Here is a 144,179-nt window from a genome sequence, read left to right on the forward strand (position 1 = left end):
GAAAATGAGATAGACGAACTTGATCTAAGGCAACACCTTTAAAGGATCAAAAAATGGAATAAGAAATCCAAAGTGGGTTCCTTGTAGAGTGGATTCTGGTCGACTTAAGTTATGTAGAAATGAATTTATGTAGTATGACATAATTTGTTATGTTTTTTACGATTTAACTTGTGTATATTGTGCCACACAAATATAAACTTATGCCCACAAGAAAATATAATGATCAACCCATTTTTAATATATCATGGATTAGTCATCAACAATGTTAATGTTCAAGCCCAAGGAAAAGATGGCCTAAAACTAAAGGAAGACTCAAATTATGGTAGAATACTGATAGATGGGCTTTTGTGGCTATTTTAGAAAGTTTGATGACTAACAGAAATGGACCAGCACAAATCTTTGTAATTGCTTATGTTTTAGGATTAATTACAGAAATCCCACCTTTTAGTTTATTTATTACCATTATCCCCTATAAGTTTTACAATTTTTCAAAATTCCTCATTTTCACGGATCGGATTAATGTATCTCGCGCATCAGATTAGTGTATCATGTATAAAATGTAATGTATCTTACTTAACGATTAATGTATCTCGCGCATCAGATTAATGTATCATCGCTTATATTATTGTATCCGTTTGAGGGATTTCTGTAATTATAAACTTTTAAGGGATAGATTGTAATTTTCCCTTAAAAGTATGTGATTTCTGTAATTTTCCCATTTTACTCCATTCTAGAGGCAACAATTGCACCGCATAGCCACTTTTCACAGAAGTATTTAAATTATAACCAATTATCAACTCGACAAACTTCAGACAAGAGTATGTTCATCCTTTATGTAATGTTCTATTTATTCTGAGTGTTTCGATTATCATACTGTACATATATTTCTTAAATAGCGCGTTTCAAATCGTCTATTTGTACTTGCCACACTCTAGAGATATAGCATGTAAACATACAAGTTGTTAATGTCTTTCTGGGTCAGGCCCATTGAGCTTATAATGCCCATGTAAGTTCATGTATTTCTGGTTCAGGCCCATTCAGCTGGTAATGCCTAAGTATGTTCATGTCTTTATGGGTGTGGCCCATTCAGCTGTTAAGGCCCATGTTTTCCTAGGCTGGACCATTAATCAGGGCGAATAACTTTTTTACGGGGCATAATATATCACTAGTTATATTCTACGCCTTGAAAAAACTCATGTCCTACTAGACATAAGTTCGATTATTAGAAAGTTAAGACCAGACCATTTGAAAATCAAATCATGCAAGTATTTCGATTAAGTATTATAACAAAGAAGTTGAACTAGAAGAACAAGTCAGAAGGATTAATTTGAATTTAAAGTCAAAAGTTCCAAATATGAGCTGTATCTTATTTGGCAGCTTCATATTTCTTTTTTGAAAAGAATATTAGAAATTATTCCAAAACTAACATCATCATTAATGTCCAATCACTAGCATTCCTTTAAGACCTAATATATATATTTCAAAAAAACAAATGTTCTTTTCTTTTTCTTTCCAACGATTCTTCCAATTTGTTAGTATGTCAGTCAAGCCCAATTTAATGATATCGTTTAAAGTTGCAGTCAGGTAAATATGATTTCTTTTCTTAATAGGTAGAGAGTGTTTTTCACTGTAGTGGACCTTAGTAAGGTCATAACCTTATGCTACGTGAATTCAAATCAATTGAGCCCTAAAACAAATACTGAGTTGGTGAGCAAAAATGGGGTGACCAAATAAAGAATAAGTGCTTCATTTTGCAAGATTCAAATACTTAATAGGTGTTCCATGTTATCTTTGAAAAATTGTATAATTTTTTCGTCATAAACTCAATAATTAAAATGAGCTATGAATTCGACCGCAAATACTCACTCAGCTAGTTATACTCATGCAAAATAAGTAGGTACTATTGCATGCTATTCAATGTAGAAGTTGTTAAAGTTTCATTTGAATTGACAAAACATAGGAATAGATCAAACAAAAAACATCATTTCCAACCCCCACACCAACACAAATAATATAAGTACGTGGTACGTGAGAGAGTACTGTAGTTTTTCACATGGGGATGTTATCATTATAACTCCCACGACCTGCACGTTACGCCTCAATTATTCCACACTATATATAAATCAAAGTTGTCTCAATTTATTTGTCTTAGTTTAAAAATTGTGTCTAACTTTAATTTGATACAGAGTTTTAGAACGTATCAAAATATCCTTCAATTATTGTGGTCTTAAACATGATACACGGAAACTGATAATTTAAGAGTTTGAATAAATTTTCTCTACATATTTTGATTCATCAATCAACAATAATCATGTTACACAAAAATAAAAATTTACAATAAGCTAATAGCGATAATCCATTAATTAATAGGAGTAATCACAGTACTTATTAATTTGTCTCTGTGTTGTTGAATTTCACTCCGAGTCGAACCCGGGACGACTCAGTGGTAAAAAACGACTCGCCCACCGTTTTGCCATCTCCTATCACATTCTCCGGAGTATACTTCACTCTTGACTCGTGACCCGATCATCCCACCTCAATTCATCGTAAAAAATGTATATAAAAAAGGATTTAACTTTTTTTTATTAATCGTGTAAATAATTCTTACACTATTAGTATAAATTTCCTTGCTATAATAAATTAATTGTTTTATTTCTCATGTTACTAATTCCACAAAACACAAACAATTATTTACATTTATCTTTTACTTGATCTGATCATTAAAAGATAACTGTAAATAACTGTTCATGAAAAGCGAACTAATAACGTGAAAAATCAAACAAGTTAACTTATTATAACAAGTTAAAATTACACTAATAATGCAACAATTTAGCACACGATCAACAAACCTTTAAACTTACCAGTAAATTTTATTTTCGATAAGCAAAAGAATAATTCCCTCAATTAGTAAAAGAAAAAAAAAACTCATCAACCAACCGAGTCAAGTGAGTTAACTGTGCAGGCGAACTAGCTTGGACGAGTCGAACCCGGATCAAAATCATCACCATCTTTTTATTCTTCTCATATAATGAAATTTCGGTCAATTTTTTTTCTTTGATTGACTCTCGAAATTTCAATATTACCAAATGGACTTATCGGAGATTCCATTCAAAAGAGGTCTGGAATCAGCCCAGAAATCGAGGTTACTCCGAATACCAACATGACAATATCTTTGAAAATCCTCGAAATTGATGAAACATCCAACGTTGTTTTTATCAGATTCGTAGCGAGCTAGGTAACATAATATTTCTTCGAACAATGATTCATCGCAGGGAATATATAACGGACCAGAATTCGAAAAACCAAACTCCTCCTCAGCGCGTGCTAGCAATTTTTTGAACAGTGGGTGGTTTAGATACGTCGCTCGCACCACAAATCTCTTACAATCAGTGCCTACTGTGACTGCTATATGTCCGGAGGGTACATCAGACGGTACGCGACAACGAGCAGTCATCGCGGCCTTCTTCCTCCATCGTCGTAACATTTGACGGAGTCGAACAATGTATCGGATTTTACTACAAGCAGACATTTTTTTTCTCGAGAAAGTATGAAGGAAAATTTGTTTTTTTGTTTTTTGTTGTCGTTTTGAGGGTAATTGATGGTCGTTTTGATGCTGTTTTTAGAAGGAAAATATAGTAAAGGTTTTATTTTCCAGGATTTTCAGATTGGAGATGGCGCGGGTTTATATAAAAGTTTGATTTAATTAATAACCCTTGATTATTGATTAATTTACGAGATTTGCCATTATTTCTAATTTAGGGAATTTTACGACTTTTGCCACGAAATTTTTGTAATTTGCAATTTTGGCATGGAAAGTTTTTTGGGTTACTCAATTTCGGCGTTGAAGTTTCTCTATAAGGCAATTTTGACATTAATTTTTTGAAATCGTTTTATATTTTGAAGAGGTATATATATTTACACACTTGTTCATACCATACCTTATATTGATCTTTATCTTTTAAACGGAACTTGTATAGTTGTGATTTTGTTAGCTAAATGGAAATAGACATATAGAATACGTTCGATGTGGATTTTTTATAATTTTTTTGTGTAAATTAAAAGTGAAATGTGATTTGCGCTTAGCTATACCGACTTATATAGATGGACATGTTCTTCATGGATCTAGGAAACTTGTGTCATTTTAATTAGATTATTGTGATCGACGAAAAAGAAAGAAACGACTAATACCTCGTTAAAACAAAAAGGTGTATTGAGTATACACATATATATAAAATACTCCCTCCGTCTCAATTTATGTGACACTTTTCGAATTTTGAGATTCATATAAGTCTATCTTTGACCGTAAATTTTTCATATATCTTTTAAATATTTTGAATTGTTAATTATGATGACTTATAGTACTTTTATTTAGTTCATAAATATATAAATTTCATTTCAAAATATTTGAAGATTTCATGCATAAATTTCTGGTCAAATTTAAACTGTTTTGACTCTCGAAAAATGAAAAGTGCCACATAAATTGGGTCAGAGGGAGTAACTTTTTTTAAATCATAATACATATTCATTTTGTAGCAATTATATGATTATATTTTATTTAATGGCTATAATATAATATGGATATTTATAAATACACGTCTACATAAATGTCACTAAAAGTTTTTGTAACGCTAGATACAATAACATTAATTCAATTGCCACTAAATATCTTTTTTGTTACTGTATAATCTTTTCTAAACTATATACGAGGAGATGTCAGAGGTGACGTCCCTGGAATTTTATGAAGTAGCAAAAACTAACGTGAGAGCCAAAGTCAGTTAGTATAGTTTTAAAAGATATAAAATTAGAAGCTCTCAACTAGTTAATATTATGTGGCTCTAATGTTTTACGTAATCTTTGTGTATATATATATATATATATATTATTTTAATATTATTATTATTTTTTAATTATTTTTATATATATATATATTTTTTTTGTTGAAATGTTTTACGTAATCTAATGAAACATGCATATCCCTTAGCTTTCCTAGAAAATAAAAGGCAAATTAATTAGCCACTTATCGACAGTTAACTAAATAAAGAAAAATTAATCATACACGAATCCTCTATGTTTTGTTCTCTTTTCATTTTTCAATCAATATGGAGGATAGGAGTTTACTTTGAAATAAGTGTTCTTTTTACTGACTTAATTTGTCAGTGTTTGAATTATTTGATTGGAAATAACTGATAAGCACATAGCGTTAAAATAATTTTGTTACATTATACGTAAACTGACAGTTACATATTTGAATAAGTAGATTGAAATTGATGATAAATTTGACCTTAGAACTATTCATGAAAATTGTAAGAATGACGAATGACACACGTAAATCGATTAGTGAAAGAAGTTAGACGTTCATATTTAAAAAGAGTAGAATTACTCAAGATTTAAAATTATAAATTTAATTAATACGTGTGGAGTTCATTAAGTGCAGTCACAATTATTTGGAAATATTATTCACGAGCTTGATACATTTCTAAATATTACTTATTTCCATATTTTATGTATAGTTCAATTTGAAGATAGTGAATGAGCTCAGTACATCAACTAAATTCACTTAAATCGTCCAAATAAGCTTAAGAAGTTCATCCTTGATGGAATTCAAATTTTTAATCATATCATACATCAAACAATTAGTAAAAACTTATCAACATCGGATGTTTGCATCAAATTATATTATCTAATATTATTAAGTAATTTAATGTCGTAAAAACAAATATATTGTGCAAATACATATCATACCCCTATTGATTTATTACAAACATTAAACACTTTATATTTGTAAATGTTTACTTTTAAGCACTTCTTCGTACAATTTTTCTATGTTTGGACCAATTCAATAATTAAGTTCAATAAAAGACTGCCCTACCAACTTATAACTATTAGTTCAAAACAAACGACAGTACAAATTACAAAAAAATGAGTAATTTCACTAATTAATTAATTAAGTTTTGATTTTCTCCTAATTCGAAGCCGCTAGTTGACATTTCCAGAATCAACAAAACATTAAAAAAAAAAATTAAAAATATTCTAATTAGCAATATGGTTGTTGCTAGAATCATTTGGTACAGTACTGAACTATATATATATATATATATATATATATATATATATATATATATATATCTTTCCCTAAGACCAGCTATTACAAAATAAAAATTGCACTACCAATATCAACAACTACTATTTTATTTTATTTTTAAAGAAAGTGAAATTAACATTATTATTTAATTAAGATTAATTTGGTAATTAGCGGGTTGATTAGAATCCTAATTAAGGGAACTAAAAGACAGTAGAGAACAGACATAGTGGAGTTCGTGTGCTTTCCAAGTGTTTTTTTTTTTGAACGTACGCACGAATTGTCGACCTCTCACATGTCACGTCTTCATAATTACCACAAAAAAAATAATGTTGTCCCTAGTATTCAGATTAGCAAATAAAAAATAATAAAAAGGAAAAGAACTATTCGAGTTCACAAAACTCACTGTGTTTCCTATAGAAATTTAATCCCCTCAAGTATTCGAGGTTGTAGATAATTCCTCCCAAGATAAAACGGATTGACCATTAAAGAAGTAGAGGTACCTCAAAACTTTGATAATTTCAACGAATTCAAAAATACAGCAACGAGATCACATACAGACACAATCGATCGATTTTATTTGTAAAAAATGTATGTAGAAGAAGGGAAGAATTTGGTGCTGAAAAATGAGAGAAACCTCTCTATTTATAAACAACAAATGATAGCATGAAAAAGTGTTAATTGTACCTTATTAGAAAGGACACAATTCTTTGGAAAATAGACAACCATTCGAATGGCCACAATCCTGTAGAAAAGACACAACTTTTCTTAAAGGTCACAATCCTTCGTAAAAACCACAACCCTTCAGGAGAGTAACAAACCTTCATTTCCTATTCACATCTTTAAAATCCAACACCGACCACACTAAGTGAATACAAGAAACAAGAGTATTATGCATGTCTACTTTGATATTGTTAAAAGAAATGTACATTAATTGGTATTAACTCAACTAAAATTAGTTCATATCAATTAATAAAATACCATATAATATAAGAAGACAACAATTCATTCACTCAATCAATACACGCCATTCTAACAAATTTATTTACACTTTATCTTCTTACTCCAACATGTAAATCATGGAGTATTTACTATATTGTTAGTTGATACAAATTTTAGAGTTTATGTACATATTTAAAATTTATATTCACAATTTATTTAATAAATAAGGGTAAATGACATTTTTGGTCCCTGAATTATTACTATCCTAGTTTTAGTCCTCATGTTATTTAACTAACCACATTAAATCTTTAATTAATGTTAATGTGTGATTTTGATCCCTAATACTAACGCATGTTAAAAATTTATCCGAATAAATAATAAGAAAATAAATAACTGAAAAAGACGAGCAAACATAGGAGATTTTTAGCCTATGTTTTTTTAAAATACTTTTTGTATATTTATTTTTTGATATGTGATTATGTTAAAATTTGTAATGACCCGGAAAGTCATTTTTAGAAATTTTTACAAAATTACCATTTTACCCATCTCGGTAGTTGCCTTGAGTCACTTTGGATCAGTTTGTGAAGTTGGTTGGGAATTTTGAACTATTTATTTAACTACGATTATTTTGTTAACGGATATTTATTAAATAATTAATTTTTATTAGTTGATGTTTAATGAGTCAAGTCCATATGTAATATATTTTAAGTTAAAACCCTATACCACTTGGCCCATACAAATTAACTTAACTGAGGATGGATGTTCTGAGTCAAACTCAAAATCAGCCGTAGCATCTCCGTAAATGAAGCAAATATAAGGTATAATCACAACCTTAATTCTTATTATTTTATGGATACACAAATAGTCGGTTATTGTTAATTTATGGTAACGTGGAGTTGAGGGGAAAAAGGGTCAGATTTTGACAAAATCTGCGAATGGCATATATATATTTTTTCGCTCTTTGTAGTCCTTCAGTAAAGGCATAAGATTTTAATACTCATATTGGATAATTATGACAATAATTGATATATGATTAATTAATCATTAGAAATTGAAAGGATTATATTGGTTGGAAGTTCTGGGGGGGAACAAGATCTGGAGGTTGGCATTAATTTCAATTCATTCTTTCCGTAGTGAATAATAAATTGAAATTGGAAAATGCTTAATTTATACTTTGGATGGATAGGTTATTAGTTTGGGTGCAGGTATTAAGAGAATTGGCATGGTTGCCGCCACTGGTTCATAACCAGTTGGCTTCCTTTTTAATTAATATTATTATATTTATGATATTGGAAAAGAATTGGAACTTAACCCTAAGCTTGAAACTTAGGAACTTGATTATAGATTTAGGTGATCTTTTGGGTCTAGGCTAAACCTATAGTAATATGGGTGTTGTTAGTTTCAGAATCTTATTGTGAATATGTACTTGAATAGATTGCATTGATTTGGAAGCTCAACAAAAAGGGAAGGCTCAAATTTCGGAGTGATTGTTCGATTATTTGAGGCAAGTGGATTTCTAAACCCTTGTTAAGTGTATGGAATTCATGTATTTCCTTGTAATATGTGTGTAGGGTAATGAGGCTTGGTGATGGATTGACTTGTCCACATTGATTAATTCTAATGACGAGAAAGGGATAATAAAAGGCAATGTGATCAATTGTTTGTGTGATGTGTTGAAAATTGTTTGAAAGGCTTGTTGAATCATTGTTGATGTTGTATCCTGATTCTGTTGTTGTAAATTGTGCAATGTTATGAAAATGGTCATCTCTTCATTATTTGTGTGAACATGTCATTTGCATTGTTCTGAGACATGGTTGTGACAAGTGTTATGTGCATTGAGAAAGAATAAGAAAATAAAGAGGATGTACCATTTCGAGGGACGTATCGCGCGCCGCGATGGATACTATATTTCGAGGGACGTGTCGCGCGCCGCGACGGATACTATATTTCGAGGGACATATCGCGCGCCGCGATGGTTACTATTATCGAGGGTCGTATCGCGCGCCGCGATTGATGCATAGACAGATATGTCCCCCATGGGTCCCGGACTGAGAGACAGCGGGTGTGTATCATTAGGTCAGACATGCATCACTATACTTGACATTGCATTTCATTGCATTGCACTTCTTTATTATTGGTGAACTTGATCTTGTGTGTTGCTGATCTTGTGAGTGCCTTTCTATGAAACTTGTGACTGATGAATATTGGGCTTATTGTTGAAGATATGCAATTGTTAGAGTGTTGTTGTTGAGGATATGAAACTATTGTTGTTGTTGAGGATATGAAATTGTTAGAGTGTTGTGTTGAGCTATGTGATTTGTGAACTGTGAACTGTTATGTTGGGCTGGTACTAAGCAGGTTAGTTGTGGAGGTGGTAATTGATAAATATTGAGCTTGTTGTTGAGAATATATGATTGTTAGAATGTTGTTGTTGAATTATGTGCTTGTAAATTGTGAACTGTTAGATTGGGCTGGTTTTATATAGATTGTAGTTGTGAAGGTTCGGTTGGGGTGTAAGGAGTACTTGTATTCTATCCCCTTAGCTTGTGTTTAGAGGTTTACTTGCTGAGTACCGTGTGGTTTGGTACTCACCCCTTGCTTCTACAAATTTTTGTAGGTTACGAGCCTGGATTTTTGTAGTACTTGTCATTCTCTTCTTTTCCAAGGCTTCTGGGAGATTTGTGAGGTAGTTGTTTGTCTTCTCAGCGATCCTTCTTACTCCTGTTTATGATCTTGTTCTACTCTAGAAACAATGTCATATGAGATTTGTATTTTTCTTTTGATTCAATTGTAATACTTTAGAGGCTTGTACACGTGACAACCAGATTTTGGGGGTATATTTGAGTTTGTTACTAAAAAAATTTCGCATTTTATTGTAATGGTTAAGTTTTAGGCTGACTTGTCTTGGTGGGTTAAGACGAGTGCCATCACGTCCATTTTTGGGTCGTGACAAAATTTTAACCTCTGATAGTATTAGGGATCAAAATCACACCCTTTATATTAATTGAAGGTCTAATACGCTTAGTGAAATAATACAAGAACTCAAATCAGAACAAGGTAATAATATAGGGACCAAAAATGCAATTTATCCAATAAATAATTTACATATTTATTATTTATTAAATAAATATGTAATTGGTTGTTGGACAATGGACATATATATATATACAACAACATGTTCATGTTCTACTTTAAATATCACAATTTTTACTTTATTATTGAAAATAAATTAAAAGAAAATTGAGTATTTTTACATTTCTATAAATGTATAATATAAATATTTTTGGAAGTTCTCCATATCTGACCATTACCCATGTGCAAGGATGGCCCATTTTCCCTTTGTTAATTTCCTTAACAATTTTAAGCTAACTTCCAAAATATGTTTCTCCTAATCTATTATTATATCATAGCCCATCTTTTCAAATTCTAAATATATTTTTTAGCTCAAATATGATTGGTTCCCTCACTCTCTTCTCCAATTTTATTTTAAGTTATACCGTCAAATCTCTCTATAATGATCATTCTTTATAATAACATTTCTTTATAATTAATTAATTATTCAGGCTGGAACGTCTACAATCATATATCAAGAGTATATTCACAACCCTCACATAGTGTATGAACATCATACCGGATACAATAACACTGACTCTAATACAATGTAAAAATAGTTTTTGAGCTTATTTCATATTCAAAAGCTAGCTCAAATGGAGGAGAATTGTTTAGGCCTTACAAGGAGTCTATGAATCTCATCTCGTCTGATGTGGATCATTTCATTCATTTTTAGTAGTTTATATAATAGCGTTTAACAACCAAAAAATACCTGAATAAACGATATCGTAACATAGAGATTTGACCATAATATTGATCCTTTGAACACAAATACCTTAACATGTGGTATGTATTTTAAGCATCCAAAAATTGAAATTAATAGTGCATAAGTTTTTTGCTTATCTAATTAAGTAATGAATTTTTGTCATAGATTTATGGATATCTAAAATTAATTGGGACAAAATTGTAATAATAAAAAGTATCAAGAAGGGCTAGTAGGAAACAAATTATGGTCCCGCATGCTTTAAAAAGGTACAAATTCATCCCCCCAAAAAGTCTTTAACTGCATAAATGCCCCCACTTGCTCTAATTTTATTTTATTAAAAGTATCACTCTTCATTTATCCAACAATTTTATTTTATTATTCATTTATTTATCCAACAATGTTCAATGTTTTGTGCAAATATACCTCCAAACTAACAACATTAATATTTTCTAAATTTAAAATACATTTCCCCCCAACATTCACATATTCATTTATAGATTAATTAATCCTTTCCAATAAATCAAATTGTGACTAAAATTTTAAAAAAATGTTTTTGTTTGAGACATAAATACCACACTTTTATGAATTATTGAGGGGGTATAGGCAAAATATATTAAAATGGATTTGGGAATATATGTTAATATTTTGAAGGGTAATGCCAATTTGTGTGTAAATCATTTTGGGATCTCTGGTTTAAGTGCATGAATATTGATTCAATTTTCTCTTCATAGATTACACTTTTGTTTTTTTTTATGTTTGTTGATAATATTGTTCTTGATAAGAGTGCGACCAAAAACTACATAATTTTAATAAGTTTGGTAAATTTAAGCTAGGGATTACCAAATCACTTTTCATATCTAAGTTTGATTACAATAATATCATATCAAACTTTAAAAGTCCGATTTTTAATATCTACTTATAATTATCGAATTATTGAAACTAAACTTTAAAAATATCGAACAGAATATCAAACAACCTCCCTGCTAAGTAATTATGATTGATATGTGTGCCGACAAATTCAATCCATAATGTTAGAGTTTGAGAATGAAGATCTAAGTGATTTCTCTAATAACTAACATGTTAAATGTTGGTAAATACTAAAAATATTTTGTTAAAATATATTTTTATTCGATACACAATTACTAAATTATTGTATCAAAATTTAATTTATCTAATCGAATTTAAATGTTCAATACTCGATAATTAAAATTAAAATTTTAAAATATTGAATCGAATATTGAACGTTCTGCAGTCTACTTCTAATATTTTAGTGTTGCTTGCCTAGTAGAACAAAAAAGTGAAATATAAGTGGGATTCAAATAAACAAATTAAAAATAACGTGGGATCCAAATAAAAAGCCAAGCAGCTATTTTATTGCTGGATATAAAAAAAATCCAGATTGATGACATGGCAACAAAGAGTCCACTTTTCAAGAATACCGTTATCTCACGTAAGTTCCAGAAGCTGACATGGCACCCTTCTTGGAACTCATCAACCTCCCATTTGCTCTCTTGTAAGGTGGGACCCATCTCATCCACGATATCGAAGTTAGAATTTTCATCAAACAGATTCTCAAATCGAACCGAAAGAGTTCAGTTAACAATATATATACACACATAGATATCATATTAAACATTTTCTATAAAATGTATTGTTTTAACGAAAAAGCTTTAGATGAACCCCTTCTGCCATGATTCCGTCTCGGTTTATTTCAAATGGACCAATAAGCAATTTTTTTGAATATGATATTAGCTCAAGTAGCTAGCTATTTTGTAAGAATATTATTTTTGCCTTTTGAGTTAGAACGTCTAGGTTCGTAGAAGCTTAGTTGTTTAGTGAACACTTATCACGGGCCTCTTATGGACCCACATGGGCCCGTTATTTTACGGCCCAGTTGTATTTAAAATAAAATAAAATTACAGTGAAAAATAAGTAAAAAACCGTGGGCGTTATGTTGACTAGATTACCCGTATTTTGCGCTTCCGTGATCTAATCACGGCTAGATTTTGTACTTGAACTTCATAGTTTATCTTATTATCGGTTTACTTTTAATTGTTATTTTGTAAGTATTTTAATAAATAGTTATTTCCTTCGCCTCATTTTACTTAATATTGTTTGGTTTGACATGATGTTAAAAAGAAAAGAATGACTTTCAAAATTTGTGATTTAAAACTGACTTTAAATATTTATGTGGTTGACTATCATTTCATTATTTAAGGGTGAAGGGGAATTTATAAGTTAAATTATTTTTAATTATAGTAAAATGAGTTTTTTTTTGGACGAATTAAAAAGAAAAAAAATGTCACATAAAGTAAGACATTAGATTGTCTAACATCGCTAGAAACATAGAAAGAGTGGTGGAAATAGAGAATATATCGAGAGAGAGGGTGTGATGGATAAATACTATATTAGTTGTATACTTAAGAATTAAGATGTTAGGTACAAAAATTAGTACTTCAAAATTTTAAAATATTAGGTTAGGAACTTAGGATAAAAAATTTCTATACGAGTAACTCCTCGAAGTCTTCTCTTATTTGAAAAATAAATTATTCAACTTTATTTGAAAATATGTTATTTTAAAAAGTCGCTCAATTTTATTCGAAAATATTATGTATTATGTAAATTTTTCTCTAGAATCTTCTTGATAGGAACTTTGTTTTTTTCTTTGGCAGTATAGCAAATTGGAAGTAGAAGGGAATTATACTCTTATTGTGACATTTGGGTCTTTTTTACTTTCTATTAAATTTATAAATTAAAGAACTAAAATATGTATCGGATAAGATTTAGTTGTATTTGTACAGATTTTTTTGTGTGGGTGAAATTATGGACTTTGAACTGTCAATTGTGCGTGTGCATGCCTTTTTATTGTTGTTTTTTTCCCTATTTTGTTTTGGTGTTTGTCTTAAAAAAATCACAGCCTGTAAAAGGATTTGGTAAGTTAAGAGAATTTGCATACAAACGACAAATTTCTGATAAAACTACAATAATAATATATTCAGTATACTAAAGAGTATTGTTGATTAATCCTCGACTTAGCAGATAAAACTAAAAGAGTGCGAGTGGTTTAGGTAATAAGAAGAAAATTAAAACAACATTAAAGTATAAATTGCATGGATATTTTGAGTTTTTTAACTTTAAACCCATTAACAAATGTTTTATGTTGGTTGTTTAATTTAATTTAAGCTTTCTTGAAGAATCTTTTTTATCCTTTTGGCTTTTACGTTAATCATGTTGGATTACGCACGACAATCTCGGATAATTAAACATGTTACACAATATTTAATAACCACCAATAAGTTGGCACCACTCCATGCGTATATATCTTATATTTCAAAACAACAATAAAAAAGTTCACACATTTTTATCTTTAATTAAAGTTTTCTTTTCTCGTTCTATGTTCAATATTCATATTTGGATTTAATTAAATTTGAATCGCACATTATAAGGTTCATATTTTAGGATGACAGTCCCAATTTTTTTTTCTATTCTCGATATCTCTGGTTAAGAATGAAGATTGTTTGCAACAAATTTTAAACATATGGAAAATAAATAAACCACAAAAATAAAATCTGAAGAAACACAATTTATTCATCAAGATAGCGGGTACAATTCTATGGATCCCTTGATTCTACTCTCCTAAGATTTATCCATGATTCGATAGCCGTTAGTGGCATATTTCTCGAACTAGGATGGTTTAGATTGACCTCTAATATTCCATGACTTTTGTGGAATATATCGATATCTTGATTTTTAAAAATACCCAAGAGTTTATGGGATATTTGAGATGCCTTTTAAAGGGAATATAGTACCCCTTATATAGGCATGAAATAGGGTTTAGGATTGAGTAGCCTCCAAGAATTCTAATTGAAATTGAACACATCTTATAGAGTCCCAATTCATTGAACACGTCTTGTAGAGTCCTACAAAATATCAATGTCTACAAATGGCCCTGATTCAAGGCTTGTCGGAGTGTAGACTTGATGAAACTCAAAGACGAGGCTTGAAGTACCCATTCTTCCACCTCTGCAGCTTCAGATTTTCAGATTTAATTTAAGAGAGAAGAGATGAAGGGCAAAATTTGGTCCCACTTTGTTTGCAACAAATTTTAAAGTGACAGAAAATAAAATACACAAAAAAAACATAATTTTATTCATTAAGATTGCGGGTACAATTCTGTTGATCCGATCCCTTGATTCTACTCTCCTAAGATTTATCCATGATTCAAGGGCCGTTAGTGGCGTATTTCTCGAACTAGGATGATTTAGATTTGAACTCTAATATTCCATGACTTTTGTGGAATATATCGAGATCTTGATTTTAAAAAATACCCAAGAGTTTATGGGATATTTGAGATGCCTTTTAAGAGAATTTAGTACCCTTTATATAGGCATGAAGTAGGGTTTAAGGTTGACTAGCTTCAAGAATTCTAATTGAAATTGAACACACGTCTTGTAAAGTCCCACAAAATTACAATGTCTACAAATGCCCCTGCTTCAAGGCTAGTCGGAGTGTAGACTTGATGAAACTCAAAGACGAGGCTTGAAGTACTCATTCTTCCACCTTTGCAGCTTCAAATTTTCAGATTTGATTTATGAGAGAAGAGATGAAGGGTTTGGTCCCACTAGGCTTGATAAAGATTGCGGGTATAATTTTGTTCCTCCCTTAATTCTAGTCTCCTACTATTTATCCATGATTCGAGGGCCGTTAGTGGCGTATTTCTCGAACTGGGATGATTTAGATTTGACTTCTAATATTCCATGACTTTTGTGGAATATATCGAGATCTTGATTTTTAAAAATACCCAAGAGTTTATGGGATATTTGAGATGCCTTTTAAAGGGAATATAGTATCCCTTATATAGGCGTGAAATAGGGTTTAGGGTTGAGTAGCCTCCAAGAATTCTAATTGAAATTGAACACATTTTATAGAGTCCCAATTCATTGAACACGTCTTGTAGAGTCCTACAAAATTTCAATGTCTACAGAGATATCTGAAAATTTCAGTACAACCCGGTATCTTTCATTAAAGTTAATATATATAACGATGATATAATGTAATTGTTCTTAGAGGTCATTGGTATGATGTAGTTTACCTTTAATTGCCTCAAATAATTTTATTGTGTAAGCCCATAAATTTATATATGTTAGTGCATAAAACTTATAGTCGATTTGTTTGATAAAATTCTTAAAATTTGCTTATTTTGAAATGTTGTTCTTATCAAAAATTTCAACAAGTTATTTTGGAGAGTAGTAATTTGTGTTTTGCCTCATCAACTTGAACGATACTTTTATCAAAATTAGAGTAATAATTTATACTTTACCAAAAATTCAAAAATGCCTTGAGGGAAAATCTACTTTGCTCAACTTATGCTAGTACTTAAAAATATATTATTATTATTCTAAAAAAAAATTCAAACACCAATACTCTCATAAATAAATAAATTAAAATGAAATAAAGGCTATAAAACTTTATTTTCTCTATGATTTGTGTTTCGATTTTTCACAACATTAAATTTTGGCGTATGCAGCACCACACGAGGGGGGGCAATGCCAGAGCCCAGATGTTTGTTGTTACTTGTTACTAATTATAATAATTAACGATTTTAATTAAGGTTTTAAGACAAAAATTAGACACAAGATAAGATCATAATCCAAAATTATATATCTTGATGTTTTTTTTTGTTTGTAATTAAACAAGTTCTGATAATCACATGGTTTTGTAATAAAAAAGGCAAGCAAAATCTTTTGCTACATATTATGAAAAACATGCATGCATTGTTTGCAGATCAGTAAGTCCTACTAATGTTTTATGATTAATTTATCCTAATTAAAGGTGTTTGTAAATTACATAATTATAATTAACGATGTTCAATGAATATAGCACAAAGTTATTATTGTTGGATATGTAATCTTTGACTACAAGATTTTGTTTTCAGAAAAAAACACATGCTTTTATTTTGTTCTTAATGGATAATTAATCTTCTACAGAAAGTACTCCCTATGTCCTTAATTACTTGTCCATTTTGACAAATCAAGAAACGACAAAATAATTTTACCTATTATACCTTCAATTAATTACTTTGAAAAAGGTATAATTTCTTGAAAACTTAAATTTTTAATTCATCCACTTCAGAATTAATAGGGGTAAAATTGTAAATTCACTATGTCAATAATTGCTTTTTTAATAGGTGTGCCAATTTAAAAGTGGACAAGTATTTAGGGACGAAGGGAGTATTTAATTTGGCTCAAATAAATTATAGGAACCTTTTTTTTGTCTCAAGATAATTTGGCAATTAATAATATATTGTCCTCTTAGAAAATTTAACATGAAATAAGAATTTGTTTGGCCAAATTATTAGAAACTAGTACTTGTATTTTGAAATATTAACGACGAATGTATTGATGGTAATAATAATAACGGAAAAGGGTCAAAATTGCCCCTGAACTATGCGAAATAGACCACTTATACCCTCAATTATATTTTGGGATAAAAAATACCCCCACTGTTATCCCAAGAGACCACAAATACCCTCAAGAGTTAACACCCCAATTTTTTAGTGATGTGGCAATCACATGGGACTAATCCTTCCACCTAAGCATTGCCAACTAAGACTCACTACAAAAGAACTTGACTTTTAGTGGCGACAAAGTCGCCACAAAATCCCAAAACTAAAGGTTATGAGTGATTTTTAGTGGCAACTAAGGCTCCAACAACCATTCGCTAGTAAAACCTATTTTTTCAACAAAAAAATATGATAATTAATTTTCGATTGCGACCTAATTTTCTAAAATAAATAACTTGCAATATCCATATTAAAAACATCCAATATTATTACGAAAAATAATCAAAATTACTTCTCGATTCAAATCTCCTACTATATATATATATATAAAAATAATGCATCATTGTACATTTTATACATTTACATATGACATAAAAATAAAACATATAGTGTCTTCAAACTCCTACTTAATCGATATCATATTTGGTTTTTAAAAAATAATGAAGAAAAAAACACAAAATTAGAATTTAATGTTAAAAACTTTTAGTGACGATTTTTTGGGCTTTTGTGGCGACTGTTGTTTGCCGCTAAAGGTCTAGTTCTTTTGTAGTGAATCCTAGTTGGCAATGCTTAGGTGGAAGGATTAGTCCCACGTGGCTTGCCACGTCAACACAAATTTGGGGTGTTAACTCTTGAGGGTATTTGTGGTCTCTTAGGATAACAGCAAGGGCATTTTTGATCCCAAAATGTAACGAAGGGTATAAATGGTCTATGTCATATAGTTCGGGGGCAATTTTGACCCTTTTCCGTAATAATAATGTTGTCTTGAAAATTTAATTTAAGTTTTGATTCTTGAAAAAAGCAGTAATTAAATTTGTAGATTTTTCTTAACGGCGATAAAATATTTTTTTTATAGCCAAACACCTTAAATCTCAATTTAAGTGATTTTTTTTATGTATACAAATATAAAAATAAAATAATCCAAAGATGTTATATGATCAAGCAATTATATCTATCTATTAATCCTTCCTTTTTCTTATTTTTTCGACTTCAAAAGTAACTACTCCATTTCACACCTAGGCAAACTCAAAATTTAAAACTAGTGAGTTCGGAATAAACATATTAATATTCGGCATAATACATAAAGGTATTTTTAACTTGGTCTGAATTGACATTGATTTGTGTTTCAACTTTGAATGTGTACAAATAAATACTTAAATTTGTATAAAGTTGAATTTATAGACACATACAATCTACTTGGAAATTCGGGTGAGATGACACTTAGGACGCATATGTTTATGTTTTAATATTTGGATTTGACGACATGCAATAAAGTTGCCTCTTCAAGAAATTAAATAATCTTATCGTCATTACTTTTCTTAATTGTATTCTAATCCATCGGACTGCTCAATTTTAAAGCTATTTTGTCGTTAACTAACGACTTAATTAAAATATGATTAACCTTAATTAATTAAATAATCATGTAGTTTAATTTGTTTGCATGTTTTAGAGCTCTTGGGGTGCACATGTACTTCACTTTGCATACTAAGAAGACTCCTAACTTGTCTTAAAAATTAGAGCTAAAGCCAAAATATTCGTTAATTTTTTTAAGGGAAAAATGTCTAAAAAATACTCTAACTTTGGCCGAAATTGCTGTTACGATACCAAACTTCATGAAGGACATTTTACCCCATTGCACTATTTAATAGTGTATTTTAAAGGAATATATGTGCCCACGTGAACACAATACTATTTATAATGATGCAATATTTATGATGTCCACGTGGGCACATATAAACCTTTAAAATACACTATTAAATAGTGCAGAGGGGTAAAAGGTCATTTCCAAAGTTCGATATCGTAACAATAATTTCGGTTAAAGTTCGGATATATTTTGGACTTTTTCCCTTTTTTAAAGTATCTTTATAGTAATGATTAATGAAGGTGTATATTAGAATTTTAATTAGTTTGTCTAAATCCAAAAAAGAAAAAGGCAAAAGTATTTATAAATGTTAATGAAATTGATTTCACAGCTGTTTGATGGACTCTATATATGAGCTTTATTCATGATTAAATGTGTAAATAATATATTATTGACTAAATAAGGTACATTAATAATATTAATTCGTCTATCTATTTTATATAATTGATAAATTTGGTTGTTCTTAATCAAGCAAATTCAAGGAATTTACACGTTGGTTTTATTAGAAAATTGAAGAGATTATTGATGTTGGGTGTGTTACGTGTGTATATATATATCGGGTCAATATTTTGGGAATGTGTAAAATATATTTACATAATCAGATCATTTAAAAGATAATAATAGATAATTACCGCTATTTTATAACATTAATTTGTAACATAGACTAATGTTATATCATCTATTATATCTCGTTAAGTTATAACGGAGGGGTAAAAATATTACACTATGATTAATCTATACAACTTAAATACTTATTTTATACCCTCTATGTGCGAATTCAGATTTAGTCAGGCTTCAATATGGATATCGATCATCGGATGAAAAACCGAAAGGATGTCTTCGACAACCAAATTTACCAGTAGTAGTTTTATAATTGTTATATCCATTGAGCCTTTTATTTTTCTTTTGCAAATTCAAACTACTGTCTTTAATTTACAAAAAATATGTCTTTGATTACCCAATCATGATATATGAAAGTACATAATGTTAATTTCTCCCCTTTAACTTGACTCATGTTTAATTGAATGGTTGTGATACGGTAAGATCCTTTGATCGTTAGTTAAGAAATCTTGAGTTCGACTAATTAAAATTAAAAAATTGTCTCTCTCAAAAATGCATACAATAGTGTTACTAATATATATGACTCCAATTAATATGAAAATAAATGTAACTAATATAATCCAATTATTAGTGTACTATATATATTGATAATTATAAAATCATGAACTGGAAATGGAATATAGGTGCACCAGACTTGATCAATATATATCCCACCACCAATAACGTACAAAATATACATATTTCATATATATTTTATCTAATTGCCTTGCAAACCGTACGACCCAAAATTCCAGTTATAATATATAGTATTTATTTATTTATATATTTGAATTGAAAAACAGCTAAGTTTGTACATAAAAACAAATTAATTAATTAAGTTAGTGCAAGGATGTGTTGTAAAAGTTTTGAAGACAGTACAGATAGTGTTGCACTAACACGTACGTACCCATCATTCTCCTACTCCTTTTTCCAAACATTATTAACATATTCCTTACGTAATAAACCTATAATATATACTTCTATATTTAAATACTCGATTTTATTGTTCTCTGGTCATTCGGTCAAATTAATCAAGCTCATATGCGTATGTGAATTTATGTTTTAACGGTGCATATATTTTTGTACCAATACCTTGACGCACAATTACATAATATATAGTATCAATATCATGTTATACCATTAGAAGTAAACAATATATTATACTCGATATATTCTTACAAGTATATTTATATTTTGACGGTGTGTGTATTTTTATACCTAATCAAGTTATGTACCTTGACATAAACAATTACATGATGTCTATTAATTCTTTACATTAAGCTCGATAAGATAATGGGACAATGTAGGAGCCTGGGGTGGATCTAGCTTTTGGGTGAGGGTGCCATGACACCCAGTGGCCTCGGTTAAAACTTTAAGTATATTCACAAGTATAACAAGTTGAATATATAGTACATCTGCCACCTAGTGAACAATATGTTGAATGGTGCAACTGGCAAAGGACGCACCTTTCCAAGTGAGCATCGAGGGGTTGAATTTCCGTGACAGCTCTAAAGTTTTTTATCCCTTTGCTTGCGATAGGGCTTTCAGCTCTTTCTCTTCTTTTTTTCCTCTCTTTTTTTGTCTTTGCTTTAGTTTCTCGCCTCCCTCAATTAGTTCCTTTATTTGCTACTCCTTACTTATTTACTTATCTTTAATTGATACGAGTGTTGCGTGATATTCTATATTAATTACAGATTGATATCAAATTTTGAACGTCACATAGAATATCAATAAAAATATATTTAAATAGTTTTTTTTTTTAAAAAAAAGCCTTTAAAATGATGGATATAATCATGTTAAAGCTTTTGAATTTATTAAAGGTTCTTTCAATCTTTAACGTCACACTAAGTGGAGATAATTGGATTGAAGCTATATATTTATTTTATTCTCAACTATATGATATTAGATGATGTATACAAATTTGAATTTTAAGGTAAAAAATCTCTTGTTTTCTCAAAGTTATAGAGAATAAGGTCTCTTATTCCTAAAAAATATCAAAAAACAAACTATTTAGATGTATATCTTTAATATTAGAATATTTAAAAGAAAAAAAAAACATTACTAAATATGTATATTTGATCAATATATTTATAGAAATCGAAAAAACTAAATAACCCAAATCATAACCTAAAATAAAGGAACCGACCCGTATACCATTTAGATGATATGGCACCCTTATCCTCTGAATCTTGGATCCGCCTCTGGTAGGAGGACGCTCATGTATATGATTTTCTTTTTTGTAATTGGACTTTTTCTTTCCTATCAAAAATAATTTGTAGAATATATAGTATCAATAACATGTTATGCAATAAGAAGTCAACATACATTCCATGTATTTTTATTTGTAAAGGTTGAAGAGGATGCTACATATATATTTAATCTTATTCCTATCTTATTAAGTTAGCTAGGTTGTTTCTGAAATATCATCGGAACTCAAATAAAGATCATTAGTAACATTTTATAGATAGTTAAATTGATCGAAAAAATACTACCATGTATAACATAAATTTAAATTTAAAGATTGTAGCGACAAATTTGATCCCTTTTCCGGAAAAAGTCCAAGAGATCGATATTTTTCTTTGAATTAATTGATCGAAAAAGTCTCAGATCACTCGGTGTTTGAAATTCACATTAGAGTCTCGAATCTCCCGGCTAAGCTCAAATCACGCATTATAGGTCCATTCAAAGAAGACGTTCCCAATAAAAATTTCTCCATATCCAAAATTAAAATTCAAAATCTTTAATTAAGGATGAAACAATTTCACCAGTATAACAATCATGATAAAGCCGAAAGCTTTGAAAAGCCTGTTTTATAAAGAGGCCACGTCGAGAGCCCCTAATAATTTTGGGCGGTGAAATGAGAATCTATCTATATCTATAGGCTAATAAAGTCTGGTATATCGCTGCAGACAATTATAACGTTTCAAATTTTGATATACAAACTTCTAAATTTCAACCGTCCTTAGGATTTGGATATGAAAAAATTAAAAAATTTAAATAAAATATATTTATTTAAAAGCTGCATAAAAAATACAAATACGATAAAAAAAGAAGTTAACGATTCTCAAACTTTTAATTGTGCCATATGAATCGGGACGAAGAGAGTGATATAGAACTAGCATATTAGAAATTTAGTGACATTAATGGTTAAGGTGAACTGGAATTCTGACTGAAAATTTGGATGTTCAGAGACTTATTATATATATGTGGTTTGAAATAGATCGAGGAACTATTGTAATTTTGACCTATGTATGTTATTTTATTTTATTTTTATGTTTATGGTGTTCGGATCAGCTTTCATGTATCTCGATCGTTGAGTTTTGAACATGAAACCTCAAGGTTCTTAGCCATTTTATTGACCATTAGGTCACACCCTTGAATATATACATGCTATATTTACTTCTTTTTTTTTACGTACAACAATATATATATCTAATGTAATTTCATGAGCGAGCTATTAAATGAAGTGTATGCATACTTTAATTCTGTCTTGTGTGATTCATGGTTATTTGTGTACTTATATACACTTAAGATAATTTTTGTTAATTATTCTTGATATTTTCTAGAAGAACTTGTAGGAAATTCTCACATTCTGAAAATCATTGTGTGCATTATTTGAGGAGTTTAATTCAAGATAATTACTTAAACAAATTAAAGTTAACATCTAAGTATCCATTATTTATCAACATGGTTGCGGTGCAATAACTAGTGAAATTGTTTCACTCTTAATTAGAGATTTCGGATTTATATTGGAAGCATCACCCTCCAAATGGACTCTGCGCGACTAATTCTTTCTTTTGTAGTACATTGAAGTCTTCCGTGTTGAAAGGGTAAGGACATGTTGTACGTTAATGAAAAAAAATCATGCCCTCAATTTAAAGTTATTAGCTGGATATGAATTATGATATGTCAAAGAAAATATCATATTCACATGATGTACGTAAGTAAGATATATATTGACAAGCCACACGATGCAAATTGGCAAATTGCAAAATTAGTACTATTATCTTAGTTTATCTTTATTATATAATCCTTCCTGTTTTTGCACATTGGAATGTAAAACCAGGCTTAAAAAATCATTGTCATTTTGATGTAACATTTCCAATTTTAGCAACATGCCAAATAATATTGAAACTTCTACAACAACACACATAATAATTGCTTAGCTTGAACAATATATTATATTTGTGTTGTGTAAATAATTAAGTTGCTTGTTCCCAAGAAAAATAATAATATTGAGTTCCCATATAGACGTATGTGATATTTGCTCTATTTATTTAGTTCCCATATTATAGAGCATGTTGCGCAACCCACAACATTCATTTGCGCACACGTCCATTACCATACTTTTTGTTCTTCGAGGCGTAAATTAGACGCAAAAACTGAATTTGAATCTTAGAGGTTTGAAATCGAAATTCTATCATAAATTACAGTATTTGATTTATTGGGGTTTGAAATTAGTTTTTTGTACGTATATTTTTAAAAATATAACATATATATAGGTTTTGAATTTGGATGAATCTTGTAATTACCCTCTATGTCTCTACATTCGCCTTTTCATGGAACTTATCAAAATTTATAAATATTTCAAATTTTAAGAAGTACCCGAAAGCTAATTATTCTATAAATAAATGTATTTCTAAATAGTCTTTATATTGGGCGACATTTGAGCATGGCAAATGGATGAATCAGACTATGACATGTGACTGAATTTAAATTAAAGAGACGTTGGTCATTCTTTTTTCTATTTGGGGAAATTGGGGGTTGCAACATCGGGCCTAACTTGGACTGGTATAACCTCGACACAATCAAAATTGTTCTGTAATCGGGTAGACTACAGAAACTCTCCAGTTTTCACAGAACTAAATGTTTTTACAGCTGGAACACCCTCATAATGACCCGAACAACAGTTAACCTTGAGTTTATTGTTGATCTACCCCTAATAAGCCTCAAACCCAATGTCAAAGCCCTGATACGTGCTACTAGATAGCCTTTTCATAGCTAGCGTGTAGTCATATTCATACTTGGGCGTAGTATTAGCTTTTTTCGCCTATAAAAGAACCCTATTAGAAGCAGAGTAGGCATCAAGAACTATATCTACTATTTCATCTTCATTTTTCGAATCTCTTTTACATAAGAAAATAGATGCTCGAGAAAGAATATCAAAATCTATTTCACTCGTTGAGTTTAGGGTTTCAACGTGGAGACGACTTTGGACCTTCTCCTCTTTTGTATTTTCCTTTTTCATTGAGCATTTCACATTTGTTGAGTAAAGGTAAAGATGGAAATAAATAGGTCATTATATCTTGATTTTCTAAAAAAATACACTATTTTAGATCAATTATTTTTAGTAAGCACAACAATTAAAATAGACCAGAAGGACTATAATGGATTAAATACAAATTTTATTTGTTGTCTATAATTATTTACTCTCTTTACTTTTATGTCTACCTTTTGTTTCTCAAAAAGAAAGAGGAAAAAGTTGCATGCAACAAATTAAATGGAGTAATACGGTTGGGAAAAATTTTATTCTGGGCGAGGCACAAGTATGATGTGGCAGACAAGAGTTGTGTGAGGCCCATTCATATTTTGCCAAGTAGATCCCTTTCAGAAAAAGGGGACACTCCCTTTTCTCTCTCTTCCTTTTAACGTTTTTGCCCTTCCTTACTTCTTTTACTTTTTTTTTCCTTTGGTTTTTTTTCTAAAACACTTGTTCCAAATTTTATACTTTCATACTTAAATAACTTTATTTATGAAAAATATGAAATTCAAAAAATTTTGCTTGGCTCATTTTATTTATTACATTTTATATTGTTTTTCCATCTCATATTAATTATTTATATTATTAAAATAGTTATATAAAATTATTTTTTAATTTACAAAGATATGATTAATTAAAAAAATTCTATTTTATTATAACAATTAATTATTTTTGAAAGTATAAATAAAATTTATAAAGTTACCAAAAAAAATTAAGGTATATATTTTATTTGTGTTTTCTTAAGAAATTTGTAAAAGAAAAGTAGATCATTAATATGAAAAATAAAGAAGGTATAAATTTAATATGTTCTTTTATTTTTCTCTCAACAATTTCATAATCCAAAAACACTTCAATCCACAAATACTCTTCAATAAGTAACTAAAACGGAAATAACATTAATGATCTTGAAAAACAATTACATAAGTTTTGTCTTTTTATACTATTGTCATGAAATTCAAAAATGAAAAACATTCAAAAACACCAACATAAATACATATTATTTCCGTCAATTTATACCATATTTTTATTCTTAAAAATCAAGATAGGTGAAATTTAATAAATATTTTGCTTATCAACTTTTCTTACATGTTCTTAAAAGAAATTATAAATATAAATAATATTTTTAATAATTTATTCCTTAAAAGAATTTTTGCAATTTTACAAAATTTATTTATAATAAAAAAAATTAATTGTTAGGATTAAAAAAACTACTTATATCTTGATTTTATAAACTAAAAAATAAATTTCAAACAACTATTTTAATAAAATAATTAATATAGAATAGAAAAAATAATATTAAAATAATAAACTAAAAACCTATATAATGATTGTAAATTTAAATCAAAATTCAGTATGTAAAAAAAGAAAAACATAAACTAATTAGTTCAGTGGGTTGATTACATGAAAGAGGGAGAAAGGAAGAGGGAGAAAGAGGAGTGTCCCCTTTTTCTGAAAGGGATCCACTTGGCAAAATATAAATGGGCCTCACACAACTCTTGTCTGCCACATCATACTTGTGCCTCGCCCAGAATAAAATTTTTCATACAGTTGGTACCTAACAATATAAAATGGGTTTAAGCGACTGATTGACGTGATTAAGGGACATAATGATGCAACTAAACGACCTTTATTGTGACACTAGTGATCATTAAATTATTTAATTACTAACCAACAATCTTGGTGGGTTGGATGTTACTAATTAAGACTAATTATTTTCAAACTTCAATCATTTTTAATATTTCTAATTCTTTTAAAGGGATTCAAATGATTGAAAATGATTGATCGATTCACCAAATTTATATAGTTTCCTTTGAAGATAGAATATTTTATAGTGGCTAATTATCATGATATATAATTTAATTGCTTAGCTTAATGATATATAGAGCTAAGAGATTTCCATCGTAGTTTGCATAAATTAAATTAATTTGCAGTTATTTTTCTATTTCAATTCTAACAACCATTAATCAAACAATGGAGCAAATATTACAGCTTAATTTTTTAACGATAAAAAAAAAAGATTTAAGCCGAAGGAAATTCATTTACAAGTGAGGCTTATTCAAGTGGTTGACTATCCCCATCATTGATCGATAAGTTAAAGTGTTTGAGTCACACATAAGAATAGGTAAAACTACTATTGATCCTGTTGGGTGGTGAAATCCATTAACCTAGACATAATGAATTACATTTTTTTTGGTTTTCCTTGTGTTCTGACCTCGTATGAGAGTCCCAACTAAATTCAGGCCGTGCACTGCAGGATCTATCTTTGAAGGTGATTCTTTCAACATGATTTTTTTCATATCCAAAACTCAAAATCGAGACTTCTGATTAAGGATAGAGCATCACCACTGTACCACAACTCATGTTGGTGAATTACATTTCATTTATACGTACATTGTTAAGATAGTAGCATGAAGTGTCACATTTTGTTATTAATGCTTCTTAACAATTTTCTCCATTGTTTTCAATATGAATTTTTCACTATCATACTTACTTTATATGTTTTACTTTGAGCTGGAGTTGATCAAAAATCAATTTTTTACCTTCCCAAAGTAGGAATAAAATTTTGTACATCCCCTTCCTTTTTAGATTTTACTCGTAAGATTACATTGATACGTTATTATTATTGTTGATTTTACTATACCATCAAATAATATAATTTTCCTCACTGACTGTTCCTAAATTAGAAACTAGAAATTCAACGAATGAAATCATACTACTGATTGTATATACAAACTAAAAATAAATAAATTGCGAAAACCAAAGCTACCATTTATCGTCACAACATTAGTAATTACCAATAAAATTATTTGTAGATCACATCTATCGAAGATACTAATCAATTTTCCCATTATTATTTTAACAAAAACCTTATTTTAAAATTGAAAAATGCCATAATTCACAAATCTGCAAAGATCTTAAAGATCTGTAGTTCATTACGATAGTGTCAGAACTAACAAGTGTTGTGTGGAATGGGTCAAAATTATATATCAAACTTGTAATAGTAAACCAAACAAAGATTCCAAAAGTGGCTTAACTACTAGTCTAGAAATTAATAATTCAACTTCTTATGATTACCCTCTAATTAAAAAATAGATTTTAAAAAATCAAATACTATTAGTTAAATTAATTAATTAATTAAAGCTATGAAGAAATAAAAAAGATATGGGCTATTTTGATTCTTTTATCATTGAGAGAGAGAAAAATTAAAAATAGCATGGAAGCATGTTAGGAGTCCGTATTAAACGGGAATTCTTGTTTTTCTTTTTTATATTTATTTTTTAATTCATATTTTTCTTATTATAAAAAAAATTAAAAAATTTAAACCCTCACATGGGAGGAAGATGCACCATTTACCAAACCACAAATAAAATGTAGTACTATAGGTATTTTTTTCCCTTCCTTTTTAGACTCATGTGTCATTTGTTTATTTATAAAAAAATATAGTGTTTACACTATAGTTTATGCATTTTGACTATTTCAACGAATACCTATTTATTATCTGAGAGCACCAGTTGGGAGTTGAGAGACTAAACTAGAGGGCTGAGGTAGTAAAAGGGGGGTTCATTTGAACATGAACATCGATCTTTTATTGAAAAGTTATACCAGATGAATAAGGTCTAAGTTTTTCTTTTTTTACGTACATATAGTAAATAATGATTTTTTTTTTATGTTGCTATTGTTATAAACACATGTATCAAGTAACTTTGTACACAGAAAAATGTGCAGATAGGAGAAATCACCTAATATTTTATATCTTTCCTGAAATGTGAATCCTGATCCTATATGATTTTCATTGACCAGTAAATCATACTTTTAAGTTTTTAGTGCAGCGACCAACATGGAAGAATTGGGCAAATAAAATTAAGGAGTTCAATTAAATCATCTTCGTTGAAAAACTATATATCTTGCACAAGTAGGTTGAAAATATAAATTTGTTTATTTAATACATAATGTTGAATTCCTTGACATACTAAAGAATTCTTGTAAAGTGATAAAAATGTGGTTAATAAGAAATTTCTTAATTTCGAATTACAAAACCCAAATATAATATTCTAAAATAAACTTGAATTTCTCTATATAATAATTTCTAAATTCATTGAGAGTGACTCATGCTTGCTATCATTTATTTTATTATATTTAAAGTAGTCGAGTATTATTTTGCTTTTTGAGCTTTCATTTTCATCTGGATTTTGTGGATGGTCCCATTATAAACATTAAATATTTTGGGGTCCATTAAAGAATATGGGGTGTTCTCCAAACAAACCCAATAACCAATTGATTATTTGATTCCCCTATGAAATTTGTTTCTATTTTCATTTCTCTTGACTAATCATTATGTATTGTGGCATGAATGCAATGCACTTGCATCCACCAATATAAGATAATCTTACTATGAGATTTTTGAGTAAACAATAAGCAAAAGTTTATGAATCATGCGAATTGTTGAACTTCAGTCATATGTGCATGAATGTCTTGAAAAAAACCAGTTGAAGCTTGTGTGACCTTAAAGTTCAGTAAAAAAATGATCGACTTTAGTCATATGTGTATGGACTTCAATCGTATGAAAAATTTAGACACCATATGTCTGAATTTTTCTAACATGGATAAATTTTCATTTTTTACGCAATACGAATATAGTTTAAATGATGGTTCCAAAATAACAACATCTATATTCTTGGGGCATAGTGAAAAAAAATAGTATAAATTATAGGAACCACATATTATAAGTAATAAATAACATCCTATCCCTTCTAGTTTTCTATTTACCAAAAATCCCTTAAAAATGATGTTTGCGGATACATAGCGTTGTGCACGGGATACATTAGGTTTGATACATTCCACATAGCGTTGTGCACGGGATACATAGCGTTTGATACATTCCACATAGCGGGATACATAGCGTTGTGCACATGATACATGCGGGATACATAGCGTTGTGCACATGATACATGCGGGATACATAGGTAAATAAGAGATTTTTGAAAATTTTGAATTAAGTAGATGGATATTAAGGTAAGTAAAGGAGTGTAGTTAAGTAATTTGTCATATTCTTGGGCCATTAAGAAGATCCAACAATCCAATTGAGCTTTTCAAAATTGGTGGGTTTTTGGGTTTGGATCGCGTGGGTTAAGGGTAAGTTCTTAGTTGGGCTTGGGGTAGGATTTATCCAAATTCAAATTTGTCTTGGATCTATGAATTTTTTTAAGAAAGAAATTTATTTAAAAAAAAAATAGAAATCAAACATTAGATATTTGTATTCATTTTTATAAGGGGTAGAAAAAAATTATACTAATATAATTTTTAATTAGCTATAATAGAAGTTGATATTTTCTTGTTGATCAAAACATAAAAAATAAATATGCCACATAAATTGAGATTGAGAAAGTAACTTATTTAGTAAGACTAAAATTACTATTTCGTTTTAAAAATATAGCAGTAAAATATATATAGTTTCAAAAAATTCAATAAAGTTAAGGGATCATCTCATTAGAAATCCCAAATGGGCTGATTGAACTGAAATTGAAGAAATTAAAATGAGTTTGAGCTAAAACTCAGGTTGGGTTATAACCCATTCAAATTTACTTTGGGCTTAAATGAACCAAAAAATCGGGTTGGATCATGACCTTTTCGATTTGACTCTCATTCCAACTCAAAGTAATTCTCATGTATAACATTCAAATCATAATACAATTTTCAGAATGGACCTTGGCCCAAGCCTAGAATATCTTCGGTCTAAAGAAATCTTGATAAAAACCAATAGTAATATGACTTTGGTGTATTTATTATTATGTATTATCGTATAAATTTTAGGAATCACATAGTTTTAATATGAAATTACAATCTACTCCTATTTAGTTTGTAATTACATTAATCCCTGAAAAAGTAAAACAAACCGGATACATAATATGTAGCTCGGATACATTATAAAATAAACCGAATACAAAATATGTAGCTCGGATACATTAAAAACTAGCTCGGATCCATTATAAAATAATTTAGAATTAGGAGAGAAATAAGGAATTTTAGAAATAGAAGGGAATATTAGAAATAAGGGAAACATAAGACGTGTATTTCAGTAATTTATCCCGTATTAAATTAAGGGGTGGTGGTTTGATATATAGGAAATATTTTAAAAATATATATCATTCTTCATTCTTCATTCTTTATCATCATTCTAAATAAGTGTGAGTCCATCAGGACGACGAAGGGTAAATTAGAGGAGAGGGAGGTGCAAGAAGCTAGTTGTAGGGGATACATAGAGAGATAGAGGTGGACTAAAAATTATTGGAGAGAGGTAATCAGACATAGGCATGACGTGACTTCAAATTATCAAGGACGCGACTCTAGATAGGAAGGAGTGAATGTCGCGTTTTAGGCCAGAAAGTTATAAGTAGGGGTAGAGTGTTGTTTTGTCATTCGACGGTTTAGGCTTATTAGTACCTGTTGTAGTACTAGTCCTACCTTGAATTTCTTGCCATACGTTATTTATTGTGTTTTGAGTATTAAACTCTGTTGTTATTGTTTTTCTTGTAGTTTTTTCAATGTTTTTTCTTATTAATTGGTATGTTTTCTTCATCTTTTACTTTGGTTTGATGCACTTGAATCAAATATCTTTTGAAAAACAGTCTTTCTATACCTCCATCAGATAATGATAAGGTCTACGTATATTCTACTCTTCCCAAACTCAACTTGATGAGATCTCACTGAATATATTATTATCGTTGTTGTAATGTTACATACTTTGCTTTTTTCTATTAAGGCCCACAACAAGAAAATGACCAACGTGAAGATTGCATAAAAATAGATATAAAAGGGAGAAAATGAGTTATGAGAGGGACAAAATGAACATAAAAGATTGAACAAAAACAAAAAATGTTTCCTCACTTCCCTACACTTTATACTATTCTTATGTTCCCTTGGCAGCACGCCCAATTTCATTCTTTTATTTTGCCTTTAAGGTCCTTTCACTTTCAATCATCACTTGTGGACCCCCTAATTTTTTTACCCCATGCCAATAGAATAGCACTTTATTTTATCTAAAAAACTATTAATACTATAGTCTATAATAGATATTTTTCAAAAAAACTTTTGTAGGATTATCTTAGTGAAATCTTACTACGTATTATTTATATAATGATGATGTTAATCATTTGCTTGTGCTATAAAGTTCAACCACTTACAAATCTTTCTTTCTTAGTGTTGTGTCCACTTAGTTAATTTTTTTTTTCATGTTTTACTAATATGAAAATCAACTTCATAGTACGTATTAATTGTTTCAATTCAACATATCTTACATAGATTTGTTCCTTAGACTACATCATTGTTGAGTTAAAAAGCGTGTGTATACCATATGATTTATCTCATAATTTCATAACCCGCTATTGATCATGCATGTCACCCAAAATCATGAGAAAATGGACATAAATGTATCGCAGATTCTTTTGAGTAGTGAAAAGTAGGCAAAAAAAAAACAAATTCTATTTTTGTAATTTTATTATCTAAAATAATTTTTGGTTTGATTACTTTTAGTCTGTTCATACAAACAATAATAATATATCATCATAATTTCATAAGTTGGATCTAGAGAAGATGGTGTGTGTATATACCACATATCTCAATCTAGTGATGAGTAGTGAAGATAGATAGGATATTTTCGATAGACCATCGACTCAATCTAAGTATATCCAAATCAATAAGAAAAAGAAATACAATAATGAATAAGTTATATAGAAAATAATGGTAAGAAGAAAAGTAGCCACCAAGGCCAGCTCTATGTATACTTTAATAAGACATCGGCCTTAGGCCCCCAATTTTAGGGGGCCTCAATATTTTACCAAGAATAAATTATGTGTTAATTTTTTATAGAAAAAACATTGATTATTTATGATAAAAAGTATATATTTAAAATTATTATTTTATTCTCTTCAACCCCATTCAAATAGGAGAAATCAAGAAAATATTGTTTTATTTTCTTACACTCTCTCTACTAATACTCACATTATTTTCTTTTTAACTCCTTTTACACTCTCTTCTTTAAATTGTTGATAAGTTAGAGTAATATTCTGTCAAAAATATCAATTAAAAGTCGAAAAGTGTTGAACAAATTGAATTGTAAATTCTTTTTCCATTTCTTCTTAGATTTTCAAGCATTACAACAACCATAGTAAAATGTGGGGTAACCAAATTATCAACTTCATCAAAGCTATGGTTCTAACTCTTATATTTATTTGAAATTTGTCAACTTATTACTTGTAGAACTATGTTAACAATTCATATAATGATTGTCCGAGTAAAATAATATTTTTCAACGTTGAATTAATAAAATCTTATTTAAAACTAACAATTGAAAAAGAAATCGAATAAATCATTTATATATAAAAAAAACTATTAAGTAATACTTTGCATTTAAAAATGTAAGAAAAATAAATTTTAAATAAATGCATGTGAAGTTTATTTAGATTTTAGGCCTCTAATTAAGATTTTGTTTTAGGCCTCCGATTACGTTTAGCCGCCCCTGGTAGCCACAACAAACAATACCATAAACGAAGTTACGGAAACAACATGTAAAAAAAATCAAAGTTAAAGGTAGTAAGCGAGTCCTTGATAATATTTGAGCACCTACTAATTAACCTTTCACCTAATCCTCAAGACTCATATATATCCTGCTATCTAAGACCAGATCCTCGATAAGTTTATTCAGTAGCGTAAATAATTTTGTTTCCCAATGAATGAAACACCAAGAACCAAGAACTTCACTTGTCAAGTGATTAACAAACTAATAACTATAAACATCAGGATGAATAATACTAATTATGTTCCATAAATGAGGAAACTACAAAAACATCACCCTTTTTATGGTATGCAAATATGATTCAAAAAAGATTTATGAATAGCATTTTTTTTTTTGAAAAAAACACAACTACGCATGCAGGCTGATGATTTTGCGTTTGGTATAATAATCATAAGATGGGCAATAATTAATTACCAATATCTTTCATCATTCAACAATCTCAAATTATTAAAACATTGACCAAACACCAATTATATATATACAATATTTTTATTTTTATTTTAAATATATATAATAAAAAAAGATAAAGATATTTTTCATATAGTGATAATTGACTCTCCACTCTTACTTTTTTTTTCTTGATACGTATCTCACACTTTAAGAAAGTGCTTTTGCTTTATTAGAAGCAATCTAAGGTCAAAGAAAAAGAGCAATATACATGATTAGTTGATTTATGATTACTTATAATTAATTACTTTTTTTTTCTTCATCTTTTTTCTCCAATAACTCTACTTTTTATCTTTTTGGTGAAAAAAGGGTTCATCTTTATGTTATTATGTACTTCTACTAACAACATTGTGGGGTACCATAATCTCTTCCAATCATAGTAATGGTTGAAATATGATTTCTATGTTTTTTGAGAATATATATATATATAGTATAGAGGTGAAAAATAAAGTCATATATAAAAGTTTTGATTTGTATCGTAGATATTTAAGTCAGTTCCTGCATCGATTAATTATAATTTTTTTGTCCATACGAATATCAAATAACTTCATATAATAATACATATCCGTGTTAGTCTATTGAAATTTGAACCTATACAATGATCTTCCATAAATTAATGCTCATAGTATAGGTTTAAATATATATATAACAACAAAGTCGTAGTACTTTTTTTTGTAATATTAATCACTACAAATGTACAACAAACTTTTTGAGGAAATTTTGTGTAAGATGTGTCTATAAGCTATGTTATCATGTAACAATGGGTCGAGTTCGAGTTTTGCTATGGAAATTTTTTTGGTAGAAAATATTTTATTCATAATAGGTCGCCTTAATGACATGAATTCAAATTAATTAGGATTTGAAGCTGCAATATGAATATTTGACATCAAATCAAAAAAAAATTAAATGAAATTAGGGAAATTTAAATAGGGTTTGTGGAGGAATTGAGTAGACCTATCTACATCGAATATTTACACCAATCAAAATAAATACAATACATACACATTGTTTATAAATTTTTAGTACTTATGGATAAATACTACGCATCTCAGTCTAATCTCTTTCAAATTATTTGTTTTAGTAAACATCAAGTGCAGATAAATATTTTGTCAAGATCCTCTAGTTGAAGAAATCTTCCTATTTTAATTGAAATTTATTTTGGTGGATAAGTGGATTAGTTTTTACTACTTTCGGTGGAAATTTTGTTTGTTATTGGAAAAAAATGTCATATTGTCTGAGACAGTTTGACTATGTAATTGAGTTTCATTTTTCTAATAATAATAATAATAATTTATTTATTTTCGTCCTTTTTCTGCTAGAATTTTTGGCCCATAATAATTTAAAAAGATTCAATAATTGAGCATGCTAAATTAGCCTCAATGTTTGGTGCAATAAAACTAAGGATAAAATTATTGTGGTCAATAATAGCATTACTTCTTTAACAACACCATTATTAACTTAATTAGCGGTACTTCACTTTTAGTTTTGGCTGCTAGTACTAAATCTTTTTGTTGTTGTTGGCTTTTTACGGATAAATTATTAAATTAAGATACATTCATCATTATATAGTCAAATATTGACAATGTTTTGTCATATGAAAGGAAAATACAATTTGTCAAATAATAGTATAATAATGCAATTGATTATACCATGGTTACTTTGTTTATTCTTTACAAATTTCATAATTATAATTCGAACCCTAACTTCTTTGACTATGAAATTGTATTCCTAAACTTGTACTACATGTTTTTTCATGTTGTAGATTTACATTGAAACGAAAAGGAAAAAGTTATATAGCTCCAAAAAAAGTGTGCTCCCTCTTACCTAATTCACGGAATATATCTTTTATTTTGATTCGTCAAATTTCAAAAAGAAACTTGATCTCGAATAATCTTTGATCTCGAATTTTTATTGTCATAATCGATCCATTTTTAAAAAAAAATATCAAATTAAGTCTTAACCTTAACTCACAAGCTAATTCAAACGAAGAAAGATTGTCCAAATCATATAACGAAATCAGAGTTCTCATCCCGATAAAATGTGGGATAATTCTCATCAGCACCCTATTACAGCTAAATCCGAACCTCTCTATTTTGCGATTCCATTATCCGATTCATAGCGAGACATGCAAGCATCATTAGTATATTCTCAATTCAATGAGTTTAATTAACTCTAAAATTATGTCAAATGAAGTCGTAACTCTAACTCAATTACAAAAATAATAAAATTAATTCAAACGAAAGAGAATTATCCAAGCCTTATATAACGAAATCAGAATTCTCGTTCCGATCTTATACATGAGATGACCTTTCTTTTAATTTCCACGTCATGAAAACCAAAATTCGTCATCGATCCACCGCCTAAAAATACCAAAACGTATCAAATATTTTCTCCGGTTGGATGATCGACACGTGTCTTATAATCAACGGTTTACAAAAATCGAGATTTTCTAGAAAATATAAAATCAGAAAAAGGGAATATAAATGTACAGAATAATGCGGCGAGTTTAAGTTCCAAAGGACCATAGAAAGCTGCGCTTAATGGGCCGGGCCCTACTTAACACAAAAGGGAATTTAGGGCGTGCTATTGGGCCCAGATCTCAATGAACTACTTTTTCAACGGCTCTGATTTAACTACAATGCATGCGTGCATGATAATTCGTGGTCCTCATGCATATTTTCACGTGCTTCTCTCCGGGATTAGTGTATTTCTCTTCTTGTTCCTTTAACTATGCTAACAATGGAGTATTTAATTAAATAAAATAATTATCTGAAAAATATTCACTTAATTTATGTCATTTGGTTGTTAGTTAGGACTTAGGAGTAGAGTTAATTCGCATTAAATGATATTTTCGGTGGGATTATACTGAATATATATGATGGTGTTGCTGTACTGTTAATTTGCCTATTTCTTTTTGGTGTACTAATTGAGGTACCAGATGCATCTATGCAACTAACAATTTGTAAAAAATTTAATTAGAGTTGTGTAACTAATACTTATAATTCATACATCTCTGATCCTTATTAATTTTCAACTTATTAACAACTTAATTTATTTTTTTTGTCAAAATTTGATTTTGTTTTGCTTCTCTCAATTGTCAAACCTGATCGATACGATTAACTTTTCTCTCATGACTTCTCTTCGTTTTGAACCGCAACTTAAATATCTTAATTTTGTTATTCTTTTTGAACACACAACTTAAATAATATTATGTATTTGTTGAATTGATACACATATTTAATGAGGAGTAATTTTTTTCAAAAATAAACTAAAGAGTTTATTAAGAAATTACTAACTCTATCTTTTATTATCCTTTACTTGTATTTAATTAGGATTGTTTTAGTCACGTAAGTGGCACGGCCCCTTCATTACGCTCAACACCAAAGTCATTACTCATTTCATGGTCTTTTATAATATCGTGTACTTTTGAGTTGACGCCTCAATATAAATATCAAATAATTGATGAAATAAAAAAATTGTATATTATAATTGGAATTTCAATACAATTATTGAACACCAAATGAACATATTTATAAAAAAATTATGTACTTGAGGTTGTCCTAAGCTATAAATAATGAATTAATTAAGGCACTATATTTATCTATATGTAGTACGTACCATTTCAACTAGAATATTAATGACTACTGCACATAATTATCAACGAATATAATTGCATTCTTTGTATATTAGGTTTGTTGGAAGTACAATTTGACAGCAAAAGAAGAATTATTAGCAAAGTTTTTCTAAACGGAACTTAAATATAAATATATTTTAATTAATTCGTTCAGACTTGAGAAGGATAAAATTATTTTAGACATGTTTCTTTCCCTCTTGAAACTTTTCTTATTTAAGTGAAAATGCTAAAGATAGGAAGTATCCAATGAGAGAAAGTAGGTCCAACCTCTAAGCATATTAAGAAAAAAAGTTAGATAATAATTGCACATATTTTTGTTGGTTAATTAAGGTTATAAAAAACAAAGAAGAATGATTAATTTGGAACATACTAATATGGAAATAGAGTTTATCCTTCTATTGGACCTAACTCATAAAATTTATGTAAAATACATTGTACACCTACTTTTTTTTTTCTTGTTGATTATAGCTCAATTAATCAAAACACCAATATGTTAAGGCAGAAACCTCAAGCTAATTAAATTTGAAAAAAAATTCTCAAATTTAATATATATCTTGTTAATGTTTTTGAAAAAACTAAGAGCGAAGAATTATCTCAAGCCATTTGATTTTTTAAAAATCTATGAATTCGATCAATTATGCTTGTAGATCAACGAATAAAGAAGAATATAATGTGCATAATTTAACTTAAGCAAATTCTCACATCAAAATACAAGAAAAAAGTAATGAACTTTATAAAACATGATACAAATTTACATAATATACAATATACACATTTTTCAATCTTTTTATTAATAATATAAACGAAAATAAATAAATTCATGAAGTCTGTTGAACCAAAATAAACTATACATATATATCTCTAATATTTTTGTCATTTTCTTTAAAAGAAAAAAAGGAAGAAGAAAAGTTTTTTTAAGGTTTTTATTCGGTATTTGATATCCGCATTGAAGTTTAATTAATTTATATTCACACTACATAAGTCTTCATTCGAGAAGAAACACTCTCTATCAAGTTTTTTTTTCTATCAAAAGCTCAAATACAAAATATTTAATTAAGACTTGAAACAACTACATTCACTTCACCACGCGAAATCAAGGAACCCGTTTCCTAGTAAATCCTCCAAAGCACTTTCCAAGTCTCAAAAATGAAAACTTTTTAAGTATTTTCAAACAAATGACTAGGCTAACATGCGCCGACGTCGTGTATTACACGCGCTTAGGAAGGGTCAACATGAGGGTGGGGAAAAATATCCAATGGATAAAGGAAATTTCCCTTAAAAAACTGAAAAAAAATGGAAAATGAAAATCCCACGTCGAGATATATTTTTTCTTTTGTCATTTTCTTCTTCCTTTCCACATGAGAAAAATTAATGTAAATTCCTCCTCATTACCACTCTTTGCACTCTTTGTTTTTCTATTCAAATTTGGAAAAATTAATTGATATGAAATTTTGTATTAGGGGTTGAATCTTTGGGGATTATCTCATTTAGTTTAAGTAATAAGGGATTGTTTCATAGCTGGTAATGAAAATTATTAGAATCGAAAAGATTTAATTTCGAAAGATAGATTATGAGGTTAAAAATAAGCTGATATAATATAAAATAACTACAACATATATATTTACAAAATAATGTGGGATTTAAAGACTTCGTGTCATGTCCAAGACTAGACATTATGAAATTCAAGAGTAAATAGCACAACGTAAACCCCTACTTAGATATATCAAGAAAGGTATATCCAACTTTGAAATTATATTAAAAAAATAAATGTTGAGCAATATTTAAGATATAGTTTAATGATACAATTAAAAATTAATAGTAATATCTTTTTATCCTAATTTTGATGGAGAAAGTTATTTTTATTTCAAATATCTATGTTGATGAAAGATAACATATATAAAATTATTCAAAGTACGTATAAACTGATTCACACACTTTGATTATTAAAGTATATACATTTTGAGAGGAAATAACTTTGAAAGATACTCGAATTAATAAGGTGTGGAAATTTCTCTAAAGTCATATACAAGGGAAATTACTCCACTATATACCTCCCACCAATAACAAATTCGTGCAATAAAAAATGTGTAGCTTTAAGATATTAAATTAGATTAGTGCGATAACAAACCAAATAACCCATAATTATAAATATATCCATTAAAAAAGAAAAAATGAGAAGTTAGGAATTTCGAAAATAACCTCTTACGAAAATACAGTGCAAGTAAGACTTGATCGATGTTACTATGTTAGCAATGTTTATGAATTCAAATAGTCGATCTTAACTTATTTTACTATAGTATTGTGTGAAAGCTTAGCAAGCAAAGTACGTTTTCTCATTTCTTTATTAGTATTATTTCTTATATTCAATCAATTCCTAACTTTCTTCATCCAAAGTGTTATTAGTACGATTTCGTGTTAACTTAGTTTTCGCCCTCTGTTTTTTTTTTTTCTCTTTAGCTGTAAGAGTCTCTCTCTAAAGCTGCAAAAGAATCAACCAAAAATATTATACAGAGAGAGAAAGAGTGTGTACAGGATAAGAGCATGCAACACTCTTTTCCATTTTCAAGAAAACAGTAGTAGTAGTAGTATTTGCAGAGAAGAAAAAAATACTACTAATAAAAATTGAATCTTTTTCATTTTTATCATAAAATGGGTTTTTATTTCTAAGCTTAGAAAGAGAGGAATCAGAATGATGACCACTTTCATCGAAAGGTCGGTTTCTTTTGATGATAAAGAAAGTTTTATTTTTATTTTTTTTAACAAAGGTAATTGATAGCTAAAGACCCCTCATGCTTTGGTCCGCGTGCTTTGATGGAAAATAAACTGACCCCTCTTGTTTTTTTCTTTATATTCTTCCTTATAATTTGCAAAAATTGAAAAAAAGAAGAAAGGAATTTGCTTTGATGGGGTGTTGATGGAGAGTAAGGCCCACTTAGATTGCAGAGAGAAAGACCCTTTTTGCAGGGTGGGTGTTTGTTCTTTGGTTTTGGATTATTTGGGCATGCTCTCTCCGTCCAGTTAGATTGTTTTCTTGCATAATAACTTAGATTCTCTCTTTGGTCTTTTATTCTCTAAGAAAATGTTTCTGTAGTATGTTTTCATTCCTCTTAAGAATCATTCCCTTGACTTGGAATGTGGGTTGGCAGTTTTGTTAGTTTGAACTAACAAAGATGTCATCTTGTTGACTTGCTGATTGGTGGGTAGTGGGAGTTTTTTTTGGAAAGATGGGTTCTTTGGTTTTGGTTTTGGGGTTGATGTAAAGGAAATCACAGAGGTTTTCATGGGTTCTGTTGAAGAAAAGAACAAGCCAGGGAGTTTGGTTAGTGGAGCACATACTCTACTTGAGGAAATGAAATTGTTGAAGGGAATGCAGGATCATACTGGTTAGCTTCCTTGTGAATTCTTGTTTTTTTTTCTTGTTTATTGCATAAACATGAAGGCTTTGGTGTTTGGAGTTGTGTATGAGCTCAGCTCAGACTAGGCAAAATATAAAAAAATGAATCTTGAAATTGACTATCTAGTTTTAATAGTTGTAAAAATTGAATCTTTACGTGGATTTTGTTGAATCTTGATGCAATATAGGAGGAGGAAGGAAGCATATTAGTTCTGAGTTGTGGCATGCTTGTGCTGGCCCACTTGTAACTTTGCCTCAGGTTGGAAGCCTTGTGTATTACTTCCCACAGGGGCACAGTGAACAGGTGTGATCTTTTTCCTGTTATTGTTGTTTTGTACAGCTACATTTTATTATCATTTCTTTTCAAAATTGTGCAAAATTGTCTGAATTTGGATCTGTTAGCATCGACTTTCGACGGAATTGTTCAATCCTAGTTCTTCAAACCCTTTATCTGAAGAAATTGATTTAACAGCTTGATGTGGTGCTTTGTGGGTGAATGGGAGAAAATAATGTACTAAGTACTTGATGTGCAAGTTTTTTTTTTTTGAAGGAGAACTTTGTTCTGAGTTCCTTTTCTTTTGTCCTATTAGAATGTTGAAGGGAATCAATACAAGAAGTTGTAAATCTGTATTTGTTGAATTTAAACTTGAATCAAGTTGTAGTTAATGGCTAAGAATATTTTATGCTGATTTCTTAGTAAAGCATTTCTCTTTCTTTTGTTTAAATATCTAAGACTTCTTTCTATATAAGCAACTATGGATATCCTGGTAAATGTATTCTGGTAGTTTTGTTAGTGTAGTTAGGAAAACCATGAAAGGCGAAGATCTCCTATCGATTACTGAGTCCAATGGTCATTTGTTCTGTCCATTCACAGCTTGTGCTTTGTTGGTTGTTGAGATAAGACTATTTCCAAGAGAAGCTGATAAAAATTTAACTTGTTGCAACAGGTGGCGGTTTCCACAAATAGAACAGCAACTTCACAGATACCTAATTATCCAAATCTTGCTTCTCAGTTGTTGTGCCAAGTTCACAATGTTACCCTGCATGTATGTGCTTTTAAGATAATGCTTTTACTCCATATAATATGCTTTTATTATTATATTGGAGTACTATCTGCAGTTAGTCTGATATCATACTGTTGTTTGTTTGTCGTGTCATTTACAGGCAGATAAGGAGACAGATGAGATCTATGCCCAAATGAGTCTCCAACCTGTGAATTCTGTAAGTTTAAAAATCTATTATTTGTACTAAAATTTTATACAGATGCTAATGTAATGATAGTATGCATGCTTAAATTCTTTCCTCATATGTGTTCTTGGTCAGGAGAAAGATGTCTTCCCCATTCCAGACTTTGGGTTGAAGCCTAATAAGCATCCAACTGAGTTCTTTTGCAAAACTTTGACTGCCAGTGATACAAGCACACACGGTGGATTCTCTGTTCCTAGAAGAGCAGCAGAAAAGCTATTCCCACCCTTGGTGAGGCTTATTTTTTGTTGTATGAATTACATTTGCCAAGATGGAGTAAAAGAAGACTTAAAAGTTTCCCTGGCTTCTTGTGTTGTATTTACTTGCTCTTTTAGGATTATTCGATGCAACCTCCAACGCAAGAGCTTGTTGTACGAGACTTGCATGATAATACTTGGACATTCCGTCACATATACCGCGGTGAGCATGCTGAAATTGGATTATACAAAATCCTACTCTCTTTTGTTTCGCTTTGTTGTGGTGGTTGTTTGTCTTTTCATGATTCACTTGGCTCTCAGTTTAATGTTTATTCCCCCTGTTTTGTCTTACTGTGTAGGGCAGCCAAAGCGACATCTTCTCACAACCGGATGGAGCATGTTTGTTGGAGCAAAACGCCTTAGAGCTGGTGACTCTGTTCTATTTATCAGGTATTGCAAAAACATAGTAATGGAAGTTGCAGCTTCATGAATCATTCAATGTTGAGAATTATGTGCTTATAAAAATTTTAAACATTCTGATGGTAAGCAAGCAAGAGAGTATCCATTACGTTGCACTCACTGATTCATATTTTGAATTTTACTGCTGTAGGGATGAGAAGTCACAGTTATTGCTGGGAGTGAGGCGTGCTAACCGTCAGCAAACTTCATTGCCCTCTTCAGTTCTGTCTGCTGATAGTATGCATATTGGAGTACTTGCTGCTGCTGCCCATGCTGCTGCTAATAGAAGCACATTCACAATATTCTACAATCCTAGGTATGCCTAATAATGCAGCTTCCATTTTCATACTTCACATAGCTGTGAGATTGCCTATAACTAGATGCTAATTTTCTACAGGGCATGCCCTTCAGAGTTTGTCATTCCTTTGGCCAAATATAGAAAATCTGTTTATAACACACAACTGTCAGTTGGTATGAGATTTGGAATGATGTTTGAAACTGAGGAATCGGGTAAACGCAGGTATACTTTCCGTGCTGGATTCGTGGGATCACTTGTTAAAATTAGATTCTGATAATCAATCTTATTCACTTTATTTGACTTTGAATTCCTATCGTCCTCTTTTTCAGATATATGGGCACTATTAGCGGCATTAGTGATTTGGATCCACTGAGATGGCCTGGTTCCAAGTGGCGGTGTCTTCAGGTGATCAAAATTGTACACTGATTATAGCTAATTATCATGTTTTGCTGAATGTGAGCTAATTGGCCCTTCATGGTTTTCTATCAATTTGACACGGCTTATATGAACAGGTAGAGTGGGATGAGCCTGGATGTGGAGACAAGCAGAATAGAGTTGGTCCATGGGAAGTTGAGACACCAGAAAGTCTCTTCATATTTCCTTCCCTGACTGCAGGCCTCAAACGACCTTACCAGTCTACCTTTTTGGGTAAGTTGATCCTTACTTCTTCCTCTCATTTGATTTATTCAATTTTTCTGATAGTTTTAACTTTTGATTACAACAGGAGCACAGACTGAGTGGGACAGTTTGATGCAGCACCGCCCTTTCATGCGTGTTCCTGAAAATGTATATGGGGATCTTCAAAGTTCCTCTATCTCAAATCTATGGTCAGAACAGCTAATGAAGATGCTGATAAGACCTCCTCCTGGCCTTACTGGTCTTCAATGCCGTGTTCCCTCAGTACAAGACATTAAGGTTGCGCTACCTCAGGAAGCTAGGAATGTTATACAGCCAGCAGGAAACCAAAAACCTGAGCTAATGACTGTAGAAGCTACACCTGCACAAAGTGAAACAAATTCAGAAGTCATCCTTAATCAACCTGTTAGTGTTGTGAACTCTATTTCTTCACAACAAGCAACTCTGCAGGCGAGGTCTCAACCTCCGGAAAATGTAGAAACTGACGTTATTGGAAAAAGTTCCGAGCCAAGAAAAGAAACAAGTAATTCATCAGTTAAGTTAGATCAGTTTCAGTGTAATGAAGACAAAGTGACTATCAAGCCTGCAAGTCCCCATCATCTTCCAACTGATGCGAGTGCGACAGCTTCCCACCATAACAGCTTTTCTCAATTACAAGCTAGTCCATGGCTCATTCCTCATAACCCTCAAATTGATTCTGCTGGTTCCAACAATATCCTTCAATGCCCCACTACTAATGAGTGGAATCTGTCCTCTCTCCAATCTGCTGCTGGATTGCTCAGATATCCTGTGTCGACCTCCACTTTGACAAAGCATGACAATTCTTTTATGCTGCCTGATACTATTGGTCATGGATTAGCTCCAATTGGCCAGGATTTGTGGGATCATCAGTTGAATGATGTTAAGTGCTTTTCCCAGACAAACCTTCATGTTCCACTAGACATAACTAACATGCAATTCCTACCTGATTCTTATGGTTTTAAAGACCTGTCAGAGGAGAGCCATAACCAAAGTGATATATATAGTTGTCTTAACTTTGATAGCAACAGCGGGAGCACAGTGATCGATAATTCTGTTTCGAGCACAGTGTTAGATGAGTTCTGCAATTTGAAGCATACTGATTTCCAGAATCCTTCAGATTTTCTATTAGGCAACATCAGTTCTAGTCAAGATGTTCAATCTCAAATTACATCAGCCAGCCTGGCAGATTCTCAGAATTTTTCTGTACAAGAATTTGCTGACAACTCGGGTGGTGCATCATCAAGCAATGTAAATTTTGATGAATGTAATCTTTTGCAGAATAGCTCATGGCAGCAAGTTGCTCCACGTGTGCGGACATATACGAAGGTAAGCAGTTTATATGTAGTAGCTATGTGCTATCGTACTTACTAGCAAAGTTTTTCCAGAGTTGATAGATACTATGCTTATGTTAACTCATTACTTGTGCGATCTTCTTCGTCTCTTTAAGCTTATTTCACCACTTCGTTTTTGAGTTCCCTCTGCATTTTCACTATATATCCGTTTATATGCTATGAAATGGTCACTTTTGTATTTCAATGTTCTATATGTAATCTGACTAGATTTACTGGTGTACAGATTCAGAAGACTGGATCTGTAGGAAGATCAATTGATGTCTCCGGTTTTAAAAATTATGAAGAACTGCGGTCTGAAATTGAAAGAATGTTTGGACTTGAGGGGCTTCTGAATGACACTCGAGGCTCAAGCTGGAAGTTGGTATATGTGGATTTTGAGAATGATGTCCTCCTTGTTGGGGATGATCCTTGGGAGTAAGTTCTCTTTGACACAATCTCTCTCATATTCAGGTTGCAAAATGAAGTGCATACTATGCATTTTTAACTTTAGATCAATAACTTTACAATGCATAATCCAGAAACAAACTCAGTATATGATGTTCATCTAATATCTATTGAATGGTCTTGCAGGGAATTTGTTGGATGTGTTCGATGCATCAGAATTTTATCGCCTACTGAAGTCCAGCAAATGGGAGAGGAAGGAATGCAGCTACTGAACTCTGCTGGATTGCAAGGCATAAATGGCTCAACATCAGAATTTCCAAACTGAGCTCAATACAAGTGATCTATGAGAGTTCACAGTGATTGATCACTAGAGTTGCATGGAGCAACATGCAAATGTAATGTTGTTGAACAACTTAAGAAGAAGATGATTCACTAGGTTTCTGTTATATTAGTGTTGTAATTTATGAGTGTTGATGACTCTGTAAGAAAACAGCTTTAGCATATTGAACTTTGCCTTCCACATATTAGAGTTGTTTTCAGCTGCATCTTGTTTGTCTTTAAAGGCTGTTTCTTAATGGAGAAAGTTGTTATGACTTGGAAATGAAAGTACAATCCGTTTGCATTAAGCTCTCGCTATATGCAGGTTTGGGAAGAGCCAGACTATAAATGATATATAGCATCAACCTTATCTTGCATTTTTTGTAAGATGTTGATTTCATAGTTTTAACTTGTGACCTCGTGATCACGTGACAATAATTCACTCGTCTCGACATTTTTGAAAGACATGATATCACCTGCCTTGACAATATATTGCATTGCATTAGCTAAGTGCAAAATATTATGACACGTGGCAAAAAAAAATCTTTTTTAATTTTTAATATGATATCCATGTTGAAACTGACTAAATTACATGATTACTACTGCTTTCTAATCTTTGAATAAATATTCCCTCAATATTTTATTGTCTTTTGGGTGGCACAAAGAGCCACATAATCGAAATGTATATAAATCTTATTGATACGTGTCTTTTCTCGACAATTCCTTGATGCTTTGAACTTCCAATCTTCCACCGACGACAACCGGCAAAAGGGAAAATCTGTCTATCGGACTCCAGTTAAGCAGAAATGGGTCAATCTTCATCGGCCGAGCAAGTGTCGCCGGAGCAACGTGAAGCAGAATCTATAGCTGCTTCAACTGGAGCTCTTCCTAATCTTCAAAAAGCTTTCTCTGTTCTTTCTGATCCTCAAACTAACTCCATCCCCATTCATTCCCTTCAGGTAATTGTTCTTGTTCCGCTCATAAAGTTTTACCCTTTTGCTTCTCTTTGCTCAATTTACATTTTGGTGACATTGTTTGAATTACCTACAAGTGGGGTTTTAGCATAAGTTGAAATTTTCTTGGAATTTATGGATTTCCCAAACTTTAACCTTTTGCTTATCTGTGCTCAATTTGCATTTTGGTGACTATTCTTGAATCACCCACAAATGGGGTTCTAGTAAAAACTGGAATTTTGGTGGAATTTATGGATCTCCCATTTCAGTTTTTGAGTTATTTTTGGGTTGTGCTAAGATGTTTACATTTGAGAGACTTTTTTTGCATAAACCACAAGTGCTTTTGTAGCAAAAGTTGGAACTTTCATGAATTTTCTGTGTTTAGTTATTGTTTTGAGCTGTTTTGTGATTAATTTATGTTGTTGGTTACAGAAATGTTTTGGGTTCTCTATTGATGGATCAACAAACGAAGAGTCTGTAGTGCCAAAGGAATTTCCAGTTTTGATGAGTAATTTGAGTTCTTCAATAGTTGACTTGTTTTTCTTGTCTGAAAAGGGAGGTATCAGTTGGGTTGAGTTTCTAAAGGGCTATATAAAGTGTTCTGGAAGGACAGTTAGTTCAGCTTCACTTAATAGTTTGTTGAGGTTATTTGGGATGATATCTGTTAAGGCAGGTCTTCCAGAAAAACTACAGGTCGTTTCCGATGAGGATGATTGTAAAATCAGTGGATTTTTATTGCCTGTTGATGTTCAGATGCTTCTTTCTATGTGTTGGATTATGTGGTGGGACTCGAACAAGTTGAAGGCTTCGTCTAGTTTAGGTGATTCTGGTCTTCCAGATGTTACACATTTGGTTTTGTCAGCTATAGACTCTTGTGCCGAAGCTGATAAAAAAATGGATTTATGGGAGACCAGCATTTTAGATATGGATATACAACTTCCTGTTGCAAAGATTATAATGTGGGCTTTGAAGACGGTGCCAAGCCTCTCCGATTGCTTTGGAAAATTTGTCCATGCTAGACTGTTTTACGTAGCTGCTCACAAGGTACTCCCATTTTAAATTTAAAAATTCACGGATGTGTGTTGTATTGATTGATTCTTTTGATATCATGAAGGCAATGTGCATTAAGAAACTGAGTAAAGTAGGTGTTTCAATATGTCCAAAGGGTTTCACAAGACTAATTCTTGTGGGCAAAGAGAAAAATGCCATACTCCCTCGTCTAAATTTATGTGGAAGTGTTTGACTGGGCGCAAAGTTTAAGAATGAAAAGGAACATTTTTGAAACTTGTGGTTCAAAATAAGTCATAGATATTTGTGCGATTATAAATCATCTTATTAGGGGTAAAATGAGAAGTTTAAATTTAAATTGCTACTAAATATAGAAAGGTGTCATCTTTTTGAGATGGACTAAAAGGAAAGAGTCTCACATAAATTGAGACAATAGAAGGAGTAGTATATATCCTTAATGAAAGAACAATTAACCCATGAGTGTCTTCAGTTTTCACCATGGAGTTTCTGCCCGTTAACATGCTTGATAAGCTAGTCTTTCTTAGAAGTGAATTACTGAATATTTGCAATTGGTTTTGTTACCCAATGGCTACTAGTCAATACGAGTCTTCTGAAATAACAAGAGTAATTAGTTCTGTTATCAAAGGGTGCCATGTACTTGATGCTTCCCTTTGTTGAGGTAATGGGGAGGTTAGAATGTACACAGACCTTACTACTACCTCGTGGAGGAAGAGAGGCTGTTTTCGAAAGACCCTCGGCTCAAGTTTTCTTAGATTCTGTTGAATTGTATCGAATCCATTTTCTATTTTAAAGCGAACACTTATAAAACTAGAAAACTTTTTCTTTTTACTTTAATTTAAGTTTAACTCATTAGATTCAGTAATAGATTAATTCACATAATATCTTGAATGATTGAGAAGAAGAAAAAGTTATCACACAATCGCTTGAAAAAATCTTTTTTTTTGGATCAATATCAGCAGTTCATCCAACATCTAGTGCGAGTAGTTTTTCAATTTGTAAGTTGTTCTTTTTCATTAGATTACTTCTGTGCATGTTGTGCCTCATGTAGTTTTCTCGCATGCGAAGAGAACCTCTGTAATGTAGAATTGGCATGGATTTCACTGACTCCTTTTTTTGGTACAAATGTCTAGACATTTTTATGCACATCATAGCACTTTCGTGGTGCTCATCTGAACAAAATAGTTCACTTAAAACAACTACTACTACGCTTTAGTCCCAAACAAATTGGGGTCAGCTACATGAATCCTCATTTCTTCGTTTAAGCTCATATCATCAACTACTACTAATCTTTATATGTTATATATTTTTGTCTTGCATCACTACCTTAAGGTCAACTCAATATTTCCCGTCTTCTGAAATGCCTAATTCTATCGAGTGTTTTGTAACATCTATTTATCACCTTTTTTTAATCTCTCAAGACTAATATGTCTTCCACTTCGGGACCATGTCTTTGATATAAAAAGACAATGGTAGAAGAATGGAGGGAAGAAAAACAAGTAAGCTATGAACCAACACACAACACCTTTCTCATCTCTCAAGGCTATCTTTAAAGCTTGTTGTCCAAGTAGAACTCTAGTTTGAGTTTGACATCTTACGATAACCCATAACCAGATTTTTATTGGAGTTCAAGTGCTTCATATTCTGGCTGATTGTGTTGTTGTCTTCTTGATAAAAGACGAAGATAAGCAGTTATGCAAGTTTCACAGTTGTTATTTGTTGCCCTTGATGCCATATTATATATGAACACTTACCGCACTGTGATCAAGAAATTGGAATTCTGCAATTACTAATTCTGAAGTTGAACTAATAGCAGGAAAAACTTGACCAAGCGGACCTTTTCTCACATGATATTTCTGCAAAGGAAATGAGTGTTGGCCATCTCTTTAATTCTGGAAGGGCTTGGGCTATCTCACTTACATTGAGGGGCACTTTAAGTGATGAAATTTCAAAAGTATGCTTTCCAAGTGCTGCAGAGGAAGTAGATGATTACCTACTTTATCGGTTAGTACCTGGCTTAGGTCGACTATTAGTCGAACTCTGTGAATTTCTTGTATTACTTTCTATCTTTCTGAATTGATTTTCAATGTTTCTCCCAACCTACAGGTCTTCCCTTCATGGAAAAGGTCTGAATAGATTCTGGTCAAATATTGAAGGATATAATGCTCCATTGCTAATTCTTATCTCTGCTCATGAGGCCAATAATGATGCAAGGAGATGGATTATTGGTGCTCTCATTCATCAGGGTTTTGAAAATCATGACACTTTCTATGGGACGTCTGGTAGTTTATACTCCATCAGTCCAGTTTTTCATGTATTCACACCTTCAGGTAGTGTATCTGGTCTTACCAGCTTGGAGATTTCTACATGAATGACGTGCCTAAGGCTAATATATGTTCTTTGACAGGAAAGGAGAAAAACTTTGTTTACAGCCACTTGCATGGAACCGTTAAATATGAAGCTCATCCGAAGCCTGTCGGACTTGCTTTTGGAGGATCCTCTGGCAATGAAAGAATATTTGTGGATGAAGATTTTGCTAAAGTTATAGTTCGTCATCATGCTTGTGACAAAACTTACCATCATGGTCCTCTTTACCCTGACCAGGTATAGTAGATGAGTCATTTAAATGCATATATATGGCAGAGGTGTGAAAATACTTCGATTATCTTTAAAAAGCATAGTTGTATAGGCTTCCTCCATATTGTTTGTTCCCCTTCATGCCTCTGTTAGTCAAACAAAGCTTTCATTCTTTGACCAGAAAGAAGTTGCTCTTGGCATTTAATTGATTTTATTTGTAACTGCGATAAATTTGCAAAACTAGCTTAGAGTCTGCAACACATGGATCCGGTAAAAACACAAATCAACATATCCACTCTTTCGCTTGCATACATTTGTTTAATATACTTGTGACTTGATTAGCATTAGCTACTAGCTTTTATTTCTTGTATAAGTACCAAGGAAAAATGCCTTTTGTATAAATGGTAATACTTCAAATGCTGACCATTGCTCTTTAGAAGTTCTTGTTGTTTCTCTTCTGAAGTTCTCAATCATCTCAATGCCATATTCAGGGGTTCTTACCAGTTGAAGCTTCGATTATGGACGTGGAGGTATTGGGATTGGGAGGAAAAAGGGCTAGAGATATTCAATCATCGTACAAAAAGAGGGAAGAACTCTTTACTGAGCAAAGACGAAAGGTAATATGACTTCAGTGGACATTATTCACTGCTTCATTATGTTATGAGCAGCATGATAACCCAAATTTTTATCTCAACATTATCTGCAGGTTGACTTGAAAACATTTGGAAATTGGGAAGACTCCCCCGAGAAAATGATGATGGATATGGTTTCTGACCCTAACAGAGTTCGTCGAGAAGATCGATGAGCTGATTCTTCACTAGAAGAGATTTCACACGATCCAGAACTTTTATCATTATGTACATAAGGAGATGTTCAAGTTTTATATGCTACTTCACTTTGAATAAGATTTGTATGTTTGGTTTCAAAGTCTCTATTTCACGCACTCTCTGTGATCTCTAGTGTCAAAAGTGAGTAAGTTTATTTAGTAAACAAACATAATGCATTTTATGTAAGATGTATACTAGACTTGAGATGCTCTGTTTGGTCAATATTATCCACCATCTATGATTTTTGTACAATCCTAGATAAGACATTTGATAGTTATATTATAAGAGCATGTCTAGATTAATTTATCTCCTCCTCACTTAATTGAAACAGTTTGCATAAAGTAATAACTTCTTGCTTTTACAGAATATCAATTACTTTGAAACAAATATAACTTTGCCAGAAAATGCACATACCACTGTTTACTTCAAAGACGGTATTAGGGTCGATTCCAAAATGAGATCAAACCTTTTAGAAGGGAATTTTATTCTTTTGCAAGGATAAAAGGTAGGAGAAATGAGGATTGGGAAGGCATTTCAAAGTCTCACAATACAAAGGATAGCAAATTCATGATCTAGTACAAATCTAATATTCTTGTTGACATAAATGCAACAAAAAGCTAGCTTTGCCCCTATTTGAAGATTCATCTCTCTGGAATGTCATATAGCTGATCTAACGCAGAGAAAATGCCCCGATGAGAAGCTAGGTGTGAGTAGCATTGATTATTGCTTCTTCTCTTCTGCTTTCTTTGGCTGAAAATTTGTAGAGAAATACAGTTAGAAGACTAACCAAATGAATAATTAGGAATAACAAAGTTTTACATAGACAACACGCTAGTTGGTACAAGTAGCTAGTGATCTATCTCTCAACTAGCTAACAGTTTCAACAAGTTCTCAAACCTAAGCAGCACCAGTGCAGAACAAGGTTGTGGTCAACAACGAATAATTTCAAAGTTCTTGGGAGAACATTCTATGCACTAGAAATAATTTACTTGGAGAGGTAACTTGTTTCTGAAAAGGAAAAAGGATAAGAGAGTATTCATGACTTATATCTCTGGGAAAAAAGAAATGCATATGATTCTAAATGTCCAGATCTCTTTCATATTCAAATCGAAGAAGAACAGTTTTTCCGGGACAAGCAGAACAGAGGGAAAAGAGAAGGGAATAAGAGGAGAAATATAGGAAATTAAACACACTTAAGGCTAGTTTGTAGGGCATGTTGAAGACCTAAAAGCAATTGATAGGATGTCTGAGCTTAATTTGGTTTCCATGCTTCATACGTTCAACAGCTAAAAGCACAGATCTCTAACACTTCCGATTGCCTTTTCCTTCAGGACTATTGTCTTCTACACGGTAACTTTCCCTTTTTGGGGGAAAGACCTTGGGTACCCTAATCAATCACTTTACGTACATAATAAAGAAGTTCATTTTATTACAAGGAAGTACTCCTAGACTACATTACCTTCCTAGACTAATAACTAGCAACTGATCTTGAAGCATACCAATGCGAGTGACTCTTCAATGGCAACCAAATCAGTATCATCTATCAACTATCAACTACAACGAAATATATTCTTGCTCTTATCAATGATCCGGTTAAAAACAGAAAGTTCCTCAAAGTCTCTTATACAACTAATCTTACATAATCTTTCCAATGGTCTGATATCAATCCGCTCCTCAAAACCACTACATTATCTTTAGAAAGTAATAAGTGAGACATAAAACTGTTTTATTGCAGCACCTCTAATCACAACTCTGGACATCGTCTAAATTCACTGATCTTCTTGGGATAACTGACTAATGCAATTTTAGATCCATCAAACTGATGTCTTAGGAGAACCTAAGTGATACATATTGACAACTAGAAAGGCAAAAACCTTAATTGCATCTCCTTTCAGGATACCAAGATCCCTTCTTTATGATAGTGAGCAACTCTCCGCATGATAAACATACCTTCAGCTATCTAAGAGTTGTCTCGCATATCATTTTAAGAAAAACATGCACAAAGCCACACATTGGCATATAGAAGAGCTGGTAAATGCAGCATTTAGCTTCTAATATCAAGGAGATATGAAAGTATTTTAAGAATATCAACCTGTTATGCTATTCACCAAAAAAAATATTAACCTGTTATTCTTTGTCTACAAATTATTACGCGAGGGATCTTAAAACATAGTCATTTGCAAATAATTAGGTGAACTGATAGCCACTGACTATTACAAGGGAGCATCTTACTATTCTACTCAAGTTTATGCAAATTGGAAGGAATTCTTATTAATTTCATGTTTTAGTTGATAACGATAGGCAGTACAGATGCTAACAAACCAAGGAATGAACATGAATTCGTTAAAGATTAGCAAACAAAAGTTCCAAGACTTTGAGAAGATAGATCATCAGATAAGAACAACAAATAGATTAGTAAGAACTCAATAAGAATGGAATATACAAAATACTAGCAAAAAAGAGTGTTCCAGATCCCAAAGTACAGAATAAGCTACAATATAGTAACAATAATCATGAATGCAACACCTCTAGCACAACAAACGAGTTCTCATTTCATCATCCAATTTAGACAGTCCAGCTATATAGGATCACAAACGAACTATATCCTCCTTCGAGAAGCATATCTATAATGAAAGCAACAAATTTCAGAAAATTATAGAAAGAGATCATAATCTGCTCTTCCCCTCTAAGGGATGAGCTAGGGGTGCAAGCACTTGAAAATTACACCATTTACACAAGGTCAAAATTATTTTTTTCTTCATGTGTATAGTTTTCTATATTTTGAATCACCTTATTGAAAATCCCGAGTCCGCTATTGCACCCCAACCCGGGCACACAAACCAAACGAAAAGAATAAACATAAGCAGGTCTAAAAGCTATACACTCAACCTGTTCGACAATATGCCTCCACCAAATCACAACAAAAATTCACATACAATCAATGTAAAAGGGAAAAAGCTATCACCTTTATTCCAAGAAATGGTTGTTTAAGCTCTTCATCAGGAATGATAACAGGCCATTTCTCACCAGCTTCACGAAACATCTGTTCAGTCTCAAGGTACTGACCCTTTTCAAGAATCATGGTACGGATATTCTGTGCCGGTGTAGTAGTAGCATCATAGGTCTGCTCGACTCCATTGACGAAAGTGACAGAGATTTGAGGTGGGTGGTCATCAGTGCGGCGCTTGACCTGAACTTGGCAACTTGGGTTTGATTCTTTGGCTTTAGGAGCATTACATTGAGCCAAAAACTCCATACATGAAGCTATGCGTGGATCTAAGGCATTGAATTCGATTTTCACCTTTGACAAGAATTTCAACATCTTCTTTCACTCTTTTGGCTACACTGATTTCTGCTTCCCCTCTCTTTTTGAGTATATATTTGGATTTTATTTTTAAGTGGGCAATAAAAATTATTTCACATTTAATTTTTAAGTAATTGTGCAGGTATAAAAAACTTTTTGTTAATTTTTTTTTTTGGTAATTAAACAATTCTATTATTCCTTCCATTATAAGTTTATGCACCTTTCTATACTTAATAATGATCAATATATTACGTTGATATATTTAAGATCACAACATTCGAAGACAATGTTAGCAACATTCAAAGATAACTTTACGCAAATCTTTAATATCAAAAGTGTTTTGTTTGGTACATATTATTTTATAGAGAAGACTTTCATAATTCGTTTTTTTTTTATTTCGTTATTAAATGAATGTTTCTTTCCTTTTCCGGTAACTCTTTAATTTTAACTTTTTATATTCACCACATGACATATTTAAAACTACAAGATTAGAGTGTGTTTCAATACATTCTATATATCTTTATTCTTTAGTTTAAGTCCAAGATTCAAAAAAATTCTTTACTTTCTAAAATTTAGCGTTAAAGTTGAAACCGGAAAAACAAATTGAAATGGAGGAAGTATATCATTCAGGTTGAGCCATCATCCTTAATATATTGGTTAGCTTTGATAACCTTCTGTATCACCCAAGATGCCTTTCTAGATATAGCTTCTCATACTTATATACCATTTCCATCATATACATGTACCTATTGAACCCACAGTTTATCCTGCTTCTTGCATAGTTCTCCAGCTGACTTGGGTAAATTTGAAGGCAATTTTTACATAATATCAAAAGAATCAAATGAACTTTAGATGCCATAGTGGGGGAGGGGGGTTGGCAGCACCTACAGCTGAAAGCAACTCTTCCAAACTTCTCATTAGCAGTCAGAAATACATCAGCCAGAAAAGCACACAATATAAAGATACACACAAAGGTGATGTAAAGGAAAAAGAAGAACAAGCATCTCAAACAAAATCCTTGAAAAAGAAAAGGGGGGTTTGAGTAGGCATGAGAAAATAGTAAATTTACAAGAAAAATAACTCTTTCTACATTTCTCTTCACAAATAAATAATGGTCCTGGGTATAGCTTTGCTGTGGAGTTCCTAAGGGCAGATGACCAGCATCCAAAGGAATTGCCAATAAGCCACAACCCCCGCATATGCCATCCGTTAGTTGAGTCACAGAGGAACTCTACTCATCTCTGCCATTTCCTCTCTGAAAAACACACATCAGACACCGACAAAATATTACATATGAGAATTCCACAAAGCTCAGAATTGGAAGAAGAAGAAAAGAAAAGTCAGTCCAGCAGTTAAAGAATCTTGGTGCCCACAATTGTCATCATAAATTATCAGTGAATTTTCATCCTTATGAAGCTTAATGCCTGTGCAAACTGCCAAAATTTGCACGAAAAAGCTCAAGGTTAAGAGGATCTCTAGGGGACACACATGCATGGTTTACAACCAACAATTTTGGTGTCGATGAAAGTAGTGCAGTTAAGTGGTCTAAATATAACACAGTAAGAGTAGTTAAAAGAAAACAAAGGTCAGAGTGCAAGGAGAAGAATAAATGCCAGGTGATAGTGTGATATGAAAGATTTGGTTTTTATAAACAGTGATGCAATTGACGAACATGCCGGATTCATAAAGGAAGTTAATACCATTTGTTAATGCTTAAAACACTATAGTTTATTACTCATCTATATCATTGTGACACGATATCAGCAGAGTGTTAGTAGTTTTCAGGTGACTAGACTCGGGATATCATACTTGATCCTATCTCGATTCTATCGAAGGGGGAAAGGAGGTACTAGGTAGGAAATGAGTCTGAGTATCGGGTCATAACTCCAGTCAGAAACTCAAGTCAGTTCTCATTGCAGTAACAAATAGCAATAGATTGTATTATGCAAGGCATCTGAAGGTTTAGAAAATACCCTGTGGAGATTGAGTTCCATTTCCCTTTGCACCCTGCTGTGCATTAGACAGAGACCGCTGGATACGAGGTGAACCTTGCCTACCATTTGAACCAGGGAGAGAGTGTCTCTTTTTGATGTATTCATCTTTATTGTGGACATCTGGACTAGATCTTGGGGAGCTATTTGGGATAGCTTTGGCTCTTGCAGATTCTGTTGCTTGCATGTAACTTGGGAGAGAACTGCTAGTACTGTTATCTCTAGCCTCCTGATCAGCTTGTCCAGCTTTTGTTGAACCAAACGAGTTTCGTCGCTTCTCATTTTTATTATGATCCTTAGATAATTGTTCCGAACTAGTTGTGCCTGGAGCATGGTTTAGCTTTGAAGGAGACTTTTTGCTAGCAGGTGCAGAACGGCGCTTGGGAATTGATCCACTGTTTTCACTTTTTAGCTTCTTAGGATTCACTGACACTTGACTAGAAGGTGTCCCTTGGGATTCAGGGACGGTTATATGGCTCCCTGGAGATGCGTCTGGTGATGACTTGTATAGTCGATCCGTCTTAGCTTCGTGCTCTATTTGAACATTAACTGAATTGTTTTCTGGCTTCTGTTCTTCGGGTGATAGATCTGAACTGACCATAACATCTACATGCTTAGCATCATCAGTAGGATCCTCTCTCCTTGCCTGAACATAGTAGGAGTGTGATAAGTCATTTGTACTATCATCTTCAATGTGAGGGTATCCATTGCTCTTATGATGGTCAGTTCCACCATTGGAAGGAAGTTCCTGCTCAAATACATGACCTCCGACTTCAGACCTATCTGGTGAATCCAGGGTAGAAGAAATAGAAAGCTCCGTGCCACATTCTGAACCACCAACTTGAGCTCTTGTACTATGAAGAACAGAATTTTCTGACGGAGCAGCTTCCCTTGCCCCAAATGAATGATCAGTGATAGTTGAAAACGTATCTTCACTAGATTCATCTTCAGTCTTATGATTGGGCAAACTAGTCACTTTGGTTGATTTAGCTGCCACAGTGAGTTCCTCAAACTTTGATTGAGCAGCAATAAATGCAGGATTACTTGCCTTTCTTGATCCATGTAAAATCTTTTTGCTCTCGGTCTCTGAAAGTTCAAGGGAATGTGTATCCTCTCTCTCAACTTCAGTGTTTGCAGGGAAAGAATTGGGCTCCATCTCAGGGAGAGCCCTGGCCTCGTTAAGTTGAGTAGGAATAGAAGAGTCATCTCTCGAAGTTTTTTCATCAACATTCTGAGGCTGAGGAGGTAAAGTCGGTATGTCGGCTTGAAAATCTAAGCTGTCTGCATCATAAGAGATCAAATTATCATCACTTTCAGATGGCACTGCAGACAGCGATGCCTCCTCACCCTCTCTGAAGTCCATTGACTCGGAATCAAGCTGAACTTTACTTTCCATAAGGTTACTGGGGTGCTCGGTAGGTTCATTCTCCTGCTGCTCGGCAGATAATTCTGACTGTGGTGACGGTTGATTTCCTGGTGATGCAACAGACATCCATCTCTCTAACCATTTCCAGGCAGAATCAGATTTGGAAGGGTCACACTTAATATTTATACTTTTGGTCCTTGGAGTTGATTCAAGGAGCTTGTACCAAAAGAGAAATAACAAATCAGTTTGGATGGGAAATGATACATATTTAAAAAAGAATATCGCATATTTCAGATCATATAGCGGAAAATGACTGATATATACCTGTCGAGCGAAGCTATTGCTCAGTAGCTTTGAAATAGAAATGTATGTGAACTCTGATTTTGTTCCTGAGTTCTCTTTTTCCTGAAAGAAAGAAACATCAGAGATGTGACTCCATCAGTTGAAAGGGCTCAACAACACCCATAAGGAAGGGGGTGGGGGGAGAGGGAAAAGAAAAAATGCCTCAAATGATAGCTAAGAGTGCCTCAGTGTCAAATCTAGGATTCCAAAGCGAGGGGAGCAAAAACATTCAGATTTATGCTTGAGAAAGAATTATTGCCTATATAGTTTCATACTCTTGATCTTTCCAATACTTACTTTTAGCTTCTCCTTGATACTAGATCCTTCTGCAATGCGATTAGTGTGACGTGCTCGAACAAGAGTTTGCATTTTGACAATAGCTTGAACACATCGCAGAGTTCCTACAGCATGCCTGCGAACTAAATGTCCACGTACAGCAGCTTGCAATTTAGTTATATGCTTTTGCTTCAATTGAGCTCTTCGTGCCTAGGAGAAGAAACAATCAAATACAAATTAAATTTATATTGCCAAAAGCTTTAACCATAAAATGGCCAAATTAATTGAAAGAATAGATGACAAAATTGAGGTACCAGAAATGCTCTGACTGCAGTCTGGATAACAAGAGCGTGTTCATCCAGGATGACATCAGCTTTACCATCATTGACTCTAGCTGTTACTGGTTCTGATTGTTTTGCATCCACCAAGTCTGAGAGCAGGGAGTTCTCTTCTGATGAGATGGGGGCCTTTTCATCTGAAGAGACGCTGGGCTTCTCATCTTCGGAGACCTCGAGCTTCACTTTTTCGGAGATCAAGGGCTTTTCATCCGCTGAGACTTCCACCAAGAGCTGGGGCTTTGCGTCCGTGGAGACTTGGGGGTTCTCATCCACTGAGACCTGGGGCTTCTCATCTTCCAGAACCTGTGGCTTCTCATCCTCTGAGACCTGGGGGTTCTCATTTGCCAAGACCTGGGGCTTCTCGTCAGCCGACACCTGAGACTTCTCGACCGTTGGAAACTGGGGTTTCTCATCTGCCCATTGGACAACAGATGCCTTCTCTGGAATGGTGGAGTTAGATTGTGTTTGCAGATTGGCATTAGCAGCTTCTGGCCAGTCCTTGTTCCCAGATGGTGTTTCTGAAACTACTGTATTGCTTAATACACGATGCCTGGCAGATTTCTTGCGGAAACTCCATCCACGTTTGTCGCTTGAGCTTTTACTCTAAGAACATGTATCAAATAATTCATTCGACAAAGTATAAAGGAGATGGAAAAGGCAAAAGAGAAACTCTGAAAAATTCCTAATAAGAATTGAGTAAGATATTTAACTGAACATCCAATATGATATAAAGTTGTATTGCAAGTAGCTGAGTTTAACACCCACCCACATGTATATCAATTTCTCTTTTTACCCATGAAGTATATATACAAAGAGGGAAACAATGGAAAGAGATCAATATCCTTTATTAGATCCATACTATAGACCACGAGGGACAAGACAGGACGATGTGCAGATTGTAGATTGAGCATTTCTGGAATCATGTAACACGCATACATAGATGAGTCATGATGCATATAGTAGGAATATCTGAAAATCAAGCATCTTACTAAGAAAAATTAATATGCCTAGAAGCCTCAGATGGGAAATGAATCCATTGACGACAAGATCTTCTTAATCATATCTGTTCATTTTTTGCACAAATGATGATTATTTTTCTGCCAACCTCCAGAGACCATTGATAAGAAATGAAATCATGCACAAGCTTGTCTTCTTAATCATGTTTCGTCACATGTATGTCAGCGGATTGGTAATTGATTTGCTTTTCCATACTTAAGCATTCCACCAATCAGGTAGTAGGTAATGTGAAGTCTCATAGCTGGAATTATCAGCTCAACTTATATTACAAACTACACAGCAGCAAGGCCATAATGATGTAAGAAGGAAGGCAACATATATTTGGCATAAAGCATTTGGAAACAAGTAGTGATTGCATTGGACTATCATGTTGACATCATCATAAAAAATTAACTTGACGTTGAAATATGACATACTCAAATTGAAATGATAACTAGATGTTATCTAAACTGAAAGACATTACTAAGATCAAGTACAACTCAGTTAATGAAACAAATTTTTGACAAACACTGAAAGACAAATATGGTATTTTGCGTTTGAGGCGACGTTGATTAGTTGACTGATCCAGTGGACTGGTCCAGAAATTGAAAGGTTTCACTAGCATTTACCTTAGAAAACACAGCCCTCATTGGCAGTCACAAATAATCAATTTTCTTTTTTTGGTAAATTACATCACTATTTTTTCATTCCCCTCTAAACAAAAGAAAGCCAATTACAATAGTGATCCAATTCATTTCCATTTTGAAACACATTGAATCCATACAGTACACTCACAGCTTCATGGTGTCAATGATTTTATATCAACTGACCAAAATCAAGCTTTCCTTTGGAGTTGGCAATTATTTAACAAACAAACATGAACAATTGAACTATTTAATATCTCAGACACTCTCACTTAACATTGATGTAAAACACATCTAAACAAGTTCTCAACCAAACCACAAATCAGTCCACATTTCACAATCTTACATCCCCTAATAGAGATCCAGTGACTAAGTTCAAAACTTTCCTACATACCTTCCACAAAAAAAAAAACCTCGTTTATTCAAGAACCAAATCAGCTCAACTCCATCATTTCAAAAACATAACAAATTAGTAAAAACAAAAAAACCCCACAAAAGATCAGACTCAGTTTGATGGGTTGATCCAAGATTCACTTCAAAACCATTTTCTCACAAAAAAGATTCAATTTTTAACACACATTACCATCTTTGAAATGAAAAAAAAACAGAATATACTAAATGAAAATTTGATCTGAGAAAAAGGGGTTGTAGATTTTTCACCTCAGGATGAGCTTCAATTTCATCACGGTCAACAGAATCACTGCCACAAGCAATGATCTTTAAGCAAGAAGAAGCTGTAGATTTTCCCATTTTCTTCTTCTTCTTCTTTCACTCACTGATTAACCAGTCTTGCAAGTGTTGTAGTAGATATTCTATATTTGTTGGAAATTGTACCTCATGAGCTGATAATAATAATTAAAATTAGAAAAAAAAAGTAAAAAAAAAAGATTAAATTTTTAAGAACACGGACTTGAAACGCTCTCCTTAAATCTAGCTAACTTTTGTATTTTGAGTTCCGTGGCTCCAGTTTTTTTTACAGGTCCCAGTAGTCTCTCTTTATATATTATATAATGAAAAGAAAATTAAAGAAAAAGATATCAATAATATATTTCCGTTGAGACTTGAAGACAAAAATTATCCTATTTAAAAATTAAAGTTCAGATCTGTTCTCCTCTTTTACTATTATCATTTATTTTATAATAATAATAACATAGTCAGTATAGTCTCGTAGAATAGGATGAGAGTAGAGTATATATATCTTACAAATAAAGTATACACGACATTACTTTTACCTTAAAGATAAATAGGTTGTTTTTGATACTCTTGAATCAAGAAAAAATAGTTCAAATAATTCAAAAAAAGTAACGAAAATATAAGAAATAACATATAGTTATAAAAATTGAAAGATAAAAAAACTACAAAAATAATATTACGACTACTAAAATGATAAACGGACAATAAAATAACACATTATAACCTACAAACATTCTATCCTAATTTATGTCTTTCATATTCTTCTATCTAAGATCATATTTTCGATAAGCTGATATACACTCATTAATGCTCAACTAAATTTAAATTCATGCCACGAAATTCTATATTTTGAAGTAAAGTGCTTGCTATTCAAAGCAAGTTTGAACTCAAAATTTTTAATCTTTATCACTCCATTATAATCCTCGTGAAATCCGTAATTGCCTTAGTCATTCCTTCTCTTTATTACTTTCATATCTATAACCTCTATTGAGTTGTAAATGACTTTTTACTTTTATTACTATTGTTTATTACTATATTAAATATTTTAGTTCTGAAAGTAATCAATGTAGAATACAGTTGAGTAAATGAAAAAAGAAGACAAAAAGATAACTTAATAAATGAAAACAATAAAAAATCTTTAATTACACCATAAGTATTTGAAAATTCAAAAGTAGTTCACCAATATCGTGTTCAACTAATAATCACAAGAAATGACATTAACTATCATCTATCTATTTATTATTATTATTAATATTTTCTACAAATGACTATTTTTTAATCTTTTAGCATAATATATTCCTTCATCTAATGACTTTTTAAGGTAGTTTTATCTTACCTTTATCTTTTCCCCCCACTTTTTGTTGAATAAAGTACTTTCAAAATCTTACACTACAAAACATATAAATATTTACGTGCCCTCAATATTTATATTAAATTATATTAATTTACTATAATTAAATAAGATAAATGTATATATAAATTAATTTAATCTTTTAGTGAAATACATGCTCAGACAAAAAATTAAGTTTTAAATATCATTTTTTAATTTTAATATCAATTTTTTTAATCAAAATCTATAATCCAAAGAAGGTAATGATGATTATAGTTGGTGTTATGTGTATCATTATTATATATAGTCGTTAATTGACATTGACCAAAGATGGAATCAGTTAAACCAAAATTTTAATGATGGATTAGTGCAAAGTTAATCCATTAGTTAGGATGTTATTTCCAACGCTGAAATCAAAACAAAACAATCGTAACATTAAAGAAAGGTATCTAATTATAGTTTAAGAAATTGATGACATTTGTGACTTGTGAGATGAAAAACATTATTCGTTGTGGGATAGTTGAGATCCCTCTATCTTTAGATGTTTTGGATTTGAGTTTTGTGAATGAAAAAATCTTATTGAAAGTGACACTTTCAGAAATAAATTCTACGAAGCACAAATTTAAATTTGATCATATTATAACATGAATATTGAATATCGAGTGGAACGAAAAAGAGATTTGTGGCGAGTCCCAACTCCCAATTAGTGGACCATTTCACATGAAGTGGTCCTTGCCTCCTTTGGTTTCTTGTTAATGCTAAAAATGTTAATGATAATTTTGAACATTACAGCGTTATTTTTATAGAAAATAACAAAAATGGTCCTTATATTTAAGGTAAGCCTAAGCTAAATCCTTATATATATATTTTCATTTTTCAAACTTGTTAAAATGGATATCTTTTTAGTTTTAAAAATATTTTATAATGCTCTAAGGGTCGGATCGTATTTTTTATAGGCAGTTTTACCCTACATATTTACGAGAGGTTATATCAGTTGTCGTATTTTTCTTTTACACACCTCTTAAAAAAAATCTAGAAGGAATTTTTTTAAAACTATTTTAATCTTATTTATATAATAAGATATAACCGTTGTTTATTTGTCGTATTTCTCTTTTACGAGCTCCTTATATCTTAAACTTTTAAAATAAAAAATAATTTAAAATATTTTTTAAAAAAAATTACGACAAATAATCTGAGACCGACGTATATAAAGGGGAACATAAAATTTAATAGTAGCGGTGGCCGGCGGTGATACCGTTAGAATCTCAGGCTGTAAGAATATTTTATGACAAAAAGGTTCGAATGTATTTTACTGCAACACCAAATACGAGGATTCTTTATTGCTTTTTTCAAATATTTCAAAATGCCGTTAATTTTTATTTTATTACTTTAAAGTTTATAATATATTAAAATATTTGATGGTTTCGAAAGAAGAAGCATCCTATTTAAAAAAAAATATCTTACAACTTTCATTCATTAATATCAACATAAGTAATGGTGCAATGGTAACATTGTTTCACCTTAATTAGAGATTTCGAGTTCGAACATTATATTAGGAATTGGAAGAACGAGGACTCGAGGAGTTGCTATCTCTTTATATTCGTAGAATCTTCTATTGGATTAACTTTTGAGGTTGAATTACGTTTGAAGTTAATTTTTCCGTTAAACGAGTTTTTTGACAGGTGTCATGTCCTCATTGGGCAAGTGTTTTCGGACAGGTTACCCGACACATGCGGAGCACATGAGAAGAACCCCCGACCCGTTTTCTTACAACTGACAGCGCATGCCAATCGGTGAGTTTATTTTTTTTAGTAATTTTTTAAAATATATTTTGCATGTGAGATTCAAATAATTTACACATGTTGATGAGATTTATTTAATCAAAATGATTAACGGATAATTCACATAAAAAAAATACGTATTGGTCTTATCGATACACCAATAAACACAAGTTTCGTGAGTTGTAATTTATTGATTACTCAGTTTAATACGTAAATTTTTTATAATAATTAAATATATATATATATACTTGATCTCTTCGTTTTTATCTAGTTTGATTATAGTGACAGAGCCAAAATTTTCACTACGAGGGGTCAAAAGTAAACATACAAACTTGTTGAACGGGGTTCGAGATCTACTATATACATAAAAATAATTTTAATCATGTATAATAATATTTTCCATCGAAGGAGGTTCCACAAATTGATTCCGTCCATACTTGAATCATGTTGACTTGACACAACTCTTAAGAAACTTTTTGATAGAGGTCTATTTAATTAAACTAATCGTAATGATATTTTGAAACTTTAGATAAGTAAAATAAAATATCTAGTTTTAATGCAAAAGTAAAATAATATGAAACAAGTAAGCAGTAAATGAAAAATTATACTAATTTATTTATTTTCAAACTAGAAAAATGTCATCTATTAATAATTATAAACTCCCAACCCATGTTCTGTTGTACATTAAACACGCAATATATTTGACTTTTTTTGTCTGTAAGTTTAAATAAAAAAGGAAAGGGAAATGAAAATACACCCCAAAATGTGATTGACTATAATTATTTTGTTCTTAACTAGTTTATCCTCTCAATTATTTTTTTTACTTTTAAGTACATAATGTATTAATTTTAGAAAATAATAAAACAATTATTAAGTTTAGACAGAGACTTCAACATTAAAGATCCAATTAGAATAATCCAACAAAATATAGCAAAAAAATCACCTAATAGATTATGCTGTCTCTTTTTCCCTACACCTAAGTTTAGTGTAAAAGCATAATCTTTTTCAGAAATAATTATTTTTAGGTAAGACAATAAAGTAACTTGTCTTTTTGTCACCAAATGGATGAGGCTAATTGATGACAACAATTAGTGAACAGTTAAAAGTAGTTAAGAAAATTGATCTTAGAATATGCTTCAACTAAAACGATTAGTTCATGAGGTGAGAATTTTTGAAAAGTCATATAAAAGATCATAATGTTATTTTTTTTTTTCTCAATTGATATGAGCTATGTAATACTCCCCCCCCCCCCCCACATCCACCCAACCCTGGTTGATTGGAAGCTCGATAAATGTAGTAGGTGGGGGTGGGGGTTAGTCCAACATTAGGTAAATCAAGATTTTTGATGAGTTTAGGTGTGCTTCCATGTTAAGAAAAAGAATCTTGAACTTAAATTAACCTAAAAGCTAGTTTATAAGATAAAAATTGTACAAGATCACATAAACGAGCAACTAGTCATTCCCTTAATTAATGTGAAACTAACAAATTAAGTCATATATACAAGATCATAGTACAAGACGACGGTCTATTGAAAATAACCTCTTTACCTTTGAGAAGGTAAGAGTAATGTCTACGTACAGTTTATTCTCTCAAGACCCTACTTATAGAACTACACTGAGTTTATAGTAGTTGTTGTTGTTGTAAGGTATCAAAGTATAATCAAACCTCTCAATAACAATCATTCTCTAAACAAACATTTCACTATAACAATCAAGTTTTCTTTGGAATCAATCTATCATAATATGTTATATTATGTGTTCTTTATTAAAATATTTACTCTAACAACCAAAAAATATCCGAACAAACAACGTTGGATTTTACAGAGGGAAGGGCCAAGTAAAAAATAATGGATGTGTGGGGTTCAAATCCTAACAAAGATTCCTCCTTTATTCTACCTTCACCTCCATTATTCACAAACACACCTCATATAATAATAAAAAAAAAACTTCCAAGATTTAGTTTTATCTTGATTGTTCCTTCAAGATTTTAATTAGGTTTAGTGATATTTTCAGGTCCCATTCATCTTATATAGCAAACTACTATGGAATTGACTAAAGATTCTAAGGGAAAAATTGAAGCTTACTTTGAAAGCATAAATTTCATTATTACAACTTCACAAACTTACTTTAAAGTTGAGAAACAAAAGAGGGCAAGTGACATTTAGGTACAACAATAGAAGACAAAGTTTCCACACAAAAAAAAATGCAACTTTTTACTTGTATAAAAATGGGTGGTGGGACCTTAGGCACATGGAGAAAAGTTCCAATCATTAGACTTACACAAATGTAACCTAACCCTTCTCATTCTTCTTTAGTCCTTCTCACTTGGTGCTCTGTAAAATCATCATCATAGGAAAAACACTATGTTCCCAAGAGAAGAATAACCCCACAAACCTTTTTCATAATGTTTTTTTGTACCTACAAGTTGATGAGATCAACAAGTAGGTTTACATAGTATAACAATAACAAAAGGCTATCATGAAACTCGAACTTTTAAGCAAATCATCTTTGCACAGGAGTCCTGCTAATCTTTTATGTATCATTTCATGATCCTAGTTTTTACTCACCAACACCCCCGCCCCCAAGGGAGAGGGGGAAGGTTACTAAGTACTTACTAGTAGAACTATTGACTTAGATCTAAGATTTAGACAAACTTAAATTCCCTTCATTTTCTTTTCTATATTAGGCCCCCACCTTTGCTCCCTACAAAGGGAAAAGTCACCTCTAGCTTTCCATAAATGAAAGCAACAAGACATTTGTCTTGTAGTTGCTATCTATTCCATGCTTGACTTTACAAGCAACCACAATTAAAACTGTAGGGACCAAAACACACACAACAACATAATTATACACTAAACTGTACTCATTGGAATCACTTCAACTTGCATTACAAGAATTCCTCAGAACTTTAAGAAAAAAGAACATTTTCTGTTTTCTGGTTCTTTTAGCTCATAGACAAACTATCTATTGTCTCTCCAGGTAGACTCCAAACATGCTTATGATATAATAGGAAGATAAATCAATAATATTCCCAACTTGTTAGGGACTCGGCATGATCATTGTGTAAGTCACTATCATTGATCATCAACAAGGCTAGGACGAAACGTTAAAATGATCAACTACAACAAAACATTCTGATTAATACTTCATTTACACAGCAATATTACTAATCAGTATAGATTTTCAGAACAAATGTTGTTTCAGTTGCACCACAAATTAGCAACAAAAATTGACATCAGAGTACACTGGGCAGAATAGGTTTTTCCTTTCATTTCCCCTGTTTCCGCTCCTCACCAAAAACGAGTTTGACCAGGTACAAACTCGAACAAACGCCTGTCTTTTCGGTCAATGCTCTATGTCAATACGGGTTACAAGTTATGCAAATGCTTTACACTTGCTAAATTTCAGAATGTTGAATGGAGTTAATGACGAAAATGAATTACTTTGTTAAAGTGCAACTAATTAGCCAATGGAGAATAAAGATACATTCCATCATATTGAGAAGCCTTACATTTTGACCAGGAAAGCTGTACTCTTACGATTTCCTCGGCCGACCCCTTTTCCCTGTCGATACTTTCCCTTCAGGTGGGGAGCTTTTGTTTGATGCTGGAGGCCGACCCCTTCCACGACCAGCGCCCTTTTTAGCAGCTGTAGCTTTGCCAGCAGCCTTTCCTCGACCCCTGCCGGAAGACTTGGCCCGCCCATTCGATTGTTCCTCATAGTCATCACTTTCATCATCACTATTTTGCTCCTCCTCATCTTCAGATTCAGATACATCTTTTGACTTCTTCCGTTTATTTGACTTTGCAGGCGCCTTAGCAGATGCCTTTTTGGGAGCCTTTTGAGAAACTGGAGATTCACTCGCAGGTTCTGCCCCCACTGCAGCAAAACAATTTGCAACTATAGTAAGAAAGATAAATGATTGTAAAATAAATAGGGCTGCATGTCAACTATCTCCTCAGTTCAACAAGAGAAACATAACCTTTCACCTGGCATGTCTGTGTTAACAAATGACCAAAACAACACCTAAACCTGCTGACAAATTGAGCACAAGGATTTCGACGAAACAAATCGGAAAAATTTGACACAATTTGTTATATATTATTCCAATTTTAAGATTTGTCTTTTAAGAGAAATTAAGGCTGTTTTAACACTAGAGAATTTGCAAATCTCTACACTTATCCTACACCGAAATAATAAGTCACTGACCACAATATAAAAAAAAAAAAATCCTAATAAACAACCAAACATAAGAAACAACAACTAAGTGATTAATCCAAACTAGTTGGTATCAACATTATGATTCCTATTCTTTCATGCAATTAGTTATTAGGGAAGTTAACACTGATTTTGCTAAATTGTAAATCTTTTTTAAAAAAATCAAAACACATGTGATTTCAAGTCTAGCTCATAATTTTCGATCATCATTTTAAATGAAATTCAAGCATATTGTTGCACCTTCAAATTACCATATAGTTGTGCCTACAGGCGATACATCTCAAAGTCTATGTAAGACATGGGAAAAGCATCTCAAGCGATATTCTCTATGTTTATCCTCTATGTCCAATGTTATCAACTTCTATGGCATTCATCTCCGGACATGTGGGCTTTACAGACCTATATTCACCCCAACACAAAATTACTAGTCTCACAACTGTTCTATAAAACTTGACTGTAGCTTGTTAGATGACTTCCTATCACATAGCAGTCTCAACAGTCCTTTAATTTATCTTTGTTATATTGCATCTATCATTATATATTCCTAGAAATCTGAATGTACATATTTGAAGTCTGTACTAGGCACCACAAAAACTAATCTAGTTTCACTTCACTTTCACCTAATCATGATATTCTCCTATATTTAGCAATAAATTTTTGTCCTGCGCATTAAATCTTTCATATATCAAGCTATTCTCCTTGAAATTGAACAGATATATATAAATTGTCTGAATGTTAGATGTCATATGATAACTGCATTCCCATCTAAAATCACTTCACCTCCATTTTTCTTTTGTTGGGGGGGGGGGGGGGGGGGGGGGGTCCTCCTTGACATATTATCATTTGCAAATAGCATATATAATCAAACCTTATCCTGCATAGTATCGAAAACAGATAAGGGCACAAGGACAAAGTAGATGAATTGAACATCATTAACAGACTCCTTGTTCTTTCATCTCCCAAGGAATTAGCAATTCAATGGTTACTTGAGTCAACTGCCTTGAAGCAAATTCAGAGGAAAACCAGTATATTTTCCAAATGAAATAGTACAATTAGCTAAAACTTATGAAGATAGATGAAGCTTAGAGCTATACCTTCCTCAGAAGCCTTGCCATCATATACATCAAGCTGTCAGGTAAAACGGGAGAAATTAGATAACTTACACGAGCAAATAAATATAAAAAAAGAAAAATCAAAACTGATGTATGTATCAGCACCCCCAGACACACACCAACACCCATCCACAAACAAATATTACACTCAACCAAAAACCTGTACATATAAACTGAAAAAATAATATTCTAATTCTCCTAAAGATGATCATTATTGGGCTAGCATAATGCCTGGAGGGAAAACTACATTATAACCATAACATTACCTGCTCAAGTCGATCCTCAACATTTGTCCTATCAATAACAACCATGGAGTGGGCAAATCCACAAGCAACACTACACAAAAAGGAACACAGTAGGACTCAGACTCTGATGTAAAGTTCCATCTTCCAAAATTTCTTTTTTAAACAGAAATACACTAACCTGATAACATGCATGCCATCTAAAATGTCTACCTTCTTAGGAACTGCAGAAGATCTTTAGAAAAATAGACAAAATAAATGAGCAAAACACACATAGGTCACCAAAAAGAAAAAAGAAAACATAAGATATGAATCAAACCTACTTCTGTCCATGTGGTCCATAACCCAGCTCCCCACACTGTGCAAGGCCCCAACTTATGCAAGAGGAATCAGCACCAACAAAGTGGTGCATATAGCCAGAATCCATACATCGGAGGTTCCACCCACTAGAAATACAGAATATCAGTCCAATAGACTTGGTGACAAAAGAAAAAAATATTGCGCTTTTGAAAAGAGAATATCCAGTTTAAAACAATCCAAGCCAATGATTATGGGGGCAGAAACAACAATACACTATTACCATGTGATTGCTTTAAAATAACATTCCTACATGAATAATGAATGTCATAACTTGAATACAAGAGTAGAGACTCTCTGCTAGGACTTTGCAGTGAAATCACTCCATCACCCCTAGTCACGAAACACAAGGAAAAGAAAATTTGAACTCCATCTTCATTGATGTTATTGCAGATGGTTCTAACCAGAAAACTAGGATAAATAATAATTCATCCAAAAATGTGGAATTAATCACACATGCAACTCATGTTGTATCTACACTAATACTATATGAGCAAAATAAAAAATTGGAGATGCAAGGGCTGTAAAGAACATAACCTCAAATCCAGAAGAGGTTTAGGATACATCGAATCATCTCCTGTGCTCTTTATTTTTCCCCACATGTAAAGCTGCCCTCCTCCTGCACAAGAATATTTTATTAAAGTGTCAAGTCATAGGTGTTTATTTAATCATGCAAATCATGAGCCCACCATGTTGCAATTAGTAGAAGGTGGCCTGATCATATCTTCATATTACTTGAAGCGCAAATTTCAAACATAAATTTTACTTCAACAACTATATGTCTCAGCCCCAACCAAGTTGCGGTCAGCTATATGAATAATTATCTCCATTTAAGTTCAAACTGATGTCATCATCATACCATATAAAACTAAAGTGAAAAATAAATTAAATACATACAAATAATAGTAAATAATAATAATACTCCCACTATCCCAATTTATGTGGCACTTACCCTTTTTCGAGAGTCCTAAGTTTGACCGGGAATTTGCGCATGAAATCTTCAATTTTTTTGAAATAAAATTTATATATTTGTAAACTACGTAAAAAGTACTATAAATCACAATAATTGATAATTCAAAATGTTTAAAAGATCTATGAAAAATTTACGGTCAAAGATAGACTTGTTTGAATCTTGAAATCCGAAAAATGCCACATAAAATGGGACGGAGGGAGTATTAATATTTAAATACTATTACTACAATTATACAACAACATACCCAGTGTAGTCCCAAAATGTGGGATCCGGGGAAGATAAGAGTGTACGCAAACATTACCTCTACCTCAAAGGTAGAAAGGTTATTTCTATTTGGCATCGTGTTTTTTTCTATTTGACATTTTCTTTTCTTTCATGACCATTAACCAACGATTACTCAAACTCTAGAACCACCAACTCCACCTATGTAAGCTTCGCAAAACATATCCAATACCAAATCCGAATTAAGTAAGAGTACCATGAGTTACTAATGTGAAAATACTCAAACTACTTACGAGTTTTCAAAATTTAGACATTAATTGAACTTGTTAAGCATTAACATGGATTAGATTAGCCTATACCTATTTTCACAAGTAATCCATACTAAACGATAATAACCGAACATTAATTTTACATACATTTTTACATATAAGTGTCAGCTTGCTAGATGTTCACACTTCTCTCAAAGCAATAACTAAATGAGCAAGCACTATATATATAATCATAGATGGTCAGAACATAGATTTAATAAAGGGAATTCACTCATGTGAATACTCATTCAACTTATACTTTGAGCAGTTTGGACAACTTGCGGAAAGATTTTTTTGGAAACAAAAAGTTGTGTAAAATGAGTGCAGCTAGTATAGATATCAAATATGATGTCATCTCATGTGAATACACAGTAACTTATAAGTGCACTGGATAAGATTTCAAAACAAAATGGAGAGAGAACAAGACAAATCATACCGGCAGTACATGATGAGCTGGCAGAACCTGCTGAAACTATTGCATCTGGAGGCAAGATATTCTGCCGTGTAAAAACATCAACTCGTCGAGGAGCAAACTCGTCCTTCTGTTCTCGATGACCAAGCCTGTGATCCAAAAAAATCAAACATTTTCATGTTTATTCTAACAAGGGCCCAAAAAGAGCACGGAAAGTCAAGGTGGTGCAACGGACGTCCATTAACATAGATCTGAATATGCAAATATGAAATAGGATGTACGAACCTCCCATAACCACCAAATCCCCACCTAAGATTTGATTGTCAAAACAGAAAAAGAACAATTAGCTTCTGTACATTGGGTCAAGTCCATACAAAAGAGCTAAGGTGGAACTTACGTGTAAACATATCCATTCTTATCCAATGCAACTGAAATCCAGAAAAAAAAAGGTAAATGCACTTAACATATCTGAAAGATGACAATATACAAATTAATTAAAATGAAGTTGAGATGAACCTGTGTGATTTGTTCCACAAGCGACTTTGACTATAGTCTCTCCAGAAAAGGCTGCTATAGGTCTAGGTCGGGGTTGAGCTTCATAAGCTAGCCTTACAGAGCTATCTTTGGTATTATACTGCATGTTACAGGGCATCCTCAAATCAATCAAAGAAGGCAACAACTCCCAGTTCAAATATAAAGATAACACTGTGTGAATGCCTTTATTACAACAAGTTCCAAATTTATACATCAAGGGTCTTGTCATGGAAAGGGAAAAAAAATTCTATGGTCTTTCCCAATTTGGTGCATTTAAATTTAGGTTTTCACACTTAATTTTGGAGAAATATTAGACCAGATATCATCAGGAAACAAAAGAGTAATATGAAGTATAAAAGCACTCCACTATGAAGGAGAACAAAACACTGTTTTTATTAGAAATAGGAAAACACTGATTATTTTGTGGAAAATGTGCTATCCACAACACTTATCAACTACATGCTTCAGATTGGCAAGTGGCATAAGTAAAAATAAAAATTGGACAAGCAAGGAAACAAGAAATGGAAAAGGCAGACATGACTAATATAAGGTCGTTTGATGCGGCAATAAGCACCCGACACCAGCATGTATGTATCATGTCATGTAATACAGGCAAAAAAATCAATAATAAAAAATAAATAAAGTACTTCAAATAACTATCCTCCAATAATGCTGCACAGACACAAGATAGAGACGTTTGTATCCCTAAACATTTTGCCTCTTTAGTGTACCAATATCTCAAAGCGCGCCTTACTTCATAAAATATAAAAACTTCATGTGCATAAAGCAGGAAGAGATAGAGGTAAGGAAGAAATATAAAAGTCAGTATTTAGAAGTATGATCTCACGTGGTAAAAGTTTCCACTCTCTATTAGCAAAAAGAACAAGTGCATTATGTTGCAATGGACAAAAAGGCATTGAACAGAATACAAGATAGATTGGAGACGATAACAACTATACTCATCCAATTGCCTGCTAATTGTGATTTCAATTTATGTAGAAGTATCACAAAAGCTGCATCACTATCAATCAAATTGAACAGATGATCTTGTCATGACATATTGTTGCCGGTCAGAAAATATTGCAATTTGAGATTGTTAATTTGTTATACAGCATGTAGAAGTCTAGAACTTCCGATATATAACAATAAAATATTGGAAGTCTTTGTCCATGTCACAGAAGATAAAATAAAAACTTTTTCATGAAGTGTACCTCGTTGTCAGTATTATGACCAAGCTGACCATACTGAGGCAAACCAGCAGTTCTAGAAGACACGAATAACATGAAAATCAGAGTGCAAGAAAAGTTAGAGATGAAAATTCCACTACCAAAATCTTTTTTTTTGTACACAGCATTATCAATGTAGTAGAAAGTAAAAACTTTACAAACCATACAATATAGAAGCTCCTTCAACTGAGGTTAGCCACACAGTAAAGTCAGCCCCACAAGCTACAGTGTTGACTTCAGTGACAGCACACCGGACTGGAGATAATTCAGTTTCTGCAACAATACAAAAAAGTGATGATCTTAATTTGTTTTATGAATGAAAGAAAAAACAACCCAAGACAGAAGAAATCAGTGGTGTGGACTTATATTGCTAGGAAATAAAGACGACGTTGCTTAAGGCAAATACTTGGTTCCATCCTAAACTAGCTTATGTTTTTTTCAATAAGATCCTACACTAGCTTACATAATAATAAATTTCTTGTTCTTCCCTACACTAGATTAGCTTTGTTAAAGGTTTGTTTAAAGCATGCTTAAACCAAGAAACTTGGTGAAAACCAGGTTGTGCCCTTCGCCTCACTTAGTTGGTGCTTTAGTGTAGGCGTCAAGATGCAAAAGCATGTGTTAATGCCAGATAGGTGTAAGTATCCAATACATGTGCATCTAGGTTTTTGGTAACTTTGAATAAATATGATGAATCCACACACTTGTTGCTCCCGTTTTGACATGAGTTATAAAAACAAACGAAGGACCCATGTGACCTAGGTCATATCTGAAGAAAAATACATGATCAAAGATGGAATGAAATACTGTTCATGCAACTGAGACAACAACAATTTGAATACTAACAGAAGGTCTTTTCTTTTGGTGCAAGTGAGTCAGAAACAGAGAAGGTAAGGAGCAACAGAGGATAACAAAGGGGCTCACCATTTTTTGCAGAGCCTATACCGAGCTGCCCATGCTTATTCCAACCAAAAGCAAAGGACTGTCCGTCATCTGTAACTACCACTGTGTGGCTCTTTCCAGCTGCAGCTCTAATGATCTTATACCTGGAACAAAAAAGTTTTAAGTGATGCCAGGTATAAATACTTGATAGACATAATGGTTTCAGCAGACATGGGCTAACCATACAGGGAATATAAGAGGACTATTGGAAGCATTTCTTACTTCTAGACACATAAAATCTCAGTTTTGGGTTAAAAAAACAAACATTATTGTCCATCAGAATATTCACCATTATAACATTCTTTTCTTTCCATCTCACTTTACATGTACCCTTGAAATATGCATTGCCCCAAGGCTTTGGTCAAGTGAGAAGAGCGCAATGACAATAAAATAAAAAGGCAAGTTCTTTTTCTTAAAAAAAAGGTAAATAAAAATAGAAAGATGGGATCTTGTCTCAATGTTTTCAGTTAAAAGAGAGAATCAAATAACTATAAGCAGAAAAAAGAGGGTGAATTTAGGATTTTAAGTAGTGAATACGGCATAGCTATGCACCCTTTACTCCTTTGTGGTATGGATTTGAACTTAATACATATTTTGAAACTTTTACTACAATATATTTCATTGACATTGATAGAGGAACAAAACCAAGAACAACTTACTTAGATAGTTCTGAAACAACAGTTGGTCTATCACGTGTTATTTTATCTCCATGACCAAGCTGCCCTTTCTGCAAAGCCACAACACAGTTCACATTCCAATAAAGAGAAAACAGCACAAAAGAAAAATAAAAAATGAACATACACGACACACTTGCCTCATTCCTTCCCCATGTATAACAACGGCCTTCGATATCTAGCGCTACACAGTGACAAGAAGCTGCATTTCCACCAAGAATGAAAGAAAGCAATCAAAAAGGGAAATCTTCAATCACATTATGGAAGTGTTTGGCTTTGAAAATTGTCAGTATTTGAAAAGAGAGTAGTTTTTGGAGTTGTGTTCAGCCATGAACACAAAATGGAGTTGTTTTTTTAACTTATTTGAGTATTTTGAAGTGAAAACAACTTTTTCATCACTGTTCTTCAAATTCCGGAATTTTATGCCCAAACGTTAACTCATGGCCAAAATGCCCCATGATTTCACAATAAAGATGATAACTTTGTATACTATATGAATCCTCAATATACATTTTAACCATTTCGAGGTCTAAACAAACCAACTAAGTACACAACTAAGCCAAAATAATTTTTTTTTAAAAAAGCAGAACAGAGTATACCGCAACCAGCAGCAACAAAACAAATGTCGACACCAACAAGCGTACGAAGCCTCGTCGGCGACACCAAATTCCCCTCCGTCAAACCTTTCCGGCGACCAACAGAATCCCAACAAGTACTTCCACAAAACAACAACTCCCCACCTTTCACCACCACCACTTCCGACATCTCCGGCAAACTCAACGGTCGAAAAATTCAAAAAAAAAGTTTCTAAAAACAGATCTTACTAAACCTCAACGTGAATACACCAAAACCCACAAAAATTAGTGAAAAAAAACAGAGATTTGTAAGTAATCGGCGGCAAAAGGAGTTTTAGAAAGAAAACATCTGAAACCCTACAAAAGCATTGAGAGTTATTAAAAAGAAGATTTGTTTTGTGTATTCCGAGAATGTGAGCTTTTTATTCGTTTAATAATAAAGATATATAAATTTTGTGGGTTCAAAATATAAATACGGATTGGTGGAATGGATAATTACTACTAGTACTACTTTTCTTTTTTTCTCTTTGCTTATTTGCGTATCACTTTCGTTTGGCTATAGATTTTGAAGTAAAATTTAAATATTTAAGTTGTTCTTAGATTGTATTTTTGTGGATCTAAAGGTTGAATTTTTAAGATTTAATCAAAGTTTATAATGAAATTGATATTTAACTGATAATTTTTTAAAATTTATGATAAAATGTTAGAGATTTATTGGATTGTGTGCGGTAAGGGTTAAGGTTCCCGCGGGTTTGGTCTGTTAAAGAATTTCGAGGTATTCTTTATTTGAAAAGAGGGTATATGCTTTTATTTTGTTCTCTTTCTTTTTTTTGGAATTATCTCTTAGACGTTTTTTTTTGTTAGTTTATTTTTTTTTTATCAGTTACAACTTACAATGAGTCAATGACCATCGTATGACATATATTTCATGTGTTTTTTTTTCGTTTTTGTATTAGTTACAACTTAAAATTATTATGAGACATTTTTCATGTGATTAACAACCAAATAAGGCTGCTTGATTAGGTAGTGGGTTTTCAATTGGTTGTTGAAAAAAATATATATAATATCTAATTATCTCTTATCTAAAATAATTTCGAGTGCATATGTATACTTGTGGAATTAGCTGGTGATGCAACTCTTATTGCAAGATGCTTTGGGCAACTATCTGCTTTTCTGCAACTTTGACTACTTTAATTTCTGCATTCTTTATTGAAGATGAAAGGAATGGACAGTGGGAAACAAGACACAAGTATAAGGGGAGACATTGTTTGATTACTATGATCTTTTTGTCTGCTTGTGCTAGTCCCATTGAACCAATGACATGGAGAAGTGGCCCAAATTCATACAACTACTACTTTTTATGAGTTATAGTCCACACTAAGATCGGAGTTCCAGACTAGAAGGGTATATGCAGATGGGGTTTATACTATACTATGCAAGTGTAAATTAACAGCCAGATAAAAAGGCTTAAAGTTCCCTTAGAACTAGAGAACAGTAGAGGAGAAAACATTGGCACCACAACGTTTGACTCCAATTTATTGATACAGTTATTTCCAAAGAACAAAATAATGATTCACTACATATGGTATAAAATTGTAGCCAGATACACATAAGAAACTTATATAAATACTAATATCTGAAAGCTTAGTTTCTCAGTGTTTGTGCGTAGCATGTGAGACCGATAATTGATAATAAACTTTTTGGCTTCATGTAGAGATTATCTTCACCTCCTCAAGGCTTTATGTTCGTCCACTAGGCAGATGCAGGTGTTGCTGAAGCCGCTGATGTTTTACCAACAGATAATTGTTGCATTTGACTAGGCTGTTGACGCTGCATCTGGAACATATTATGCTTTACTGGCGTCTGTTGTGTCATGTTATTAGGCAACCGTCCTTCCTCCCTATGTTCCCCAGCTGCAAGTTTTAGACGTTGGACTTCGGCAGTTAATGCCTCATGCAGAGCTGCAGAGGAAAGCTAAAGTTATGAATATCCATCTTTATGGGTAGGTGTATCAGATGTTCATAGAGTATCAGCATATCTATACGTCTTGAATGTCAAGTATAAAATGCGCTTTGGACCTTGTCCCTGGTCAATCCAAACAGTATAACTTGTCCTGCCTTCAAGATTAATATAAACGTATCCTAAGGTAATCAAACAAACACAGGCAAACCTGCTCTTTGGAAAATATAATGTTTTTCAAAATACCCTTAGACTTTATGAGCAGAACTGGGGAACACAATAAAATGGGCACTGTTATAGAGAGAACTAAGTAATAAAGACGAACACAAACAGGTCCTGCTGGAACATCTTACTTCTTTGACTGTTGGTGATACAGCATTTGGTAATATTGAAGTTCGGATGCTTTTCAATAGGAGATGCTGATGTTGTGGAACTGTTAAAGAAAATCATGCCTCCTGAGTAGGCCAGCTCGTTACTGGTTAGAATCAAATATTATTACTAAAACAGGTACATCAAATATTTTGGTTCTCTGACTCGGGTTTTTCAGTTCTCAGTGAAGGAAATTGAAATTTTCACATTGCTTACATTTTGATATTTCCAACCAACCAAACATAAGTAACCAAAGAGTTGTTGATTGTGCATCAATTTCACATAGCATTGAGTTATTATTGTGAACTTGGGTCCCTAATTACTTTTCCATTATCTCATAGGCTTCCCTCACACAAAAAGTATGTTTCCTATTTGGCTTCCTTCAGAGTATTCTTCGCCTATCTTCACAGAACTACAATGGATTTCTACCATCTCTCTCCCCGTCTTCCTTCCAGCAGACAATAGTCCTTCTCCCCCTATTTTCCCCTTTCAAAGGCTCTATATGCATTGTAAACTAATTTATTCTTCTCTTTTGCATCTCATATAAAAGTACTTCACGAAACCCATCTACTTAATTATGAGTTCACGGCAACCATTAAAATTCCCTTCCTCCCAAATTCTTCAAACGATGGCAACAAATTCAATATGTAGAAGGCTAGAGCCATGAAGCTCAAATCAGGCCAAGTTCCAAGCTTTTCTTTTTATAAAACTTAAATTTGCAAAATTCTCTTTCTATAAACTTATTATCCAACTGTATTCAGTAAACACCCAATTATTTCTAAACTTCTCCAAGTTTTATGAATTTGATTTTAAGAGGTTAAAAAAAATACACATTAGAGTATATTCTAATTTATAAACGATTATACTATGGAACATATTATATTTCATATACTACCCATATGCAAGAACTAGATACCTTTTTGCAACACACTAGGGACTCGGAAAACAAAAGAAAAAGGAAATTGGAAAGGTAATACCATCTCTAAGCTGAGCCTGTTGTTCCATGGCTTGGATGCGAAATTTCAGCTCACTGTTCAGGCTTGAAATCTCAACAAAATTTTTCTGTAACAAGAACGAAAATCCAGTAAACAGACTGAAGTTCATAAAAGAAGCATTGAAGGCACACCACAATATTTTCTACTGGCACCTGCAGGATGGTAACTTGTGTGGATAAGGTAGTTGTTTCTGTCTGTAGCTTTTGAACCTTGTGTTCCAATTCTGAGATGTAACGCGTTTTACGCTCCTTGGATCGAGCAGCAGACAGACGATTAGCCAGTATCCTGAGGATAAAAACTATCAGGTATAATTTGTATACGTATCACGCTCTTTATTTATATTTTCAATTTTTAATGGATAACTCAAGTTTATGCTTCTTAATGGGATACAAATATAAACTAGAATACATTAGCATCTATTTCCATACCTTTTAGCACGCTTAGGATCTAAAACTGCAATCTCAGCAAGTCTTTCATCTGCCATAATCTTCTTCATCTCAGCTTCACTAAATTCAGCATTTCCGAAGTCAAGATTGTGTTTGCTCGAACTTTCATTTCCTGAATTACTTGGTGAAAGCTGACCAGAACGCATCACCAGAGAAGTTGGTAAGTTTGGTGACTCGTCGCCATAGTGAAAATTTCCAATAGCACTATCCATGGAAAGACTCCTAAAGTGACGTGCAGCTGGAGCAATATTCGCATCAGCGCTCCTCTTGGTTCCTTCCCTTAAACTTGTTGGTTGGATACTAACAGTATTCCCTTTCATAACACCTTCTGCTTCATTATTGCTGCTCTCACAACCGCTTAGCTTTGTCCCACTGACAATGCTGTCCTTATCTCTATCCTCCGTGCCAGAACCATTCAATGTCTCTATATTTTCCAAATTCATGTAGGAAAACAACAACTCATCTGTAACCTCTCCCTTTGGTTTCCTCTCATCAATCTTTCCATTGCTATCCCCAAGACTCACTGCTCTCCCTAAAATCTTCTGACCACTTATAGGCATCAACAGAGGTGAAGACTGAATCATAGCCGAGAATCCCAATGGAACATCACTATTAGATCGACGATGCCCCATCCGAGGAGGAAGACCATCCCTCGTAAACGAAGACACAACTCCTGGACCTTGAGAATTCACATCTACTTCCTCCATGGATATATCCTTCAAGCTAGAATGACCCGACACCATCCCCGGCTCACTAGGAGGAAAAGGACTCAATGGGGGCAAACAACTATTCGAGAAAATACTCGATTGAGATAAAGACCTCACATGAGAAGCAGCTCCAACACCAAAATTATGACCACTCATAGGTGGCTTAGAATTAGACTGAGCCATCAAAAATCAACAAATAAACCCGCAAAAAGATTCAATTTTTCCGACACCCCAAATGCTGTTTCTTCGTAATAATCAAAGAACTTCAGCAATTCTCATCAAATTAATCAAAATTTCAGCTCCCAGAAAAACCCTAGATAGAAAAACTCCTTAAACCCCAAAAAAAAACTGATTCAACCCAATCCAATTCAACTAATCAATTTCAGCAAGCACAAAACCCCAAACAACAGATGAACGAAAAACAAGATTGAGAAAACCAGAGCAAGGAAGAAAACGGAGTACCTGAAAGTTTAGAGTCAAAATTTAAAGGAGCTACAGTTGAATGTGATGAGAGACAGACGTGCAAACATTGATGAAAGTGAAGTTGTGGGGGATGGGGTTATAGAGAAAAAAAAAAGGGATTTTGGAGAGAAGGTGAATTTCCCGCTGAAAATGGCGGTGATTACGGTTGAATTTGTAAGAGGAAATGAAAATAACTTGTACTAATATGAAGGAGAAGAGTAGAGGAGAAGTGAAAGGGACAAAAACTTTGTCTTTGCACAACAAACAACATGTATATTTTACGGTGTAATTTTGCAAGTGTGGTCTGAAAAAGATGAGATATATGTAAATCTTATTTTTACGAAAGAAATTATTTGAGATGGTTCAAAATAAGTAATTTTTTCAAAGTTAAAATAGAATTATTAATTTTTTTCTATAATTATCTTTTTTTTTAGTGATATTTTTATAATTTAAGAATGGTTAAAAAGGTAATTATGAAAAGTATTATTTAATTTGTGTTTTTAAATATCTTTTTAAAGATATATGTCATCTCTTATTCACTTTATATGGATTAAAGAATATAATATTTACTTCCTCATTCGTTTTAAAAAGAATGAAATAGTTTAATTTAACATGAAATTTAAGAAAATAGATACTCCTCTCATTCCTATTTATATGTCACTAGTTTAGATTTCACGTCGCTTAAGAAATTAGGTAAGTTTATCATTGTACCTTTATTTAGTTTTTCTTAAAGTCAAACCTTCAATTGAACATGAATTAATTTATTTTGATTAATTAATTTGACCAATGAACATGAATTATTTACTTAATTTTTTCTATATTGGTCAAATATATATTTTCAAGGCTAATAACTAACTCTCAATGGTAAAATAGGAAAAATAGTGTATTTTATACATTGATTTTGTACAAATGACAAATATAAGGATCGTCTATTTTAGCCTTTTAGGATAGGACGACATATAAATAGGAACAAAGAGAATACTCTTTTGTGGTCCTTAATTAAATTTATGTCAAATATATAAAATATTATTTAATCTTGTGACCTTTAACATACTGCAAAAGGCTAAAATTGAAATATTATAAAAAAGAAAAGGAACATTTAAAAAAAACAAACTAAAACGGAAAGTTGGTTATTCTTTTTTAAATGAGGAGAGTAAATAATAATAATAAAAAAAAAATGTGAAATGAAAAATGATACACAAAATATATATAAAAGTATTAATAACGACAAATAATGTAATAATCACAATATAAAAACTAAATAATAATTAAAAAATAAATAAAAGTTTATGAGAATAATGTGTGATTTAGAAGGGACAAAAACTTTGTATTTTACATAAATAAATTAAAAAATGACGGGCCGTTTAATATCCAAGTGCAACAATGCTACGCGCTACGACAAAATCAGGATTTTCTCCGATGTTGACTTAAAATTTGACATTTTTTATATATTTATTTAATTAATCGATATTTTTAAGATTTTGGTCCACTAATATGAATTTGTGACATGTAAAACTTGTTAAAGTAAAGTTTCCTATAAAAAAAATTATAATTATGTTGTTTAAAGCAGTTTATACATATCTTGATTAATTCATCGAATTATTTATTATTGAATAATTTTGTAAGCTGATGATTGGATAAAAAGAAAGAATCACTTAGTATTTTTTTTTACTCCGTTGGTAGTTGAATCTGAGATCTCATGATTCTCAACTTTACTAATTATTAGGCATGATTCTCGGATGCAAATGATTCTTTTTCGAGCGTTCAAGTCATAACTTGTCAAATTTGAATTCATGATGTGTATATCACGTCCATGATGGAGGACGAATAGAAAAGAAGGACTGACAATCTTTTAGATTATCAATCTTTTGAAAAAGTGATGCATATTACACTTTAGATGAATCATGCATCAAAAATTAGAAGAAAGTGAAGAATTTTATAAAATATAGCATAAATTTAAATTACACACTCTTTTAGTTCAATAATAATGTAATCCGAGAAACAAATATCTGAAATATATATATATAAAACTTGTGAAAAGTATTTTCCATCCAAAAAAAAATTGCTTTCATTTTGATACTCATTTCATTGGCATTTAACAACTTTACTCTACTCAATGGTGTATGAAATTATGCATTTAAAGCCGGCCCAACTCAAAGTTTACTGTGTGGAATCTTTTTTGACTAATTTTGTGGAATTTCACTTTTGCCAACTTGAACAATTGTAAAGTCCATCAATCATTGAAATTATCATCATATTTTGTAAGAAAAAGAAGAAGAGAGAAACTGTTTTTCACGAGTCATAGTTTAGATATAAAATTCACACTTTTATTGATTTAGGTATGGAACTCAAGAAAATGAGATAGTTTAACTATGTTTTTTGCACTTCATTCTAAAAAATAAATCAATCTAAACAGACTCTCAATTTGTTTGTTTCTTTATTAAACTTCAAACAAGAGAAATTGAGGTATCATTCAACTAGGGAATACTAGTAGCTCGGCTAGTTGGCTATATGATGTTTCCCCTCTATTTTCATTACGAAGATGTATCCATCGCTAGCCCACCTGATTTTACTTTATGTAACGCAATGGACGTATACATAAAGATTATATCGATATTAGATATTTCAAAAAGATATCATCAAATCATGAATTTCAACCATTGATGATCTTGAAACTAATAACTATAAACAGAGACATCATACTAGACATTCAATACATTTAACATCAACGTTGTGCAACAGAAAGTATCCTGAATACAGGCTTCTTTACGGTTATCTTTCGTTGATCCAATTCCGAATCCAGGTGGATGAATTAACCACAGCTAACATTTTAGAACGATGACAAACTTACATAGGGGCTAAAAGGAATGTGTGATGAACGGTAAACATAATATGTAAACGATGTTGAGGTATACCGTCCTAGATTGAAGACTTTGGAAGCATTATTTGATGGTGATGTAGCGATTCGTCCCATGCTTTGCCCAGTTGTTTTTAAGATCAACTGGATTTGATAGATCATGGCCTTCAGCTGCCAGGCGACTAAGCAGCTTGGTGAACGCACTTCCACTCATTTTTCTACCACCAATTCGAGCATGTCGTTTGTTGGGAACAGCTGGTAGTGGATACATCGACAAATTGGTCGTGCAACATGAAGATTGCCAACCTCCATTTCCCCATTTGTAGCAAGGTCTTAAGACTCCAGTGCAGGAACAAACTGGGACTGGCATGGTTGTTTCATCGAAAGCAACTTGGTTGAGCCCGAGGTCCTGATCCTTCCAGTCGGGTTTTGACACAGCTAACTGTCTGTTAAGGTCATCGCTTGCCCCGACCATCTCTTGTGCACCCTTCCACTCCGGAGACTTGCCATATGTTGTTTGGTTAAGATCTTCAGTTTCCCTTTTTACTTTCTTTGATGCTTTTGGAGTCTTCTTGGAACCTGTCGCTGCCTTTGGCTCCTTAGCTCTTTTGTTTCGACGGGGCTTTGCTGGCTCCGGAGCAGGTGGGGAAACTGGTATGGCTTCAACCATGTGCATTTCTCTGGGGTTATATGTTGGTTCTCCCATATGTGGCTGGTGATGTACATGTTGTTGAGGATGGTGCATATGTTTCACTCCACGGACAATCTGACCACCAGTCATAGCGTTTTCACGATACTGAAGTGTAGCAATGGCATTATCCCGTTCCATGATGGCATTATTTCGTTCTGCTATTGCCGAATCCCGCTGCAGGATAGCCATGTCACGCTCTGCCAAGGCAGCCTTTTTTTCAGAAAGGGCCAGATTCCTCTCTTGTATGGCAGCATCTCTTTCTGCCATGATGGCCATTATCTGCTTCATTGATGGCTGATGCTGCATCAACCACTGAAACATGGAAAATTTAGCATTTTTGGCACGAAGCATAGACATATATATATATATGTGAAAATCCCGAAAGTTTCAATAAAACAGTACATTTTTAACCCGTATCTAACATAAAGGTTGAAACCATCAAGTTTAAATTGAGGATCCACCTTTGGTTACAACACATGGGAATCGTACTCAAGATCCAAATTAAGAAACTAGACTTAAGCAATCAACCTCAACTCCTGCTACATACCTGACCCTGAGGCGGTTTATGCCTTCCATTATCGCGATTCCCACTGTCATCCATACGATATGCAGATAGTTATTGTCAAAATAAGCGTCAGCCCTCAATCCAACAGCACTGACATATACTCATCAAGGAAAAACCAACACCTGTAGCCAAAAGTTAGATAATCAAACAGGTCACAGCTTCTTCATGGAAGGATAGTGTCCCTGAATACCCAACACAGAAATTAAATTGCAGAAAGTAAATGACACAACTATCTTTAAGGGATCTTCACACAAATAGCCGGGCAGATTTATTGTTTACTTTATCTAGCCGATATACATTGATTATTCACGATCATACACATATTATACATGAATTATATTGTACACTATATTATACATCTGCGGCCTATTTTTAGTTTAGTCAGTTGGGTGAATGGCTATCTAGTTAATTCTTATATTTTATAGTTGTGTCCTGGTGTTGTACCTACATCTAGTTTTCCTTGGGTTACAAGGGTTCCATTAGATCTTTCAGATTCAAGTTGATTACAACCATGACGGTTTTCTCGCGCTCACCACGAATGTTTACTACTTTGGTTTTTTCTCGCTAACCAACAATGATGATCAACACAACCTCTCAATTTCTCCTTTTCTCTCTATCTTATCTAGGAAAGCCCGGTCCACAAAGTATGTGATGTAGACAGTCTAACCTAATAGAAATATTAGTAGTTGCTTCCACGGCTCGAACACGTGACCTATAGGTCACACAAAGACAACTACCATTGCTCCTAGGTTCCCCTTTTTCTCCATATTATACAACATCATAGCCTATATAATCCCACAAGTGGGTTTTGGGGAGGGTAGAGTGTAAATAGGCGTAGCGTCCGTAGGCATTACCCCTACCTTGACAGATAGAGAGGTTGTTTTAGATAGAACCTCGGCTCAATGGAAAAGCATATCAAAGCAGATCGACCTTTCTCAAATAATTAAAGAACACATGAGCAGAAAGAATCAAGAGTCAAAGCCTTCACCTTTAAATGCTCTTAACAAAAGAAATAAGGGAAATATAAGAGTTGCCAAAAAGGGAAAAAATCCAACATAATTAATCCATTACATTTCAGGAAGCATGCACATATATGAGCTTTGAGTGAATAAATGAATCAATATGACAAACTTACCAACTACCAACAGTTCAGATCTGCATTCTCTTAGTCAAGGCTGAATCATAAAGAACCTGAAAGACAAGCACTCATCATTAGCGCCGCCGACCCTAAAGAAACATAAGGAAGCAGAGATGAGAAAAGAACACAAGATTTGTAATGCTTTGGTCATGGTAGAAATACACATATGTTGTTCCATTAGACACCGGACATTAGAATAATCCCGAACTTCATACAAAAAAAATACCATCCCAAAAGAGGAAAATAAAAGCACATATTAGTAATGACTTATGGAAAGCTAAGGCAATCACAGGAGCAGATTTCAACAGATTGGCAACATATAAAACGAGTAAAGTTAAATTCATAGGGGTTGCTGAGGAAGAACAAATATGAATAAGCTAATCCCAGATGAGGGTACGTTAGGCCCAAGTATGTTCAAAACTATTCCAGCAGTAGGTTCGCGGATTTTACAAATTCCATAGAGATCTTTGGAATAGCTGTATGGTGTAAAGTGGAGACCAGAAAATTGCCAATAAGCCTGTGATCTAAAAAGCCATTGGAAGATTTTGGTACATTAAACCAGCATGATTAACTCGTTCTATTGTGCTAAGAAGATATCACCCCAATTATGTACAAGTTCAAAACTATTGTTGGTGCTAAGTTATCTAATTTGCATGGAAAGAATATGTATTTAAAGAAAAAGGGAAGAAGCTTAGCTGTTTCATCTAGTCAGTTTCATCAGTAAGACGAAAACTGATTTATAAAATCCAAGCTAAAATACAGATTGAAAAAAGAGAATTTATGCAATATTCACTTCTGAAACAACATTGCACCATAACTCATAATTCTTGATTGATTGAGACAAAATAATTCCATAAATACAGCTTAATTCCATATCAGACTATCAAGGGCCAGTACGAAAAAATGGAAGCTCCATGTTGCCAATTTGGTATGATAATCTTGCAAATGGCAAACTCTTAAAGAGTTGAGATAATCTTGCAAATGGCACTTTCTTAAATGAGTGTGGTCTCTTCATCAAATACATGAATGATCAATTCGGACATATTGCAGTTTCTACAACATGTTCCTCCTGACTGGAACTAAGTGGCAGGTCTATTTACAATAATAAGTATCTTTCTCATGCTAAAAACTTGCAATAAGATGGACAAAATCAGTAGTCATTAGTTATCTTCCAGTCATGGAAAAATTCTGCTTCAGGATAAACTTGAACAACAAAATACTTATACCAACGCCAATCAGTAGCCTCAAAAATTTCATTACAAGATGCAATTTAACCTAAAGAGTAGCTCATAAACACCCCCCCCCCCTCCCCCCAAAACCCCCCAACAGCCAAAAAGAATAAAAACCAGAGCTTTATGATTATCTGTTAACAACATACACTCTACTAGCAGTTTCTTCCAGCTATAAAGTGTTCACTGTATCGGCTCAACGACATACACTGTTGTTAAAAATGGAAAGGTTTTAAGGCTAATGAGTGTTTCATTAAACAATGCCTTGACTTAATCTAAACCAAAGCATAAAAAAAGAAAGTTCTAACAAAAAAACTAAGTCTTTCTACATAGAAAGAACCAATCTTTATAACCAAAAAATAAACAAATCCAAAAATGGGCACCTTAAAAATGAAATCTTGAAGATCAATCATACAAACAGGAAAATGAACTTCAGCAGCAATTAAACAATCAGCTAATCAAGATTCTGAGAAACCAATTAACCCCAAAACCAAAACAAGTAAAAAAAAAACAATTCATAACCAAAATTCAAGCTCAAATAACTCATAAACAAGCTCAAACACTCATCAAAGCCTACAAGATTCAGAATTTCATTCAACCACAACTGAATTAGCTATAAACAAACATCAACTTACCAACAAAATACATAAAAAGTAAAAAAAAGAAGATACACCCATTAAAGAGTACATGTAAAGCTTACATAGCAGAGCTGATACATATCTGAGAAAAAAGAAAAATCAAGAGAGAAAAGAGGGTCAAAACTCAAAACCCTAACTTGAAAGAGATAAATATCAGTGAAGAAAGAACAGTAGTTGAAAGAAAGAGCAACATTGACATCACCCATCAACTCTTTTTTCCTTTTTTTTTTTTTTTGTATTTTTCATTAATTTTATCTTTTACCTGTCAACACCAATACCAACACCCATACCAGCATCTTTTTGTTTTCTTCCTCTCTCTTTCTTGAGTTTCTTTATTACCCTTTGGAAAAATATTACAGTATCAATCCACTTTGATATATCTATAGTGTTTTCTGAAAAATTGACTGCAAAGCCATGACTGTGAGTGGAAGCTTATATAGAAATTTGTGCTAATAACAAGTATAGAAAGCAAAAAGACTACCTTTTTATGTGTCTACTTGCTACTGGTTGGAATACTTCTTCTTTTATTTTGCTAAAATGAGGATTTTTCTTCACTAATATCACCTGAATATGACATAACAGCTCACTTTCTGTATATAAGAAAAGTGAATTAATTTTTCAAGGAAAAAATAAAATAGTAGTCAAAGAGAAATCGGAAAAGGGATGAAGGTGATCAAATTCTATGAAAATCTTTAACTTTTGTGAAAATTTGATTGATCTGTGAGCCGTGTAATAAAAAAATAACAAAAATGAGGGATGGTCAATGGGGAAAGGGATTAAGGTAATTGAATTCGTGGATATTCATATAGTCACTTAATTAAATTTCAATTTTTTAATTTTTTTGTGAAAATTTGATTGACCTATGAGCCGTGTAATAAAAGAGAAAATGACAAAAAATAGGGGATGGTCAATGGGAAAAAGGATTAAGGTAATCTAATTCGTAGATATTCATATAGTCAATTAACTAAACTTTGAAATCTTTAATTTTTTGTGAAAATTTAATTGACCTGTGAGCAGTGTAATGAAAGTGAAAATGACAAAATGGGGGATGGTCAATGGAAAAGAGATTAAGGTAATTAAATTCGTGGATATTCATCTAGTCAATCAACTAAACTTTGAAATTTTTAATCTTTGTGAAAGTTTAATTGACTTGTGAGCAGTGTTATAAAAGAGAAAATAACAAAAATGGTCCTAAACAAAAGAGTAGGTTTAAATTTTTTCGTTAAATATGTACTCTTGAATAGTTAAATTCTTTTAAATTTATTCAAAATGAACTCCTTTTGGTCTGTAAATGAGCATTTAATAAATTTTGAGTATTAGATTTATTAGTAAATTGCGAAAAGAAAAAAGAATTAACATGAATTCACATGTGAGATTTTACAGTTTTTACTATATTAAACTTTTGATGTTCTATTTTTCAAAATTTAACGAGACTTCTCTTATTTTCAACTTAAATCTTTTTGTTTTAAGATTCCATACAATCTAGTAATAGCCCTAATGAGTAAAAATGTTTGTTTAATTTAGTTTCAGCTGATATATATATCTATTAATTTTGAGTGTGAGCAAGTAGACATTTAACTTTGTGCGAAATTGAACAAGTACACATATATACTACATAGTAATTCAAGTAAAATACACTCGAACTAATTTGTATTATGTCATATTAAATGTGTGTGTACTTGTTCAACTTTACATAAAGTTAAGTATCTATTTACACACCCAAAATTAGAAGGCACTAGTATGTACGTAGAGTCGTAGACTTTAGTCATACCTCCATGAGAGGTAGAGAGTCTGTAAGAAACTAGTGGATCATTTAAAAGTTGCCTAAGTACTGAACAAGTCCCAATATTGCAATATTACAAGAGCAACAATTATATCAACATAGCCACAATAATGCAAAATAAACTGATTTTGAGACACGAATTTAACAGTAGTTCATGTTAAGGCCATTAAAATCTACATCTGATATTTGGCTCACACCTTCTTCAAATCTAACTTGTATGAGTTTTCTTCTCTATGCTTGACTTGCTCAAAACAATAACTCCAAGCACGATAAGGGAAGCGCCTGCAAACCACTGCAAAAGCAATACCAATTAATAGATCAATGGCATAAGTTTCATCGTATAGGACAGGTTGATCTATCGTCAACACTAACGGGGATCAGGGACGTATCTACCTTTTAGTTGATGTAAAAGCACAGATGCTTGAACATTGTTTATTATCATGTAGGGAAACCAATAGCCATATCAACCATATAGGAACACATTTCTGATTTAATTAGAACTTCAGGCTAATCTTAACTAGCTACAAGTTCTCTAACATTCGTTTTGAGAAACTCTACTGGTACTTATTATTAAAAATATGCAGGAACACGTTCTATAAAAACAAACGATGTTGACAAAATAGTTAGAAAACTCGTGTTCATTACTTTATTCCCTTTTAATACCTACTTTGAAATGTTTTACTCGTAGCCTAGGGTCTATACAAACAACCTCTTAACTTTCACAAGTTACGGATAAGGTATGAGTACACACCACCCTCTCTAGACCCCACTTGTGGGAGTATACTAGGTATGTTGTTGTTGTTGCGGAAACTGATTAATTTTTAGTGTAAACAGTTGCGTATTGTAAAAAAGTTGAAACACATCTAACGTATTGTATGGTCACTACCACCGCAGTCAAAGGTCCAAGATCCCTACCCCTTTTATCATATTTTTGATGTATAACTCTTAAGATAGCTGAATGGGGGGACAGCCCAGTGTCTCATGTTCCTCCAAAGAGAAGAAATCTCTCTTTCGAGTGTCTATAAACCATGGAATATTACCTTTCATGTAAAGAAGAGCATTAATTTGAATTGTCCTTATTGATTTTATCAGTTGATGAAATCTATGACAAAAGAACAATTTCATCCAGCAATGGTAATATGTTCTAAGAAAAATTTGATTCGGCTATGTCTGGGAAAAATCCCAGTTATGGCGATAGGTGCCAAGATGTAACAGCACAGCAACACCAGGATTTCCATAAAATAGTAAGAGAGGACTGAACAAAAAGTGGGATCGGAGGATCATACTATAGTCCATAAATTGAGTAGCATAAATTTCACAAATTACCTGGATTGGTAGTGGCTCCCGAAAAAGCAAAAATCCAGCCAATCCAGATGATAAAAAGTTGGTTGCAAAGTTAGTCACAGTAGCTTGTAGAGATGATAGAGCTTTAAGGCTATTGACATAGCATCCCCACATTGTGACATTGAATAATATGACACAACCATATTTGATGAGCTGTGAACTTGAAAAAGATCACATTAGAGTGAAGCAGAAACAAAGAATGAGTACTAATGACATGATTGAGCAAATTTACATAGATAATAGACATTAGACATTCAATGGGGACAAAGATTTATGCCGAATATTTACCACAAAAACAATCAAGGATCTTTATTGACAGGGAACTGAAGCTACACAAGTAGAATACTGGGAATCAATTCAAAATATGAGGTGATCAATCCAGGGACATGACTCCAGTAGAAGCATCAATCCAGTTTGCAGTTGACATGTAAACAGATAATATAGTCCCACACTCAAACTCTTCCATTTCAATAACCTCCTTCACTCCTCCCCAACTAAGAATGTAAAATATTGAAAAAGATAATGCATCCCACTGATGACTGAAACATCAGTGATTATGACAACATTTGGGTCCAAAGCAAGAGACAGACAAAAGTAGCACTTTAGATAGCAAAGGGTGATTAATCATGTCCAGGCCATAATCTTTCACAAAACTAATCCATCTTTTCCGGTTTAGTAAGGGCCCAAATCCCCTTCGGTAGAAAATTATACTGTTTATACATGATAAAAATTATTTTTTAATGACAATCTTGGCTCCGCTCAATTCATCCCATTTCAGACTCAATTAGGGTATTTTGTCATCTTACAAATGGACCCAATTCAGAATTTCAGATCCTACAGCTACAACATACAACTCAATCTCAAACCGACCAAGGTCAGATATAAAGGTCTGACTATGGATTCACGTGAACTCATTAGCTTTTTTTTGTTTATATCTATAATAATTTGTAAATGAATCTAGCTATTACTGTAATATTAACTTGAGCTCGTTACACGAACCCATAAACTTCAAATCCTAGATCTACCTATTAAAGCCACATGAATTGTCTACGTCAATTCGGCTCTATTTAGACCAATTTCATTCCAACACTCACAGCTAATCAATGAAAGTTTTTGACCTGGGAGGTGAAGAATTTGGCAGAGATGGCTGCAAGAGCAGCGTTGAGTCCAGCGGCGATAGCCCACACATAGCCCTCCATTGATGAATTGAACTGTAGATCTCACTTGAACTCTTGCCAAATCATCAGATAGTTCAAAACTATTTCTGAATTTTTAAGGAAGAAGAAATAGTAATTCACTACTTATGCAGAAATCAGAATTTGGGAAATTACTCCTATGATTTGTCATGCATATTTTATTTTTAAATATTTTTATTCTACATTATATTTTGTAAAACATAAAATATATTAATTGAATAAGTTATGTACGGTTAATATTTGGGAAATTTGTGCAAATATCCATTATAATAAACTTAATTATGATTCATGATATAATTTGCATATTTACAGATTATAGCTACAGTTTAAACTCTCGTTTGTATAATCGGCGGGTACATTTGTATAACTCGAAATAATAAATTTATTCAAACACAAATATCTGACCTTTAAACAGTTATATAAATTATATTATACAAAAGTTATACAAATTTCGAATTATACAAATCTGAAACTCCAGGCCACGTAATTATCACTGAGTGTTGATCGCAAATGGTAATTAACTAAAATTATAGCTATGATGACTAATTCACTAATATATGTTCGGCTAACCATCTAATTTGGATGTTTCTTATATCACACAAAATATTATGTTAAGGAGTATTTCTTTGTACCTCGAAGATTGCACTTGAATCGAAGGTTTTTGGGAAACAACTTCTCTACCTCCACGAAAATGATATGGGCTGATGTACATACAAGAATTTGACTATTGGGTCCATTAAGACAGACCTTTTCAAATCCGGCCCAATTAAAATCCGATCCCTAATATATATAAATCCCTTATTTCTCTTTCTTAATACCTCAGCTTTTATCCACTTTCAAATTTCAAATTCTCTCTGCAACCTTTTCAGGTAATGATTCTCTTCTCCGGCAATCTTCGTTCCTTTTTCTGGTTATTGATTCCGGTGACGACGTATTTTCCTTATTTTCAGAGTGATTTGTCATATATTTTCCGTTTGCTTAATCGTTTTCTTTTTTTTTACAGATTGTGAAGAAATGGCTCGTACTAAGCAGACAGCTCGTAAATCTACCGGTGGAAAGGCTCCAAGGAAGCAACTTGCTACAAAGGTTGGTTCTTTTTTGCTTTCATTGCAAAGTTATCCTCTCTTTTTTTTCTGTAATTTATGATTGGGTTTTTAAATATTTCCTTTCATAAGGTTGGAATATATTTTACTGTCTCGTGTTTGATCCGGTATGAAGTAGCCTTTGTTAATACTCTGTTTGGATGGTTGTTTCATAATGTATCATATTATATTGTATTGTGTTGTATTTCGTACTGTATTGTTGTGATGAATACAATGTAGGTAAGGTAAAGGATAAAATGAAATCATTAGATAATAAGTAATGATGAAATGAGAAACATAAACAAGATAGCGGCGCGATCACACCAAATTGGTTTTTACACAAAATGACACTTTTCGTTGTTATGTAACAATGGATTTAATGATACGGTACAATAAAATTTAGGTAACAATTAAACAAACATTGTATTTAGACTTATAACACAATATAATACATTAGGAAAAAAATATCCAAACAAGTTGTTAGATAGTGCTTTACTCCTTCGAGCCCCCATGGAAACCAGGTGGAAACCAAATATTGATTTTTAAAACTCTTTAACTAACTGATTTAGATTTATGTGGGTATGTATTAGATTTTGCAAATTTAGGAGGAATTTTTTGTTATAGTTATGCTGATTAGTGTTCTTTTTCCTAATTTGGTAGGCTGCGAGGAAGTCAGCCCCTACCACAGGAGGAGTGAAGAAGCCTCATCGTTACAGACCTGGAACTGTTGCTCTCCGGTACTTATTCAATCTCTCTTGTTTTGACATTGTTCTTTAACAATCATGTTTTGTCTTAATCTGATTCAGCGATTTATTACTATGTATATTTAATTGTTTATAGTGAAATCCGAAAATATCAAAAGAGCACTGAGCTTCTCATCCGGAAGTTACCATTCCAAAGGCTTGTCCGTGAAATTGCTCAGGATTTCAAGGTAATATAAAACTTTGTGATCCTTAGAATATCAGTCAGTTGCTCCTTCAACATCAACTTATATGACATTGTCTATTTTGGGATGTTTCTAAATATTTTGACATCATTTTACTCATAAATTGCTCAGGACTTTGTGGTAAATGTAGAACCTGTGATGATTAGAGTATCATTTCGTTACTTCCTCCATTCTGATTCATATGTCATTGTTTCTATTTGGGATGTTTCGAACTGTCTGACACTAATCTACTCATTAAAAGAATTGTTGGAAACCATTATTTGTCTATACAACTTCCAAGTATATAAATTCGCTAGAGCGTTCACACTTTTAACTTTTATATGATGTTAACTCTCTTTTCCCGCTGCTTTATTATTCTATTTTGTTATAGATCAATCGGTGCCAAGTGAAACACCCTCACAGAAGATGAAACGAAGGATGTATCTTTTTGTGTGCTTGAAAAAATAGTTGGTTTGGATGATAGTAACACTTCTTTCTATCTTTGTTTATAAAACAGACAGATCTGAGGTTTCAAAGTCATGCTGTGCTTGCACTTCAAGAAGCTGCTGAAGCATATTTAGTTGGTCTCTTTGAGGACACCAACTTGTGTGCCATCCATGCTAAGAGAGTCACCATAATGCCCAAGGATATTCAACTTGCAAGACGGATTCGTGGAGAACGAGCTTAAGCTGATCACAATGCTGATTAATGATCAATCTCTTTTTGGTTGCCCGTGTATGGTTTTAGCCTTTATGTACCGAACTAGTATCTTTTGTTTGTACCTGGATGTAGATCAGTGGATGCATATCTAAAGGACCTTATTGTGTTCTGTAAATGCTAGCACAGGGACACAATACATTGATTAATATGAATTGCTGATTCTGATTAATCCATTGTGCTGATATGGTGGTTTCGTTGAGTTCCATTACTTCTTGTGTGCCTTTCTGATTGTTTATCTGTGGAATTGAACTGATTTTCGTCGTTGTTTTATGCTCCATATCTCTGTGCCCTTGAAACTGTGTTTGATGTAATATACCAACAAATGCTGGTAGAGCGGAAGTCTCATGTGTGAAGATTTCCCATTCGTTTGTACAATTTTCTATTGGAATGAGGAGAGTATAGGTAATCACCATAGGGAAATTGTGATTTGTGACACTAGTAATACGCGGAGTAACTCTCGATATATAACAATTAAACCAAAACATTAAACACAACCTAAAAAGCACTTGCTCATATCATGATCTTACAAGTCTTTCCTCGTTTGAACTTCGCCCTTCACTTGACTCACACTTGGAAGCAAGTGAAATATTGAATGAGCTGTTTTTCTCCACAAAATACAAATCTTCAACATTTGCAAACCCCTTTTTTCCAAGTGAAGTTAATGTTAACTACAATTTTAACTTCAACTTCAAACACCAATTTTTCGATTTCAAGTCAAAATATTCAACATAAATAAACAGGACCAACAACGTTGAGTTGTAGAATGCAAATTTTGCTTAATATAATTCAATTAAATGAGACGTTTGAAAATGATATAAGATAAAAAAAAATCATTTTTGAATCATTCTTTGTTCAATATTTCATTATTATGACGCAGCGCGCATGAAGGCATTGCTTAGTTGTTCAATGGAATGTTCAGTTTGAGTTTACTAATTTATTTTCGATAGAATTATTGACGTACGTTTTGTCATAAGTATATAATAATTGATCTTATATGTGACATTCACCCTCTTTCGAATCCATAATATGATCTAATCAAGGTCAAATTTGATTTAGGTAAATGCAAAGAATTAGTCAATAGGAAAACCAAAAAAAAAAAAAGGTTTTACGTGCATCCATCAATTTTAGAGCGTTGAAGAAGATATTCAATGGAGAGCACCACTTCTCTTTTTTTAAAAAAATTATATGCCAACATATAGATTGTGACAAACATAATATAATCTTTATTATTTAATTAGTCTGAGGTAAATAAATAAATTGATCAACACAAGCCTTTCGTTATTACTGCAATAGGACTGCAATATATATATATATATATATTTCGAATAGTCAATACAAAAGAATTGAATTTATTATCATGCTTACAACAACGTAACCTTCCAAAAAAAGAATTGTAGCCATCACACCTAATAATAATATTTCTTTTTATCATTTTTACTAATTAAGCTCCTGCTATTTGCGGAATCAAGAGAAGACTTGAACCATAAAAAAATATTTCGACAACTTGAATCGTGATTTCTTACTCACATGACTCACGCCAACCGTGATCCAACCTTGTTACTAAATCCTGATCCAAATTCCTTCACTTGGTATATCTTGATGAACCACAAATAACATATAGTAACCAGGTGGTGCTAATTTACTCGAATTTGGAAAAATCGAATTGATTTTATAAGTTGATGTTCCAACTTGTGTTACGTTTCCACTTGAAAGCACAAGTATTCTTTGATTCATAGTAAATGAATGTGTGTTAAATCCTGGTGCAACCATTGTCACCTTGACCAAATTACTATTTATCAGGCCAGGTATGATAAATCGAATATTCACCTGACCACCATACTTGACTTTTCGTCTCGAAGCGGGTGAAACGACCCGTGGCCGCAAATTTATAGATTCTGAATCCAAATACGATGGTGAAAATGCCTCCAAACTTAACTCTGTCGGGTATAGAACTCCTGTGAAGTTGTAAAGCCCGTGTGGATTACTACCACTAACTAGAACTCTACCATCTCGAAGTAAAACTGTTGTTGAATGGTACATTCTTGGTATAGTACTCGAATTTTGTACATCAAATCTCGAAGTAACTGGATTATCAGGACGATAAATCACCGGACTCAAAACGGGGCTCCGACCAAGTTCCCATCCAGCCGTACCCGCCCCCGCTCCGTTAATGATCAAGACATTTCCATTGGGTAAAATTACCATATCACCCATTATTCGAGCTAGTGGCATTGTCTCCATGATCCATTGTGGATTTGGGTCGGTAATTGTAATCCGCCCGCAAGTATTTAATGCACCCAAAAAATTACCTCTTTGTGCCCTAAGGAACGAACCATTTTTTGTTCCACCACATACCAAAACCTCAGCTTGAATTATTTGTGCCTCCAAATTCTTTAAAGGAAGAAGAACCGCAGAACCCGTACTTGGATAATTTCTCGGATCACCACCAGGTATTTGCGGATACGTTTTCACTATTATATCCCTCGTGTAATCGAATAGTATAGCTCGATTATTCGCAAAAATGAATAAATTTCCATCAACATTAAGAAAAACAAAAGGGTAAAGATTGTTTTCCTCTCTAAGATCATTAGTCTGTTGAAGAAATGTAAGATTGAATATATTATTTGTCGAAAGAGTTTTAGGATAAAACTCGTAGTTAAAAGCCTCACGACCTCCTATTATAATTTGTCTGCCATCTGGCAACACATGATTGGTCGCGTACCATCGACTTTGTATTAACGCACCTTCTATTTCTTTCCAATCACACGTACTTTTATTTCCATTACACGGTTTTAAAATTCTTACAACATTTTCACCGTCGTTGAATCCACCGGTCTGAACCAAAGTACCGTCTGAGGTGGCGGAGCCGGAGGAGCACCACATGTCGGTTTGTACCATGAGGGGACGTACCGAGTTGGTGGACACGTCGTACTCAACAGAGTGAGCAGTGCAATCGACTTTCAATGTGAGGTCATTAGTGTTGTTACGACATTTGCCGTTAGGTAAGGAGATGTTGGATGCGCCAAAGTCAGTACGATCGTACATGACGACTCTATCGTTGTTGAGGAGTTGCATGTGCATGGAGGAAATGCCGATGTTGGACATGAGTAGGTCCCACCTTCCACCGCCGGCGGCGTAAGCCGAGTTTCGGTGACGTGGCAGTAACAGAAGTAGCTGACCAATTAGAATCAAGAAAGGAAATTTTTTTATTCTAGTCGTCATTGGCTCTATGTAAGATATAAATTTAGGTCTAGATGTCCTTTATATACTATCAATAGTTGGACAAAATGCTATAATTAAATACAGTATTATTGTTTGTTAGCTAGGGAGGGAAAGAATATTAATTAGTTAGAGATATTGTAATATTTATAATAATATATATTATGTGAAGCAAATCTTTGGTATCAAGTAATGTTGAGCACGCATTGTCCTTACATTAATCTTACTGGACAGATGGCATTTGTGTTGACAAGGGAAAGGGGGTTAAAGGGACCGACTGAATAATTTTAGGGCGAAATTATATCGCGTAAATAAGGTAATTAAAACTTAGTTATAATTGAATGGATTGAGCTTTGATCTGTTGTTTAACTCATTTCAAGTCAAGTAACTTGTGATTGAGTCAACCAGACACCTAATTTATTAACTCGAATTATTTTAATCTGTTCAAATTCAGTTCAATCGGTCGATTTGACACCCCTAATTATGACATATAACGACTCTTTTTTAGATACATGTTTCCCAATTAGCTGGATTGGTTAGCCAGCCCAGCCCAATTCTAGCGATGAAATTCAATAGCCCAGTCCATTCCTTAGGTGTGCAAAATATTGGCCCAATCCAAACTTATCAATAGCCCAGTCCATTCCTTAATTTCTGGATCATAGGTGTGGATTTTCGAAAAAATAACTAAATACACAACTTATTTTACAATATTCTCTAAAATTTCCTCCCATTTGAAATTACAAAAAATCATACTATCTCTTATTCTCGGATACATCACTTTACGCGATGTATCGGCCGGATACATCATTTTATGCGATATATCGGTCAGATACATCACTTTACGCGATGTATCGGGACGTTGAGTGATATATCTGAAATCGAAATGCGATCAATCGGGACGTTGAGCGATGTATCCGAAATCGAAATGCGATGTATCGAGACATTTTGGATGTATTTCGATTCCACCAAATTTAAGGGATTTTTGTAAATTGGAAAAGAGTAGGAACAAGATGTAATTAGTTTTTAACACTATGAGATTTGTGTAAAATTCTCTTAATTCAGCAGGATAATTCAATTAATTAGCCTGCAAGAAAATAATATTCCCTCTGTTTTAATTTGTTTATCATGTTTTGACTAGCACAAAGTTAAAAAAAGTAAAAGGAATCATATGATCTTTAAGTAAAGATGGGTAAATGTACTTCAATCTCGTGGTCTTAAATATGTCATGTGAAAAGATGAAACTAAAGAGTGACCAAAAAAAGAAAAGAGACATTGTATTTGAAACGGACCAAAAAGAAAAGTATGACAAACAAATTGACCGGAATATATATACTTTGGATATATATATTTCAAATGTCCCTTAATGGGATTATTTTTAAGAAAATAATAGTTGCTAGAGAAGACGTTAATAGGATTATTAAGTGTTCAATTATCAAAGATCTCTAATAATTTACTCGTAATTGTAGCTTGAGATAATTAATCATTAGATTTAGTTCGTTGTTTATCAATAGACATCTTCTAATCATTTGTTTAATTTCTTAAAACAATTGGAATACGATGACTAAGACGGTTAATTAGTAAACAACTAGACATTGTATTAGTATTAAAAAAAATAGTTGAACCATAATTAAGTTGTAAGTAAAGCTAACAAATGTTTAGTGGAAATTAAGCTTAAATTGATGAATTGCATATGTGTGCAATCATTAGACAAATCGAATTATGTAGCTAATGTTGTTAGGGATTTTTTTTTCTTGTTCTGTTCATTCTCTTCAACATAAAAATTAATAAGTTTTTAATTAAATCTTTTGTTATTGTAATACATTTGAATATCTTCAGTATTTATTATAAATTACAAAAGTAATCGGTAATTGTCTATCTAGAAATTTTCCAAGAATAAGAAAATAATGTTCATTTTAACTTTATTATATAAAAATTTCCAAACTTGAAAATAACAAAATAGGTTTTCATATATACACAATGGTAGAAAATCAAGAAAAAAATAATAATAGTCAAAGGTGATTATTAGACCCTGATCCAAATTGACTCACTTGGGATGTCTTGATGACCAACAAATAGAAGATACTAACCAAGTTGAGCCAATTTACCTAATTGTTGAAATACATAAATACACAATAGTTTCAATTTGTCTTACAATTCTTCTCAACATTTTTTTATTCATGTTATTTGAATGTGTGGTAAAATTGGATGCTCATTTTAATTAAATTTTGTTTAGTATTTTAAATGAAAAGAACTATATGTGGTAACAAATTAACATATTTTTTTGCAGTGAAATTATCATATTCAACAAAACTCAAAATAAAATTGTGGTGGAATTGTATATCTTAAATATGATATTCTGATTGATTACCTCGAATACATGGTTTATCAACAAACTCAAGTAAAAGGTAAAACCTTTTAACGTATAACAGTATCTGCGAAACAAGGGGTAAAACATTTTGACGTGTAAGAATTTGCTACAAAAAAATATTTTGATAGTAAAGAGCCTATCAAAAAAGTTTATTTGCACTATTATTGTTGCAAAGATATATATGGATAGTTTGTTTGAATCAAAGAGTCTTTTAAAAAAGTTATTCATACTATTATTGGTGCAAAAAATTATAAGGATCATTTGTCTGATTGATTCAAATAATTTTTGTGCACAGACGTTGAACTTCGTACTTATTCTTCTGCTTTAACTTCTCCCTTGTTTATGTGTAAATATTATAGTATTTTGTATTTATCTTAGAATAATTATATTGTTTAAATATAGATATTACATATATATATATATATATATATATATATATATATATATTAAGATAACAATCAAAATGAACCATTATCACATCTATTAAGATTAAAAAAAAGTCATACCAAGATAATCTCCGAAAAACTTTATTCAGTCCATCCAGAGGTCTAAATTTGAAGGAGATCTAAAAATTATTTAATCATTTTTTATACTTTTTATTTGATTTATACTCACATAGCTTTTTAAAATATATTGTTATAAATTATATTTGATAATCAAATTTTTTCTTTAGTTAATAGTATAGCTAATTCGTGTAGTCTTTCATAAGATATTAATAGGTATATATAAATTAATGTATGTCAATATAACATCAAAACTCAAAAATGTTTAAATCTTAGATAAGTTTTTGCTAATTTTAGTTTTGAATTTTTTCTTAAGTGAGTAAATTGTTACAAAAATTATTAAATTATTCTATATCTAGTAGAAATATTTTTAAATAGAAATAAGATTTCACTAAATTGAGCAAGTTAGTTAGAGTATTTATCCTTACTTGTATAACATCTTGTTTTGTTTTAGTTCCAAAAATAGAAATAAATCATCAATACCATAATTGTAATGTTTTAGAATATATTCAAAGTTACAATAATGACTTTCAAACCTGACCATGATCTAATTAGTTTGAATTTAAAATATCTGTAAAGACAATTAAAAAATTGAAGTAAACCTTATAATAGAACCAAAGTTAGAAACATGATGAATTATTTAAGTTTTATGCATTGATCATATAAGTAGGATCCATTAATTGCCTAAAAAATATAGTAAATTGCCAAATATATTGGTTAAATTATAGTTTGGTAGTATGACTTAGTTTTATATCTCATTAGAGAAAATATTATATTTCATAGAGATCTTTTTTTCAATAATTAAATTTTCTTTTTGAAAAGAAATGGTATAGAAAATGTGAAATAGGGGAAGAGATTAGAAGGCGAAATCAAAAATAGCATGTCAACTCAACCAGGGGCTCCAACAATTAAACTAGTGTTATATCTCATTAGAAAAAATATTATATTTCATCGAGATCTTTTCTCAATAATTAAATTTTTCTTTTTAAAAAAATGGTGTATAAATTGTGAAATAAGGGAGGGGGGAGAAATTAGAAGGTGGAATAAAAAATACCAAGTCAACTCAATCAGGGCACCAACAATTAAACTTGGATGTTTTAACTTAATTTACTATGACAAAAGTTTAACTAGTGCATTAATTTATATGGAATAGCTTGTCCGACTTCTAATAAAATAAATACTTAAAACCTAATCTATCTAAAAACCTAAAAATAATCCCCATTTTAATAACCAGTAACTAGCAAAAATTCTATGTTAGGATTTTTAAAGAAAGGTGATTTTTTAGGTTTTTAGATAGATTAGTTAGTCAGAGCGAGTGGGTTAAAAGGGTGATGGATGGGTATTTGCATTTTGGGTTAATTAATGAAAATTTTTTATGTATAGCAAATATAAAATCAATATTTGTACTCCATGGCTATACTTTATATAATTGCACTCCATAGCAAAATTTGTGTTTGTTAAGAAGTTGTTTTTCTGTATATCTCGATTGCCTCATTCCATTTTATATATAATTTGATTTTATTTTTTTTTTAAAAAAGACGGTAATTTCGATTGCAATAAAAGCAAAAAAATCGCTGGAGTCACGCACATTATGTGTCAGTAGAATGTCTTTCCTTCTACTTTTTCTTCATCACTACGAACTCCACTGAAGTTCAATTCAGAAAATCGATCAAGCTGTTGATGATAAAGAGGAGGTAAAATGTATTTCCCGTTGAAAAATACTTTGATTTTATTTATTTTTTCTGGTCGAAATTGATATTCAACTTGAATTGAAAATCAGATTTGCTTTAAAACTTTCAACATTTGAAATTGAATGTAGATTCCAAGTTGTATATTTTGTTCGTAATAGAGTTTAACAGTTATGATTTTAAAATTTGTGATCATCAAATTTTCTGGATGATATTGTTTATTATTTTGAATTTTGGATCGCAGAGTCGCTTTGGTCATAGTCATATTTTTTTCGGATTTGTATATTTGTTGTCGAATCTATGAATGAAGATGAAATTGTAATATGATTTGTTAAGAGTTTATATGTATAGGTGTTTTGGTATGATTCAGTCAAATTTGTATAATTCATATATGGAATTGTTGACTATTGTTTCGAATTTGTATATTTATACAGTGCATGCAGGTGCATCTTTGGTTTGGATATATGAATTTGTATATTTGTATACAATTTTATCAATTGTATAAAGCTTTAATTTGTGTATATAATCTTTTATATAAGTGTATATTGGGAATATGTATATAAATGAAAAATATAATTCGTTGTAGTTTATATACATATACCTATTAGTGTTGTTGTGAGTTGTATAAGTATATGAAATTGTTGACTATTTTTTTGAATTTGTATATTTATACAGTGCAGGTTCGTCCTTAGTTTGGATATATGATTCTGTATATAGTAGGTATATGTATATGTCTATTATTTTAGGTTTGTCAATTGTATATTTGTATAAAGCTTTAATTTGTATATAAGTATATATTAGGAATATGTATATAAATGAAAATCTGAAGTAGCTATAATTTGTATAAGTATATATTCTTTTGTTGTTGCAATTTTCAATCATATAAATGTATACGTATATATAACTTAATTTTTTATACAGAAATAATAAAAATGACTTCGTTAGCTGTGTTGGTTATGCATTCTGGTAGATGGGACAATGACAATTGTTACGTTGATTATACAATTGAGGGGGTTATTTTCAAAGAAAGTTCATCGTATTAGGAGTTGTATAATGTTATTGCAACACAATTCTAGGTTGATATGAATGTGATTAAGCTGAAAACTGAGTATAAGGTTGAGAAAGCAACACACCAATGTTGATTCACAACGACATGGATGTTAGAGTGTATATCTAATCCGATTTCGATAAAAAAGATCGCGACTTTTTCCTTCAGAAATGAATCGGGAAGCTATATTTCAAGAAATCTCCGCGAGAATCATAGCGATAGCTCCGCAATACCGAAGGGCTTGAAATCGGTGAAGAAAGACTATAGCAAGAAGAAACAATTTAGATAGTAGAGGCTTGTACTGAGATCGGGTGAAGGAGAAAAACCCATTAATAGCAAACTGACCGAGAGATTTGCTCTTCAATGAAAAAATGAAACCGTAGCTATTTTATTTATTTTAAATTAATAGTTTGCCATTATGTACAATTTTCTCTTAATTAATTGGTCAAATCAGATTGAGCCGTAGGATTGCGCCACGTGTCACTAAGGGCAAATGTGGTCTGCTTTTTGGACGACAGGGGCACTAATGACCACAAAGTATGACAGAGGATATTAGTACACCATTTATGATAGTTTAGGGATAGCTTTTTTCCCAATTATATTTGATAATCAATTTCTTTTCCTTTAGTTAATAGTATAGCTAATTTGTGTAGTCTTTCATAAGATATTAATAGGTATATATAAATTATTGTATGCCAATATAACATCAAAAGTGTTTAAATCTTAGATAAGTTCTTTTTAATTTTAGTTTTGAATTTTTTCTTAATTGAGTAAATTGTTACATAAATTATTAAATTATTCTATATCTAGTAGAAATATTTTTAAATAGAAATAAGATTTCACTAAATTGCGCAAGTTAATTAGAGTATCTATCCTTGTATAACATCTCGTTTTGCTTTAGTTCCAAAGTAGATTTAAATCATTAAAACCATAATTGTTATGTTTTAGAATATATTCAAAGTTAGGATAATGACTTTTCAAACCTAGCCATTTAATGATCTAATTAGTTTGAACTTAAAATATCTATAAAGACACTTAAAAAATTGAAGTAAACCTTATAATAAAACCAAAGTTAGAAACATGATGAATTTATTTAAGTTTCATGCATTGATCATATAAATAGCATCCATTAATTGCCTAAAAAATACAGAAAAATTGCCAAATATATTGGTTAAATTATATTTTGATAGTATGACTTAGTTTTATATCTCATTAGAGAAAATATTATATTTCATAGAGATCTTTTTCCAATAATTAAATTTTCTTTCTTTTTAACTTGACAAAAGTTTAACTAATGCATTAATTTATATGGAATAGCTTGTTTTACTTCTGTTTTACTTTTAATAAAATAAATACTTAAAGTACCTAATAAAAAGACTTCTCCATATCAACATACATTTCAGGCTAAGCTAATTATAAGCTTTAACTATTGTAGGCGGGGCAGATAGTTGCCAAGGGATTCACTCGACTTCCCTGCCAAAAAATTACATTGTATATGTAGAGGATAAATTTTCTATATTTTTGTATATATATAAATTTTAAACCACCTAAAAATAAAAAGAGAGATTGCCTAGTAGTACTCGACTGTGCAACTTGGGCCACGAATCTATCCCTAGAATATTCTTATTTTTCGAATCCCTTAGTGAAAATCTGAATCCGTTTTTAGTTTATATATAAACATATGTCGAGACTGAAGCAAGATTTAAAGCTTATGCGTTCAAGATTCTAATCTTTTATTGTTCTTTTAATTAACACAAAATTTGTAAAATAAAAAAACAATCCAATTGTCTTGCTAATTAATTACAACAACTTCTCCAAAACCAAAAACAATTTCTTCCTTCTCATGATATTATTACTATACTAGAAAAAAAAAACACCAAAAAAACAAAACTTCCCATACACTTTAATTGGAAGTAGAAGAAAATTATGAAAGATAACAATTTGTAGATCGAATCAAATGCATATGGTTAATTGACCCTGACCCAAATTGCCTCACTTGGGATGTCCTGATGAACCACAAATAGAAGATAGTAACCGGGTGGTGCTAATTTACCCGAATTCGGAAATACACAACTCACTTCATACACAAATCGTCCTACTTGTCGTACAATTCCTCTTGGAAGTACCAACATTCTTTGATTCATCGTATTCGAATGTGTATTAAAACCCGGTGCAACGATAGTCACTTTGATCAAATCTCGATTTAGTAATCCTAAAGCAGTAAATCGAATGTCAACACGTTGTCCATACGTGAATTTAAGATGTGAAGCAGGAGAAATGATTTGTGGTCGTAGATTAGCAAATTCCACATCCAAATAAGATGGTGAAAATGCCTCTAAGCTTAATTCCGTTGGAAAAACTACTCTGGTGAAATTGTAAAGCTCATTTGGATTGCTACCGCCGACGAGAACCCGACCATCTCGGAGTAGAACCGCTGTTGAATGGTACATTCTAGGTATGGCATTCGGGGTTTGTACCTCGAATCTAGAATCAGATGGGTTATCGGGTCGGTAAATCACCGGACTCAAAACCGGGTTCCTTGCAATTTGCCATCCAGCTGTACCCGTCGCTGCTCCATTAACAATCAAAACGTTACCGTTTGGCAGAATTACCATATCACCCATTGTTCGAGGTAGTGGCATGGTCTCCATGGTCCATTGTGGATTTGGGTCGGTAATTGTAATCCGCCCGCAAGTATTTAATGCACCCACAAAATCTCCTTTAGTTGCTCTGAGGTATGAGCCTTTTGGTGCTCCACCACACACTAAAACCTCAGCTTGAACCGTTTGTGAACGCAAGTTCTTTAAAGGAAGAAGAACCGCAGAACCCGTACTTGGATAATTTCTCGGGTCACCACCGGGTATTTGTGGGTACGTTTTTACTATCGTATTTGTTGTGTAATCGAGCAATATAGCTCGATCATTGGTGAAAATGAATAAATTCCCATCGACGTTAAGAAAAACAAATGGGTATAAATTGTTTTCCTCTCTTGGAACATTAGTTTGTTGAAGGAAAGGTAGACTAAATACGTTGTTGGTTGAAGCAGTTTTGGGGAAAAACTCGTAGTTAAAAGCATCACGGCCTCCTATTATAATTTGGCTTCCGTCAGGAAGAATATGATTGGTGGAATACCATCGACTTTGAACTAGTCCATCTCCCATTTCCTGCCAATCACAAGTGTTGCATGGGTTGAAAGTTCTCACCATAAGTTTACCATCATTGAATCCACCAGTTTGGACCAACGAACCATCTGAGGTGGTAGATCCCGAGGAGCACCACACGTCGGTCTGGACCATGAGAGGTCGTATTGAATTAGTTGACACGTCGTATTCAACAGAGTGGGCAGTGCAATCGATTTTCAAGGCGAGTTCTTTAGGATTGTTACGACATTTGCCATCAGGCAAGGAGATGTTGGATGCACCAAAGTCAGTACGATCGTACATGATGACTCTATCGTTGTTGAGGAGTTGCATGTGCATGGCGGAAATGCCAATGTTGGGCATAAGTAAATCCCATTTGCCACCTGCAGCATTAGCCAAGTTCAAGTGATCATGACATGATAGTAATAGAAGCAAATGCAGCTGCCAAAGAACAATGTTGTAAACAAGACTTGTTTTAATGGCCATTAGATATGTTTTTCTTTTGTTTGTTTTGTTATAAATTGGACAAAATGCAAAGGGGAAAAAGAGAGCTTTGAAGAGTATAATATGATGTGTGGTGTTTGTGTTGTTGTGAGAAGAGGCTATGGGTAATGTCCTTTATATACTATTATTAATGTGTGTATTATTTCTACAAATAATTAAGCAATCAATGGTTTGCATTATAAATAATTGCCACAATTGGTAGTTTGGGGTGGGGGTGGGGGTGGGGTGGGTGTATAAATAATTAAGACACTTCTTAATGCAAATTTGACTTTGGAAGAATATTTAAGATTTCATTAGTCAACACCATATGTTGTAATTGTTCTAAACATCACTAGGAAAGATGAGTGCTCTGTTCCGTGTGTTTAATTAGGATATATGAGATTTATATGTAATATTATAAAAGGGAAAAATGATAAATATACCTTCGAATTATCGTAAATAGTATCCAGATATCCTTCGTCGTACTTTTGGAACATTGGTGCTCCTGCCGTCCAAAAAGTAGAGCATATATTTATCCTTTTTCCCTATATATTATCAATCGTTGTGAAGTGTAATATTGTATTTTGATTAATTGGATCATTTTTTTCATGATTCATATCTTAATAAACTCTTCGAGACGTGTTTCTGTGTATTATTTGACCGTTTTATTCAAAAAGATATCTAATTAAAAAAATGCTAATCTATTTGTAAAGATATACTCGATTACATTTTGAATTAATCATGCCCATATTTTTGCTCGTTGTTTCAACATCGATTAAGAACTTATTTATTTTATTCTTAATATGAATTTGATTCTCATGGAATTTATAAATATCATTAACCCGACAAGAAAATATGCCTTTTTATTGTAAAAAGAAATGCTTCATGTATAGATAATATTTTCTCCATTATTTTTTAAAAAAACATTGTATTCCTATAGCTTTTCAATTTATTGCCAATCTCATGCAATTAATTAATTTTACCTTTGTTTTCGCTAATTGTTTTCAGTTTGCTCCCATCTTATGGTACATACATTATAGTATTTTCGATCATTAATTTGACAACTAGATTAGGAATAATTTGAGTTAATTAAGGAACCATCTTGGAAGATTAATTAATTAGCCCCCAATCATTATTTACGGATGGAACAAACTTTTCCAATTATTTTTTTGTTTTAAGCAATTAAGGTTATAAATTATCAATAGAAGAATTTGAAGAAAAAAATGCATGGTTTTGGCCTAATTACATGTTGAGAGTTCAAAAAAAATTATGAATTTAGACAGAAATTTTGAGAAAAAATTGTCATAAATTGGCTCGTAATTAGAAGATTTTTAAAAAATGAAAATTCGTGTGTTTTAGCAGTAGCTGTTGAAAGTAATATGCATGGAACAACCATAGCTTTAATTTGTGCTTAGATGATTTATTAGTTCTCTTTAATTTAACTATGATCAGTATATTTTAACTAGTTATAACTTCTTGATTTTAATTTTCTAGGTTATCGTATTTACTTACGTACTATAGACATTTACTACATATTCAGTATATTCTATATTGATATTATACCTAGTATAATAACTTAAATTTTATTCAGACAAAATAACTCTTAATCATCGACGATCCACACGTTTCTCCAACAATTATATATGCAATTTTTATTTTATTTTTTAGTTTTGCCTTATTAAAGGTTTTCTATTGGAAAGGGAATTTCATGTTTGACTTGTTGACATATTTAATAAAATAAATAATTAAATTAATAGATAAAAAGATTTGATTTCTTGTCAATATTCACATACATTTTAGGCTAATCGAATTATAAGCTTTAATCATTATAGTATGGTTTCATATTGCCAGGACATATACATGCATTATCAGTTAAGTAAGTTATGTACCAAATCACCTGATTAATTAATCAATCGATCTTTACTAATTAATTAAGTGCACAATTATGACTTGAAATGTCATAATAATGAGCTCTTGCATGCATGCATGCACGTTTCGTTTCTTGTCATTTTTTTACAATCCTTTTTTATTCTTTTCTTATGTGGATATTTTGACATGCATGAACAGAGAAGGAAAACTAAATGAATTATTCCAGATATTATAATATTTTAGAGAGAGATAGAGAATTTGGCAAATGTCAATTGTTTTTTTATACTACAACAACGTACTCGTGTAATTCGCAAGTAAGATCTATAAAAATAAAGTGTACACAAACCTTATTTCTATATTAGGAGATAGAAATATTGATTTCAATAGATCGGTCCAACTTTTAAAAAATGAGTGAAGAAATTGTTTTAGATATATAAGGGTAATTAATATTAAAAATCTTGATCCTTTAGTTATTAGTAGTATATTCTAATGTTTAGTCTTTGTAGTATATCTGACTAAAAATGAGTGTTTGGAATGACTTATTTTTATTGATTTTGGTTTTTAAGCTATTTTTTAGTTCGGGAAATGTGCTTAACTAGTAGCCAAGAAAGTCAAAAGTCAAAAGTTGGGTTTAACTCAACTTATGCCATTTAACTTTTAACTTATAAGTCACTTAAAAAAAATCAATCCAAACATCCCTTAAAGTCTGTTTGGATTGACTTTTGACATACTTTTTTCCTTCATTTTAGTTTAAAATCAAGTGCTTCCAAGCACTTTTTAATTTATCTAAACAATAAAAAAAAAGCTATTTTGACTTCAATTTTTTTTAAATAATTCAATTCAAATATGCTCTAAGCTTATTTAATCTTTAATTAATTGAAATGTGCACGTTAATCACTTTGCTTGTGATTTTCACAAATTAACAAAGAATTATCTAATTCTATGTATTATGTTAAACTTGGATGGTTACTTGATACTCAATTTGAATGATATCGTTTTAAAAATCGTTAAAACATAACATATTTCTTACATATTGAGATTACAATACAAATTTTAACTAATTAAAAGGTTAGATAAGTCGAGTCAGGCATAGATCCCAAAGACCAAAATAGGAATTTATCTATGACTAAGGGAACAAAAGTGATATTTATATGGTTTAAACTTTGGCAAATGTCTATGGTACTTTTTTTAATTTTATGTCATCAAATCGTACTATAAGATTAAAATATCGCCATTGTTATCGAATCCAACTCAGTTTTCTTTTGTCACGATCCCCACCGAATGTGTATTGCGCGCTTTGGGTTAGGCCAACTCAATTTTGATTTACGGTTATCGTTATGTCACATCAAGCTTCAAAATGTGTATACTATACGAACTTGAGATATGCTTAATTAAGCTCGTTATTTTCCTCTCTCATTCTATTATGAAATTCGCCTAAGGTATCATTTCGTCTAATTTTTAAAAGCTTGTCAACCTAGAAACCTGTCAGTCCTACTTAACCCACTCTCATCAGCCTTCCATCCATCAAAGCGCGTCACATCTTTTTACGTTAAAAATATATACCCAAGGAGTATTAGTTAATCAACAATTGAAAGGTCAATTTTTTACATATATATATATCTTAGTGTTTGCTTACAACAACTTTTTCCAAAACCAAGAAACAAAGACTCTCAAACTTATAAAGATCAAAACTAAAACAGATCTTTACATACACTTATGTAAGAAAGAAAAAGAAAATCCTGAAATAATTGAATCAAAAGTAATTAAAATTTAAAAGATCCTAACCCAAATTCCCTCACTTGGTATGTCTTGATGAACCACGAATAGAAGATAGTAGCCCGGTGGTGCTAATGAACCTGATTTTGGAAATAAACAACTCATTTGATACGAAGATTTCCCAACTTGTTTTACGACTCCATTTGAAAGTACAAGCATTCTTTGATTCATCGTATTTGAATGTGTGTTAAATCCTGGTGCAACCATCGTCACTTTGATCGAATTTTTATTTAGTAACCCGGACATAGAAAATTGAATGTTAACCCGTTGCCCGTATTTGAATTTATGGCGGGAAACAGGGGAAATGATTTGTGGTCGCAAATTAGCAGATTCTGAATCCAAATAGGACGGTGAAAATGCCTCTAAGCTTAACTCTGTTGGGAAAAGAACTCCAGTGAAGTTGTAAAGCTCATTTGGGTTACTACCACCAACAAGAACCCTACCATCACGGAGTAAAACCGCAGTTGAGTGGTACATTCTAGATATAGCATTCGGATTTTGTACCTCGAATCTAGAATCATGTAGGTTATCGGGTCGATAAATCACTGGACTTAAGACCGGGCCCCTAGCAATTCCCCATCCAGCAGTGCCCATCGCAGCTCCATTGACAATCAAGATATTTCCATTTGGTAAAATTACCATATCACCCATTGTTCGAGGTAGCGGCATGGTCTCCATGGTCCATTGTGGATTGGGGTCGGTAATTACAATCCGCCCGCAAGTATTTAACGCACTAACAAATTCACCTCTTGTTGCTTTGAGGTATGAGCCTCTTGGTGCTCCACCACACACCAAAACCTCAGCTTGAATTGTTTGGGCTTCCAAGTTCTTTAATGGAAGAAGAACTGCAGAACCTGTACTTGGATAATTTCTCGGGTCACCATCAGGTATTTGTGGATACGTTTTCACTATCGTATTTGTTGTGTAATCGAATAATATAGCTCGATTGTTCGTGAAAATGAATAGATTCCCATCGACATTGAGAAAAACAAATGGGTAAAGATTATTTTCCTCTCTAGGATCATTAGTTTGTTGAAGAAACGGAAGACTAAATACATTATTAGTCGAAGGAGTTTTAGGATGAAACTCGTAGTTAAAAGCATCACGGCCTCCTATTATAATTTGTCTTCCGTCGGGAAGAATATGATTGGTGGAATACCATCGACTTTGAATTAATCCATTTCCCATTTCTTGCCAGTCACAGTTACTCCTTTTCCCAGTAATGCACGGCTTGTAAACTCTAATTACAAATTTACCATCGTTGGATCCACCTGTCTGAACCAATGAACCGTCTGACGTGGCAGAGCCAGACGAGCACCATACATTGGTCTGGATCATTAGTGGACGTACAGAGTTGGTGGAAACGTCGTACTCTACAGAGTGTGCAGTGCAATCGACTTTCAAGGCAAGGTCATTATTATTGTTGCGACATTTGCCATTAGGCAAAGAGATGTTAGACATGCCAAAGTCAGTACGATCGTACATGACAACTCTATCGTCATTAAGGAGTTGCATGTGCATTGCGGAAATACCAATGTTGGACATGAGTAGGTCCCACTTGCCACCGGCGGCGTAAGCCAAGTTCCGGTGACATGGTAGTAGTAGAAGCAGAGGCAACTGACAAATAATGAAACAAAGAATAACTATTTTTCTAATCGCCATGAGAGGTGAATATTTTTCTCTTTTATTTGGTTTTGTGTAGAGGCTTTGTATTTTAAATGTGAATGTATATGATTAATCGAAATGGGGATGTTATTTATATACTATAGTATATAGGGATTGTTAGGCGCTACGTATTATAATTTATACGTAAAGCAAGTACTAAATAATTAATTAATGGTTTTGCATAATTAATTAATAATTGTTGCATGCCGGTGGTATATATAGTTTGTTGATTGGGGAAGAAAGGAATAATATGGGTAAGATTACAATCTTTTAAAAGCTATTACTAGTTAGTACTCCTCTAGTTATTAGTAATAATTGAAGTGCATTACTAGCTAAAAACGATTACAATCTTTTAAAAATAACATCGCTTAAATCTAATAGGAGAAGAAATTTTATATCCTTAAATGCACTTTTCAGTCTTCATCATAGGCATAATACATAAACATGACCTTTAACTTGGCGTCAATCGGCAACTATGATCTTTAACTTTGGATATGCACAAGTAGACACTTAAACTTGTATAAAATTGAACAAATAGACACATCCGTCCTACATGGCACCCTACATGGAAATTTTGTGTCCTACTTGGCGTCTACATGTATTATGTCATGTAGGACACGTGTGTCTACTAGTTCAATTTTATACAAGTTTAAGTGTCTACTTGTGCATACTCAAAGTTGGAGGGCATAGTTGTCCGCTGAAGCCAAGTTAAAAATCATATTTATGTATTATATGCCTTCATTATGTGTATCCTTGAGTATGTCCTCGTCCTTAACGAGCTTGAATAACAAAATAATGAGGTTACTAAGAGCATGTTAGACATTGTTGTTAAAAACTGTTTATTTAAAAAAAAAAACTTTTTTACATAGTTTTTTAGAAAAGTGTTTTTGAAAGGAAAAAAAAAACAGTTTGTGTTTTGACTAAATTCATTTGAAAAGTGCTTTTTATAAGCAAATTGTGTTTCACTAATTTTTTAAAAAAAAAGTGCTTTTGAGAGTATAATTACGATTAAGGGCAAATATTAATGTACTTTTAATATTAAGATTATTTTATAGAAAGAAACCAGTTTAAACATCTATTACAAAAAAATAAAAAATTATTATAATTATTATTATTAAATTAAAATGTTCATATTCAAATTTTCAATCAATATTGTACATTTTTTTAAGGGTTGAAATGTTTAATTGTTATTTTTTTTCTAATCTTACAAAAATATTATTGTTACCTTATTCCTTTTTATCTTCTAAATATGTAAAATAATAATACATAAAGATAAAATAAAATATAAAATATAAATTTTGTTTCTGCTTTAGCTTCTTCCCAATAACAGAAAAACTGTTTTTGCTTCCAATTAAAAACAGTTTTACAAGTTTGTCCAAATACCTAATTTTTCACAAAAAAAAAATCTTAAAATAAATGCTTCTGAGCTCCCACTATTAATGTCAAACCGGCTCTAAATATACTTTTTACGGTAATTAAAGTTACAACTATATAATAGAATTAGCATTACCTTACAGAACAAAAGTAGTGTTATATGAGCTAGAATATAAAAGGAACATGTGGAATATAATAAAGCATGCAATAAAAAGTGCACGTGCCTAAAAGATAAATTTCGTGCGTGTTAATTAACTTTTACAGGTCAAGGAATATGTGCCTAGGTTGTATACTCTACTTTTAACCTGGTCGAATATTATTTTGCCCTAATAATAATAATAATAAGTACTTAAAAGTTAAAATTGGATTTGTCAAAGAAAATAAAGCTTGGACCTAATGAGATCAATTTTAGTATTTTTACTTTTTTTTTAAAAAAAAAAAAAGTTGATTGCCTAGCTGCACGTAATAGAGAATATTTTCTCAAATTATTTTAAAAAAAATATATTCTGTATAGTTTTTAATATATTGGTTCATATGTGAAGTACCATTCATATTCAAATATTGTCTAAGTTCGTTTATCGTACATATATAATTGATTTGTCTTATTATATATTCTCAAGCATGAAAATCCATTTTACCGTTGTCTCCGCTAAATGTTTTCAGTTTATAAATAATGCACAGATAAGTTATTATAGTTTTTTCAATCAATTTTTAACATCCAGATAATAAATAATATTATGAGTATTAAGGATCCATATTAGAAGATTGACCCCCATTATTTAGGGATGGAACAATTAACAAAGCTTTCCAATTATTGGGTTGTTTTAAATAAGCAAGTTGATAGAATTGCTAATACAAATATTTGAAGAGAGATTATTAGTCTGTTTGGTCAAGCTTTAGGAAAGTAAAAAATATTTAATTTTCCCTACAGATACTTATTTTAAGAAGAAAAAAGGTTAAAGTTTTGTGGAGAAAATTAGTGTTCTCGAGAGTAGCAAACATTGTGCTTAGAAGTTTTAAAAAAATTGGTTCTTTTCCAAAATACTTTTGAGAAAAATACATTTTAAAAAGTTTTGGCCATACATTAATTGATGCTAAAAAGTACTCCTTTCATTTTTACTTGTCACTTTTTTTTAAAATAGATTTTTATTTTTATTTGTCACTTTTGATATATCAAGAAAATGCAATAATATTTTTCCATGTTTACCCTCAACATTAATACTCTTTCTTCAAATCATTTTCCAAAACTTAATATTAAACATCATTTAATAGGGACAATTTGGTAAAATACCTATATCTAATCATTTTCTTAATAGTGTGCCAAGTCAAAATGTGCCAAGTAAAAGTAAAGGGTAAATTTTTTCCAAAAGTGAACGAAGGGAGTCTTTGTTTTTTCAAGAAAATTATTGGTCAAAGACAAACTGCTTTTCACCAAAAAAAAATTTTAAAAATAAATACTTCTTAAAATAAGTTAATTTCAATAGCTTGACCGAATAGCTATAAATAAGAAAGAAAACACGGTTTTGGTTTGTGTTAAGAGTGTAGCAACTAGCAAGTTTAATCCCTTTCAAATTTTTCATAAATTTTGCATAACTAATAAAATAATCTAGTGAAAGTAATTTCTTCTAAAGATTTCTAGATTTTTTTATGGAAGGAGTTTGAATATATATATATATATATATATTCACTTATGAGTTTCCACTTCGCGATAGGGGTAGACCATAAGATGAGGTAATATTTTTTTTGAATTAAATTAAGTTTTAAGGTCCATCTTTCTAATTAGGTATTAATTAGAGTTGTATCTAGAATCATTTCAATTTATGATTTATCGAGGTTTTGGGCTTTCACCTTATATTGTTCACGCTTGAAATGTGTAATTCTGAGTGTGTGAGATATTGACTTCTTAAATGTGAATCATTTATGGTCTTGATGAATTTTTACCCCATTAGCTAACTTATGGCATGGGTGAGCTAGACCCAAGTTTGTCTTCTTATAGTTTACAAATTCAGATAAATCGCTAACAAAATCATGATTAGTAACCAACTAAGAAAAATGGTAAACATCAACTTAATCATAATTAATCGACCAAATTAGAATGCTAATGTGTATGTATAAATTTTAGTTTTTAACTCTCATTCGAAAAAATATATATTCCACACAATGCCTCCCATCCACACGTCAATTATTAAACTTTGAATATTTTAACATAATTTCTTCCATATAATTAATCCTGGAAAAGTCAAACAAATGCATATTCAATTTGACAGGAAATGTCATCTTTGACTTCTTGATTTTTTTTAATGAAATAAATCTTTAAATTACTAAATAAAAAGATTTGATATTGTTTTCCATATATGCACATACATTTTTAAGGCTAAGCCAATTATTAGAAGAGTACTTAAACATCCATGCATTAGTTAAGTTAAGCTAGTTAATTGTATTATACCAAATCATCAATTGATTGATCTTTAGAATTAATTTAATTAAGTACACAATTATATATCCATAATGCTTCGTATATTATTATGATCATAATAATTTTAATAATTACGCTGCTTTTGCATGCACGGACATTTGTCATTTGACAATTAATCCTTCTCAACGGTTCCTTTAATTTTGTTCTTTAAATTAACAAAACAAAACTAGTGAATCAGTAAAATATCAATTTTAAGCAACACATTGTAATGTGTTTTTGGTGTTTCAAGTGTTCCCTCACTAACTTTTGATAAATCATATATAAACAAAGATAGATTCATAATTTTAAGTTTAGAATTAGATTTTAAATCATAATCGAAATTTAGGCTAAAATTAATAAATTCTGTCAAACTCTTAATTACTTCAACTACAGATGTGTTCGTGCCTGGTCATAATAAGTAACCTTACATTCCCAATCTCAACTAGATAGCGATATAATATCAATGATCCAACTCTTTACCATATTAATTACTATAAGGTTATTTGTCATTACTCTCATCTTATTTTGTGGATTAAAATTTGAAATTTAAAATGTGTGCATTTAAAATTCTACACCTTGTAAGTTATTGAATTCTAATTAGCGATTAATTTATATATATTAAATATTTTTTAAAAATATATACCAAATTTAAATCGAAATAATTATTGGGTTCGATCGAACTCGCCAGACTCTACTCCCATCAAAGCTTACCAAGATGATGAAAATACAAAAGATAAGACAGAAGAAATAGATAGGAAAGTGAGGAGTTGACTTGCTAGACTAATTTGTGTTGGGTATGTAGCAAGAGTTAATGGGAAATTGAGGGAAGATGAAAGAGGAACTTGGAAAAAGTTGGGAACTTGAAAAGTTGAGAACTTGAAAAGTCCTCTTATGCTTTATTGAAAAGACATTTGTCCCTCATCGGTGGTGGAAAGAAAAATAGGAGAGTTTAAATATAGAAACACTCCTATTAATTGTTAAAAGGGTTGGAAAGAGGGACCCCCCTCGCGCCGTCGTCGTCGTCGCTCGCTCAGCTCGGCTTTGGCTTTGGATCGATCGAGAGATTATTTTTTGGACAAAGTTTGTTTTAATTATTTTAGTTAATTAATTATTTAATTAATTAAATTAAATTAAATGGCCAACGTTTTAATTAGTTAATTAACCGATTCAATTAATTAGTTAATTGACCCAACCCGACTCGGATCCACGCGCGACCCGTTTAATTTAAATCTTTCCCGTTTTATTTAAATTTCCCGCAGTGACTGTTCTGAAAGGTTGCAACATTCAGAAACAGCCATGACCGTTTGAAAGGTTGCAACTTTCATGAATGGTCGTGTGGATTCTGAAAGGATTGCAACCTTTCGGAACCAGTTCCTCTTGCCTATAAATACATTGATTCTTCAGATTTATTCCTAACGAATTTTTCTGATTTCTTCTTCTTCTTCTGCACAAAATTTCTTCATGTACTTTACTGCTGTTGAGTGGTTCGCTGACACCAGCGTTTTGGGTATCAATACACTGGTGATTGAGATCATTCTATCCTGGGAGGACATATTCCAAATCAAACCTCGGATACTAGAGGGGAATAATTTCCTTAAGGGGACACTGTGCATTTAGTGGACTTGATCTTCTTCTGATTCTGTTTTTTCCAGATTGTGGTACGTTTATTACAGATTTTAGTTTTGTCAATTAATTTCTGTTCATCTATTCTTACTGGTTTATTAAACTTTGGTTACTTCGTGTTTTTGCAAAGTTTATTAAAATCAGTAATTCTGATTTTTTATACACAGATTAATAACAATCTTAAGGAAATTATTTTATACTTTTTAATCTGTGTTTCTGGTGGAGAGAAAAACCTTCGTGGTTTTATACTCCTGTTAAGTTTGCAACTTAAGTTATTGCTTACTGAGTTATTTGTATCAATTTCTGTTTGTTACAGATTCTGAAATGGCTAATGACAATGTTACAGTGGCTGTTGCTGCACCAACCCGAACTGCTGTACCACCAGCAGAGAAACCGGGAAAATTCTCTGGTGTGAATTTCAAAGGATGGCAGCAACGGGTATTTTTCTGGCTTACCACTCTTGGTCTGCAGAAATTTACCAATGAAGTAACTCCAGTGCCTTCTGCTGAAATGCCAGACAGAGAAAAATTCATGATTATTGAAGCATGGAAACAGGCAGACTTCCTATGTAAGGGCTATATTTTGAGTGCGTTAGAAGATGACTTATATAATGTCTATAGTGCAATGACAACTTCGAAAGAATTGTGGGATGCACTTGAGAAGAAATATAAGACAGAAGATGCATGCTTGAAAAAGTTTGTGGTCGCAAAGTTTTTAGACTATAAAATGTCAGATAGTAAAACTGTTGGATCACAAGTGCAAGAACTTCAACTTATTTTCCATGATCTGATTGCTGAAGATATGGTAGTAAATGAAGCGTTTCAAGTGGCTGCAATGATCGAGAAGTTACCTCCTTCGTGGAATGACTTCAAGAATTATTTAAAGCACAAACGTAAAGAAATGAAGCTTGAAGATCTTGTGATTCGGCTCAAGATTGAGGAAGATAACAAAACCGCCGAAAAGAAGTCTCGTAAGAGTTCAACAGTAATTGGAGTTTATATTGTTGAAGAAGCTCCTACCAAAGACAAGAAGAGAAAGAAGTCCAACGGACAGAAGTCAAAACAGGCCAAGAAAAAGTTCAAGGGCAACTGTTACAATTGTGGTAAGGCTGGTCACAAGTCTTCTGACTGTCGTGCTCCAAGAAAGGACAAAGACAAAGACAAAGGCAAAGGCAAAAGTCAAGCAAACATCGTGGAAGAGATGGAAGATGCAGATGACCTGTGTGCAATGATCTCAGAGTGCAACTTAGTTGGAAATCCCAAGGAGTGGTTTCTCGACTCAGGTGCCACTCGACATATTTGCTTTGCGAAAGAAGCCTTTGCAACATACACTCCTGCTGAGGTTGATGAAGATTTGTTCATGGGAAACACAGCAACAACAAGGATTGCAGGAACTGGGAAAGTAATGTTGAAGATGACATCCGGCAAGGTGTTGACTCTGAACAACGTTCTGCACGTTCCTACTATTAGGAAGAATTTAGTTTCTGCTGCACTGCTCGTTAAAAACGGGTTCAAGTGTGTCCTAGTTAGTGACAAAGCTGTAATAAGTAAGAATGAGATGTTCTTAGGAAAAGGCTACCTCACTGAGGGCCTCTTCAAACTGAATGTAATGGTTGTTGACAGTATTAATAAGAATTCTGCTTCTGTTTACTTATTGGAGTCAAATGATTTATGGCATGCCCGTTTGGGACATGTAAATTACAAAGCCTTGCGGAAATTGGTTACTTTAGAAGTATTGCCTGATTTTAAATGCGATAAATCAAAATGCGAAATTTGTGTGGAAAGTAAGTTTGTTAAACATCCTTATAAGTCTGTTGAAAGAAATTCAAAACCTTTAGACTTAATTCACACAGATATATGCGATATGAAGTCAACACCATCTCGTGGTGAGAAAAAGTATTTTATAACTTTTATTGACGATTGCACTCGATTTTGTTATGTATATTTGCTTAATAGTAAGGATGAAGCAATTGATGCATTTAAGCAATACAAAAATGAAGTGGAAAATCAATTGAATCTAAAGATAAAAATGATTCGAAGTGATAGGGGTGGAGAATACGAATCTCCTTTTGCTGATATATGTTTGGAATATGGTATTATCCATCAAACTACTGCACCCTATACACCACAGTCAAATGGTTTGGCTGAACGGAAGAACAGAACATTAAAGGAAATGATGAATGCCTTAATAATCAGTTCTGGTTCACCAAGAAATCTATGGGGAGAAGCCATCCTTACGGCTAACAAGATACTCAATAGGATACCCCGTAGCAAAACGCAATCAATTCCATATGAGTTATGGAAAGGAAGGAAACCCAACTTGAAATATTTCAAAGTGTGGGGGTGTCTTGCCAAGGTAGAAGTTCCTTTACCTAAGAGGGTGAAAATTGGACCCAAAACAGTAGATTGTGTATTTATTGGATATGCTGTGAACAGTAAGGCCTGCCGTTTTTTGGTTCACAAATCTGATAATCCTGAAATTCATGTGAATACGGTAATTGAGTCAGATAACGCTGAGTTCTTTGAACACATTTATCCGTATAAAACTGAATGTGAGTCGATAAGTGAAAGATCTGAACGACCACGGGAAGAATCAAAGGAAAATGCACAACCTAATGAAGATCCTAGGCGTAGTACACGCCAACGGAAATCCACTTCTTTCGGACCAGATTTTGTGGCATTTTTGCTTGAAAATGAGCCTCCAACATTTAAAGCAGCTATGTCGTCAGCTGAGTCAATCTATTGGAAAGAAGCTGTCAATAGTGAAATCGAATCAATTTTAAGTAATCATACTTGGGAATTGGCTGATCTTCCTCCAGGAAATAAACCTTTAGGATCAAAGTGGATCTTTAAAAGGAAAATGAAAGCCGATGGGACTATTGACAAATATAAGGCTAGACTTGTAGTCAAAGGATATAGACAAAAGGAAGGTCTGGACTACTTTGATACATACTCTCCAGTAACAAGAATAACATCAATTAGAATGTTAATAGCACTAGCGGCAGTGCATGATCTTAAAATCCATCAATTGGATGTAAAGACAGCCTTCTTAAATGGAGAGTTGGAGGAAGAAATTTACATGGAACAACCTGAAGGGTTTGTGGTTCCTGGTAAAGAAGAGAAAGTGTGCAGACTTGTGAAGTCGCTTTATGGACTCAAGCAAGCACCCAAACAATGGCATGCTAAATTTGATCAAACAATGTTGACAAATGGATTCAAGATTAACGAATGTGATAAGTGTGTTTACATTAAAAACGTTCCAAATCATGAAGTCATTGTTTGTTTGTATGTTGATGACATGTTAATAATGAGTAAAGATATTGACAATATAAATGCTACTAAGTGCATGCTGTCCAGCAAGTTCGATATGAAGGACTTAGGAGTTGCTGATTTGATCTTAGGGATTAGGATTTTCAAAACTCCTCAGGGACTAGCATTATCTCAATCTCATTATATTGAAAAAGTATTGGATAAATTCAAGTACTTGAATTTCAATGTTGTCAAAACTCCAATTGATTTAAGCTTTACATTTCAAAAGAATGTAGGTGAAAGTGACTCTCAATTGGAATATGCCAGAGTGTTGGGAAGTTTGATGTATATTATGAATTGTACGCGACCAGATATAGCATGTGCTATTAGCAAACTGAGTCGGTTCACTAGTAATCCGAATCAAACTCACTGGATGACAATGAAACGTGTGTTGGGTTATTTGAAGCATACACAACACTATGCTTTGCATTATAATAAATATCCTGTCGTGATTGAAGGATATAGTGATGCAAATTGGATCACCGGGTCAAATGAAGTAAAATCCACAAGTGGTTATGTGTTTACACTTGGTGGAGGAGCAGTCTCTTGGAAATCATCCAAACAGACATGTATCGCTCGCTCCACAATGGAATCTGAATTCATTGCCTTAGATAAGGCCGGTGAAGAAGCTGAATGGCTCCGGAATTTCTTAGAGGATATTCCATTCTGGCCCAAACCTGTGGGACCTATTTGCATACATTGTGATAGTCAAGCAGCAATAGGTAGGGCAGAGAGCGTTATGTACAACGGGAAGTCTCGTCATATACGACGGAGACATAATACCGTAAGACAACTCCTCTCTAGTGGAATTATCACAATTGACTATGTGAAGTCAAGCGATAATGTGTCAGATCCACTAACGAAAGGCCTAGTAAGAGAGGCAGTTGAAAGATCATCTAAGGGAATGGGTTTACGGCTTAGGACAAGTCAGCAGGGCGGTAACTCTATCTAGCAGACTGGAGATCCCAAGAGCTAGATTCAAGGAGAAAAACAAAGTTTTGACTGACGGTTCGACATTGTCAATCAACTCAATCCATTCTCATGATGAAGACAATGTTCAGGAACAAGGTTAAGACTTTAAGGCTTGTTAATGAGTTAATAAAGCTTAAAGTTTTTTAATGATTTGCTAAGTTTGGCAGATTTGACCAAATAGTGTATCTACGAGATGACACGGTTAGAAATCACCTATGTGAGTGTGAAGTGTAAGCCGCTTCAAAAAGAATTTTATGTCAAAAGCCTATTCTTTATACACTCATGAAACCAGGAGGTGTTCATGGCTGAAACGAACACAACTGTAAGAACCATAAACAGTAAAGGGTTAATTGTGTGACATATGGTTGTCTAGGTATACACCAAAGCTCGACGGTTCAAAGATATCGCATCTACCGATTGACCGAGTATTTCCGACATATGTTCACTACGGAAAGTCCAAGGGGAAACCTACTTATCCAGATGCAATTGATTCTTGCTTGTAAAGTACACACTCGTCCGTGCATTCCTTATGTTATAACCATTCCCCATTAATGTGGGGGATTGTTGGGTATGTAACAAGAGTTAATGGGAAATTGAGGGAAGATGAAAGAGGAACTTGGAAAAAGTTGGGAACTTGAAAAGTTGAGAACTTGAAAAGTCCTCTTATGCTTTATTGAAAAGACATTGAAAAGACATTTGTCCCTCATCGGTGGTGGAAAGAAAAATAGGAGAGTTTAAATATAGAAACACTCCTATTAATTGTTAAAAGGGTTGGAAAGAGGGACCCCCCTCGCGCCGTCGTCGTCGTCGTCGCTCGCTCAGCTCGGCTTTGGCTTTGGCTTTGGATTTGGCTTTGGATTTGGTTTTAGATCGATCGAGAGATTATTTTTTGGACAAAGTTTGTTTTAATTATTTTAGTTAATTAATTATTTAATTAATTAAATTAAATTAAATGGCCAACGTTTTAATTAGTTAATTAACCGATTCAATTAATTAGTTAATTGACCCGACCCGACTCGGATCCACGCGCGACCCGTTTAATTTAAATCTTTCCCGTTTTATTTAAATTTCCCGCAGTGACTGTTCTGAAAGGTTGCAACTTTCAGAAACAGCCATGACCGTTTGAAAGGTTGCAACTTTCATGAATGGTCGTGTGGATTCTGAAAGGATTGCAACCTTTCGGAACCAGTTCCTCTTGCCTATAAATACATTGATTCTTCAGATTTATTCCTAACGAATTTTTCTGATTTCTTCTTCTTCTTCTGCACAAAATTTCTTCGTGTACTTTACTGCTGTTGAGTGGTTCGCTGACACCAGCGTTTTGGGTATCAATACACTGGTGATTGAAATCATTCTATCCTGGGAGGACATATTCCAAATCAAACCTCGGATACTAGAGGGGAATAATTTCCTTAAGGGGACACTGTGCATTCAGTGGGCTTGATCTTCTTCTGATTCTGTTTTTTCCAGATTGTGGTACGTTTATTACAGATTTTAGTTTTGTCAATTAATTTCTGTTCATCTATTCTTACTGGTTTATTAAACTTTGGTTACTTCGTGTTTCTGCAAAGTTTATTAAAATCAGTAATTCTGATTTTTTATACACAGATTAATAACAATTTGTTTATTCTTCAATTTTTCTTCATAAATATCCATTCTCATAGATATTGCTTAGTTTATACATTAAAATAATATTCGTACTAATTAATTGTGATGAATAATGCAGTAGTAATAGAACATATAAACAATTAATTATGTAATTGTGCACTAAGCAACCATGACTCACGTCCCCATTATCAGCATATATTGATGAAAATACTATGTATCGTAATCGCATAATTATAAATAATGCTACATATATATATATTCCAAAGGAATGAATGCAAATTAAGAAATTTAATTTAATTAACAATTAGTACTTTGATTTCTAAACAACGAATACAACAAAGAGATCTTTGACAGATGGAGGAATTAATTAAACTTCTATAATTATTACTATTATTTCTTTAATTTTTGAGATGATACATCTGACCAAATTGAAAGTATGTAAGATATACATTCGCTGCATGCATCCTCCACTGCATACATAAATAAACAATAGAAATAATTTTTTTTTAAAGTGGAACTGGATCTAACTCGATTACAAAAATATTTACTAGTAGATCACATATTTAGTGTTAATTTGTGGAGATCAATTACCTCATTTACAATTGCGATCGGGACTATTCTTGGAGGTAGATAGGTTGTGTTCGATAGACCATCAACTCAAAGAAAAAACAGTTCAAATCAGTTCGAGAAAAAAAAAACGACAAGTGAAGAAGTCATGACAAAATATTGTAAAAGAATACGTCAAATCATTCTAATTAAACATGATCAGTGATTGATAAAATAATATAATAATCGAAATACATACAAGAAACAACAAATAGTAACATAAATATAAAGGGCAAGAACTGCAGAAATAATACTACGATTACTAGTATGAAAAAAAGAAGCAATACAATGTTTTTCTATACAAATCTTCTACTCTAGTCTATAACATCCATAATTCATAAATCATAACCTCTTATATACAATCATATTCTCGATAAATTGAACTTCATCCAATTACCTCTTTCCAGTAATTCAAAGTATTCAAACACTTCCACAAAGGAGAGAAAACTATAGCTAGAATAACTTGAATTGACTAATTTCTATTCTGTATTATTTGAGATGGTGTTGACTAAATCCTTCAAAATATTCCTAAGCTCAATTTCACATTATGAAACGTCATTCCAATATTCTTTCTTCTTACAAAATTATTTTTTGCAAACTAATCTTTAATATTAGTATTATTTCAACTAATACAAGATAAACCCCAACAGTATATAAAGGACATCCCCACTTCACATTTTCATAACACACTTTCTCTATTAATCCTTTTTTGTCTAAAATTCATATACACACCTTATGATGACTAAAAAAACAACTCTTGTTTTCAACATTATTACTATTATTTGGCAGCTGCTTCTTCTTCTTTTACTATCATGTCATGACTTGAACTTGGCTAATGCTGCAGGTGGAAAATGGGACTTACTTATGTCCAACATCGGCATTTCAGCCATGCACATGCAACTCCTCAACAACGATAGAGTCATCATGTACGATCGTACTGACTTTGGTGCATCCAACATCTCCTTGCCTAATGGCAAATGTCGCAACAATCCTAAAGACCTTGCCTTGAAAGTCGATTGCACTGCCCACTCTGTAGAATACGACGTGTCCACTAATTCAATACGACCCCTCATGGTCCAGACCGATGTGTGGTGCTCCTCAGGATCTGCCACCTCTGACGGTACGTTGGTCCAAACCGGTGGATTCAACGATGGAAGAAATATGGTGAGAACGTTCAAACCGTGCAGCACTTGTGACTGGCAAGAAATTGGAACTGGCTTAATTCAAGGTCGATGGTATTCTGCCAATCAAATTCTTCCTGACGGAAGGCAAATTATAATAGGAGGCCGTGATGCTTTTAACTACGAGTTTTATCCTAAAACTGCTTCAACAAACAAAGTATTTAGTCTTCCGTTTATTCAACAAACTAATGTTCCTAAAGAGGAAAACAATCTTTACCCATTTGTTTTTCTCAATGTGGACGGAAATTTATTCATTTTCGCGAACAATCGAGCTATATTACTCGATTACACAACAAATACGATAGTGAAAACGTATCCACAAATACCCGGTGGTGACCCGAGAAATTATCCAAGTACGGGTTCTGCGGTTCTTCTTCCTTTAAAGAACTTGCAAGCACAAACAATTCAAGCTGAGGTTTTGGTATGTGGTGGAGCCCCAATTGGCTCATACCTCAAAGCGGCAAGAGCTAATACCTTTGTGGGTGCTTTAAATACTTGCGGGCGGATTACAATTACCGACCCGAATCCACAATGGACCATGGAGACAATGCCACTAGCTCGAACAATGGGTGACATGGTAATTTTACCTAATGGAAATGTCTTGATTGTCAATGGAGCTGCGGCGGGCACTGCCGGATGGGGAATTGCTAGGAACCCGGTTTTGAGTCCGGTAATTTACCGACCCGATAACCCGTCTGGTTCTAGATTCGAGGTGCAAAATCCGAATGCAATACCTAGAATGTATCACTCAACAACAGTTTTACTCCGTGATGGACGAGTTATTGTTGGTGGTAGTAATCCAAATGAGCTTTACAACTTCACTAGAGTTCTTTTTCCAACGGATTTAAGTTTGGAGGCATTCTCACCATCCTACCTGGATTCAAACTCTGCTAATTTGCGCCCACAAATCATTTCTCCCGCTTCTCAAAAAAATATCAAGTATGGGCAACGCGTTAACATTCGATTTACTCTTTCCGGATCACTCCTCAACACAAATTTGATTAAAGTGACTATGGTTGCACCTGGATTTAACACACATTCGAATACTATGAATCAAAGAATGCTTGTTCTTTCGAGTGAAAAGGTAAAAAAGACTGGAATATTCACTTATCAAATCAGTTCGATTTTCCCTAATTCTAGTAAATTAGCACCACCTGGTTACTATATGTTATTTGTGGTTAATCAAGATATACCAAGTGAAGGAATTTGGATCAAGATTCAATAACCACATTGGTTATATTTGTGATAGAGATTAATTCTTTTCTTGATTTTGAAAAATAAAAATAAAATTGTAATAATAAATTAATAATAATATATTTGATTGTTTTGTATTTTTTATTGACGATATATTCCAATCATTTTCTTGGATATTAATAAATTACAACACTTGAAAGATATGTAAATGATGGGATACTATAATGTGGTGGCATGGAAATTAAAAAAAAGGGGTAGTATAATGTTAATTATATAATGTGACCATGCTTCTTCAACATATTCTGTCTTTATATATTTTCTTATTAGCTAGACTATAATTAATTAGAAATTATATCTTTTATGCATTTTTAAAAAAATTGACCTCCTGAACTTTGTTTAAATCATAATTAATTTATACTCCCTCCGTTTTATATTAATTTTTTATTCTACTGTACTTACATTATATTAAGAGAATTTCAATTTTAACTAAAAGCACTTGAATTTGTATTAATATGATATTGAATGACTTGTCTTGACAGTTGACATGAAAGACTAGTACATTCATAAGTGTCTTATTGTTATACAAATCAGGACATTCATATAATTACTAAGACTTGAGGTTATTATTGATTGATCTTAACAATTCAATAACATATCACGTTACATTTAAAAGAAATTCAACTTAATTGATTGCATTCAAGTTTGTATAAATGTGACATCTAATGATATTTCGTGACATGAAAAACTGATAAGTCTATAATTGACCTTATTATCCATACAATTCTTACGGATAAAAATCTTTGTTGGCCAATCATAGCAATTCAATAACATGTCACATTACATTTAAGTGAATTAAAATATTTTAGCAAAATTAAACGTTGCATATGTTTAAATTAAATAATTTAATTTTCTCTAATAATCCTATCATTTGTTTTTTGTCCCCACTTTCCTACTTCAAAAACAAAAACAAGGCTCTCACACACACACACACAAAAAAAAATTAAATAAATATGAACAATAACTTAATAACATGTTACTTTATATTTGTTTGATCATCTTCATAGATTCGGTTCATATTAAGTCATCTTTACCTTGACAAATAAGTCAATATATTATTATATGACAATTCATATTGATTATGCATGAAAACTTTTAATACTTTAATTTTTTTTATAGTTTATTAGATCAAATTAAGTTTTATATATATTGACGTTGTTTGTAAAATCATGTACTATTAATTTGACATACACGTAAAACACACATATAAAAAAATTAGGGTCATAAATATTATATTATAGAATTTTGAAGGAACGATTGATTCAAACTTAATAAGGAAGACGAATTCATTCATTAAAAAACAACTAAAAATATAGCTAGCTCTCATGAAAAAAAAAAACACAAGGGATCTTAATTATATTTTGGAGAATTTCAGCTTAACCAGACATTTTCAGGGTTCGTACAAACATGTGATAAAAGAAACTGTAAACTCATAATTGACCTTATTATTATACGAATCATGATATACACTTGTAATATCATTAGGGATTAAGGTCGTTATTGGCTGATCTTAACAATTTAATAACATGTCACAATATATTTAAGAGAATCTCAACTTAATCGATCGCTTTTAGATTTGTATAAATATCACATTGAATGATATTATCTTGATAGAAACTAGAAAGATCGTTAAATTCACATTTGACTTTATTAATGTACAAATTAGGAAGACATACAATCATTAAGGATTAAGGTCGTTGTCGGCTATTTTTAACAATCCAATAGCATGTTACGTTATATTTAAGATAATTTCAACCTAATTGCTCGTATTAGGTTTGTACAATCATGACATTAAATAATATTGTCGTGATATAAAAAACCGTTAAATTTATGATTAACTTTATTATTGTACGATCATGGTATTTGTATAATCATTATGAATTAAGGTTATTGTTGGCTAATATTAGCAACCAATAACATGTCACATTGCCTTCAAGCAAAATTAAATAATAAATATTTTAGCAAAATTAAACATTACACATATTTAAATTCAAGAACTTGAACTTTTCCTTCTAATACTCCTATCACTTGCTTCTCCTTTATCCCCTCGTTCTCACTCTAAAATACGAATTATAATAATAAGATTCAACACAAAACATAAATAAATTAGCTTAACAGATTTAAACGATAGATCATTAAAGTGTTACATTATATTTGTTTGTTCGTTTTCAAAAGTTTAAACAATATTTAGTCATTTTTTACCTTAACAAGCAAGTCAATATATTTTTATGACGATCCATATTGATTATTCACAATAACTTGAACTTAATAAGAAATACAAGATGCTTTGCAATAAACTAAAATTTTAACTAGCTCTAATGAAAATAAAAATAGAGGGTCATAATTTTATTTAAGAGAATTTCAACCTAATTGATCAAATTCAATTCATGAGATAATTTGCAATAAAATTAAAATTGTAACTAGCTTTCACGCAAATAAAAAGTAAAAACCATAAATTCTATTTAAAAGAATTGCAATTAAATTGTTCACATGCAAGTTAGAACAAATATATCATCAAATGACATTATCGTAATATAAAAGACCTGATAAATTCATAATTACCTTCATTGTGTTGTGTATATCATGATATCCATAAAATCATCAAGGATTAAATCATTGTTGCTTGATCTTAACAATTCAATAACAAGTCGTGTTATGCTCAAAAGAATTCAACCTAACTGATTTTATTCAGATTATGTACAAACATGACATTATTATAACATGAAAGATGGATAAACTCATATATTAACCTTATTATTCTATAAATCAAGACATTCTACGATCACCAAGGATTAAAATAGTTATTAATTGATCTTAACAATCCAATAACATGTCACGTTACATTTAAGAGATCAATAATGTCAACCTAATTGATCGCATTTAGATTTATACAAACGCGACATTAAATGACATTATTGTGACATAAAATTTTGTTAAACTCATAGCTAACCTTATTATTAAACAAATCCAGACATCCATACATATTGGCCGATCTTAACAGTTCAATAATATGCCGCATTACATTTTAGAGAATTTCAACCTAACTAATCACATTCAGGTTCGTACAAACGCAACATCAAACAACATTATCGTAAAATAAAAAATCGACAAACTCTTAATTAACCTCATTATTGTACAAATCAAAACATACATACAACCATTAAAAATCAAAATCATATATTGATTGATCTTAATAGTCTCATAACACGCCACGTTACATTTGAATACAACACGCCATATTACTTTGAATGTATCGCCCAACAAACAGTCTAACAGAAGTTTACGTTACACATTAAATGGAATCTTATTTTCATAATTACTTTTTGTCATTTACTTACCAACTCCAAATAAAACAAGGGTTATTCACACCAAAAACATTTAACCCTCTTTTTGTGTATAAATATAAATCCCCCCAAAAACATATCGCCCATATACTTTTATATATCATACATCAAACGTTTCCTTGAGACAGTAGGAATAGTGATTTCCTTCAGCCGGTGATGCTAACGTGCGCAGCCCCCCCTTTTTCTCCACTCTCTCTCTTAGAAGATTTCACTCACGCGACCTAAGGAACAACAGCTTCAACATTCAGGTCCGATCCTTTAAAAAAAACCCTAGTTTTCTGGTAATTTTGTTACTTTTTGTTCTCAATTTTGAGCTGTTTTGTGTTGTTAACGATTTACAGGTGTGGAAAGTGTTGAGTTTAGCATAATTGGATGTTTTTTTAGTTACTGGAAACTGAAATAGTATTGTGGAATTGTTTGCATTGGTTCAAAGGGAGAAGATTTGTGTCTTAGGATATGAATGTTGTTGTTGTGTTTATGAAATTGGGGTTTGTTTGGATGATTCAGTAATCTCGAAGGGTTGTATTTTGTATGTTGTATGTGAGAAGGATTTTTTGCTAGGGTTATATGTGGAGGGAGGAAGTGTAAGCTTATTGATACCCTAAGGATTTGTGAAATTTGGATTTGTTTTGCTGATTTAGTGTTTGGAAGGGTTGTCTGTTATATGTGGAGGGAGGAGGTGTAAGTATAAATTGATAACCCTAATAAGGGTTTGCTAGATATGGGGGAGGAAGAGAATGTTAAGTTAGGGTTGGAGAGAGGAACTAAGAAGCGGATTGAGATGAAGTTTGATTCAGGAGATGATGAGCCTATTGGGTCTTTGTTGAAGTTAAAAAGCAAAAAACACTCGAAGAAAGCGAAGGTGGATTTAGGTGGTAGTAAGGATGTAATTCAGAAAACGGTGGTTAAGGGTGAAGATTTGGTTGGCATGGATGATACATTAGCTAGTTTTAGGAAGAAATTGAGGGGTCCGAAGAAGAATAGTGGATCTGTGTCAACAATTGTTAAAAGTTCAAGTAGCAATGCCAGTAAGTTAACTGGGGAATCTCCAGATGGGTCTGTGAAGGTAGCGGCAAAAATTGTGGAAAAGAGTCTGTCAGATGTTGAATGTCTATCTGAAGGGATAATTGATAAGGGTTTCGAGAAAGGGAATAAGAGAAAAGGTAAGAGACCAAAGGTTTCTTCGGAGCTGAAGAAAGTGGAGATATCTGGGGATATGTCCTTGCAAAATGATAAAGAGAGTGGAAAAAGCTCTCCGAATTGCATGGATGGAATTCTAGAAGATTCACTATCAGCTTTTCTGAAGAAAGCACAATCTGGTTTTATTAAGAAATCACACAGCTCTTTGCAGTTGAAAAGAGGGAAGGAAAGTGAAGTTTTATGTGATGTTTTGAACTCTAGCCCTACTGCAACCGAAATCTTTCCTTCCATATCCACAAATATGTGCCAGAAATTGGGTGAAGAAATTCCTGAATCCAATGAGGATGTGCATGTGTCACTTGATGGAGGTTCAGTCGATATGCACTTGTCTGAAAATAAAGAATTTGTGCAATTCATTCAATCACAATCTGATTCAAAGCCAGAGCTTTCTTTGTCTGCATTGAACAATGTTGAGTTGTTGAAATCAAGCATCGCCATAGATGATGCATCTTCCATTGAAGGATCTCAATTAGATGTACCAGCATGTTTTAATAAGATCGCAGGTGTCCTAGATGGTGAGGTCAAATGTCACAGTAAACTTAGTGAGGAGGGAACTGCCACAACAAATAATATTGTGGGTGGAAATTGCAAAGATCTTCATGATGAGGATGTCATGAAGAACTGTTCTACTTTTCATGAACAGTCTGCTTCCAAGGATCGTTTTAGTGATCGTCCAATGGCAACAGGTCGTGATGTTTCGTCTGCAGATACCATTACTCCTGAGAATGTTGAGATGCTTGAGCATCCCACGATAAAAACCAAATTCAATGCTGATATGGATGTGAACTCAAATGCAATTTTAAGCAGCCGAGAAACTCATGTAGATGATCAAATGTGCTCTTCAAATCGAGCAGATGATTCAGGTTCTTGTAGAAGTGTTCAGTTATTGAACAAACTTGATCATACATCTCAAGGAAGCATTGGAAATGTGTTTAGTCGAACTTTGATTTCGTCCACTTCCCGGTTGGAAGGTTCAACTGCAGCCAAGGAGAACACAGACATGGAAGGTTCTGGGTATGCTCAAGTTCGTTTGACGCCTGATTTTATTGCAGCAGAGAAGTGTTCAAGTGACTTTGATGATCAGCAGCGAATTTCTGTTGATTCTGTTTATGAGCAAACTTGTGCTCCAGTTTCTTTGCCAAAGGAGGGTGGTCAAGTGTTTGTGGGTGGGTCATCTCCAGTGTCTGTAGGAAGGAGTCAGCAAGTTAATGCCAGCCAGATGAAGCAGGAGGACCAAATCATGGAGAATAGTAATGACTTATATGGTTCTTCCAAACAAATGACTATTGATAATGCTGCTATCTCATTGCGCAAATGCAGTTCGGTTTTCCATCAGAGTGAACTGGCTGATGAGAATTGTGAAGGTTCACATCATCAAAGTCGTGTCTTTGTTTATGGAGATGATGAGGCTGATGGCACATCTTCTCCGTCAATTACACCAGAATGTGATGAAAGTGTTGCTGAAGAGACTGAGTCTAAGCTGGCAGCTGAAGAAAAAGAGCAGAGACTCTTTTCAGGTCAACGTGCTTCACGCAAGACTAAAAAGCGTAGGCACGGGGATATGGCCTATGAGGGGGATGTGGATTGGGACGTTCTGGTGCATGGGCAAGATTTTTTTTTAAGTCATCAAGATGGAGAGGGTAGACATGACTTCAAAACAAGAGAGAAGCTTGACTCGTCGTTGATAGTTATGGATACTGAAAATGGCGGGGTAGCAGCAGTATCTGTTGGACTTAAAGCTCGTGAAGTTGGCCCAGTAGAAAGAATCAAGTTTAAGGAGGTCCTGAAGCGCAGAGTTGGACTCCTAGAATTTCTGGAATGCAGGTAATGACAGATTTTGCACTCTGAATACCATATCCGGTCTTCTAATACCTTGCTATTAAGTGCCTTACAAGAGATTTTTCCATGAGATAACTAAATTATGTTTATAATCTTTCTTTTAATTTTGTTTCTTTGGGTTCATTCTAATCTCTGCTCCGGTTCATTATTGCAAAACTTGAGCTAATCTATGGCTATTTGAACAGAGAAATAAATATGCTCCTGCTTTCCTTGAAAAGTCATTAGATAGAATCGTCTAAGGGTTAAGCGATTAAAAAGAACTGTTCTAAGAGTTAGAACTAGGGACCTCCTTTTGAGGGAAAAAGACCACACAAATAAAGTTCAAAGATAGTTCTTATGGTGAAAGGGGAGAAAGTTCTAGTTAATAGTTTCATTTTTGACTACTTACAACATAATTCAGATGGGTTATCTCTGTTTAGTCTGCTGGCAAGCAATGGCCGTGTTTCTTGTTAGTTTCAGTAAATACTGGGACGATATTGCAAAAAATTCTTCTCTTCTCTTTTAGACAGGTGATGTTGCTTGAAGGTTTAGTTTAGATAAAGTATGCCTTTAAAGCGTAGTATCTTTCCTCCCCTTTTTTATGATTACCAAGAAATCCCCCAGGACTAGTGGCGAACAGTTCAATACATGGTGATAATGGGCTGCCCTCTACCATTCTCCATTCAAATATTAGGATTTTCTCTTTTGTCTGCCGCAAGGTTTGACCTGTGGTATGCACCTAACCCACACATCACAGTGCAGGCTGCACTGTTACTACTAGACTAAAGCCCTTGGGGTTAGCATCTTTCCGTCCCTTGTTCTCTTAGAATTTGAACTTCGGTCTCCCCCCCCCCTCTCTCTCTCTCTCCCTCTTTCTCTCTCTCTCTCTCTATATATATATATATATATATATCTATCTACCTATGATGTGATAGGCTTATTTTTTGAACGTGCACACACTATTTCTTTAGTTGGCTATGTAATTGGAACAACTTATTGGTTTCTGATGTGTTCACATTGGTGTCATCTCTTATGGTCTACCTACCGTGATAACCATTGATCAACAAAAGAGCTATCTGCTTTATCCAATATTTTTTAAGTTTACTTTGTTTAGTATTTTAGATAATTTTGATAAAGCTAAATATACTTTCTAGTTTATGAATGACTGGAAAGTAATTTCTGTACTTTATTGATAAGGTAAATTGAAAAGTACCTTCTTTATTAATGTGCGTAAAAGCAGTTGGTTGGATAGGTAGGTTTTTCACCCTCCTTTTATGCGTCTTTACATTCATACCCTGGTGGTCTGTAAGAGAAGGGAGCAAGTAGTTTCCTTTTCGAACGGGATATTAGTTTCAAATCTATCTAGAGATCCAAAGTACCAATTGTTCCACGATGCATCCTACGAGAATATCATTAGACTATGTTTGGTTCCCAGAAGGGAAGGGAGGGTACGATACAGAGAAGCTAACTTTCTTCCTTCCTTCTTTGGTGAATATTGATTATTTTATTTGAGTTGGGTATGGTTGCTACTTGGAAGGGAAGTAAAAGCAAATATCCTTTCTCATTTCATTTCAGTTCTAGACGGATTGGAAAAGCTGATGTGTAGGGAAATCCAACTTCTCACTTTTGGTTGCATCTCAGCAAACAAGAGATATATCCTGACACTCCACTTTTACTTCTGCTCCAATCTCCGCTTTTCTTCTCAACAAACATATTGTGCACGAGCACTGCAAGTATTCAAATTAGGAACATGAGTGGTGATGATCCGTTTAGGATAGTAATACTATAAGGCTAAATTTCTTTTCTAAATAAAAAGAGAGAATTTAAAATTTCTATGTAATGCAGGTGGGTGGGTCTTTAGGGTTCTCACATTACCCCAACTTGCAGCATGTACTGTAACTTATACACGCCCGACCTTTCCCCTTCTCATATAATTTATACAAAAGCCACTCTTTAGGAAGTTAGGCTTATGTATGTTCATGTATGGACAATTGGAATATTGTTCCGGATACTCTTTTTTTCTTTAAACAGGTTTTCTCTCTTATAACTACAGTCGAGGGGCAGAGGCATACACCCCGGAGTTTCGAACCGGTGTACTAAGTCGAAGCAGATCACCAGAAGCCCGTAGGGGATTTCTTCAATGTTAAGAAAGCTCTCTCTAAACTATTCTTGAAAGCTTTCTTACTCTGAATTATTTGTTAATGGGCAGTGGAAATCTAAGTTTTGTGACTGAAGGAGTTTTTTGTTTTGGCACTTTGCATTGTTAACTTGCGTAGGCTGGGGATCAAAGTGTAATCTGCATGTTAACTTTCCATTATGATGCAGTGTAATCGTATTTGTTTTACATATTTTCATAATTGACTCTACTTCTCTTTTGGTGAATCTTTGTTGCGATGCAGGAATCAAATTTTGAGCCTTTGGAATAAAGACATCAGTCGCGTCTTGCCACTTTCAGAATGTGGAGTGTCTGAAACCCCTTTAGCGGATGAGTCACCTCGGGCTTCTTTAATTAGGCAAATTTACTCATTTCTTGATCAATGTGTAAGTTTTTTGCAATTCTCCTAGTTAACATTTGAACTTTCTTATTCAAGCTTTACAAAGGAGATCTGCCCCTTCTTTTTTGTATGATCTTTCTCTATAAAACTACTTTGGTTCATGAACTTCTCTTTGCTTGCTTGCTTATCATTGTTTTTCACAGTTTAACCACTTTTAAACAGGGCTACATAAATTTTGGAATTGCTTCTGAAAAGGATAAAGCTGAAAATGGTGTTGAACACAACTTGAAAATTTTGAAGGAAGAAAAGACTATAGAAAAGTCTGGAGCTTCTGTTGCTGATAGAGACGATGGAGTTTCTTTTATTCTTGGGAGGTCAAAGAGTTCTGAGATTATCATGCCGGAGAAGAATGATGTCTTATCTGATGAAGGGAAAAAGACAGAAAAATGTGGAGCTGATTGCCAGCTCATTGATAGGCGGGCCATAGAGTTACCGGCTTTAGCAGAGCCTCAAGAATGTCCTGTTGATGATTGCCGTGTAAATGGTTATCCTGATATTCAGTCACCGCGTCAACCGTTTGATCTAGGTTTAGTTGCTCAAGTGCCTTCAAGTGAAGTTAAGGATAGTGAATTACAGAATATTGTAGATCCAGATCTTTTGCCTCCCAACAGTACAGAGATTGATGTTAGAGCAGCCGATAAACATCTTCTGATTTCAGAAGATTCTTGTGGGTTCACACCTAACTCATTAGGGAGTCAAAGGCAAAACACGTGCTGTGATGCTAAAGGGAAAAAAGAAATAATTGTTGTTGGTGCTGGTCCTGCTGGCCTAACTGCAGCACGGCACCTGAAGCGCCAAGGTTTTCATGTCACCGTGCTCGAGGCCAGAAGTAGAATAGGTGGTCGTGTTTTTACCGATCGCTCGTCTCTCTCTGTTCCAGTGGACCTTGGTGCTAGCATTATTACTGGTATTGAGGCAGATGTGGCGACTGACAGAAGACCAGATCCTTCTTCATTGATTTGTGCACAGTTGGGTCTTGAATTGACTGTATTGAACAGTGATTGTCCCCTGTACGATGTAGCTACTGGCCAGAAAGTACCAGCAGATCTGGATGAAGCATTGGAAGCGGAATTCAATAGCTTATTGGATGACATGGTACTGTTGGTTGCTCAAAAAGGGGAGCATGCGATGCGGATGTCCCTGGAGGATGGTTTAGAATATGCCCTTAAGAAGCGCCAGAAGGCCCGTTCCGCAAGAAATCATATGGGTAATGAACCACAAAAATCATCAGTGACAGCAGTGGAATCCACGGCACTTTCTGATGGTGGAGTTCCTCAAAATAATAATTCTAAGGTAGAGATCTTGAGTCCCCCAGAGAGGAGGGTAATGGATTGGCATTTTGCTAACTTGGAGTATGGTTGTGCTGCATTGCTTAAAGAAGTCTCTCTTCCTTATTGGAATCAGGATGATGCATATGGAGGTTTTGGTGGAGCTCATTGTATGATTAAAGGCGGCTACAGCTCCGTTGTTGAAGCACTAGGTGAGGAACTTTGCGTTCACTTGAACCACATTGTTACTGATGTTTCATATTGCAAAGAAGATGTTCCATCAAAAAATGATTTGTTTAACAAGGTAAAAGTCTCCACGACAAATGGACGAGAGTTTTCTGGAGATGCAGTCCTTATTACAGTTCCATTAGGGTGTCTTAAGGCGGAAGCCATTAAATTTTCACCACCTTTACCCCACTGGAAAGATTTATCTATCCAACGGCTTGGCTTTGGTGTTCTTAATAAAGTTGTCTTGGAGTTTCCTGAAGTATTTTGGGATGATTCTATTGATTACTTTGGTGCGACTGCTGAAGATACAGACGAGAGGGGCAGATGCTTTATGTTCTGGAATGTCAAGAAAACTGTTGGGGCACCTGTTCTTATAGCGTTAGTGGTTGGAAAAGCTGCTATAGATGGCCAGGAAATGAGCTCCGATGACCATGTAAAGCATTCGTTACTGGTTCTGCGGAAGCTTTATGGTGAGAAAAAGGTACCTGATCCAGTTGCTTCAGTGGTCACCAACTGGGGAAAAGATCCTTATAGCTATGGGGCTTACTCTTATGTGGCTGTAGGGTCATCGGGAGAAGATTATGACATATTGGGCCGGCCTGTGGAGAACTGTTTATTTTTTGCAGGTGAAGCTACCTGCAAGGAGCACCCTGACACGGTTGGTGGTGCAATGATGAGTGGGTTACGGGAAGCTGTGCGCATAATTGACATATTGACTACAGGCACTGATTACACAGCAGAAGTAGAGGCAATGGAGGATGCAAAGAGGCATTCAGATGTTGAAAGGAGTGAAATAAGGGACATTATGAAGAGACTTGAAGCAGTGGAGCTCTCAAGTGTTTTGTGCAAGGAGTCTTTGGATGGGGTGAAGATCGTGACCCGGGAGAATTTGCTAAGGGACATGTTCTGTAAGGCCAATACAACAGCAGGAAGATTGCATCTCGCAAAAGAATTGTTGAAACTTCCGGTAGAAGTTTTGAGATCTTTTGCTGGAACTAAAGAAGGGCTTAGCACACTTAATTTGTGGATGCTGGTATTAATCGTCACATATTTTAGTTTCATGCCTTATCTGTCGAACACAAATTGCTTGTTGTCTGACTCATGTTTGTTGGTCACAGGACTCCATGGGAAAGGATGGGACCCAACTCTTGCGTCATTGTGTTCGTGTACTAGTACTGGTTTCAACTGATTTGCTTGCAGTCCGACTGTCAGGTACATTCCCCTTTTGAGTAAAGGAACTAACCCCCACCCCCCTTCTGCTCTCCTTTGGATTTTCTATTGTGAACCTTCTTTTGAGATTTCTTTTTGGGGGTGGGTGGAAGAGGCAGTCCTGCTATTCTGGAACTGTTCACCTTTATTCCAATGTTGCTTGCTATAAGCTGATTTGTACCTTCAAATTATTTATATGCACGTCCCCATTGGGGCTATCAATATTCTCTGTTAATGTTTCATGTTTTTCAGCTTGTATGCTTTAAACTCTAAATATTTGCTTTCTATATCCATTAATGGCTAATGATCCTTATAATTGTCATATCATTAGTGTATTTGCTTTGTCCTTGCATTGATTTAACTGATTCTATTCCTGTCATATTTTATTCAGGCATTGGGAAAACGGTTAAAGAAAAAGTCTGTGTGCATACTAGCCGTGACATACGTGCTGTAGCAAGTCAGCTTGTCAATGTATGGATAGAACTTTTTCGAAAGGAGAAGGCTGCTAATGGTGGTCTGAAATTACTAAGACAATCCACTGCCACTGATACTTCGAAGAGCAAACACATTGCAGCACCTGGCAAACCACCTATTCGCAATCATCCTTCAGCAGTAGACAGTAAACGGAGTTCTAAAGTTTCTTCATCGGCTGGAAATCACTTAGCTGTTAATGTCAACAACAAGAAGCTGAATGTCAGGCAAGCCACGTTAGGAACTATTCCAGTTGTTGAACCATCAACCTCTCAAGCTTCAGTAGGAAGGCAAAATGATACCACTGAGGAAAGGCAAAATTTCCCCATGTCTGAGGAAGAGAAGGCTGCGTTTGCTGCTGCAGAAGCTGCTCGCCTTGCTGCTCTAGCAGCTGCTGAGGTTAGTGTCTTATAATGTATTGTCCCCTAGATTTATTAATTGTGGTGACTCATTTTTCAATATGGGGATGTGCTACATTTTTACTGTTTTTTTGGTTATTCCTAGAGTATGCAAGTTATTGAAAAAAGGGGAAATACACAAAGCTGGATTCTCTGTTATGTTGTTTTTGGAAAAAAAAAAAAAGACAGATAAAAACATTTATAATATGGTGCAGCCCAAAAGCAACATAACGGTGTATCATCCCAAGATTTATTAGTCGTGTTGATTCATTTGTCCAATATGAGAAGGGAATATGCTATATTTTTTTACTGTTTTTTGATTATTCCTAGAGTATATATGTTGTTAAAAAGGGGGAAAACACAAAGTTGGATTCTCTGTTATTTTGCTTTTGGGCTTCTCTATATTTTTTTTTTGATAAAAGTAACAGTTAGTCTATATTTATCCACAGGTATACTACCTCAAAAGTGTAGTTCCCCTCCAAAAGTGTTGTAGTTACATAAGCTCTTATACCTACCAAGTTACAGCCAGTCTATAGTTGTGCTGATTACTTCTGAGCTATCTAAGACTACTTGTTTACACCAAAAATAATACAGAGCTAAACAGTTAAGCTTAAATCTTTGTATGTTGCTCTGCTTTCCTTCATGACATCTCTGGTTCCTCTCTAGCCATACTGTCCACCATATACATATGGGACCATCTTCCATCTCTCCTCCTTTCTTCCTGCATTTCCATCTCTATTCCAGCACTTCAAAACCTCTTTGATCCTTCCTGGTTTCACCCATTTAATCTCTCTCATATTGGTGAACATTTGCCACAGCTGGGTTGTCCACTTGCAGTGTAAGAAGAGATGGTTGACTGTCTCTCCTTGCTCTTCACACAAAAAGCACCTGGAACACAGGTGAACGCCTCTTTTGTTCAGGTTCTCATGTGTCAAAACTGTCTCCTTAGCTAACAGCCAAGTAAAACAATTTACTTTATAGGGTATCTTGGTTTTCCATATCATCTTCCAAGGCCATTCTACTTCCTCAATGCCAACTGTGTTGAGATCTTCGTATGCTGAATTTACTGTGAAACACCCTTTGCTCCCCACATTCCACACCAGTGAGTCCTCTTCCTCAGACAGGTTACTAAATTGTGCTAGGGTAACCAAAAACTCAGTTATTCTGCACATCTCCCAATCATTTAAATTTCTCCTGAAGTGCAAATTCCACCCTGATCATTCCATAATTCGGCTACAGTTGCTTGTTGCATTTGACATAGGTCGTAGAGGTCAGGAAACCTTTGGCTTAATGGGACCTGACCACACCATTTGTCCATCCAGAACGCCATCTTTCTGCCATTTCCCACCTTACAATATGATCTTTCTAGCACCAAATCCCATAGATCACTGATAGATCTCCATACACTAGACCCATTGGGAGAGGTCACCTTTGTTGTCATCCACTTATCCCTCATTCCATATTTTGCAGCAATCACTTCCTTCCACAATGAGTTCTCAGCAGATGCAAACTTCCATAACCACTTCATCATAAGGCTTTGGTTCTGAAACTTCATGTTTCTGATGCCCACACCCCCTATTATGTTCATTTCTTCCCATTTGACAAGATGATACTTCCTTTTATCTTCATTTCCTTGCCAAAAGAAAGTTCTTCTGAGTACCTCTATTCTGGCTTCTCTATATTGCAAATGTTTTTGTCTGTCTTATGTTCTTTTTTGTCAAATAAATCTTGGTTTCCTCTTAAGCAGCTCTACAATGATTACCCTTCATTGCAGGCTTATGCTTCATCTGGTGCCAAGTGTAACATGCCACTGCAGCTTCCTAAGATACCCTCATTTCACAAATTTGCTCGACGGGAACAATATGCAAATATGGATGAGTCTGACATCAGAAGGAATTGGCCTGGCGGTGTGGGAGGAAGGCAAGATTGTTTATCCGAAATTGATTCTCGCAACTGCCGGGTGAGGGATTGGTCTGTTGATTTTTCTGCTGCTGGTGTGAACCTTGACAGTTCAAAAATGTCTGTTGATAATCGCTCACAGCGTAGCCTCTCAAATGACAATGCATGTCAGTTTAACTTTAAGGAGCACTCTGGAGAAAGTGCACCTGTAGATAGTAGTATATTCACCAAAGCATGGGTTGATAGCTCAAATAGTGTAGGGATAAAGGATTACAATGCCATTGAAATGTGGCAATGTCAAGCAGCTGCTGCTAATTCAGATTTCTATGATCCAGTGATGCATGTCACTGATGAAGAGGATTCAAACGTGAGTTCCAAAATGGATATGAGAAAGCATGATGTGTTAGTGTGTGAAAGCTCTGCCTCACAAATTACTGTAAATAAAGAGGCATTAGATAATCAACCGAGAGGAGCAGAAAGAATTAAGCTGGCTGTTGTTGATTATGTTGCGTCTTTGCTGATGCCTCTTTATAAAGCAAGGAAACTCGACAGGGAGGGGTATAAATCCATAATGAAGAAAACTGCTACAAAGGTCTGATTTTTGTCCTGACTCACCCCAACTTCTCGTAGCCTGTTGGATTCTTTATTCTTTGTTTACATAATTGAGGTTCTTTAATCTTTTTATATCTATAATGAACTGATCCTGTTCCCAACTCCAGGTAATGGAACATGCCACAGATGCTGAAAAAGCCATGCTTGTGTACGAGTTTCTTGATTTCAAACGTAAAAACAAGGTACAAACTACTCTCAGTTGATGTCACCTTTTTGCATTGTTTAATAGGTTCTAACTGCTTATTGTTGCGCTACTCTTAAAGTTTCTTTAAACTAGAAATTTAATCTACAATATATGCATTTCAAAAGCAACACAAAGCTAATAAAGCTGTGAGTTACATTAAATGCAAATAAGCATAAGCCTATGGAAGACTGACCCTTCTCTTAGTGTATAAAATTCCACTATTCCAAAATTTAGTCTGGCCAAAGACCTTTCACGTCAGTTCCTTTAAATTCATATGGCAGTTCACCAAATGCTAAGTGTTAAAGAGTGTGGAAGACCTGCCCCTTTTTTGCTTTCTCAGAAAAGGATTTCCCCCTCTTCTGTGGTTAGAGAAGGTTTAGAGGTTAAACTATTGATTGGAACTTTAGGTGTGAATTGTGATTTATCCTTGGTAATATGGGTTCCTGTATACAGAAGAGCCACTCTTGGTCTAGTTGTTGGAAATTTGGCAAACATTCATTTGTATATCTTAAAACTTGGAAAAGGGAAAAAGACATCTGCTTTTTCTCATGCAAATGACTCTTATTTTCTTACTTGCATTAGGTATGATGTTTACCTGGTTTAGTCCATAGGGATGAGTATGAGATATAGAGAACCTTTAATTCTAGGTTTAGTTTCTTAACTTTCCTTAAAAGCCAAATTGTCTAGTATTGAAATGATGGGATTGAGTGAGATTGAGGCATAATTGATTGGTTGAATATGAGATTGTTGAACAAGCTTTCCCACCATTCACTGTTATCAGATAAAGTGCCTTTACATATATCTTATAGCAGAAAGTGGAGATTTTGTTTTGGGGGTAAATTAGGCAGTGATTTGGACTTAGGACTTCCATGTTGGAGGTCTCAAGTTTGAAACCCCTTGCTAGCGAAAGTAAGTGATTTGCCTTCTGGGTCGAGCTTGTCGCACCAGGCTTGGTTAGTGCGGGTTACCTCTTCTGTGTGGTTTGCGAGCTATTGCATAGGAGCGGGGGTTTAACCCTGTGCGCACCCAAAGGGGTAGCGGCTGCGGGTTTTCCTTGTCATAAAAAAAAAAGAGAATGGAAAGGACCACAATTATAAACAGAAAATAAGAAGAAAGAAAAGAGAAATGGGAATGGGCAAGTGCAGGAGATAGTGAAAGGGAACTGTTTTCTCTTGTTTGGTTTGAGAGTAAGAGAGGAGAGAAGCCTATTCTTTCAAATTCTAGACTGTGGACAGGACAGCCTTTAAGCAGCTATGCTGATTTATTGTTTCCTCCTTTTTTTAACTTCCGAACAATAGATATCTTAAAACTTTTATAACGAGTACGCTTAAGTTTGCAGAGATAGTATTTGTTTCTTTCTTTAAATTGGGTTATATCTTGTCAAACCTTGCAAAGTACGACTAATCCCCACAGTAGAAAAAGGAAACAAAACATGAAACATAATCACAGGAACTGCTATTTACTCTTCTTGCCTCCATGTATAGTCTTCTGGTAACATCCTATAAAATGGAACAATACAGAAAAGATTAGCATGGCCTGTTCACAAGGATGACAAACACAAATCTTCAAGCCTTCATGCATTTGTCCTCGGCTGAAAACATTGCTGAGAGTGAAAATATTCTACTCTAGCTCTCCAAGCTCTATGCAAGTGAA

At 32.9% G+C, this 144,179-nt stretch overlaps 15 protein-coding genes and 1 non-coding gene across 25 annotated transcripts in view; 6 read left to right on the top strand and 10 right to left on the bottom strand.

Annotated features, from left to right (window-relative positions):
- Positions 1-3,079: 3,079 nt before the first annotated feature.
- Positions 3,080-3,529, bottom strand: LOC125827724 (auxin-responsive protein SAUR50-like). The gene has a single exon (XM_049507052.1). The coding sequence runs from the start codon at positions 3,527-3,529 to the stop codon at positions 3,080-3,082; it is 450 nt and encodes a 149-aa protein (XP_049363009.1).
- Positions 3,530-40,644: 37,115 nt separating this feature from the next.
- LOC125827645 (auxin response factor 5) lies at positions 40,645-46,086 on the top strand. The gene is made up of 14 exons (XM_049506953.1): positions 40,645-40,938; positions 41,138-41,253; positions 41,897-41,995; positions 42,114-42,170; positions 42,273-42,425; positions 42,530-42,614; positions 42,751-42,841; positions 43,002-43,166; positions 43,248-43,370; positions 43,478-43,553; positions 43,661-43,796; positions 43,873-45,131; positions 45,381-45,571; positions 45,728-46,086. The coding sequence occupies exons 1-14, from the start codon at positions 40,836-40,838 to the stop codon at positions 45,864-45,866; spliced, it is 2,793 nt and encodes a 930-aa protein (XP_049362910.1). The 5' UTR covers positions 40,645-40,835; the 3' UTR covers positions 45,867-46,086.
- A 439-nt stretch (positions 46,087-46,525) lies between these two features.
- Positions 46,526-51,324, top strand: LOC125827666 (uncharacterized). 2 transcript variants are annotated; one of them, XM_049506982.1, is made up of 7 exons: positions 46,526-46,818; positions 47,245-47,856; positions 49,652-49,842; positions 49,945-50,168; positions 50,246-50,442; positions 50,907-51,032; positions 51,122-51,324. In XM_049506982.1, the coding sequence occupies exons 1-7, from the start codon at positions 46,666-46,668 to the stop codon at positions 51,218-51,220; spliced, it is 1,602 nt and encodes a 533-aa protein (XP_049362939.1). In that variant the 5' UTR covers positions 46,526-46,665; the 3' UTR covers positions 51,221-51,324. The 2 variants fall into 2 exon arrangements, with proteins under 2 accessions (XP_049362939.1, XP_049362940.1); XM_049506983.1 differs by having other exon boundaries at positions 49,655-49,842.
- A 292-nt stretch (positions 51,325-51,616) lies between these two features.
- On the bottom strand, positions 51,617-54,605 carry LOC125827729 (uncharacterized). The gene is made up of 2 exons (XM_049507056.1): positions 54,208-54,605; positions 51,617-51,992 (listed from the first exon to the last, which is right to left on the bottom strand). Exons 1-2 carry the CDS (start codon positions 54,562-54,564, stop codon positions 51,963-51,965), a joined length of 387 nt encoding a protein of 128 aa, XP_049363013.1. The 5' UTR covers positions 54,565-54,605; the 3' UTR covers positions 51,617-51,962.
- Positions 54,606-55,437: 832 nt separating this feature from the next.
- LOC125827648 (protein IQ-DOMAIN 32) lies at positions 55,438-61,466 on the bottom strand. The gene is made up of 6 exons (XM_049506958.1): positions 61,160-61,466; positions 58,836-59,462; positions 58,543-58,731; positions 58,228-58,308; positions 56,520-58,119; positions 55,438-55,801 (listed from the first exon to the last, which is right to left on the bottom strand). Exons 1-6 carry the CDS (start codon positions 61,247-61,249, stop codon positions 55,782-55,784), a joined length of 2,607 nt encoding a protein of 868 aa, XP_049362915.1. The 5' UTR covers positions 61,250-61,466; the 3' UTR covers positions 55,438-55,781.
- Positions 61,467-67,403: 5,937 nt separating this feature from the next.
- LOC125827734 (uncharacterized) lies at positions 67,404-76,522 on the bottom strand. Its single transcript, XM_049507061.1, has 16 exons — positions 76,122-76,522; positions 75,663-75,724; positions 75,508-75,575; positions 74,831-74,952; positions 74,074-74,179; positions 73,892-73,943; positions 72,663-72,780; positions 72,544-72,574; positions 72,432-72,455; positions 72,171-72,295; positions 70,769-70,850; positions 70,198-70,320; positions 70,056-70,109; positions 69,899-69,968; positions 69,615-69,648; positions 67,404-68,181 (listed from the first exon to the last, which is right to left on the bottom strand). The coding sequence occupies exons 1-16, from the start codon at positions 76,285-76,287 to the stop codon at positions 67,838-67,840; spliced, it is 1,581 nt and encodes a 526-aa protein (XP_049363018.1). The 5' UTR covers positions 76,288-76,522; the 3' UTR covers positions 67,404-67,837.
- A 1,084-nt stretch (positions 76,523-77,606) lies between these two features.
- On the bottom strand, positions 77,607-81,283 carry LOC125827677 (bZIP transcription factor 29-like). Of its 2 annotated transcripts, XM_049506996.1 has the most exons (5): positions 81,036-81,283; positions 79,849-80,886; positions 79,573-79,705; positions 79,403-79,487; positions 77,607-78,058 (listed from the first exon to the last, which is right to left on the bottom strand). In XM_049506996.1, exons 2-5 carry the CDS (start codon positions 80,754-80,756, stop codon positions 77,850-77,852), a joined length of 1,335 nt encoding a protein of 444 aa, XP_049362953.1. In that variant the 5' UTR covers positions 80,757-80,886; positions 81,036-81,283; the 3' UTR covers positions 77,607-77,849. The 2 variants fall into 2 exon arrangements, with proteins under 2 accessions (XP_049362953.1, XP_049362952.1); XM_049506995.1 differs by having other exon boundaries at positions 79,849-81,283.
- Positions 81,284-83,681: 2,398 nt separating this feature from the next.
- On the bottom strand, positions 83,682-88,721 carry LOC125827698 (protein BASIC PENTACYSTEINE6). 8 transcript variants are annotated; one of them, XM_049507024.1, is made up of 4 exons: positions 88,635-88,721; positions 86,284-86,339; positions 85,131-85,270; positions 83,682-84,895 (listed from the first exon to the last, which is right to left on the bottom strand). In XM_049507024.1, exons 3-4 carry the CDS (start codon positions 85,182-85,184, stop codon positions 83,978-83,980), a joined length of 972 nt encoding a protein of 323 aa, XP_049362981.1. In that variant the 5' UTR covers positions 85,185-85,270; positions 86,284-86,339; positions 88,635-88,721; the 3' UTR covers positions 83,682-83,977. The 8 variants fall into 8 exon arrangements, with proteins under 8 accessions (XP_049362981.1, XP_049362975.1, XP_049362976.1 ...); XM_049507018.1 differs by lacking the exon at positions 88,635-88,721 and adding an exon at positions 88,416-88,551; XM_049507019.1 differs by lacking the exon at positions 88,635-88,721 and adding an exon at positions 88,416-88,541 and having other exon boundaries at positions 86,284-86,375.
- Positions 88,722-89,965: 1,244 nt separating this feature from the next.
- On the bottom strand, positions 89,966-92,572 carry LOC125827730 (uncharacterized). The gene is made up of 3 exons (XM_049507057.1): positions 92,399-92,572; positions 91,263-91,433; positions 89,966-90,228 (listed from the first exon to the last, which is right to left on the bottom strand). Exons 1-3 carry the CDS (start codon positions 92,477-92,479, stop codon positions 90,145-90,147), a joined length of 336 nt encoding a protein of 111 aa, XP_049363014.1. The 5' UTR covers positions 92,480-92,572; the 3' UTR covers positions 89,966-90,144.
- Positions 92,573-93,261: 689 nt separating this feature from the next.
- On the top strand, positions 93,262-95,372 carry LOC125827728 (histone H3.3). The gene is made up of 5 exons (XM_049507055.1): positions 93,262-93,345; positions 93,480-93,562; positions 94,219-94,295; positions 94,399-94,489; positions 95,001-95,372. Exons 2-5 carry the CDS (start codon positions 93,491-93,493, stop codon positions 95,169-95,171), a joined length of 411 nt encoding a protein of 136 aa, XP_049363012.1. The 5' UTR covers positions 93,262-93,345; positions 93,480-93,490; the 3' UTR covers positions 95,172-95,372.
- A 1,381-nt stretch (positions 95,373-96,753) lies between these two features.
- Positions 96,754-98,425, bottom strand: LOC125827663 (aldehyde oxidase GLOX1-like). Its single transcript, XM_049506979.1, has one exon. The coding sequence runs from the start codon at positions 98,423-98,425 to the stop codon at positions 96,764-96,766; it is 1,662 nt and encodes a 553-aa protein (XP_049362936.1). The 3' UTR covers positions 96,754-96,763.
- A 7,571-nt stretch (positions 98,426-105,996) lies between these two features.
- On the bottom strand, positions 105,997-107,655 carry LOC125827664 (aldehyde oxidase GLOX-like). The gene has a single exon (XM_049506980.1). The coding sequence runs from the start codon at positions 107,653-107,655 to the stop codon at positions 105,997-105,999; it is 1,659 nt and encodes a 552-aa protein (XP_049362937.1).
- A 3,636-nt stretch (positions 107,656-111,291) lies between these two features.
- LOC125827662 (aldehyde oxidase GLOX-like) lies at positions 111,292-112,959 on the bottom strand. The gene has a single exon (XM_049506977.1). The coding sequence runs from the start codon at positions 112,957-112,959 to the stop codon at positions 111,292-111,294; it is 1,668 nt and encodes a 555-aa protein (XP_049362934.1).
- Positions 112,960-125,643: 12,684 nt separating this feature from the next.
- Positions 125,644-127,314, top strand: LOC125827661 (aldehyde oxidase GLOX1-like). The gene has a single exon (XM_049506976.1). It carries the CDS (start codon positions 125,644-125,646, stop codon positions 127,312-127,314), a length of 1,671 nt encoding a protein of 556 aa, XP_049362933.1.
- Positions 127,315-130,783: 3,469 nt separating this feature from the next.
- The window catches only part of LOC125827638 (lysine-specific histone demethylase 1 homolog 3), a 14,551-nt gene continuing 1,155 nt past the window's right edge, over positions 130,784-144,179 (top strand). Inside the window, exons 1-8 of the mRNA XM_049506945.1 lie at positions 130,784-130,932; positions 131,026-133,708; positions 136,102-136,243; positions 136,420-138,786; positions 138,872-138,965; positions 139,354-139,832; positions 141,606-142,322; positions 142,450-142,524. Coding sequence (XP_049362902.1) covers positions 131,406-133,708; positions 136,102-136,243; positions 136,420-138,786; positions 138,872-138,965; positions 139,354-139,832; positions 141,606-142,322; positions 142,450-142,524 — 6,177 coding nt within the window. The 5' untranslated portion in view covers positions 130,784-130,932; positions 131,026-131,405. The remainder of the gene's footprint in view (positions 130,933-131,025; positions 133,709-136,101; positions 136,244-136,419; positions 138,787-138,871; positions 138,966-139,353; positions 139,833-141,605; positions 142,323-142,449; positions 142,525-144,179) is intronic.
- On the top strand, positions 144,007-144,111 carry LOC125827971 (U6 spliceosomal RNA). The gene has a single exon (XR_007443018.1). It is a non-coding gene; the product is annotated as a U6 spliceosomal RNA (small nuclear RNA).

The sequence above is a fragment of the Solanum verrucosum genome, unplaced genomic scaffold, assembly GCF_900185275.1.
Source record: "Solanum verrucosum unplaced genomic scaffold, falcon-dt-bn FXZP01000064.1, whole genome shotgun sequence".
Lineage (NCBI taxonomy): Eukaryota > Viridiplantae > Streptophyta > Magnoliopsida > Solanales > Solanaceae > Solanum > Solanum verrucosum.

Excerpts from the sequence above, each read along its gene's own strand:
- LOC125827730 (XM_049507057.1), bottom strand. The coding sequence starts at position 92,479 with ATGGAGGGCTATGTGTGGGCTATCGCCGCTGGACTCAACGCTGCTCTT. Across the intron at positions 91,434-92,398 it reads CCAAATTCTTCACCTCCCAG|CTCATCAAATATGGTTGTGT; the intron begins GTCAAAAACTTT and ends TCAAGTTCACAG. Across the intron at positions 90,229-91,262 it reads GGGAGCCACTACCAATCCAG|TGGTTTGCAGGCGCTTCCCT; the intron begins GTAATTTGTGAA and ends TTGCTTTTGCAG.
- LOC125827662 (XM_049506977.1), bottom strand. The coding sequence starts at position 112,959 with ATGGCGATTAGAAAAATAGTTATTCTTTGTTTCATTATTTGTCAGTTG.
- LOC125827648 (XM_049506958.1), bottom strand. The coding sequence starts at position 61,249 with ATGGGAAAATCTACAGCTTCTTCTTGCTTAAAGATCATTGCTTGTGGC. Across the intron at positions 59,463-61,159 it reads AAATTGAAGCTCATCCTGAG|AGTAAAAGCTCAAGCGACAA; the intron begins GTGAAAAATCTA and ends ACATGTTCTTAG. Across the intron at positions 58,120-58,227 it reads GCAATAGCTTCGCTCGACAG|CTCCTTGAATCAACTCCAAG; the intron begins GTATATATCAGT and ends TTTTGGTACAAG.
- LOC125827698 (XM_049507024.1), bottom strand. The coding sequence starts at position 85,184 with ATGGATGACAGTGGGAATCGCGATAATGGAAGGCATAAACCGCCTCAG. Across the intron at positions 84,896-85,130 it reads ATAAACCGCCTCAGGGTCAG|TGGTTGATGCAGCATCAGCC; the intron begins GTATGTAGCAGG and ends TCCATGTTTCAG.
- LOC125827663 (XM_049506979.1), bottom strand. The coding sequence starts at position 98,425 with ATGACGACTAGAATAAAAAAATTTCCTTTCTTGATTCTAATTGGTCAG.
- LOC125827724 (XM_049507052.1), bottom strand. The coding sequence starts at position 3,529 with ATGTCTGCTTGTAGTAAAATCCGATACATTGTTCGACTCCGTCAAATG.
- LOC125827729 (XM_049507056.1), bottom strand. The coding sequence starts at position 54,564 with ATGTTGAAATTCTTGTCAAAGGTGAAAATCGAATTCAATGCCTTAGAT. Across the intron at positions 51,993-54,207 it reads AACCATTTCTTGGAATAAAG|CCAAAGAAAGCAGAAGAGAA; the intron begins GTGATAGCTTTT and ends ACAAATTTTCAG.
- LOC125827666 (XM_049506982.1), top strand. The coding sequence starts at position 46,666 with ATGGGTCAATCTTCATCGGCCGAGCAAGTGTCGCCGGAGCAACGTGAA. Across the intron at positions 46,819-47,244 it reads TCCCCATTCATTCCCTTCAG|AAATGTTTTGGGTTCTCTAT; the intron begins GTAATTGTTCTT and ends TGTTGGTTACAG. Across the intron at positions 47,857-49,651 it reads TTTACGTAGCTGCTCACAAG|CAGGAAAAACTTGACCAAGC; the intron begins GTACTCCCATTT and ends TTGAACTAATAG.
- LOC125827664 (XM_049506980.1), bottom strand. The coding sequence starts at position 107,655 with ATGGCCATTAAAACAAGTCTTGTTTACAACATTGTTCTTTGGCAGCTG.
- LOC125827677 (XM_049506996.1), bottom strand. The coding sequence starts at position 80,756 with ATGGCTCAGTCTAATTCTAAGCCACCTATGAGTGGTCATAATTTTGGT. Across the intron at positions 79,488-79,572 it reads CACAAGTTACCATCCTGCAG|AAAAATTTTGTTGAGATTTC; the intron begins GTGCCAGTAGAA and ends TTCTTGTTACAG. Across the intron at positions 78,059-79,402 it reads ACAGGCTCAGCTTAGAGATG|CTCTGCATGAGGCATTAACT; the intron begins GTATTACCTTTC and ends TTTCCTCTGCAG.
- LOC125827645 (XM_049506953.1), top strand. The coding sequence starts at position 40,836 with ATGGGTTCTGTTGAAGAAAAGAACAAGCCAGGGAGTTTGGTTAGTGGA. Across the intron at positions 42,426-42,529 it reads AAAAGCTATTCCCACCCTTG|GATTATTCGATGCAACCTCC; the intron begins GTGAGGCTTATT and ends TTGCTCTTTTAG. Across the intron at positions 42,615-42,750 it reads ATTCCGTCACATATACCGCG|GGCAGCCAAAGCGACATCTT; the intron begins GTGAGCATGCTG and ends CTTACTGTGTAG.
- LOC125827728 (XM_049507055.1), top strand. The coding sequence starts at position 93,491 with ATGGCTCGTACTAAGCAGACAGCTCGTAAATCTACCGGTGGAAAGGCT. Across the intron at positions 93,563-94,218 it reads GGAAGCAACTTGCTACAAAG|GCTGCGAGGAAGTCAGCCCC; the intron begins GTTGGTTCTTTT and ends CTAATTTGGTAG. Across the intron at positions 94,490-95,000 it reads AAATTGCTCAGGATTTCAAG|ACAGATCTGAGGTTTCAAAG; the intron begins GTAATATAAAAC and ends TTTATAAAACAG.
- LOC125827661 (XM_049506976.1), top strand. The coding sequence starts at position 125,644 with ATGATGACTAAAAAAACAACTCTTGTTTTCAACATTATTACTATTATT.
- LOC125827734 (XM_049507061.1), bottom strand. The coding sequence starts at position 76,287 with ATGTCGGAAGTGGTGGTGGTGAAAGGTGGGGAGTTGTTGTTTTGTGGA. Across the intron at positions 74,953-75,507 it reads GTTGTTTCAGAACTATCTAA|GTATAAGATCATTAGAGCTG; the intron begins GTAAGTTGTTCT and ends TTTTTGTTCCAG. Across the intron at positions 74,180-74,830 it reads TATAGGCTCTGCAAAAAATG|AAACTGAATTATCTCCAGTC; the intron begins GTGAGCCCCTTT and ends GTATTGTTGCAG.